The following is a 144,179-nucleotide window of genomic DNA, read 5'->3' as shown; positions in this document are numbered from 1 at the left end:
TTCAGAGCCCCAAGAAAAAATGATACAGAAAATTTGATATTAATCTACTGATGAAATATTTTCTTTACAAAGCATTTTTGTGCTTTAATTAAAGTGTCTGAAATAGTATGTACATATTTTAAATGATTTAAAACACATAGAAAAAATGTAGTCATGATAAAATCATGCATGTGAGGCTATATCATTTCAGGACTGTCTGGACTGTGTAGACCTATAAGGCAAGATATTAAGAGACACCAGAAAAGTTAAATATCAATGACTATAGGACATCATTTAAAAATATCAGGTGATGTTAATATTCATTAAAATATTGAATTGTTGATTTTTGTTTATTTTATTTTTACTTGGGATCTACTAGTTTTACTGAATATGGGACACAGAATTATAATTTCAGAGTGTGTGTATACCATAGGTATATATTGTATAGTGATCAAATCAGGGAAATTTCAATCTTCTCAAAAATTATTTCTTATATTTGAGATCCAAAAACTCTGCTGAGGTTATTTTGAATTGCATACATAATAATAGAGTGTAATCACCCTATTATGCTATAAAACCTAAGTGTCACTTTACCCTTTTAACTATCTCTAGCATTCTTACACAGTCTATCTCAGTTCCTTTCTTAGCATAGATCTAGGTAGCTTTTCTCTTCTTAAGTTCTGTATGATCAACTTTTCAGTTTCAACACATGAGGGCCAACATGCATTATTTGTGGATAATTTAGACTCTCAACCTCCAAAAGGAAAAGATATTGCTATCCCCAGTTAATGATAAGGCAATGAGATACAATTTTCTGCATTCATTAATTCAGTGTTTTTTTTTTTTTTTTTTGTGTGTGTGTGTGTTACCAAAGATAAGTCCAGAAAAGAAGAATAGATAGAGATAAGTCAATTGTTCATATAGCTAAACTTATGGACATTATACTTGATCAGCAGGACTTACTTCTCTTATTTTTGACATCTATGCACATTTAAATGGTTTATACTCATTCTTATAAATTTATGTCACAGAAATCAAATATGGATATAGTTATAGTGTAAGATTAAATAGAGATCCAAGATGGCAGTCTAGAGGGAGGTTGTGTTCCTTGTCACTCCGCAATGCCAGATTCAAGCAGAGGATATCCATTTCTCGGTGAGGCAGCTTTTGCTGCTTATCGATCCCCTGCTTTTTACCCCATTTGTCTGCTGTGATCACCTGCAATCTGCCAGCATATAGACGCCTTTTTGAGAGCAGATTGCTCACTGTCAGGCGTCTATCATCCGCCATTTGCCTGCCTCTCGCCTGTCCATCACCTGCCTTACCCCTATCCATCACCCAATGCTCGAGGTTCACCTCCCGATCATCTGACAGGTGCCCAGAAGATTGACCGCAGACTGCCAGTGGAGAACCAGCTGCCTGCTGCATCCTGGAAGTTTACTGTTACAGTACCTGCAGGTTTGATTACACGTGGCTGCCGCCATTTTGAGACAACAGCCAGGCCCTGTAGGACCTCTGGCCGGACTGACTGAGTTCCATCTCCAGGATCCCTCAGCCCAACCGATCACCCCCTGCCTCTGGGGCCCTCACATCAACTAACTGCTCCCTGCTGCCAGGACCCCCAGACCAACTGACTGTGCCCTATCACTGGGAACCCAGACCAACTGATTGCGCCCGGCCTCCTGGATCCCAAAACCACACCAAACACACCCAACCTCCAGGACCACTGCCAGACCAACTGCATCCTTTCTCCAGGACCTCCAGCTGACCACGTACACCCCTGAGCTGCAGCTCCCCATTTGCCAACACATTTGGAAGCCAGAGCAGCCATCTTGGATAATCCTAGAAGCCGTAGCTCCGATCTTTGGGTGGGGCAAATTCCATCCTGAGATGCCTGCTGGGGGCTTGAAGCTCATTGTCAGGTACCTCTCATACATTAGGCTACTGAATACTGGGAGGTTTCATTAGTATATGACTATTATACAGTAGATTTTCTTTTGTCTCCTTTTTTAAAAAAATATTTAAGTTTTTATTTCTTTACCTTTCTTGCTTTCTTTTCCTTCTGTTTACCTGTTCGCTCAGAGTCTCTTTCTCCCTTATTTACATGATGTTATTGTCCCCATAGGGGCTATTTGGTCTAGGATTGCATACTGTCTGATTTGGGTACTGCTAATATTGATCTCCCCTTAAAGAAAGGGTTTTGGACACCTGTAGGGCCACTATAAGCATATAGGGGGAAATCTGCAATACCCCAGATCTGCAGCACTAGAGGGGAAGATACATGAACAACATGAAAAAACAAGGGAAGAAAATGATCCAAACAAATCTAGATTCTATAGTAATAGAATCCAATGACAGTATGTTAGAAGAAATGTCAGAAAAGGACTTCAGATTATACATGATTAAGATGATTCGTGAAGCAAAGGATGAGATAAGAGAGCAAATGCAGGCAATGAATGATAATACCAATAAGCTGAAAGAGCACCTGCAGGAAGCAAAAGATCATTTCAACAAAGAGAAAGAGATTCTCAAAAAAAAAAAAAAAAAAAAAACCAAACGAAAATCTTTGAACTGAAGGAGACAATAAACCAAATAAAAAACTCAATGGAAAGCATCACCAACAGACTAGACCACTTGGAAGACAGAACCTCAGACAATGAAGACAAAATATTTAATCTTGAAAATAAAGTCACCCAAACAGAGAAGATGGTACGAAATCATGAACAGAATCTCCAAGAACTATGGGACATCATGAAAAGACCAAATTTAAGAATTATTGGGATTGAGGAAGGCACAGAGATACAAACCAAAGGAATGAACAACCTATTCAATGAAATAATATCAGAAAATTTCCCAAACCTGAAGAATGAAATGGAAAATCAAATACAAGAGGCTTACAGAACACCAAATGCACAGAATCACAACAGATCCACACGAAGGCACACTATAATGAAAATGCCTAACATTCAAAATAAAGATAGGATTTTGAAGGCAGCGAGAGAAAAGCATCAGATTACATATAGGGAGAGACCAATACGGATAGCAGCAGACTTCTCAACCCAGACTCTAAAAGCTAGAAGGGCCTGGACCAACATATTTCAAGCTCTGAAAGAACATGATTGCCAACCAAGAATCCTATACACAGCAAAACTAACCTTCAGATTTGAAGATGAAATAAAATCCTTCCATGATAAACAAAAGTTAAAAGAAATTACAAATAGAAAGCCTGCATTACAGGATGTTCTCAACAAAATATTCCATGAGGAGGAAATGAAAAACAACAATGGAGGTCAGCAAAGGGAGGAACTACCTTACAGAAAAACCACTCAAAGGAGAAACCAAGCCAACTTAAAAACCAAAAATAAGCCAGATGACTGGGTACACAAATCATTTGTCAATAATAACCCTGAACGTTAATGGCCTAAACTCCTCAATCAAAAGACATAGACTGGCAGAATGGATGAAAAAGAAAGACCCAACAATATGCTGCCTGCAAGAGACTCATCTCATAGAAAAAGACATCCACAAACTAAAGGTGAAAGGATGGATGGGAAAAAACCTACCACGCACATGGACCCAGTAAAAAAGCGAGAGTTTCCATCCTTATATCATATAAAGTGGACTTCAAGCCAAAGTTAGTCAGAAGGGATAAAGAAGGACATTTCAAACTGCTTAAGGGAGCCATAAATCAGGAAGACATAATGATAGTAAATATTTATGCCCCAAACAAGGGTGCATCCCTGTACATCAAAAAAATCCTTCTCAATTTCAAGAATCACATAGACCACAACACAATAATTCTGGGCGACGTTAATGCACTGCTGTCACCACTAGATAGATCTTCCAAACAAAATCCAACCAAAGAAACCATAGAACTCAATAACACAATCAATAACCTAGACTTAATAGACATATGTAGAATATTCCATCCATCAACGAGCAGATACACTTTCTTCTCAGCAGCACATGCAACCTTCTCGAAAATAGACCATATGTTATGCCACAAAGCAGCCCTTAGGAAATGCAAAAAAATAGAGATACTGCCTTGTGTTCTATCAGATCATAATGGACTGAGAGTAGAAATCAATGACAAAGTAAAAAAAGGAAATTACTCCAAAACTTGGAGACTAAATAATATGTTATTGAATGAAACATGGATAACAAAAAACATCAGGGAGGAGATTAAAAAATTCTTAGAGGTCAATGAGAATGATAATACAACATATCAAAACTTCTGGGACACTATGAAAGTGGTACTAAGAGGAAAATACATTGCATGGAGCACATTCCAAAAAGAATGAAAAATCAACAACTAAATGACCTAACATTACAGCTCAAAGCCCTAGAAAAAGAAGAACAGAATAACAGCAAAAGTACTAGAAGACAGGAAATAATTAAAATCAGAGCTGAAATCAATGAAATTGAAACAAAAGAAATTATTCAAAAAATTGTCATAACAAAAAGTTGGTTCTTTGAGAAAGTAAACAAAATAGATAAACCCTTAGCCACACTAACAAAGAGAAGGAGAAGACTCAAATTACTAAAATACATGATGCAAAAGGAAATATCACAACAGACACCACTGAGATACATAACATATTGAGAAGCTACTTTGAAAATCTGTATTCCAACAAAATAGAAAGTACCAAAGATATTGACAAATTTCTAGGGACATTTGCTCCTCCCAAACTGAACCAGGAGGACATACACGAATTAAACAGATCAATATCAAGCAATAAAATAGAAGAACCATTAAAAACCTACCATCCAAGAAAAGCCCAGGACCAGATGGAATCTCAGCTGAGTTCTACAAGACCTTCAAAGAAGAACTCATTCCAATACTTCTCAAAGTATTCCAGGAAATGGAAAAAGAGGGTACCCTACCAAACTCATTCTGTGAAGCTAATATCACCCTCATACCCAAACCAGGAAAAGACACATCAAGGAAAGAAAATTTTAGACCAATATCCTTGATGAATATAGATGCTCAAGTCCTTAACAAAATATTGGCAAACTGTATCCAAAAACATATTAAGAAAATTGTGCACAACGATCAAGTGGGGTTCATTTCTGGAATGCAAGGGTGATTTAGCATCCGTAAATCAATAAATGTAATCCATCATGTCAATAGACTTAAGGATAAGAATCATATGGTTATTTCAATTGATGCAGAAAAAGCATTTGACAATATACAACATCCCTTCATGCTGAAAACAGTAGAAAAAATAGGTATAGTAGGAACATACTTGAACATTGTAAAGGCTATTTATGCTAAGCCCATGGCCAAGATCATTCTTAATGGAGAAAAACTGAAACCATTCCCTTTAAAAATGGGAACAAGACAGGGATGTCCTGTTTCACCACTTCTATTCAACAATGTCCTCGAAACTCTAGCCAGAGCAATTAGGCAGACTAAAGAAATTAAAGGGATACAAATAGGAAAAGAGGAACTTAAGCTGTCACTATTTGCAGATGACATGATTCTATATTTAGAGGATCCAAAAAACTCCTCCAGAAAACTTCTAGACCTCATCAATGAATTCAGCAAAATAGCAGGCTATAAAATCAACACACATAAATCTACAGCATTTTTATACGCAAGCGATGAAACATCTGAAAGGGAAATGAGGAAAACAACTCCATTTGCAATAGCCTCAAAAAAAAAAAAAAAAAAAAAAAACTTGGGTATCAATCTAACCAAGGAGGTAAAAGATCTCTACAATGAAAACTACAAAACACTGAAGAAAGAAATTAAGGAAGACCTTAGAAGATGGAAAGATCTCCCATTTCTTGGATAGGCAGAATTAATATTGTCAAAAAAGCCATACTACCAAAAGTGCTATACAGATTCAATGCAATTCCAATTAAAATCCCAAAGACGTACCTCACAGAAATAGAGCAAACAATCATGAAATTCATGTGGAAGAATAAGAAACCCAGAATAGCTAAAGCAATCCTTAGCAGGAAGAATGAAACAGGGGGTATCACAATACCAGAACTTCAACAATACTACAAATCAATAGTAACAAAAAACAGCATGGTATTGGCACCAAAATAGACAGGTAGATCAATGGTACAGAATAGAGGACATGGACACAAACCCAAGTAAATACAATTTTCTCATACTAGACAAAGGTGCCAAAAATATGCAATGGAGAAAAGATAGCCTCTTCAACAAATGGTGCTGGGAAAGTTGGAAATCCATATGCAACAGAATGAAACTAATCCCCTATCTCTCACCCTGCACAAAACTCAACTCAAAATGGATCAAGGACCTTGAAATCAGACCAGAGACCCTGCATCTTATAGAAGAAAATGTAGGTCCAAATCTTCACCTTGTTGGCTTAGAATCAGACTTCCTTAACAGGACTCCCATAGCACAAGAAATAAAAGCAAGAATCAATAACTGGGATAGATTTGAACTAAATAGCTTTTTCTCACCAAAGGAAACTATCAGCAATGTGAAGAGAAAGCCTAGAGAGTGGGAGAATATCTTTGCCTCTCATACTTCAGATAGAGCACTAATTTCCAGAATATATAAAGAACTTGAAAAACTCTACACTAAGAATGCAAATAACACAATCAACTAATGGGCTAAGGAAATGAACAGACACTTCACAGAAGATGTACAAGCAATCAAGAGATATTTAAAAATGTTCAACATCTTTAGTAATAAGAGAAATGCAAATCAAAACTACACTAAGATTCCATCTGACCCCAATTAGAATGGCGATTTTCAAGAACACAAGCAACAATAGGTGTTGGAGAGGATATGGGGAAAAAGGTACACTCATCCATTGCTGGTGGGACTGCAAATTAGTGCAGCCACTCTGGAAAGCAGTGTGGAGATTCCTTAGAAATCTTGGAATGGACCTACCATTTGACGCAGCTCTCCCACTCCTCGGCCTATACCCAAAGGACTTAAGATCAGCACACTACAGAGATACAGCCACATCAATGTTCATAGCGGCTCAATTCACAATAGCCAGACTATGGAACCAATCTAGATGCCCTTCAATTGATGAATGGATAAAGAAACTGTGGTATATATATATATACAATGGAATATTACTTAGCCATAAAGAATAATAAAATTATGGCATTTGCAGGCAAATGGATGAAATTGGAGAATATCATGTTAAGTGAGATAAGTCAATCTCAAAAATCCAAAAGAGGAAAGATCTCACTGATAAGCGGATGATGACACTTAATGGAGGGTGGGAGTGGGACAAGAATGGAGGCAGGAGGGACTGTATAGAGGGAAAAGAGAGGAGGTGGCAGGGGTGGGGGAAAGGAAAAAATAATGGAATGAATCAAACATCATTATTCTATGTAAATTTATGAATATGCAAATGGTATGCTGTTACTCCATGTACAAACAGAAACAATATGTATCTCATTTGTTTACAATAAAAATAAATTAAAAAAAATTAAATGGATACATATTAGCATAGAATAATAACTTTAAATAATTTTATTAGACCAGGTGCAGTGGGGAATGCCTGTATTGCATTGACTCAAGAGTCTGAGACAGGAGGATTGCAAGCTGAAAACCAGATTCAATAACTTAGTAAGGTCCGAAACAACTTTGTGAGACACTATCACAAAATTATGGAAAAAAAGACTCAGTGGTAATTGTCCTGGGTTCAATCCCTGGTACTAAAACAGAAAAGAAAAATTTTAAATTGCCTTCTTTACACAAAAATACTGTATTATAAAACAAGACCAAAAAAATGCATTCTACCACATTATTTCTGTGATTTACATACAGGATCTGCTTTAATTAATTTGTAACAATTGAGCCTTACCAAAGCAAAGCATTCTAACACTCATTGATGATATGTTTCAATCGCCTGTGACTCAAAGCCATTGGAGGATGTAATTTCAGTATGGCTGTGAATTCTTCATTTCTACAAACAGGAGTAATAAAATGCAGGAGTGTACAGTACCATGAATTAGCAATAATATTTAGGAATTTATGGATTTCTTTGTTCATTGCCTTATAATAATTAAAAAAATTGTTTTCTGAAAGTGAGGTTCTGAATTATTAGCAGGAAAAATTTAGACTCTCCCAATTGTGTGAATAAAAGAAAGGAACACAATTTGATGTAATCCTAAGCACAACTAATCTTACTCTTAGTAATGCCAGGAAAGAAATACAGAAAAATAATATTTTGTCATCCTGCTATCTCCAATTTTAAAATGCAATTCACTAAATGAAATGCATCAAGTATATATGATTAAAATTCTGTAAATATTTTATGGTAACTATTATGAAGACATGTCTATAGCAATGTGTATACTATTGTACAATTATTGTTAGAAAGCATTCTGAACAATGGGATCCCTTCACAGAGATGAGGGAAGAGAAATCCTTAAGCACATCCCTTCCAACTGTGCCCCATTGTGATCCTTCCTGGCACATGTTCTAGGTGATCGGGGTCAGAACACAAATTTTACCATGATTAGACTGATCTGAGAAATACTCCTCAAGTAAGGGTCTATGGGTTGAAGTTGACAATTTGGTGCCTGGATGACCTGTCATACCCAGTTCTAATATTGTACTTTACATGCCGGAGAAATCAACCTGCCCCTAGATTGGATGTTCTATGTGTAAGTATGTGTAAATCACAGGAATCTAATGTTAATTTCTGAAATAGGTAACATTTGAAGAAAACACATCTCATAAGAAGAAGAAAAGAACAAGAGAAATAATTGGAAAAATATATCACGATTGGAGAATATCATGCTAAGGGAGATAAGCCAATCTCAAAAAGCCAATGGACAAATGATCTCGCTGATAAGCAGATGATGACATATAATGGGGGGTGGGAGGGGTTAGCATTAGGGTTAGAGTTAGGTTTAGGGAGGGGGCAAGAATGGAGGAAGGAAGGACTATATAGAGGGAAAAGAAGGGTGGGTGGGGTAGAGGGGAAGGAAAAAATGGCAGAATGAATCAAACAACATTGTCCTGTGTAAATTTATTATTACATGAATGGTATGCCTTTACTTCATGTACAGAGAATGAAAATGTATCCCATTTGTTTACAATAAAAAAAAATCACACATGAAAAATAGAAATGTTAAATAAATTCAGAACTTTTATTTGTTAGAGAAGATAGTAAAGACTGGGGAACACTCATGGTTAAGACTCCTTTTATTATCAGAATCAAGAAAACAGTCCTGTTAGAAATTGTGCAATTTTCCTATTAACAAAATCAGGGGTGGCTGTGTGATATATGCATCATAATACATTTTCCCTCAAACCAGTGAGAACTGCTTGGAATAGCGTTCTCTGGAGTAAAATAATCAACAAGAAGTATGATTATAAAAAGGGAATTTTTTAGATTGGCTTACATGATCAGAAACTGGATAGTCTACAATGGTGATCTGCAGTTGGAGAGTTGGAAGAACAAGCAGCTGCATATTCCAAGATACAGAAGCCCAAGAACAAGAAAGTTCAGCAGTGCTACCCTAGTCTAAGACTAAGGTTTATGGAAAATACCTGCAGAATCTACTTTGGAATTGTGAAAAAGTGAGAGTCCAATATCTTCAGACAATCAAACAGCATTAAGATCCCATTCAAGAAGAGTTGAGCTTGCATTGATATCTTCCTCCTGATTTTTACAGCTTTTAGTCAATCATATTGTGTGTTTCTACCCACAATTTGGGAGGGATTCCACTTCAGTTTTTATTCTACATTTCAATTATTCCTAAACATGCCCTCATTGACACTAACAGAAGCCTCTTCATCATTGTCATCACTTAATCCAATCAAGTTGACAATTCAAATTAACCATTACAAGTCTGCCCCTTGTCAACTTGATGCACAAACATGAAACATTACATCACATTTCATCTCAAATCAACACATTAACACTTCATAATTCCACCTAACATAACGGTCATACAACTAAAAACATACTAGTTCTCTCCCAAGAATAGAAGTAAAAAGAGAAATATTACTGATGTTATGTCAATCAATAATATATTACATGATGGATAACAGAAGCATAACAAATATTTTCTCTTAATGCATGTGTATGCATCAGTATATTCTTAATGGAATACAGAAGATAAATCCATGGCAATTACAATCCTCATTTCTGTATCTGGTTAGCTTGCTGTAGTTGGTATTCATGACTCTCCTTTTCTAATACCCATTCTTTTTTTCCTCTACCTTCAGAAAGCACATCAGCAGGTCTTGACTAGGGATTGAGACATTTGTTGTCTTGCTTGGATTGGGTTGCTTTAGTTTCCCATTGATCTTACAACATGATAGGGTAACATCAAGAGAAGCCCCAAAGGATGTCCTGCACTCCATGAGTATGTTTCTTTAACACCATTGTAGAGAAACAGTTCAATGTGCCCTTGGTAATCTGGGTCAATCACTCCTGGAAGTACCATAACTCTGTTTGTAGCCTGTTGACTCAGAGACATGAGGAGACCAAAGTGGCCAGGGGGAAACCTGAGTTTCCAGTTTAATGAAATAATTGCTGTATCTCCTGGCTGAGGCATTCCTCCTTGTGGAACTAAGACTTCTAGGCCTGCAGAGTGTAAGGTTAAAGGGACAGGAAACAAAATCCTTCCCAGTGATTTACTATGGGTAATGGTGAGCAGTACCATTTCTATTTTCAGTCCTTGATTGCTGGACCCATGAATTCTAGCAATAGAAGAGAGAGTACCCATGTAGTGTTGCTGATTCAGAGTATAGAAAGTCTTTGGAAGAACCTTGCATCAGCTCTGAAAGGTATTGCCACCTAGCTGGCACTCTAACTGCATCTTCAAGAAACTTTTCCATCATTCTATCAAACCATCATCTTCAGGATGATGGGAAACATGGTAAGACCAGTGAATCCTGTTGTCATGAGGCCATTTCCCACTATTTTTCTGTGAAGTGAGTTCCTTGGTCTAAAACATTGCTGTGTGAAATAACATGACACTGGATCAGGCATTTTGTAAGTACATGGATGATCATTTTGGCTGAAGAACTACATGCAATGAAGTCAAATCCATACCCTAAAAACGTGACATTCCAGTTACAACAAACTGCTGACCTTTCCATAATGGTGTGATCCAATATAATCAATCTGCCACCTGGTTGCTGGCTGATTTCCCTGGGGAATGATGCTATATGGTGGGCTTATTGTTGGTCTCTGCTACTGGCAAATTGGGCACTCAGCAGTGGCTGTAGCTAAATCAGTTTTGGTGAGTGGAAGTCCATGCTCTCCCTACCACTATAACCACATGGTTCATGAGCCCACTGGTCAAAGTCAGGGGTGTCTGGGAAAAGTGGCTGACTGCTATCCACAAATCCAGTCATCTTATCAACCTGATTATTAAAATCCCTCTCTGCAGGTTCAGCTTTTGTTTAGCATTTACATGAGAAACAAATATCTTTAAATCCATTGTCCATTCAGAGAGGTCTGTCCACATACCTCTTCCTCAAATGTTCTTGTCACAAATTTTACAGTGATGTTCTTTCCAGATCCCTGACCATCTAGGCAAACCATTGGCTACAGCCCATAATTTGTGCACAGTCATGCATTTGGCCATTTATCCTTCCAGCAAAATGCACAACCAGATATACTGCCCGAGGTTCTGTCCATTGTGAGGATTTCTGTCACCACTGTCCTTCATGCTTTTTTTTCTAGAAATGGAAGGAGTGCTACAGCTGTCCAATTCCAGGTGCAGAATCATGCACGAAACAGACGCTAGTCTTCTCTTCCTCTGTTAATTGGTCATAAGGTACACCCCATGAAGCCATAGGTTCATGCGGAGGAGCAGAATTTACTGCAGATGGCTTAAAAACCATGGGCATTTGAGGCACTTCATGCAAATTACTTACACCTTCAGATCCTGCCCATTCCTGATCATATATTTACCAATTTCACTTGAAGATGGACACTGTTGCAAATGTCCAAATTTATGGTTTTGTAAGTCAGAACACCCAGTATATGATGGGCAGTTCTGGTTGAATAGTAACCTGGTGATCCATAGTCAACCTGTCTCATTCCACTCAATTTCAGTAGCAGGCCAAGACCTCTTTTTCAAAGAGAAAGTTGTTGTGTGAAGATGATGGCAGGGCCTTAATCCAATATCCCAAAGACATCATTTGTGAATCAAATATGGGGTCCTGCCAAAGGCTCCACATCATCCCTATCTGCCACTGATATTTTGAATATTGTGTAAAGTCATCCTTACTTAACAGAATTAGACTGAGTTGAGCCATGGAACACAGATGCCTGGCTTCTAGGAACTGCTGGGAAGCATGTAGCACTACAAGGGAGAGGATTCCTGTCTCCCTCTAGAATATTCTCCCTAAGAGAATGGCTCCCCTAACTCCACCCTATCATGTTTGTCACAGAAGCAGCTCCTCCCAGTCTTGACCCTCTTTTATCTGTATGTTATAAATTAAAGAGAATTTGGTGACTCCATGTTATTGTTAAAGGTCATAGCTACCATGCCTACACCCATCATGCCCTTTCTTTTTGGTAATTTCTTATATCCACCACAAACATGCCACATATGTAATGTGTCTGATTTCAATCTTTCAATGTCATTTATTCCAAATAGGGGTTCTTGTGTCATTTGTTACCATACAAAGTACATTCAAATTATTCCCACAACCAGGGTAAAGATGAAAACACCACATCTTTCACCAAGTTCTACACAGCACATCTTAGGGAAAACAAGCAAAATTAAAAATTTCTATAAAAATGCAACATTAATACTGAGACTGTATTTCAAATGATAGAGGAAAACCAGGTTTTATACAGCCCCTGGGCCTCCTGAATTATATCAGCAGAAGTTCCAATGTGAATCCAGTCCCAAAATACACAATTCTTACTAATACAATACCTATCCAATGCAAAGCCCAGCAGATTGAGAATATGGAGGACCAAGATCAGTTCTATGTTGTCTTCACCTCTTGGTTTTCCTAGAGATACTGATTTTGACTTGACAAACGCTAAGCTTTTGAAGTCTCCTTCATTTGCATGTGTGCCAAAGTAGAGTACTACCTTGAAAAGGCTACTGTTTTTCACATTTTGAATTTTATGCCATTATAACATGGTGAGAAATTTCTTCTTCAATGACTTCCTGATTAAATACCATATCAGCATGTTCATGAGAATGATATAATCTATCAGATTTTTTGAGTGATCTCAGCTACAGGAATAACAACTTTTAGAAATCCAGTTGACGGAGGAAACAATGCTGAATTCCAGAGTAGGTCCATCCTGAAATCATTCTTAGGAATAAGCTTCCATTTCAAACTATTTCTTTTAAACAGTTTTATTCACTTGACTTAACATAGAACAAAATGCTAAGAAATTGGAATCTTAGCATTATCTGCAGAAGCTCTGTATAGTATATGATTGGATCCTTTCCTGGTCTGTCACTGTGAAATGATTTTTAGGAAAACCATGATAAGTAAAAGTCAAACAATTTTTAACAAATTTTAATTGCATTTTGAGAATAATATTTCAAGAAATCCCAGTTGCATATCAAGAGCCCCAGTCTAGGGGATATCATGAGAGAATGATTTAACTCTACATAATGAGGAAAACAGTTGTATCTGAACCTTGAGCAGACACTTGCCCCAGTGATCCACGGTGGCCCATGGCACAAGGAGAGGCAGGCACATATGGAAACATTATGCGATCATGTTGTTGTTATAAAAGGGATTTTGAGATGATATACATCTGAACCTCAAGTCTTTACAATCACATTATATCCATTACATTTTGATTTTTTCTATCTCTTATGGCCTTTCTTTTGAAATATCCTATCCAGCAAATATCTGGGCAAATTCACAGACAAGTTGAGGTGCTGGATCTTGCAAGTTTTCTCATGTATGGGGTGGTTGGTGAAGGTAGTTCTCAAGGGCAAGAAATTTCTCTAAATGAGGGAATGCCTAAGAAACTTACACAGACTCATTCTGTAAATATAAATTGGCAAAGGGATGAGGCGATGTGTCAGTGATACCAGGCACAATATATGCTGGCAGAAAACATAAAAACTAATGAAAACCTTATCCAATTTTAAAACTTGTGGATGTTATGTTGTCAGCAATTTCTCTCAAGAATCATTCCAGTGTGATTGGTTGAAGAACATCATATCCATTGAACTCTTTTATTTACTTCCATTCATATTCCTTCTACCCTGGTGTGATCCTTCTTGAAGTAATGCCTAAATTGGTCACCAGTGCTCTGGTGAATGTAGAGCAAAAGAGAGAAGGGCTAAAATAATCAAAGTGGAAGGGGTTGGCATCTGGTATATTGGGTTTTTGGGCACTGAGGTTCAAGGCTTCAGCAGGGAAGTGCACTTTGTTTCTCCCCGAGGGGTTGTGTCTGGGTTTTGAGCAACATGGGTTTCCATGACTGGCTTCACTGAGATCCTGGCTTCTCTGGAGATACCTCCTGATGTCACAGAAGAGTGGAATGACAGCCTGATGCCATCATGGTTGCCATGACAGCCAGAGAGGCTTCTGATCCTGACCAATTCAGATAAGCGTCTTAAAATCCCCAACACTGCTGTGATTATTAGAGGGAAGAGTAGGGGAGTGAGTCCCAGGCATCTATTGTTTTCAAGAAATGGTATTCTAACATTGTCACCCAGGAGCAGATGATACATGGTGTGTTAGGGCATTAGCCTAGTGGGCCTGTGATCTAGCCAGCTCAATCCAAGAGACAGGATTCCTCTGGAGACTGACAGCCTGCAGTATTCTCCAGGACCAGTAGGTTGCCATATTCTACTTTGGCTTCACCAGGTATCATGGCCCCCTGACTATCCCAATCCAGCTCCAATGAGAAATGCCCCCCAATATTTAGTGAACCAGGGAGGGACAGAAGGATGCAGGAGGGCATGTTGGTCATCTAGCTTTTCACAATCCCCTGTAGTATTGCACTCCAAACCCACTTTTTCAGGTCTGGACTCATCTGGGATTTTACCAAGTCAGAAACATGACCTGTGGTGCTGCTAGCCACACAAGATGTTGGCAGTGGACAACTCATGGAAGGGCAGCATGCAGTAGAGCTTGGTATGTTAGGTATGATAGAATTGGGAAACGCACACCACCTCTTGTGGGACACCTCTCTGTTCTCAGAATGCCCAAAAGGAGAGAGCTGAAACCTGGGAAGTTTAAATTCTAGGTGGAGGTGGCTAGATGCTGTGATTTCTAATGAGGAGAGGAGGGAGTCAATCACTCAGCATATGGGACAAAGGCCAGGAAAGAGGTAGCAAGCTAGGGGAGATGTTCTATTCTCACTCCACCTGACAGGTCCCATCTCCATTGCTGCTGCCTTACAATTAGTCTGCATTCAGAATTTCTGTTGGTAAGAGATTCCCAGGGGCCTTTCAAAGCAGTTTTAGATGCAGAAATATCTGACCAATCTCTTTAAACATAATGGTTCATCCTCGTGACACAATTAATACATGTCTGGCAAAAGACACTCTGACATTACCAAGGTTACTTTTACCATTCCCTGTAAGATATAGACTAACAGACAGTGTCACATGTTGCTGTCTGCAGCAACAAGACCACGGGAAAGAATTGGAGGTGGACTGGGACTGAACAACTTCTTTATTTTTCTTTAGTGGTGCTTCCTTGCTTGCTTCCTTGCTTACATCTCTCCCCAAGTGGATGCCTTGGTGCCAACACCAGCTCTGCCCAGAGTGGCCACTGTGCCAGCCTCAAAGAGCAGGCAGTCAGTGCAGCCAAATGCCTCCAGCAGCATGCTGCTCTCACCTGTGGCCTCCAGGCACGCCAGCAGTGGCAGCCCTTTGCTCAGGCAAAAAAGTAATCGTGAGATCATTTGTAAGCAACAATAATTACTGACAATAATTCAACTTGCCAAGGACACCATTGGAAACCAGGGCCACTGTGCACAGGAGCCCAGCCTGTTCAGCCTGAGGGCACACAACCCACAATGGCTCCTCATGCTCCCGAAACTTCCAGGAGTTTCCTTTTTCAGTGACGATGCTCCCGCATGTCCCATGGTTCGATGCCTCATGCGCAAGGTTGCTGGGGCCACAGCACAAGCACAGCCGGAGACCCTGCGTGCATAAGGGCGGGGGAGGAGGCATCGTGCCATCAGGTGGATGTGTCCTCCCGCTTGCACGTGCACGGTTTCTTAAGCATGTCTCTACATCATAGACACTGGCACAACGATGCTCCAATTAGGTTAAATTGCTGGATTAATAAAGTGCATGAAGGTGGCAGAAAGAGAACTTTTTTAAATGGCATAATACCATTTTTGAACATGCTTCAAGTTGGAAGAATGGAATGGTAAACATGAGCAAAGGTGAATATTCAGAAAATGAAGAGTAAAGGACATTTTTGGTGCACTTAGTGCAGAAGGGTATCTGATGAAAATCATCAGAGCAGAGATTCTAAAAGAAATTGTCACTGTTAGTGGTTACCCAAAAATTCCAGGACATTTCTTCAGTGTCATAATACTTACAAATACAATAAAAAGTAATTGTGAGATCATTTGTAAGCAACAATAATTACTAACAACAATTCAACTTGCCAAGGACACCATTGGTCTTGCAAATTACTGGCTCCTTTCTGTTGCTTTTAGGAAACAATTGAGGATGCATATGCAGATTTTGCTTTTCAGGAACATGACAGATGAGGAAATGTTTCCTTTCACCACAGAATCAGCATGAAGCTCTCAGATTTAATAAATACAAATTTGGAAATTCAGCACTGATCTATGGCTCTCAAAATAAAGAGTGCACCACATTATCAGAAATTTAAACAAGAGAATCTCTGCTAAACTACAAAAATACAGACACAATAGAGGGGAAACCTGAAATTCATCAACAGAAAATTTTAAAGAATACCTAAAGTTGTGATAAGATGTAATGAGCTGGAAAAGCAGGTAATGAAGCATTTCCAAAATTAAAAATTCTTTTATTTTTCCTGTAATTGCTTATATCCACCACAGCTATGCCACATATCATATTTTGAATTTCATTCTTTCAATGTCACTTATTTCAATTATGGGTCCCTGTGTCATTCATTACCTGACAAAGAACAATCAAATTACTTGCATAAACATGGTAAAGATGAGAACACATTATTCACCAAGTTTTGCACAGCATATCCTCAGAACCAATCTATCAAAATTAACAATTTCTATAAAAATGCTTCATTAATATTGAGACTGTACATCAAATGGTACAGGGAAAACAGATTTTATATAACCCCTGTGACTTCTGAATGATATCAGCAGAAGATAAGATATGCATTCAACCCCAAATCATAAAATTCTTTTACAATCCATTAACTATCACAATGCAAAGCACAACAGAATGAGAAAGTGGAGAATTGAAAGCAATTCTATGATGTCTTCACCACTTGGTTTTCGTGATGACATTGAGGATGACTTGAAACATGCCCAGCTGTGGAAGTCTCCCTCATTTGAATGCAGGATGTGTTTGTGACAAAGTAGACTACTACCTCAAGAATACTAGTGCATTTGACATTTTGAATTGCATAATATTAAACCATCATGAGCAATTTCTCCTTCCAACTTGCTGATGAAATAAAGTAAGAATGTTGATGAGGATGTTTTAACCTTTCAGTTCCTGAGAATTGTGTCATCTGCAGGAATACCAAGCCTTAGGAAATACAGGTCACTGGGGAAACACTGCTGAATGCCACCAGAGTTCCATCCTGAAATGTGTCTTAGGAATGGGCTTGGATTTTAAACTGGTACTTTTCCAACAATGTTCTATTCACTTGATTTAACAGAGGAGATAATGTTGAACAATTGGAGGCTTGGTAATATCTGCAGAGGCTCAGTAAAGTAGGGGATTGTATCCTATTCCAGTCTGACTCTCTGAAATAATTTGCAGGAAACCATCCCAAGGGAAAGTCAAACAATTTCAAATGAAGTTTTAATTGCAATTTCAAGAACAATTCTGCAAGAAACCTTAGTTGTATATCAAGACACAGTCTTGAGAGTATCTTGAGACAAAGATTTAACCCTATATAAGGACAAAAACATTTGTAGCTGAACACTGAGCAGAAAATTATCCAAGTAATCCATGTTTGCCTGGGGTAGGAGGAGAGACAGACACATGTGCAAACTATTATGTGATCATGTCGTTAGTATAAAATGAATTTTGGGTATCATTTACACCTTATTCCCAAGCCATTACACACAGTCTATTCATTCCTTTCTGACTTTTTCTATTTACCTTGGCCTTTTCCTTTGAAATATTCTGTCCCACATATATCTGCACATCCTATTGAAGTTGCTGGATATTACCCATTTTCTCAGGTATGGGGGAGGTTGAGAAATGTGTTTCTTCAGGAGGAAACCAGGTTTCCTTCATTAGACAATGCCTTAGCCACTTATTCAGATGCTGTCTGAAAATATAATTAGTCAAAGGGAAATGGTGATGGATGTTATGGTGATCCATGGCACAATATTTTCAGGCAGAAAAAGAAGAAAAAGTAAGCAAACTCATCCAATTTTCAAACTTCCCATAATTATGTTTGCAGCAATTCCTCACAAGGATTTTTACAGTGTGATTAGTTGCAGATGTACATATCCGTTGAACGCTCATTCATTTATTTCCAATCAAATTCTTTCTAGACTGGTGTGATTCTTATAAAAGAAATGCCTACCTTGGTTTCCAGTGCTTTTGGGAAGGTAGACAAAAAGACAGAAGAGGTACAATATTCAAATGGAAGGGGTTGGCAACTAGAATGTTGGATTTGAAGACCACTGATGTTTCAGGCTCCAGTAGGGGAATTCAATTTGTTTATCTCCACAGGGATTGTGTCTGGGCCTAGCAGAACATGGGTTTCCATGTGTGGCTTCTGTAAGATCCTGTCTGTGCTGCACATACCTCCTGATGTTACAGAATAGTGCAATGAGAGCATAATGATGTCACAGTTGCCAGGTCACACAGAGTGGCTTCTGGACCTGGCGGCTTCAAATAAATATTCTAAACAAGCATCAGCTCAGGTGTAATTGTAAGAGGGAAGATGAAGGGAGTGAGACCCAGGGGCCTGCTCTTTCCAAGAAATGCAATCCTAACATTATTATCCAGGAGCAGAGTAGCCAGGGAGTGTTGTGGGCACTGCCCCTTGGGCCTTTGATCAAATAAGCTCCATTCAAGAGAATCAACCCTTGATGAAATACAACAGTCCACATTATCCTCCAGGACTGCTAGGCGGCACAGTCTTTGCGTGGCACACCAGATTTTATGGTCGCCTGACCACCCTGATCCTGCTGCAAGCAATAATTCCCCAACAGGTCTAGTGGAACTGGGAGGGATGGAGTGGTGTGAGAGGGCATGTGGGTCACCCAGCTTTATCAAAGTTCGCTGTGGTATTGTGCACCAAACCCAATCTTGTAGGTCTGGGCTCATCCATAATTTTTCTGAATCAGGAATCTGGCCTATGGCATTCCCAGTCAAACAGTATGCTGGCTCTTGACAGCTCAGGGCAGGAAAGCATGCAGTGAAGTTCGTGCATTTGGTGATTATTGAATTGGGAAAACTCACACCAATTCTGGTGGGACACCACTCCTTTCCAGGAATGCCCAAAAAGTAGAGAGCTGGACCCTAGGAAGTTTGATTTCGAAGTGGAGGTGGATGGATGCTGTGATTTCTAATGAGGAGAGATGGGAGCCATCAGTCAGCATGTAGTATGACATGGAAAGTGGTCACAAACTAGAAAAGATGTTCTGTGTTCACTCCATCTTCCAGGCCCCACTTTATTCCTGCTGCCTTACAACTAGACTTCACTCAGAAATTCTCTTTTTATGAGTTGCCCAGGTGCCCTTCAACTCACTTTCAGCGTCACAAATATCTGGTCAATCTGTCTTCACCAAAGGGTTCATCCTCTTGACGTGGATAATGCATATCAGGCCAAAGGCCCTATGTGACAGTGCCAAGTTTTCTCTTAACAGTTCCTGTAGGATACAGACTACAGAACAGTGACACAGAAACTGGCACAATTATGCCTCAAATAAGTGAAATTGATAGATGAAAAATGTGTCTGAGGATGGTGGGAAGAGCACATTGCTTAATGGTATAATACCAACTTTGAACATGCATCAGGTTGGAAGAGAGGAATGGTACACGTGTTTGAAGTTGAGTATTATAAAAAAGAAGAGTAAAGGACATTATTGGGGCACTCTGCAGAAGAGTGTTGGAGATGGATACAATCATCAGTGAAACACACTGAAGTATATTGTATTCTTTAATGGTCTCCCAAAGAATTCCAAAATATTTCTTCCACTTCATAGTACCTACAAATAGAGAAAGAAGTAATTGAGAGATCATTTGTAAGCAATGGTGATTACTGACCCTAGTTCAAATTGCAAAGGACATCAATGGCCTTGCAAATTCCTGGCTCTTTCTGGTTGCTTGCAAGGGACAGCTGATAACACATATGCAGATGTTGCTTTTCTGTCCCATGACCTATGATGAAAGGTTTCCTTGAACTAGAGAATCTCCTCCCCAGCACTTAAATTTAAATAAGTACAAATTTTTAAATGCATTAGAGTCTTATTGTTTGAAGAAAATTATATCCATTTAAGTTTCATTCATTTATTTCCATTCAAATTTCTTCCTACCACGTGTGATCCAATTTGATGAAATACTGAACTTGGTTACCAGTGATCCTGGAAAGGAAGACCAAAGGACACAAGAGCTAAAGTACTCAAAGTGGAAGGGTTGGCATCTGGTATATTGGGTTTGAAGGGTGCGGAGGTTCCAATCTCTTTAGGGGAATGTACTTTGTTTCTCTCCCCTGGTGTTGTGCATGGACATCTGGTAACATAGGTTCCCATGAGTGTCTTCCCTGAGACCCTGGCTGCACTGCAGATAACTTCTGTTGTCACATAAATGTGGAAGGAGAGTGCAATGACATCCCAGGTGCCATGGCAAACAGAGAGCATTCTGTTTCTGGTAGCTTCAGAACAAGATTCTAAACAAGCATCAGCTCAGCTGACATTTTAAGAGAGAAGATGAAGGTAGAGAGCCCCATAGGCCTCCTCTTTCAAAGAAATGCAATCCAAACATCGTCACCCAGGAGCAAAGGAGCCAGGGAGTGTTGGAAACATGGTCTCGAGGGTCTTTGATCTAACCAGCTCCATCCAAGAGAAGGGAACCTGCCGAAGAACAACAGCCCACAGTTAACTCCAGGCCAGCTATGTAGTTCAGTCCTCAGGTGGCAAACCAGGCATAATTGCCACCCACCCTCTCTAATTCTGCTGCAATCAATTATTCCCCAACAGGTCGAGTGGATCAGTGTGGGATGGAAGAGTGCTGGAGGGCACGTGGGTCACTGAGTTTATCAGTTTCCTGTGGCATAACCTTCTGAAACCACTTCTCCAGTTCTGGAATCATTCAGGATTTTGTGTCAGGAAACTGTCCTAGGTGGTACCAGCCACAAAGGATGATGACTGTTAATGGCTCAGGGCAGGGTGTGTTCAGTGCAGCTCAGTGTGTTAGCTGCTGATAGAATTAGGAAATATCACATCAATTTTGGGGGACAACCCTCCTTTCCTGGAATGCCCAAAGAGGAGAAGGATGGAATCTGAGTAGTTTGATTTCTAAGTGGATGTGTGTGGATGCTGTGAGAAGGAAGAATGAGTGAATCACTAAGCACATGGGATGGAGGCCAGGAAAAGTGTAGCATACTAGGAGAGATGTTCTGTGATCACTCCACCTACCAGGCACCACCTCCTTTGCTGCTGCCTTACAACTAGGCTTGAGTCAGAAATTCTCTTAGCAAGAGTTTCCCAGGGGCCCTTTAACTCACTATTAGATGCAGAAATATCAGGTGAATTTATCTTCACATAAGGGTGCAACCACTTGACAGGACTAATGCTTGTTTGGTAAAAGGCCCTCTGTGACAATGTCAAAGTTACTTTTACTATCACCAGTAGGATACAGACTATAGGACAGTGTCACAGACACTGACACAATGATGGTCCAAATAAGTAAAATTGATGGATGAAAAAAGTGCCTGATGATGGTGGGAAGAGGATAAGTTCAAATGACTTAGTACAAATTTTGAACATGCATCAGCCTGGAAGAGAGGAATGCTACACAGGTTCAAAGGTGAATATTCAAAAATGGAAGAGTAAAGGACATTTTTGGAGAACTCAATATAGAAGGGTGTTGGAGATGAAAACCATCATCAGTGAAGAGACACTAAAGAAACTGTCATTCTTAATCATCTCCCCCCAAAATTACAGGAATATTCTTTAGCTTCATACTATTTACAAATAGAGTAAGAATCAATTGTGAGATATGTAAGGAACATTAACTACTGACAAAATTTCAACTCTCAAAGGACATCAATGCCCTTGCAAATTTCTGGTTCCTTCCTGTTGCTTGCAAGGGACAGCTGATTATATATATGCTGATTTTTCTTTTCAGCAAATGACCTGTGAGGTAAGTTTGCCTTATGCTACAGCATCTACACTCAAGCACTTAAATTTAAACAAGTTAAAATTTAGAAAAGTAGTATAGAACTATGTCACTCAAAATAAAGAGTGAACTTCTGGGGTCCAGCCCTAGCAGGGGTCGTAGTGGGCTCAGGTGATGGAGTAGGCATTGGCACAGTGGAGAACAAAGCAACACAAAATCAAGGAATGGATGCTAAGTTCCAAATTTTATTTTTCCCAGCCAGAATTTTATACACTAAAAGGTAGGCAATAACACATGTTTTTTCAAAACAGGAGAGGTTCAATAGGAGAAAAACAAAAATATTTTGTATAATCATTACTAGACTAGACAATGAAGTATTCTAATTATTCTAGTAACTGTTTACTTGTGATAACCTATAAATAAACAATAAGACATATTAATATTTACCTAATCATAAAGGTTAAACAAGCTCAGGAGGGTTGAATAAACATCAGTCATGTGACTACTGCTGTAGTTAATAAATGCTAGACATTTTAAGCTAAGAAATATATGATATCATCTTATTCTGTGTGAACTTAACATTGAGAAAACATTTATTTCTTCTGTTCCTGTTAATCCTTCCTTATGGGGTTCGAATTATTTGCCTATGTGGTTCAGGTCATCTGAGAGTAGTCAACAGGGTATCGGCAGTTAGAATCTGTTTTTGTATTTTCTCATAGCAATCTTGGATATGCAGAGTTTCATAGCAAATGGCTAAATCTGAAATCACTGTTCCATTAGAAGTCTGGTTCTTATGATCTAACCATGGTTCTCTTAAGACCCCTGTTTTCAGGGAAAACAGATAAAATATTAATAGTAAACCTACACATATTAAGCAAGCAAGGAAGGAAAGCCTGCAACCCAAATTCCCAAGAGATGAGACTTTGCAAACATCTTTATTACTCAGCAGAATCCTTGTCAAGCACTGAGGGGAATTGCAGGTGGCATAACAGCACACCACTTCACCACAAATTTAAACAAATGCATTTCTGCTAAAATACAAAAATGAAGACAAAATATAGGGGTAACTTGAATTTCATCAACAGAAAACTTTAATGAATATCTAAAGTTCTGAACAGACATGATGAGCAGGAAAAGCATATAATAAAGCATTTCCAAAATTCAAAGTCCTTTTCTTTTTCTTGTCATTTCTTATGTTCACCATGAACATGCCACATACCTAATATCTCTGATTTTACTGTATCAATGTCCATGATTTGTAATAAGGGTTCTTGTGCCACATGTTACCCTAGAAAGCACAACCAAATTATTCACACAACCATGGTAAAAATCAGAACATTCCATCCTTCACCCACTTCTCCACAGTATATCCTAAGAACAGCCATTAGAATTAACCATTTCTATAAAAATGCTTCATTACTATTTAGACAGTACCTCAAATGATACAGGAAAACCAGGTTTATATACCCCTGTGTCTCCTGAATGATAACAGCTGAAGATATGCATTCAACCCCAGATAACACAAGTATTTGGTAATATAATTATCCCAATGCATAAGAAAACAGAAATAGAAAGTGGGGGACAAAGAACAATTTTATGCTGTTTTCACTTCTTGTTTTTCCAGTTCACATTGATGATGACATGGAAACCTCTCATCTGAAGAAGTCTCATTTTTTTGAAATGAGAATGCATGTGTGCCAATGTGGGATGCTACCTCAAGAAGAATACTGAAGTACACATGTTGAAATTCAAGTCATTAAAATGTGGTGAGCAATTTCTTTTTCAAGAACTTGCTGAAAAAATAATGTATCAGCATGTTCATAAGAATGATAAAACCTTTCAGTTCCTGAGAGTTGTGTCTTCTGCAAGGATGCCTACTCTTAGGAAATCCAGGTCTCTGGGGAAACACTGCTGACTACCACTGCATCTCCATCCTAAAATCTGTCCTAGGAATTAGCTTCCACTTTAAACTGGTACTTTTTAAACTGTGTACCATTCACTTGATTTAACAGAGGATTCAATGTTGAGAAACTGGAGGCTTGTCATTATCTGCAGCCTCTGTAATTTAGGAGACTGGATCATGTTCCAGTCTGACTCTCTGAAATAGGTTTCAGGAAACCATCCCAAGGCAAAGCCAAACAATTTTCAAAGAATTTTTAATTGCACTTTTGAGAACAATTCTGTAGAATATTTTGTTGCATATCAAGACCCAGTCCAGGGATCTCATGAGAGAATGATTTAACCATATATAAGGATATAAAAGGTTGTAGCTGAACACTGAACAGGCAATTATCCCAGTGATCCATTGTAGCCTGGGGCTGAAGGAGATGCAGGCACATGTGGAAAATATTATGTGCTCATATCATTAGTATAATAGTGATTGTTGGGATTATTTAAACCTGAACCCCAAGCCATTGCAGTCAGTCTATTCATTCCTATCTGACTTGTTCTATTTCTTCTGGTCTTTTCATTGAAACATTCTAACTAGCAGATATCTGGGCAAAATGCATATACCAGTGGAGGTGCCAAATATTGCCAAGTTTCTCAGGTATGGGGGAGCCTGAGTAAGGTGGTTCTCAAGCACAAAGCCTGTTTCCTACATTAGGGAATGCCTAAGCAACTTAGCCAAAAACTGTCTGTAAATATAAATAGGCAAAGGGGAATGGTGATGACTTACAGGTCAGTGATCCCAGGCACAATATTTGCTGGCAGAAAAACTTTAAAAACTAAGAAAAACTCATCCAAATTTCAAAATTCCAGTAGTCATGCTTGCAGTGATTCCTCTCAAGAAGAATTGCAGTATGATTAGTTGCAGAAGATCATATACATTGAACTCTCATTTATTTATAACCATTCAAATTTCTTCTAGGCTGGTATGATCCTTCTCAAAAAATAAAATGCCTAACTTGGTTACCAGTGTTCCAGGATCAAAAGAGAGAAGAGCTACAATATTCAGTGTGGAAGGGGTTGACATCAGACATGTTGGGTTTGAAGGGCCCAGAGGTCTCAGGCTCCAGTAAGGGAATGCACTTTGCTTCTCTCCCCAGGGGTTGTGTCTGATCCTAGGGCCACATGGGTTTTCATGATTGAATTCCCTGAGTACTGGCTGTGCTGCAGATACATCCTGATGTCACAGAAAGGTGGAATGAGAATATGATGGCATCACGGTTGCCATGGCAACCAGAAAGTCATCTGGTCCTGGCCACTTCATATCATGATTCTAATCAAGCCTCCAAAAAGCTGTGATTGTAATAGGGAAGATAAAAGGAGCGAGCCCCAGGGGTCTGTTCTCTTCAAGAAATGAGATCCTAACATCATCTCCCAGTAGCAGAGTAGTCAGGGAGTGTTAGGGCAGGGAAACTCAGGCCTTTGATCTCACCAGCTCCATTCAATTGAAGGGACCCCGGTGAAGAAAAACAGCCTATAGTTTTCTCCAGGCCCGCTAGGTGGCGAAGTCCTCACCTGGCACACCAGGCATCATGGTCGCCTGGCAACTAGAATCTTGCTACAAGCAATTATACCCTGACATGTCTAGATAATCAGGGAGTGACAGAGGGGTGTGAGAGGGCACCTGGGTCACTGAGCTTATCACATTTTCCTGAAGCATTGCCCTCCTAACCAACTCATCTAAGTCTGGGCTCATCTGTGATTTTGCTATGTTTCCTAACCTATGGCTCTATGACCCACACAGGCTGTTGGCTGTTCACAACTCAGGGTACAGCAGAATTCAGTGCAGTTTGTTCTGTTAGGTATTGGTTGAATTAGAAAACATCACAGCAACTCTGGTGGGACACATAACCTTTCCTGGAATGCTCAATGAAGAGACAACTAGTACCTGGGAATTTTGATTGTTAAGTGGAGGTGGGTGGATGCTGTGATTTCCAATGAGGAGAGGAGGTAGTAAATTACTCAGCATGTAGGATGGATCCCAGGAAAGTGGTAGCAAGCTTGGAGAGATGTTCTGTGCTCACTCCACCTGCCAGGCACCACCTTCTATTGATGATGACTTACAATTAGGCTGCACTCAGAAATTCTCTTGGTATGATTTTCCCTGAGGTCCTTAAACCCACTTTTAGGTGCAGAAATATCTGGCCATACTGTCTTCACAAAAGGGTTCAATCTCTTGACCTGACTATTGCATTTCTGGCAAAAAGCCCACTCTGATAATGCCAAGGTTGCTTTTACCAGCCCCTGTAGGACACACTGACTACAGGACAGTGCAACAAACACTAGAACGATGATGCTCCAGTTAAGTCAAATTGCTGGTTGAAAAAGTGCCTGATGGTGGCAGGAAGAGCAAAGTTTACCATGGCATAATACTATTTTTCAACATGCACCAAACTGGAAGAGAGGAATGGTACACAGGTTCAAAGCTGAAGATACAGAAAGGGAAGGTTAAGGACATTTTGGGGATACTCAATGCAGAAGGGTGCTAGAGATGAAAACCATCATCAGTGACAGGACACTAAAAGAAATTGTTATCCTTCATGGTCTCCCACAAAATTCCAGGACATTTCTTCAGCTTCATCATACATTCAAATACAGTAAGAGGAATTGTGTTGTCATTTGTAAGCAACTATAATTACTAACAGTAGTTCATCTTGCAAAGGACATCAATGCCCTTGCAAATTTCTGCTTCTTGTTGCTTGCAAGCGAGGGCTGATTACACATTTGCAGATTGGATTTTCTGGCACATGATTTATGGAGAAAAATTTCCTTACACAGAGCATCTACACACAAGCAATAAAATTTAAACAAGTACAAATATGGAAATGCGGCAATGAAATATATTTCTCAAATAAAGAGTGCACCACATCATAAGAAATTTAATCAAAAGCATCTCTGCTAAGATACCAAAATGAGTACAGAATACACGTGAAACCTGAATTTCATAAACAGAAAATTTTAAAGAGCACCTAAATTTGTGATAGGATATACTGAACAGAAAAATCAGTTAATAAAGCATTTCCAAAGTTCAAAATCCTTCTTTTCTTGTAATTGCTTATATCAACCACAAACATGCCACATACCTAATGTCTGTGATTTCATTTTTTTCATGTCACTTCTTTCAAATAGAAGTTCTTGTGTCATGCCTTACTCTACAAAGCAAAATAAAATTATTTCCACAACCATGGTAAAATGAGAACACGACATCTGTTACCCAGTTCTACATAGCATATCATAAGAACATCCATCAAAATTATCAATTTCTATAAAAATTTTCCAATAGTATTGAAACTATATGTCAATTGATAGGGAAACCAGGTTTTATATACACCCTGTGCCTCCTGATTGATATCAGCAGAAGCTATGATATGTATTCAGCCCCAAATTATACAATTATATAATAATATAATATCTATCCCAATGCAAAGAACTACAGACTGAGAAAAAGGAAAACCAAGATCAGTTCTTTTTTGTCTTCACCTGTTGGTTCTCCAGTTGACATTGAGTTTGACTTTGAAAAGCCCCAGCTTTAGAAGTCCAATTCATTTGCTTGGTGGATGCTTGTGTGCCAAAGTAGGCTACCAGCTCAAAAAAATTACTGCAGTTGACATTTTGAAATTCATGCCATTAAAACCTGTTGAGCACTTTTTCTTCATGAATTTGCTGATTATATACCACATAAGCATATTCATGAGGATGATATAACCTTTCAGTTCCTGAGGATGTCTCATCAACATTTGTACCTACCCTTAGGAAATCCAGATCACTGAGGAAACAGTGCTGACTGCCACCACAACTCCATCCTGAAATCTAACTTTGGAATGAGCTACTTAAAGCTGGTACTTTTCCAATAGTGTTCTATTCACTTGATTTAACAGAGGAGAAAATGTTTTGAAATCAGAGAGTTGGCATTATCTGCAAATGCTCTGTAATAGTACATGACTTGATCCTGTTCCAGTCTGACTCTGTAAAATGATTTGCAGGAAAACAATCCCAAGTCATAGATAAACAATTTCAAATGAATTTTTAATTACAATTTTGAGAACAATCCTGCCAGAAACCTTAGTTGTACGTCAAGATCCATAGTCCAGGGCATATCATGACAGAAAGATTTAAACCAATTTAAGAAGGAAATAGACTGTAGCTGAACACTGGGTGGACAATTATCTTAGTGATCACTGGTGGTCTAGGGAATGAGAGGCAGGCATATGTGGGAAACATTATGTCATCATGTTGTTAATATAAAAGAGATTTTTGTGATTATTTACACCTGAACCCCAAGTCATTACAATCACAGTCTATTTATTCATTTCTTATTCTTTCTATTTCTCTTGCTTTTTCCTTTGAAGCATTCTAAACAGCAGTTGTCTAGGCAAAATTCACAGGCCATAAGAGATGCTGAATCTTGCCGGCTCTCTCAGGTATAGGGGAGATGAGGAATGTGGTTCTCAAAGGCAAAGCCTTAGAGAATGCATAAGAAACTTAGCCATATACTCTCTGTAAATATAAATAGTCTATCTAAGGGAAGAGGTGATGACTCACAGGTCAGTGATGCCAGTAAATATTTACTGGCTTAAAAAACAGAAAATAGAAAAACCTCATTCAATTTTCAAATTTTCTAGCAATTTTATTTGTAGCAATTCCACTCATGATTCAATAAATTGTGATTTGTTGCAGAAAACCATGCCCATTGAATTCTCATTCATTTATTTCCATTCAAATTCTTTGAACTCTAATGTTATTTATTTATTTATTTATTTATTTATTTATTTATTTATTTATTTATTTTTGGAGAAATGTCTATCCTGGTCACATGTGCTCCTGTGAAGGTAGAGCAAAAATAGCAAGAGGTACAATATTCAAAGTAGAAGGGACTGGCATCCCATAAGTAGGGGTTGAAGGGCACATAATTTCCAGGCTCCAGTAGAAGAATGCACTTTTTTTCTCTCACCAAGGGTTATTTGGGGGCCTTGGGAAACAAGGGTTTCCATGAGTGGCTTCCCAGAAAGCCTGGCTGTGCTTCAGATACCTCATGATGTCATAGAGTGTGGAATGAGTGTATGATGACATCACAGTTACTATGGCAAATACAGAGACTTCTGGTCCTAGCTGTTTCAGGTCAAGTTTCAAAACAAGTGCAGGCTCACCTGTGATTGTAAGTGGGAAAATGAAGGGAGTGAGTCCAAGGGGCCTGTGCTTTTCAAGTAGCATGATATGAATGTTGTCACCCAGGAGCAGAGGAACCAGGGAGTGTTGGGGTTCTGGCCCCAATGTCCTTGATCTAAACAACTCTGTCCAAGAGAAGGAATTCCACTGAAGATTGATAGTCCACAGAGTCCTCAAGGCCCGCTTTGTGGAACTGTCCTCTTTTGTCCATGCAAGACATAATGGCCACCTTCCCCACCTCTGTCCTGCTGCAAGTAATTACTCCCCAACAGGTCTGGTGGATTGGGAAGGGATGGAGAAGTTTGGGAGGGCTACTGAGGCTTCAGTTTTTCTATGACCTCTACAGAGATTGTAACCTTTGTGGTTACTATTGTCTGAGAATTTATTCACTGTGTATTTTCTATGATCTTTGAAACCAATATCACCTTAGAAGCCTCCATGACTTGTATACCCCTTATAAATAGAGTAGCCTAAATAATCTCTCTAGCCTATATGGATTTATTAACCTAAATTAACTTAGTAGAATCATTACCTGCATAGATTTTATGACCTGTATAACTTCTATGATCTGGGTTGTTTCTATGGCCTGTTTAACTTCTATGACTTAGTTACATTCTATGACCTGTGTAGGCTCTGTGACCTACAAAGTTTCTTTTTTTGAGTAACTTGTAAAATATGCAGAGTCCCAATAGCTAGCATAACCTCTATGACCTGCTAGCCTTTATTTCCTATAATGGTTTATGTATGTGTACCCTCTATGGAATGAATATCCTATTCCCTTGTAGTCTCTTAAGACTGGAGACTATTTTTCTAAGATCTGTGTAGCCTCTGTAATCTTTGGAACTTCTTTAACCTAAGAAAATTCTATGGTTTGTATAGCATCTATTTTAAAAGGTAAAATTTTTTGCATATGTTGAATGACCTTACTAGTGTAGCTGCCACATCTTCCCTGACTTGAGTACCCCTGTGGAACTCAGTATCAGTAGAACTACCATAACCTCTCTGACCAGCATAGCTGATATGACCTGTGCAGCTTCTATGACCTGAGCATCTCTTAGGACCTGAATAGCCTACATGACCTGATGTCCTGCATAATTTCTATATCCTGAGGAACTTCTAGGACTTTTGTAGACTCTAGTTACTGAGTAGTATCTATAACCAATAAAACCTCAGTGACTTTCATAGTCTCTGTTACCTGTGTATCCTCAGAGATGTGCTTCAATTCTTTGGCCTGAGAATCCTATATGACCTCTGTCACTACATAGCATGAATAGCCTAAATGACCTCAGTATCCTCTATGACTTTAGACTCCACTGTTTTCAGAGTAACCACTATGGCATGAATAGTTTGGTTGCCTTCATTAGCCTCTAATAGCTGCAGAGACTCCATGACCAGTGAAACCTTTACAGCCTGAGTAGCCTAAGGGACATTAATAGATTTATGACTTGCTTATACTCTATGACCAGTAAAAACTCTATGGCATGAGTATCCTCTATGAAGTGCATGTCCTGCCATCTTGTAACTTGTATGATCCTTTAAAATCTATGACCTGAGTATTCTCAATAGTCTACCTAGCTTCCATCCCCAGAGTAGTCTATCTTCTGCATACTCTGTGAATTGTGTGGGCTCAATGACCCAAGTAGTCTCTAAAATATTCATAGTCTCTTTGACCTCAGTAGTCTCTATGATTTTTTAGCCTTTCATCTGAGAAGTTACTATGATCTGCCTAGATCCTATGGCATGAGTGACCTTAATTGACTCAATACCTTCTATAATAAGAACAGTATTAAGAAATGTAGCCTTTTGGAACACTATAACCTCTATTGCCTGTAAAGTCATTATGGCCTATGTAGTCCCTATGACTTGAGTATTCTCTTTGACCTATATTGTATCTAGGGCTTGAGATTCTTTGATAATATATATAGCATCTGTGAACTCAGTACCTTTTATGGCCTGAACTCTATGACATGAATAAGCTCTACATCCTGAGTAGCCTTTAGGACCTGCGTGGTCACTATGACCTTCTATGGAAGGTCATGGAACTTCTATGACCTGGGTAGCATGAATGACCAGTACAGCTCCTATTACCTGCCCAGCTTCTATGGTCTGAGAAGCACTCATAATGTGCATCTATACTATGACATGAATATCTTCTACAAACTTATTACCCCTTGTATTCTGCAAAGTTACTATTTCCAAAGAATTCTCCTTAAATATATTATACTCTGTGATTTTTTAAACTGCTATATCCTGCATAGCCACTAAGGTCTGTGTAGCCTCTATGGCTTACAAAGCCTCAGTAGCCTGAATGGTATTTACATGCATCCTACATATATTCTGTGACCCATATATCCTCTATGTCCTGTGTAGTCTCAATGTCCACATAGCCTAAATTACACAATTAACCTCCATATTTTCAGTAGCTGTTATGACCTGCTTAGCCTCCATATTCTGTGTAGCCTCTATGACCCATATAGACTGAATGGTCTGTGTAAATTTTATGACTTGATTGACTTATATAATCTGAGCATCAAATAAAACCTGCATAGCTTCTATTATCTGGATAGATTCAAGAATCTTGTTCCCTTCATGAATAGAGTACCCTCTGTGGCCTTTGACATCTCTATGGCCTACATTGCCTCCTTTACTTGAGAAATTTCTATGAGTTAACTAGCCTAAAAAAGTTACAGTCTCCATGATGTTCTTAGCTTCTCTGACCTGAGCATTATATATGAATTTCAAAGTATTTATGATATGCATAACCTCTACTTCCTAGATACTCTCTATGACTTGAGTAGTCTCTATATACTCAGTAGACTGCACCACTAGCATAACCCATATTATCTATGTAACCTCTGTATGTTTCATACCCTCTATGTCCTGTTTAACTTCTATGCCCTGTTTTGGCAGTATTGCCTATGTTGTCTTTATAAATTCCTTTACATATATTCCCTGTGCACATTCTTTAATGTTCATAACCATGGAGAATTTATGTCTTACCAAATTCCCAGAGAATCCTCCATGGATCCATTAGACTCTATTATGTGCATAGACTTTGCTACCTGCACAACATCTATGACTTTTGTTGCCTCTATAGTATGAATATTATTGGTGACCTGAATAGTCTCTATGCACTGTATCCACTCTATAACTTATGTAGCCTTTATGGTGTTAATAACAAAAAGTAGCTAACTACTTCTGTGACCTACTTAACACCTATGATCTTTGTAGCCTTACTGACCTGAGTAGTTTTCATGGCCTAAATACCCTTTATGCCATATCTGCATAGCCCCTTATAACTTGAACAGCCTTCATGGTGTGCATAGTTTCTGTGGCCTGAATATAATCTATGACATTTGAAACCTCTATTTCCTGCAAAATCTCTCTTTTCAGTTGCCTGATTGACATCCTTAGCCTCTATGACCTTTGTATCCTATTTGGCCTACAATGTCTTTTTGGCCTGAGGAGTACATATAACCTGACTCAATTTTCTCCATTCACTCATTCTGTTTTAGGGTTGTCTCCCATGATAAGTCCAGAGAAAAGATATAAGAGGAAATATATAAATCAAATGTCCATATGTATCCAAACTTTTATCAGTCACTATTGATCACTAAAATACAGTTCTCTAATTTTGTGGTATTTCTGTACATATAAATGGCATATGTCCATTCTTTTAAATTCCTTTCACATTATTCAAAATATTATATGTATATTTTTATAGTATAAGTTAAAGTAAATCCACATTTGCATGGAAAAATAACTTTAAAATTTGCTTCAGGCTTGGCACACTGGTGCATGCCTGCAATTATAATGGTTTGGGAGGCTGAGGCAGGATTATTGGGAGTTCAAAATCATCCTCAGTAACTTAGCAAGGTCCTGAAAAATTTAGCTGAACCCTTCCTCATAATAATAAATGGGAGTGGGATGTGGCTCAGTGCTTAAGCTCCCAAATGCACTCTTCTTTTGCACACATGACAGAACATTGTCTCAACCTGACCATTACTGCCTGACCTCCCAAAACAACCCATCAGGATTCACTCAGATAGAATCCTGGGTCTATCCTTGCTTGCTTCCCATCCAACCATGCCCCCTGAAACCCTGTAGCATTTCATCTGCACAGACACCCCAGCAGAGCTGGTTGCTCTGGCCTAAGTCCAGAACACACTCAATTGTTCCATGGAGCCCTTACATTAAAAAAAAATTATCTGTTGCTAGTACTTCAAAATGACAGGTTTGGGACTGGATGTGCAGCTCAGTGACAGAACAAGTGATTATCATGTGTGTGGCTCTGGATTCCATCCCCAGCACCTAAAACAATAAAAATTAAAATAGCCAGGTGCACTGGCACATGCCTCTAATCCAAGGCTCAGGTGGCTGAGGCAGGAAGATTGCAACATTGAGGCCAGTCTTTTTGAAAATGCTCTTATTAAAGTGTACTTTTATATCAAAAATTTAATGACACCATTGAGGTGATCCTGTATCATATAGTACTTTTGGTCACAAGAGAAATATATCAAGTTAGCAACTATTTCTCTTTCATCTGAATTTGTGAAATCACTCTATTTAAAAATTACCATAGTTATGTGGTTGTGGCTTAGCATGCCTACCTAGCATGTGTTTGGTACTGGGTTTGATTCTCAGCACCAAATATAAAATATAAAATAAAGGTCCTTCAACAACTAAAACAATAAGTAAAAATTAGCCTACACATGCTATCTCATTTTAATCAAATTTTTTCTGCCCCCCCTCCCTTTTCCATTCCTCCCATCTATGTAAATTGAAAGTCAACTGTAATGATGTCACCTTTAATCTGGCACCTGGGGTACTGGGTTTTTTGTGGTTCCCATCCCCTGACCAGTTTTCCAGTATTCTGCTATATACATTGAATTCTTTATAAGAGTCTTTGGAACTTTTAGAATACAATGCAATTTGTTTTCCAAAATATTAGCACTGTTTTTGAAGGGATTTGAGTATTGAGTGACATTACAAAGAAAGCACCTGGCATCAGGTGACTGAGATTCTGAGAGGCCCCCTTGTTCTCTGTAGGGACTTACATATTGTTCTTACCCAGAATGTCCTTTCTTTTGCCATTTAGAAAACTTCTACTCATCCTTCAATTCCTAGTTGAATGGGAAGAATTTCCCAATACTTACACCCAGTCCATCAGATAATTTCTATGGAAATTTAGAACCTGAGCACTGATAAAAGGACAGAAGAAACACTCAGAGTTTTGTCATGAACCAGCAGCATCTATGGAGATTGATGCAGGTGTTTGGGACTTTGAGATCACCTGGCACAGTCAAGCATCTCCTTTCTTGAACTTTACCCTCAGTTTCCTGTTATCCCTCCACTGTCCTCTAACATATTGTTTTTGTTTAAAGCACCCATATTTGTTTCTGCAACTTGTAGTGTATATCCGCAACTGATGCCTGTCTCCCCTGAATTGAGTCAGTCTTACAGAATAAACAGTAGTTACACAGAGGTTATTTTAGAGTCTCTCCTTCTGAGACCCAACTTTGAGAAAGAAGGTCATGGTCAGAAACACATCATGCCTCATTCTGAGAAGCCCTGGACTAGCTGGTTAGGACAATACAGATGATATTTTGCCAAGGAGCCATGCCCATCCTGTGCTGGAAGGCTAAGGAAGAAGCTGAATGCCACAGGGCTACAGAAAAGCAAAAAGCAGGTCCTGCACAAACACACACACTTTTAATACAGGCTAGACTACTCCACAAGCAGGGCAGGGACCTTGTTATTTGCTCACCTGTATCTCCTCTACTCCCATACTCTGCCTGACACACAGATAGCAATCAAATTGTGCTCACCTTTATGCTAATAAAGTGTTACCATCAGCTGTACTGTTTAAATGGTGAGACTGACTCAGATGAGCAAAGTGATTCAAGGTCATTCATTGGCAATATGGGTTGCTGATAAGATCAGACCCCAAGTTAATTTTTCCCTCAACCTAATCAGTGTATGAGACCAATGAGCAACTCTGCAAGACCCCTTCCATTCCATTCAGATGGAGTTCTACAGGAGTTTTGAGCAGCCATTTGGGAAGGGATGGTAGGTGTACAAGTGAGATTGACTGAAGATCCTGGTGGATAAAGAAGAGTAGAGACATTTGGGATGCTATTAGATGTGGGCGGAGGTGAGTCAAGCCAGATATCAGAAGTTTCCAGGGCTAGAAGGGAAACATGAGACTCCAGTATGTTAAATAGGTGAGAAGAGGAGGAACCAAGTGTTCAGAATGCAGTGAAGCAAGGATATGAAGAGGGTATGGTTCTTCAAATCACAGCCAAGTGGAGGCCAACTTTTGGGAGTAGCCTATGAAATTGAGTGGACCTGAAGTGATGGAGTCCTGTAGAATCAAGTGTTGCTCAGTGCAGTCCAGAAAATGGTTGGAGCCAGCAGCATGGACCTCATTGGAGCCCTAAAGCCTAGTCTCCAGCCTCAAAAAAATTTGGGTGAGCAGCTGGTTCAGGGCAGCTCAGATGAGCTCAGTCTGGAAACAAGGATGACAGGAGTTAAGTAGAGAGTGGTGGGTGCATTTGCAGCAGGCAAAGGATGCCCAGGGAGCCCAAAGAGGCACATAAGCTTTGGAAATCATGTTGAACATTGCTGTGGTCCAAATGAGAAATTAGGGCACTTGGTCTTTTCCTGCTTTATATGCCAGCTCAGAGTCTTTTGTGTTGGAGCCTCTGTTTCTCAGTTTGACAATTAGGGAATGGAGTGAGGAAGAAGATGCCATGGTAAAACCTTCCTTAGTTCTTTCCTCTCACTAGTTGCTGTCAACTTTCCATGTATTCAGGTGACGTGGTATCCATGGGATTTCTGGGAAGGGTCTTGGTGAATGTTTGCATGGAGATTTTGCTTTATGGAAGCAACCATTGTTGGATGTGTGTTCACAGAGGATTCTCCTGGTATTTGCTGTGTAGATGGTGTAATCTGGTGGTCCAAAGATGGTAAACATGTGGTGTGGATGTCACTGGAGCCTAGGTCAGATACCAAAGCCCATCTCACTCACCCATGGTGCAGGGGCTTCCTGGTGCCTGGGCAGTGAGATAAGCATAGATGAGGGAGGTGACCATGACAATTGCCAGGAGCAACATTGGCAGTCTCACTGCATCTGTAAAGTAGTACAAGGAGCAATTCCTGTCTCTGAGGCTAGTGTAAGACCAAGCCCCAGTTTTGTAATTCTCTAAAAGACAGTACAGAATAGGTAGGTAGGTGATCTGCATTATGACTCTTAAAATTTATGTTTCCATATGGAAATGTACTGCTTTTGTATTTTAAAATAAAACTCTTCTGGATGAGACTCTTTTCTAGAAGTAGAGGACATAGATGTGAATAAAAATGCCAAGAATTCCTGCTTCAATCCTTGTGAATGCTGCTGTTCCACTGGTGTGACATAAGAATTAAGACACTAAAAGGCATGGAGCATTGATGAAGCCCCAGTTATCAGTGAGCTGTTGTGCTTCCTCAAATGTTCAAGTTTGAACATTAGAGAAGCTCACCAAGGCATGTGTGGGAAACAAAGTTTATTTAAATAATAGTAACATAGACTTCTCCCGAGAGGGAAAAGTGGGACATAGCTGATGTCCTGGTATCCCCAGAAGTGAGAGCATCTTGCTGCTTTTATGTTTTGGTTTTCAGCTCTCTTCCCCTTATCTCTTTCCTTCCTCTGTAGATTCAGGAAATGCAGGTGCGATAGTCAAAAGCTGAGAAGCAGGTGGGCTTGAAGGGCCAAGGTGTAGTAACCCAGGAAATAGCTGTCCTGGAGGCATTAATTAGCAATTTTTACAATTCCCTGCAATAAGGGACAATTCTTGGGACAGGTTACCTTAGCAACAGGTTGAGAAGTGGCAGGTTATCTTGGTAAGGGTGGGGGAAGGACTCTGGAGGCATTGACAATTCAATAACTCCGAGAGTGACTTCAACATCCCAGATCCAAACTGACATTCACTTTCAGGATAGGACCTCATTACCTATCTACACTGACTGCCTATATTGAATGCTTGCTTCAGTGATTCCTTTAGGTATCTGACATCATGCTACCATCCATAGCAATGTTTAACCTGCTCAGTTATTCTAAAACACACCCCTCATCATGTCACTTAGCTTCCCCCAGTCCATTCCTACCTGAGATAAAGGCCTCCTTCAGAAACTTGCCCTCACTTTCTTCTCCAGTTGCATCTCTCCATTTATCTCAGATATTTCCAGGGCACCTCTCTCACTCCACCAGTACATAACTATGCTTGAAGTGTGTTTTTCCCTTGAAAGAAGTTCTAATTCCTAATTAGATGCTAGAGCATGGTGGAACTGTACTTAAAACTTTTTCTAGAGTCCAAAAGTATCTGCACATCTGTCTGCTGGATTGGTTAATGGAAATTTTCAAAATTAGAGAGCCCTTCAGTACTAGTTTTGCAAGAAGCCTATACTTTCTTTAAACTCTTAATTAATTTTATTAATAAAATTATTCTCCAGCTAAGAAAGTAACTGTCATTACTATAAGCTCATGACCCATAAATGACAGAGGCAGGACAGTAAACAAAGCTTGGATCAGCAAGCTTTCCTCTATTCTGCAGCGAGGTCCATTGATCAAGCATAGGAGCACCAATTTTCTGGGTATGAAGATGACCCCCCAGTTTACAGAAGGATTCTGAGATCTCTTTATATGTAATGGTGCATTTTATTTTTCTTTATTGAATTTATCATTACAGAAATAACAGCATTATACTTTTTTAGTAAGACTTTTAACATCACTTATTATTCAATGTCAATTGAAAATGGAAAATTACAAGAAGACATATTTTATAGATCGCACCCATGTTTAGTTTATTCATTCCTGAAAAGTTAAAATGAATCACAAACAAATGCAATAGTTTTCAATACACTTTGGTGACTGTTCACAATTTCTACCATTGATATGTTAGTGAGTTGGAAAGAACTGAAAGGACCTGACTGAAGATTGCCCTGCTTTCCCTTTTTCTTCACATCCTCAACTGGAGAGGTGGGCTGACAAAATGAAGTACTATGAGTGCCAAAGGCAAAGACAGGGTTCCTCAGTCTTGGTGAAGAATACACTGCTATACTTCTGCATTTGAATCTAGTTCTCATTGGACCCCCCCCCCATTGGTCTTCCTGGGATTCAGTAACCTCCCTGTGTGTATTTATTGGAAGATGGAACACACTTACCTTATACACCATATCCTCTCTGCTCCCACAGTTTTGACCCACTGGACTTCTGTGCTTATGGAAATTAAAATTCCTTAATATGCATGAGGAGGTCAGATGCAGAAAACGTGCTGTAAGTTCAAAAGGACAGGAAGCAGACCTCAAGGGATTCAGAGAAGTCTTTATTTCTTCATAGACTCGGGTGCTGTCAGGGCCCATTTTCCAGATGAGAAAAAAATGGCCATCAGTTACAGAGGGGATTTGGGTTTTATAAGGTAAAATGAGGATGATGCAATCATTGGAAATCATGTATGTGCAGTTTTGACTCTCAGGGGCTAGTTGTATAGGTTAAAACCAGACCCCGAGAGATGAGTACTAACATCTTGTCCCTAGTCATTTAGGACTCATTGGCCATGTGGGAAGGTGAAGGTTTAGGGCCCAGCATTGAGTGTCTGCCCTTTTCCTCAGGACCCATTGTTATCAGGAAAGAATATACTGGGAGATATTTAATGTCTGAACAATTTTCTGCCCCCTCATTCCAAATCACACCATATCTCCATTTTTCTTGGGGAGTTGTTTTATAGCAATATTACTTTCCATAATCCTTCACATGTGGTTACATGTATGCACTATGTTCATTCATGTGGTCTGGTCTATTGTTTGGGAATTCACTCATGAAATATAAGCACAAAGATACAATTAAAAAATTATAATAGCAGTAGCAGGCTATTAATGCATGGACAGGGCCACTTTGAGCAGGGATCCTGACTGTGTAGAAGGAACACTATGGGGTTAGTCCTCCTTTGCCTGCCTTCTACCTCCTCCTCTTGTTCCTCCTCCTCTTTCTCTTATTTTCTCCATCCCTCCTTCCTTCCCTTCCTTTCATAGAATTAAGAATATTAAATACCTAATATAAGTGGTATTACACAGTATTTGACCTTCAACTAGCATAATTCCAGTCTTCTCAATGTTGTCTTGAATGCCAGGTTTCAAATCTTTCTAAGGGCCCAATAATATACTCCTTTAATTCTTCAGCTGTTTTGAATATCCCAAGGTGCATGTGAGACACCAAATGTAGTTTCTCTTGTCAAAGTGTTGAAATTTTTCCATTTATATTGATGTTGGTCTGTGCAATTTCACTTGTGCCTGGCTAGCTTATACTTGGGGTAAGGATGCGGTTACCCAGACTCTGGGAGTTGGGTGGAAGCAGGCTTGTGGTGAGCAGCCTGCAAACTGGTTTATTGTGGGAACAGGTATACATTTTATAGGCTTCTTATCCAATCAAGATGTTCCACAGGGGATCAGACCACCAGTTTCCTATATGAGTTCTCTTGGTAAAACTGAATCAATTTGGGGCAGTTGTTTACTTTCCTAGGTAGCTGAAGTGGAATGCTCCTCCCTGCAAGTTTTCCTTGCACATTTGAGATGTTCACTGCTGCCAGCCAGGACCTAGGATTTCTTCCAACAGTAGTGTGTGGCAAAATTTGGCCCTGGCTGTGGTGAATGTTGGGTGCTGCTGGTGTTGCAAGTGCTATTGTTCCTGGTGCCTACAGAAGATATGTGGATGCTGGGTGCATGGCCTCTTTGTGGGCCAAGAGTGGTGGATGGGTGTGGGGGTCACAGGTTGTGGTGCAGCCTGGGAGGCCTAGTGTGGGGGCAAGCTGGGTGGACTCTTGCCTGGAGTGGGCTTGGACTTGTGGACCCTGTGGTGGGGATGCAGCATTGCAAACTTGGTGAGCACAGACTTCTGGGTCCCCCCCTTTCCCTCAAAGTCACCCGGTGGTTGATGAGTGCCTGTCACTAGGTCTGGAGGCAGTGGATTGATGACCCAGTGCACCTTTAATTCATGTGGAATCCAGGAGAGAAAAACTGAGCTAGCTAGAGTATACTGTGCTGAAGCTTTTTATTTCCTTCAGTAAAGCCATGTAAAACCTTTAATAAGTTGTGACCTCCTCCCTCCAGTCCTTAAAAGAACCAGTCCCATTACTCTGATTAAACATGTGTTGATTAGTGTCTGAGTCTTTGCACAGCCTTCTTCTTAACTGATGATAAGTGACATCTGTTAGACTTCAAATGTCAAGTGCCAGTCACCCAAAGCACTCTCTCAGTCCTCTGGCCTGCCTGTGACCTCCATGTTCACAAGGCCTGGTTCCCAACCCCAAGTATGTGTTGTACAATCACTGAAACAAAATATTCAGAGTCCACAGCTTTGAAACTCTGCTGTTTCTCCTTCTGTTAACTACTATTTAGAATTCAGTGGTGAGCTCTAAAATAGGAATGAAGGATCTGCTGATTTCAAATGACCTTTTGAAAATGGAGATGCAATCTCTTGTGCAAGAGCTTGCCCAATTAAATCTGAATTTCCTAACTAAACATATACTAAACCTGCTAGGTAGCATGTTTCACAGAAGACCCCTCCTGGGTGGGGTCTTTAAAACACATTAGTGAACATGTTTTGCTGCTAGCTACTTTAGGAATATTAACTGTAGTATTCATTACCTGTATTCTGAAATACCATCACATTAAGAAACTGTGTACTCTGGGTTTGATGGAAGTCACCAGCATTGGCTGAGTCTGGTGTCAGGTGAAGTTAATTTAGGTGTGCCAGTGATTTCAATGTGATAACATTTTAAAGGTCTGAACTCAATTATGATCACATAGCTTGAAAACATAAATTTTAAATTAATACTTATTTAATGTTTTCTGAGATTTGTCTCCCTCAGTGTTTCATAAATGCTTTCTTTCATGTTTTACTACATGAAAACAAATTGCTGTATTTCTGGTTAACTCTTCTATTACTTGTAAAAATTTTATTTCACTTATCTGTAATTTTTGCTCAATGATTTAGTCTGTGAGAAAAGAATTGAGTCATTTTGTAAATTGGAATCTGTGGATTAAATTATTCAGTTATATTTCTATTCACCAGAGTTAATGAAACATATTTTTTCATATTTTTCTGTATCATTGCAAGCTCAATTAAAATATTAAGGGTTAAATATTTTCAAGTTAATTTATTGTTTTCCTCCTAAACTTCTGAAGAACACATGGTTTCTAATTCATTAACTTACAGAAAATATATTTTCACTTATTTTGCCTGTGAACATTGTGTAGTATGAAGTGGTATTGAAATGTATAATTAATAAGAAAACAAAATTTGCTGAGAATTATGTAGATGTACAACCAGTTTTCTTCCTGGAAGATATTTTCATGAACCATCTAGATGGTAAGTTTTGTGATTATTGTTTATACTTTTTAATTTTCCATATTTGTTTTACTAGGCTTATAAGGAAAACTAGGATAACTTTAGGATGATAATCACTATTATGGTTCAAACATTTAAATTTTTATTTACTCAATTAAGAAAATTTTATTTAGAGACATCTGTAGATTTATGTATAGTTCTGTTAAAAAAAGAGAGACATCCTCTGCCCACTTTTTATAGAACCCCCCAGCAGGTCACATTGTGACATTAAAGATGATATAGCTGAAGTAAAGACAATTTCCATCACAAGGACACCTCATGTTGACCTCTGAATCACACCTATTTTCCCCTGGTGATCTCCCCACTACTCATGGTCACCATTAAGTCATTTCCATTTTTATGAATTTATCATTTCAAGAATGTTTTAAAAATAGAAATGCACTATGTAATCTTTACTGATTTAAAAAATAATGGAATTATTTTTAATTATTATCACTCAGTTTGTAGTGTATATCAGGAGAGCTACCACATCTAGAAGCATCCCACCTATAAAGAGCTAAATACAACAAGCAGGAAATGGGAGGAGGGAAACACAGGCATACGATGCTCACAGGTAGGAGGGAAACCAGGAAACTGAAGGACACAGCTGTTACAATTTTCTTAGTTGATATGTCAGCAAACATGTTTCTCAATGAACCACATAGCAAACTGCTTGTTTTCGGGTTCCCTGGTCTCTTCCACAACTCTTTAACTCTGCCCATAGAGCTAGAAAAAAGTCTCAGCCAAGATTTAAACAAATCAGTCAGGTATTTCAATAAAATTTTAACTGAATAAACACAGGCAGACAGAGGGTAGGGACACTGGTAGATAAAATTCTTGAGCAGTAGTTTGAATAGTAGTAGTAGTAAAAAAAAAGAAGTGGAAAAGTACTAGTAATTGTGATTTGCATGTTCTGTTTAGAACAAAACCCCATTCTTGTAGGAAAGCAGAAAGAACAAGATATGGATGGGCAGTTAGCAATGTATAGCTCAGAACTGAATCAGAGGCACAAATTAAATTGAAGCCTTTGAGAATTGAGCCTGTGCTTTCAAACATGTCCTTATTGTCTCTAAAAAGTTTACCTCTGGGCTGGGGAGATAGCTCAGTTGGTAGAGTGCTTACCTTGCAAGCACAAGGCCCTGGGTTCAATCCCCAGCACTGCAAAAAAAAAAAAAAAAAAAAAAAAAAGTTTACCTCCATATCCAGGAAGTTGGGATATGGAAGATTGTTGACCTGTAATCTACTCAGACATACTGAGATTCCATAGAAAGAGACCAAGTTTTGGAAGGCTAAGACTTTCTAAAATCACAGTTGTGGAATGCAAAGATGAAATCTATCTCTGAGTTTCTGTGCACCACCATATACATGCTTACAGTAACACGAGTAGCAGATTTGGCATCTGCAGAGCACTTATGAATTGCTTACATTGTCTCATTATTCTTCAGTGCACCCCTATGATAAATACAATATTGACTTCACTGATCTCATATTATATGTAAGGAATAAAGCCCAAACAAAGTGATTTGCATGAAAGATCATACAAACAAGAGGAGGTAGAGCTGAGATGTGAACACTGGTCTGTTGTCTGAGCCTAGGCTCTGCACCACTAGACTGTAGTGACAGTAGATTCCTGTTTATTTCACTGCACTTTAGGGCATGAGGTAGGTACATCAGATCTCTAGGGAATACTCAGAAGTCTCTGAAGTTTTAAAATATTCATATGCTGAACTTGGCATGCACAGCATCAAACAGGAAATAAGCAGTGACTGTGTTGTTACCATAATGATCATCTATGGTCTTAAAGCTCTTAATACACTGCCTGCCCCAGGAAAAGCTACACATAGTTCCTAAAGGACTTTGCCTCTCACAACCATCCAACCTTTGGGAATAAAATGGTTTCTCATAGTGTTAGCAGGTTTCATGTTTCTCCTCCCATTCCTTCTAAGCACTTGAATAACTGCAGATTCACAAGCAGTTTTAAGTAATAATAATTCACAGATCCTGTGTCTCCTTGATACAATCTCCTGAAATGATAACAGTCTGTAAAATCACCACTGGACACCTAACCAGAAGGCTACACTGAAAAAGTCAAGGCAGAGAATTTTCATGGCTTCAAGTCACCCTTGATCTACCCTTCTACAATCCACTCAACATTGGCACTCCCCTCCTTCACTAATCCCAAGTAACCTATCATTTGCTTATTTCAATAATGTTCTATAAATGGAATCAAAAGCAAGTTCTTTTAGTAGTGATAATGATACATTACAAAGAGAAATGCTTTGAGAAGAAATGGAGTTCCCTTCACAGGAATATTTCAGCCTTGCTTAGCATTTTTAGGATAGTTAGCTAATCTTAGGTTTTTTTTTTTTTTTTTTTTTTTTTTTTTTTTTTTTTTTTTTACTTCCCATACTTCCTTTTAGATGCAGAACCTTTGGAAGTAGTGAAGAAAAGACACAACAGGACAAGTTTTATAATGCCCAGGAGCTATAAAAAGGCAGGGTGATGAAACACTTTAGTTTGCCCAGGGATCAAGAAAATATTCACTGCTAAGTGAGAAAATCTAGGACAAACTAAACTGAGCTGGTTACCATATACTCACACACACAACCCCTAGACACATGGCCTAAACAGTCTTTCTTCCACATAACCTTTTTGGTGGTATAGAATCCCTCAAAACAGCAGAAATTTCTCATAGAATAATTTCACAGTAAAGCAAAAAAAAAAAAAAAAAAAAAAAAAAAAAAGGGACAAGTCCCAAGCATAAACCCTATTCTTAAACATTTTCTTTATTTAAAAATGTTAAAAGGAAGAAAGGTATGTATGAAACAAGTTTCAGCTCTATTCTCTATCTAAACTTCCACACTTGGAGACAAAAACATGGAAGTTCATTTCTCTGATGTGAGATATTTTATTTCCATTACAAATCATACTCTAAAAATCAGTATCATTTTACTTGAGACTCACACAAGGGTCAAAGACTTTTAACCCTCTAATAAGTTTTAAAATATTGGAACAACATAATCTAATTATTTAATTATCAAATTAGAGCTGTTGTATCTAATTATCAAAATCTGAAGTAAAATCAATGTGTGTACTAATTGATGCATACACTTGCATCCATGTAGTTACACACACTTGCAGGTAGATTACATAGCTTTAACATATTAGCATGAGACACATGCGAGGACACAGAGACCAAAAAGTTTTTGTTGCTGCTGTGTATGGAGACTGTGAGTGTAGGACCCTTCCTTCAGCAGGCATCATCAACACCATCCTATCTGATGAGCACAAGAAAGATAGTCTGGATTACCAGTACTTTTTTTGTCTGCTAAAACAGGGCCTTGATATGGACCAACAACATCTAGGGGAGTTGTCAACAAAAATAGGTTTTACTTTCAAGGTTATTGTGTCAGGCAAGGAAAAGAAGCAAGAAGGTGTGCTTCTCACTCCCAGTTCCTAAACAAGAAATATACCAGGAATTTTTGGTAAACTTGTGATTCTCCTACCTCAGTCCCCCGAGTGACTGGGATTACAGATATGTGCCACCAAGCCTGGCTCAGATAATATCTTTAAAACTTGCATAAGTTACAACTCATCTCACAGCATTCATTTTAGTACTACTTCATCAGTTTAATTTCAACATACCATTATGAAGAATTTGGACTCTTGTTCACAAAGGGATTAAGGCAATAAATTTTACACCTACAGATCCTGAGGGTAATCAAATACACAAAATAAAACTTTGCTTTCTTAGAGTTGCTTGAACTAACAAGAGAATATTTCCACAATTGCCCCTACATTTGTTATAAAAACTCAAAAAAGTAATAATAGAGCAGGCCCTCCCCCTGATCCCCAGGGGATACATTCCAAGACCTTCAATGGATATCTGAAAACATGAACACTACCAAACCCCCCACAGTGATTTTTACTAGTTAGACACAGAGTACTGGAGTTAAATTGTCCTTCAAGTTTTATGCCCTGATACCTCCTTTTCATCACTCCCCATAGGTTTGGGGCCATTTTTAAGTAAAACAGAATTATTTGAACACCAACATGTGATACTGAAGCAATCTGATAACATAAAGGTAACATATACAGTATGGAGACACCAGACAAAAACATGATTCATGTCCTCAGAGGGATGGAAGATTTCTTCCTGAGAGGCTGTCATGTGCTCAAGGCCTCATGCTGTGATGTGTCATAGTCAGGATTTGAACCCATGCACTCTGATGTTCAAGTTCACATTCTAAGCTACCATTTTGATCATTGCCTCTTTTCAATGTTTACTTATTATATATTCCTAAAGGGGTTAAGAAGAATAGTAATATAGTAAAATTGTGCTAAATCAGGGACATTTTCCATGAACAATTAAGAAATAGTATTTTTACTTTAAATTTAATCACAAGATGCTATCAAAAATTCTATGAGTGCCATAATTCTTGGTTTCTGCACAAGATCAAGATATGACTAAACTGTTCTCAGAGCATACAAAATTTATTCAAATTCATAAAGAGTAAGGCCATGGATGTTGTCAAAAGACCAGGCACTGTATATTACTTCCATATTAAATGTTCAGAATGAACAAATTATTGAAACAAAGTTTCATGGTTTCTGGAGCTAGAGAAGAGTTATAAATTGGAATGACTACAAATGGGTAAAGGGTTTTCTTTCAGAGTAAAGGAAAAGAAATTATAGACATTGATATAGGTGCACAACACTGTGGATAAACTAATTCCCTAGAATTGGAACTGGACACTTCACAAAGAAATTTCATGGTGGATAGATTACAACTCAACAAAGCTCTTATAAACAACAACAAAAAAAGAGTACATGAGATGAAATGCTCTGAGGCAGCTATAGCCCACTCACTAGACCACATGCCCTACAGAGTGATGATTTTCATTGATTTTTTATCTGCAGAGTCTATCATAGGAGTGAGACAGACTGAATGAAGAGTGCATGCTGTGAATGGTCTTTGAAGCAAACACTGAAGCCATTAGAACTAGCTAGGCTTTGGTCAGCTCTGATTACAGTGAAGTATGAGCCCACATTAGAAATGATTTCACAGGTATGGAATTTGGTAATTCACAAACTCTCACATATCTGTCCCAGTTATTTGATAATTATACACACATATAAAAGTTCTATGAGGTGGGCAGGGTAACTCACTATCCTTGAACTTCACAAAAGCAGAAAGGAAAAATTTCTAGATCTTAGCAGTTTGTCCTGGAATCAGGCTGCAAACGGCATCACAACACCAGAGACCAGGCACAAATTACCCTTTGCCATATTGCCACCCTTGTAGGAAAGTGGAGATGAACCATGTCACAAGCATTCACAAAATTGACCAGAAGGTCCCATTCAAGGTCTGAGGCTTATCCCAAGATCCACTTCTAATATACTTTGGCTTTCAATCACCTGGCCATTTTCTTTCCCTATCCAGTTATCCACAGCATCTGTTTGATAAGGCTTCCTCTATTTTCCTTCATAGTATGCCATGAAGTTTGAGAGTGGTCATGCAGACAGCTAAGAAATGTGACTCCACATTATTTGCATAGGTTGCATGTCTTCCACCCCTACTCCCAGATTCCATTCTCCTAAGGAACTGCCAGCCCCATCCAGTCCTTATCAGTTCCCCCATCAAACAAAAAGATGTTTTTATGTTAGACAGTCACAAGAATGCTGTGCACTCACTTCACATGTAAAAAGTGGAATCCCCAAAACATTAAATTAGGATTTTCTAGAATCAGAAAATGAGTGAGGTGAACCACTGGGTTTCAAGGTCACTCTTCTCACTCTAACCCAGTATTCTTTCCATACTCATTCAGCTCCAACACACTTCCCTTCACTCTGAGACAGTGATGTGCTTCATCCATTTCCAAGGACTCTACCTCAGTGGGCACCCATCCTGTATATGCGCTTCCAAATACATCGGCTGTTTTATTAAACTTTGAGTGGCCTATCTTTATCTCTTTAACATACTTGACCCTGCCCATGCCCAAATTATTTCTTCTTCCCAGTCTATAAACTTCTAGCAGACCTGACCATGAAGAGCTCCAATGCCCTGCCAAGGGACACACATCACCTTGAGCTCTAATTATAGCTTGTATCTTGGGTTCCTTTTCTAGGAATTAGAGAACAGCCTCTCTTCAACTTCTTTATGTATGATAATAAATGTGGTGGCCAATATTTCTCCCTAAACTCCTGGGATAAAAAGAGATAAGACTAGATCACCATGATGAAGTTTTCTAAGTGCCAGTGCAGACTGAATCCTAGTGATCCTTGACTCTTCCTTAGATGTGACAGGCATCCTGAAGCATTATCAGAACTTGTGCTTAAGGGTCATGCCTAGGTCTACAACCAAATACATAAACTTGCAAAGTCTTCCCAAATCCCTGGTACAACATGTCCCTGGCCAGGATCAAAACACATTTGCCTTTATGGTAATTTGGAGCTTTAAGAGTTAAGTTTCATAGATTACATGAGCATAATTAGCTACTTCTTAAATGAGTGATAAGTGAATGAACAAATGATGAAATGACCTCTATGTGATGCTGAAAATACAAACATAGGTGTTAAAACTCACTCATATTTTACTGGGTAATGAATTGCACATGAGATGCACACTTGTGATGCATCTCTAATTACCCAGTCAATATTAGAATGGTTTGAGTCTCCCAAGTACATTGTCACTGTGGAAGAAGGGCAGGGGAGGGCAAATGGGACACAGTTCCTAACACTCTCCAGAGCTAGGCAGAACTAAGCAAAGGATAAAAATTTATTTTGCAAAAATCACATAACAACAATGTTCTGAAACAGATAAGGAGCAGGTGACAATGTACATTAATGTACACTCATGTGTCTATTTAGAGTGTAATCAGCAGAAGTGGACACGGAAACAATAATCTCACTACATGATGTTTATTTTAAAGTATTTTCCCACCTATGATTTTATTCAAAAAATAAATACTTGCAGTCATATCTCCAAGAACATAGGAGGGCAGCTACTACTGCCTTCTTTGAGGTATCACATTATCTCAGCTTTGTTGAGGATAGTTATCTGACTTGCCAAAGTTCATAGAGCCACTATTTCAGGACTGAGATTGAAGATTTTGTTTCAGTGTACTTTATCCAACATCACCTTTCCAGAAACCATATGCTATCTCATATATTTATTTATTAATTCAAGAAATACTTATCTACTTATCTGATAAATATTCACTGCTTACCATGGACAATCACTGGGGTTAAGTTGCTGGGTCATTTCTTTACCTCCAGGTATTACAGTTATGCAATGAACCCAGGAATGCAATGGGTATAGACAGATAATAAAGCCATAAAGAATAATTATTTTATAGTACATAATATATGCACTTAAAATGTGTCTTGTTTATGATTGTTGCCATTTCAAAACATTATATAGACACAAATTTAAGAGTTCAGAACAACAAAGGTATGATTCAATTAACAAATTCCAGGATTGGCAACTTCAGAATTTATTGTTCATTAAAACTCTACTCTTATTATCCTAGTTTAGTTTAATTAAAGCATTTAGTTGTAATTAAGAGCAACTGACTGAAGATATATAATAGGCTAATATTTATTTAAAAATGCCTAATTGTCACTAGATCTGTGCATGTAAAATAAAGTGGTATTTTAATTCAAAAGAAAAATTCATACACAGATTATTAAACTGTTGTCATTAAACACTGCATTGCCAACTGAAATGGAACCAAGTCATTCTAAGAGCCAACCCTTCTATGACTGCTCATTTTGCACAGAAACTTTTCCTTACCTGACACACACTTTCAGTAGCAGCACAGCATCAGCTACCTGAAGACACCAAGAGAAGATACTAAAGAACTTAATCACTCCAAATGCACCAGTGAATAATGCAGACCACAAACTTACTCATCCATATACAGCCAGGCAGTGCCCATGTCCTGATCTAACACTGCCTGTGAGACAGAATTTCTCATACATCTTGATAATGTCTAAGAAAATATGCAGTTCTTATAATAATCTTGGTCACTGAGGCTTTCAGTATGCACAGTGGGATTCTGTGAAAAGCACAGGACAGGCAACTGAGTCAGCAGGCTTCACAATATATGTTGAACTAATTGACACATTAGAAGAAATGCCAGAAAAGGGATTTAGAATGTATACAGTCAAAATGCCCTGTGAAGTGAAATATAGTATAAGGAGTAAAATCCAAGAAAAAATACAGGAAATGAAAGATCACTTCAATAAAGAATTAGAAATTGTGAAAAAATACCAAGTAGGAAATTGTGAAATGAAGGAATCAATAAATCAAATCACAAACTCAATAGAAAACATCACCAACTGCCTAGACCACTTGGAACACAGAACCTCAAAGAAGACAAATATATGCTCTTGAAAACAAAGCCAATCCACAGACAAGATGTTATAAACCATGAATAGAACTTCCAAGAAATATGGGATAACATAAAAAGAGCAACTTTAAGATTTATCAGAATAGACAAAGGCATGGCGATAAAAACCTAAGGAATGCACAATGTTTTCAATGACCTAATAGAAAATTTCCCAAATCTAAAGAATGGTATGGGAAATCAAATACAACAGGGTTACAGAACCACAACTGTACAAAATTACAACAGAACATAACCAATGTACATTATGAGAATGGCTGACATACAGAATAAGATAGAACTTTAAAGTTGTGAGAGAAAGAAATCAAATTACATGTAGGAGAAAGCCAATTTGGATTTCAGCTGCTCTTTTCAATGCAGCACTCAAAGATACTCAGACTGAAGGCGAAGTGTTGGAAAAAAAAATCATTTACATGTACTTCATGAACAAGTTGGTGTTTCCATCCTCATATCAGACAAAGTGAACCTCAAATCAAAGTTAGAAGGGATGAAAAAGGACATTCATACTGCTAAGGAAATCATATATCAAGAAGACAAAACAATTGTAAATACATATGCCCCCCAAAATGGAGCATCTACCTACATCAAACAAATCCTTCTCAACTTCAAGAATCAAATAGACTACAAAAGAGTAATACTGGCTTACTTTAACACAACTTTAACTCCACTGGATAGATCTTCCAAACAAAAAACTAAGCAAAGAAACTATAGTATTAAATAATACAATCAATAATTTAGACTTAAGCAACATATATAGAGTACTTTATTCATCATTGAGCAAATACACTATCTTCTCATCCTTCTCAACAGCACATAATTTTTTTCTAAAACAAATGATATATTATGCCACAAAGTCACAATTAGCCAATACAAAAAAGAGATACTACCTTGCATTCTACTAGACCATAATAGAATGAAACTAGAAATGCATTATAAATTAAAAATAAAAGGTAGTCCAACACGTGGAGACTAAATAACATGCTGCTGAATGACAAATGGACAATAGTAGAAATTAGGGGGAAATAAAAATGTACTTAGAGGTAAGTGAAAACATTTATAGAACATGTCAAATTATCTGGGACAATATGAAGGAAGTACTAAAAGAAAAGTTCATTGCATTGAGTTCATCATTAAAAGAATTAAAGGCCAAAAAACAAATATCCTAACTTTATATCTCAAAGTCCTAGAAAAAGAAGGGCAAATCAACACCAAAACTAGTAAAAGACAGGGAACAATTAAAACTTGATTTGAAATCAATGAACTTATAACAAAGGAAACAATTTTAAAATAATGAGAAAATTGAATCTTGGTTCTTTGAGAAAATAAATTAAATTGATAAACCTTTAGCTGGACTACTGAAATAAAAGAGAGAGAAAACCCAAATTATTATAATTCAGGATAAATATAGAAATATCATGATGGACACTACTTAAATACAGAAGAAAATTAGAAATTATTTTGAAAATTTTTACTTTAATGAAATAGAAAATCTTGAATATGTTGGCAAATTTCAAAAGACAAATAAACTACCCAAACTGAATCAAGAGAATATGCACAATGTAAACAAACCAATTATAAGAAATAAAATTGAAGACACTATCAAAAGTCTACCAACCGAGAGAAACCATGTACCAGAGACCAATTCTCAGTTAAGTTCCACAAGGCCTACAAAGAAGAATTAATGCCAATACTCCTCAAATAATACCATGAAATAGAAAGAAAATAAAACCCTTCCTAATTCACTCCATGAGACTAGTATCATGTTAATAGAAAAAAACAGACTAAGACACATGAAGGAATGAAAAATTCAGATAAATATCCCTGATGAACCAGACCCAGAATGTCTTAATAAAATTCTGTCAAATCACAAAGACACATTAATAAGATGGTACTGCTATAAAGATTGATGTGACTGTATTACTGTAGTATGCTAATTTTAAGTCCTTTGTGTATAAACTGAGGAGTGGGAAAAGTGTGTCAAAGGGTGGGTCCATTCCAAGTTTCCTAAGGAATCTCCACACTCCTTTCCAGAGTAGCTGCACAAATTTGCAACTACACTAGCAATGTAAAAGTGTGTCTTTTTTCCCACATCCAGGCCAACATCTATCATTGCTTGTGTTCTTGATAATACACATTATATTTGGAATAAGATGTAATATTAGAGTTGTATTAATTTGCATTTCTATAATAACTAGAGATGTTGATTGTGGAACCAACATAGATAACCTTTCACAGATGAATGGATAAAGAAACTGTGGTATATATACACAATAAAATATTATTCATCCATAAAGAAGAATAAAGTCATGGCATTTGCAGATAAATGGATGGAAATGAGTAATATCATACTAAGTGAAATAAGCCAATTACAAAACCAAAAGGTCAAAATGTATTCCCTGATAAGTGAATGATGATATATAATGGGGGTACATGGCTGGGGGGGTTAAGAGAAGAATGGAGAAACTTTAGGTTATATAAAGAAAAATGAGAGGGAGGAGGTGTGTATGAAAAATTGGAATGAGACAGATGTCATTACCCTATGTACATGTATGATTACATGAATGGTATGAATCTACATTGTGCACAACCATAGAAACAAAAAGATGTACCCCATTTCTGTACAATGAATTAAAATACCATCTGTAAAAATAAAACATAATTATAACAAAAAAGATGGTGCACTACAATTCAATGGGGTTCATCCCAGAGTTGCAAGACTATTTCAACATATGGATATCAATAAACATAATTCCTCACATCAATAGATGTGAAGAAGAGAATTATGTGGCCATCTCAATACATGGAGAGAATTCATTTGACAAAATACAGCATCCATTTCTGTTTATAACATTAGAAAATCTAGGGATAGTAGGAACATACCTCAACATAATGAAAGTCATCCATGCTAATGCAAAGGATAACATTAATCTAGATACACAAAAAATGAAGCCTTACCCATGTAAACTGGAAAAGATATAAATGCTCTCTTTTAACACTTCTATTTGACATAGTCCTTAAAACTTGAGCCAGAGTTAATGGAAAGATAAAAGAAATTAAAAAGACATGAATAGGAAATAAAAATTCAGCATATCACTATTTGCCAAAGACATGATTCTACATTCAAAAGACACAAAAACACCATCAGAAAACTTCTAAACCTAATAAAGAAATTCAGAAAAAATAGCAGGATATATAATCAGTATACATAAATACATTTCTATACATTAGTGATGAATCAACATTCACAATAGATGCAAAAAATTAAATATTGAGAATAAACTTAATAAAAGAGATGAAAGACCTCTACAAGGGAAGATACAGAATGCTAAATAAGAAAATTGAGGTAATCCATAGAAAATGAAAAGACCTCTCATGCACTTGGATAGGCAGAATTAATATTGTCAAAAGGGCCAAAACTGTTACAGATTTAATGCAATTTCTACTAAAATTCCAATGACATTTTTCACAGAATTAGAAAAAGCAATCATAAAATTCATTTAGAAAACAAGAGATCCAGAATAACCAAGGTAATCCTTACCAAGAAGAATAAAGCAGGAGGGCTCACAATGCAGATCTACAGAGTAATGGTAACAAAAATGGCATGGTATTGGTACCAAAATAAACACAGAATAGATACAGAAGACAAAACAAATAAATAGGGTTATCTCATACTAAACAAAGGCACCAAAAACACACATTGAAAAAATAGCCTATTAAAAAATTGGTGCTGGAAAAAATGGAAGTTCATAGGTAGCAAAATGAAACCAAAAATCTATTTCTAACCCTGTGGAAAAATCAACTTGAAGGTGATTAAAGATATGGGCACTACAACAGAGACCCTGCACTGAATAGAAGAAAAAGTTGAACCAAATCTACCATGTCAGGCCATGTCTAAGCTGACATGTTGAACCATGTCAGCTTAGAAACTGACCTCATTAACAAATACTTGTAAGAATCAAGAAACAATAAATTGGATGGACTCAAAATAAAAGCCTCAGTAAGGGAAACAATTAATAACATGAACAGAGGACGTACAGAATGAGAGAAAATATTTTCCATATAAACCTTAGATAAAGCAGTAATCTACCAGATATATAAAAAACTCAAAAACTTAACAGCAAAGAAGCAAATAACCCAATCAATAAATGGATAATGAACTGAACCAACATTTCACAGAAAAAAAATACAAATGATCAGCTAACATATGAAAAAATTTTCATCATCTCTAGCTATTAGAGAAATTACAGCTCAAAACTATTCAAAGATTGTTTGATTCATTCTGTCTGATTACACAAATGGTATGCCTTTACTCCATGTACAAACAGATAAACAACATGTATCCCATTTGTTTACAATAAAAAAATTAGATCTTAAAAAAACTATTCAAAGATTATATCTCACTTCTATTAAAATGAGAATTATCAAGAATAAAAGCAACAATAAGTTTTGGCGAGGATGCAGGGGAAAAGGACACTCATACATTGCTTGTGGAACTGCAAGTTGATTTAACCATTCTGGAAATTTTATTGAAATTTCTAAAAAAAATTTGAATGAAACCAACATTTGACCCAGTTATCCCACTCCTTGGTTTACACTCAAAGGACTTAAAACCAGCATACTACAGTGACTGAGCCACATCAATTTTTATAGCAGCTCAGTTTACAATACCTAACCTAGATACCCTTCAACAGATGCATGGATAAAGAAAATTTAGTATATGCAGACAAAGAAATGTTATTCAGACAAAAAGAAAATTGAAATTATGGCATTTGCTATTAAATAGATGGAGGTAGAGAATACCACAATAAGTGAAATGAGCAAAAACCACCATAAAAGGTCAATTTTTTTTTCTGATAGGCAAATGCTGATCCATAATGTGTGGGGAATAAAGTCCTATGACTGTGCATAAGGGAGTGAGGGAAAAGATATCACTGTAAAGAGGGGATGGACAGTGAAATGATTTGAATATTTTTACCCTGTATGCATGCACTATTACATTCCCATTGTGTGCAACATTTTTAGCCCATGCAAGGAGAATTGATGCTCCTTTTCTGTACAATTTGTCTGAATGCATTCTACTGTCATATGTAACTAATTGGAAACAAATAAAGCTAATTTTTAACAAATAGTTGTTTGCCACATTATTTTTATTTATAGGACTTCTTTCCAGTATGATTTCTCTGCTAGTGAGAAAGGAACACTTTTCCATTAAAAGTTTTGTCACAATTTTGCATTTGTACAGCTTCTGTACAGTATTATTTTTCTGGTGGTGGATTTGGCATCCTTTTTTTTAATTAAAACTTATGTAACAGTCAGCACATTCTTTAGTCTTCTCACCAGTATGAATTTACTGGTGTTGACTAAGGTATGATGTTCAAATAATAGCTTGGTCATATTCTGTACATTTGTAGGGATTCTCTCCACTATGAATTCCATGGTGTTGAATAAGGCTTGATTGTGCATTAAAGGCTTTGCCACACTTTACATTTGTATGTCTTCTCTACAGTATGAATTCTCTGGTGTCCAGCAAATTGTGATCTCCAATTAAAAGCTTTGCCACATTCTTTACATTGGTAGGGCTTCTGTCCAATATGAATTCTCTGATGGTGGATAAGGTTCAAGTTTTTTATAAAATGCTTTGTTGCATGTTGTAGATTTATTAGGGCTTCTCTCCAGTATGAATTCTCTGGTGTTGAATAAGGTGTGCCTTCTGAACAAAAGCTTTGCCACATTCTTTACATTCATAGGGCTTCTCTCCAGTATGAATTCTCTGGTGGTTAAAAAGTCTTGAATTCCGAGCAAAAGCTTTGCCACATTCTTTACATTGGTAGGGCTTCTCTCCAGTATGGATTCTCTGGTGTTGAGTAAGGTGAGATCTCTGATTAAAACTTTTGCCACATTCTTTACATTTGTAGGGCTTCTCTCCAGTATGAATACTCTGGTGTCGAATAAGGTTTGATCTCCAATTAAAACTTTTACCACATTCTTTACATTGGTAGGGCTTCTCTCCAGTATGAATTCTCTGATGAGTAATAAGGCCTGATTTTCTATAAAAGGGCTTGTTGCATGTTCTACATTTGTAGGGTTTCTCTCCAGTATGAATTCTCAGGTGTTGAGTAAGGCTTGACCTCTGATTAAAAGCTTTGCCACATTCTTTACATTTATAGGGATTCTCTCCAGTATGAATTCTCTGGTCTTGAGTAAGATGTGATCTCCGATTAAAACTTTTGCCACATTCTTTACATTTGTAGGGCTTCTCTCCAGTATGAATTCTCTGGTGTTGAGTAAGGTGTGATCTCCAATTAAAACTTTTGCCACATTCTTTACATTTGTAGGGCTTCTCTCCAGTATGAATTCTCTGGTGTTGAGTAAGGTGTGATCTCCAATTAAAACTTTTGCCACATTCTTTACATGGGTAGAGTTTCTCTCTCATATGAACACTCTGATGGCAAATGAGGTGTGATTTTGCATTAAAACCTTTGTCATATGCTATACCTTTGTAGGGCTTCTCTCCAGTATAAATTCTCTTCCAGTGAATTAGGTATGCTTTCTGATAATATGATTTGTGATGTTCACTCTCATTTAAAGTTTTCCATATTGTCCTCTGTTGTAAATTGTCAAGGTCACAATTTCCATATTTTTCATTAATCACTTTTTGAAATACATGTCTTATGCTGTGGTCTGGTGAAAATTCTTGGGTATCCTGACAAGTCATTGCTGAAATGAATGAAAATTTTACAAAAATTACTTAGTAGACTTGAATAAATATATTTTGCATGCATAAATTATATTTATATTTGCAGGAAATTATAGCAATGTTAGCAATATCAGAACATCAGAAGTGTAGCAGATTAATAAATCCAAGGCCATCATTACTATGGAAACATGTTACAGAAAAATATACATACACAATTATGCTGTTAAAATTACCCAAATTATTGTAGAAAGCAGTGTATCCAAGATAAGTATATTACTAGAAATAGCAATATAGTAGAGGAAAGAAAATTATCTTTTAACTACCATAGTATTTCCTCTTCTCTAATATAGTATTGGGCAATAAGGTAAAAAAATCTACAAGCTACCATCACTCTCAGTTAAATAAACAAAATAAAAGAAAAAAAAATTACACAAACATTTCTGACTTTTTTGAAGACTGTGTGATAATTGGTTGCTGTCTCCCAAGATACAGAGATCTGGAGGTAACAGGTAGCTTTTGAGTGCTAAAACAATGGATATTAAATAAATTTAAAGAGGGTAGGGAATATTAAGGAAAAATATAGAAAAAAAGTTAATGATAAAAACATATACATGTCTAGAAGATTATGCAAAAAAAGAAAAAAAAAAAAGGTTGAAGAAGCAATAAAAGCCTTGCAGAACCTATGTCAATATTACTTGGAAAAAGACAACACATGGAAATCAAAACTAAAAAAATGCTTTTTTATATTTGTATTATTTGCTGATTTTTTATTGAGAAATTCAACTTTGTATATTTACTTATATCATTGTATTGTACTTACACAAGATGAAATAGCAATACAAGTATTAGTAATACAAGTATTATTTTGTATAATTTTCAGTTTTGTGTTTATAAATATAACATTTATTCCATTAGTAATTTTCAAGACTGTATTTAACAGTCACCATATGCTACAGCAAAACTCTTGATCACATTTTTCCCATTGAAATAATGATTTGTAGATTCTGAGTAATAATATAAAAATCCTTCACAAAACACATTACCTGGTGACCACAATTACAATCTGAATTTCTTTCACATGTGAATCAGATGCTCCTGCAACTGACTTTTTGTATCTACTGTATTTCACATAAAGCAAATTTCTGCATATTAATCCTATATCACTTTAAATGACAATATATTTTATTTTATAGCAAAATAGTAATAGCATATGAATACCACATTTTTAATCCTACAATCATTGATGGGCACATAGGTTTATTTTTAACTCGAATATTGAGAGCCATGTTCTTTGCACTGAACAGAATACTGAGGATATTTCTTCAACATTCTAATTTAATCTCCTATGGATATATATTTAGACTGATATTTATGGATCATGGAGTCATTCTACTTTTATTTTTTCAATATGTGATATTTGAGATAAAGTCCAAGGGTGCTATACCACAGAAGTACAACAAAAGGCATCTTAAAATTGTTTGGGACACATTGTTTCTAAATTTCTGTGACTTGCCTCAAACTTGAAATACTTTTGCATGGCCTCACAATTAGCTGAGATTTCAAATATGTAGTTTGAAACTGTGCTTGACTTTTTAAATTTATTTTAAATCTTCCCTACTCTTTCTGAAATGACTCTATAATCTACAGTTGACTGTATTTTTTTAAATGTAAAAATCAATTAAAACTAGTACAGCACATAAAGACAAAGGAAATCAGGTCTAAATTAAAGTAATGAACCAAAATATTAGAAATGGAACATTAGATAAGTGAGTTATAAATTACCCAAAGAATGCTGAATAATGATTCCAAGGAAGTTTGGTGAGTCAAATTCAGAGAAAAATTGCTAATACAAATAATGAGAAATTCTGTATGTGAAGAAATCCTTAAGAAAAATTGTCTGAGAGAGGCAGAAATTGTGTGGAAATATGTAATACTAGCAACATAGGGGAGGATGAGTAAGGAGGACCTTCAGTTCAAAGCCAGTCTTAGCAACTTATTGAGATCCTGTGAAAAATTAAAAACCTGTATAATATATAAAGGGAAGTGACAATAAAAATATATAAAGGGAAGTGTGAGATAAATCAAAGTATGCCACTATGAAAAGAAATGAATCATAATTTAAAACATTGAGCAAATTAGGAAAAAATTATAAGAATAAAGAAAGCAACTTACAAACTAAGAATAATTTGTTCTTCACTTTTCAAATTGTATTTGATTACTAATGCATTATTATGAAACAAATAAAAAACAACTTGGCTAACAAAATTAAATCTAAAAGAAGAAACTGCCATATTAGTTGGGGCAGAGAAAGAGTGGCCAGAAATGGAGCATGACCTGCTCTAGGAGCCTTCTGTGGTCCTCCAACCCCAGGCTGCTGGGTAAGATGCAGTTCCCAGGGAAAGATCAGTCTCTTCCCTGCAGAGTCCCAGAACTCCCGCTGTGACTGCCCAAGGGTTGACCTAGGCTGTGAAGGATTGGGAGCTTTGCCTGCATGACCTGATAGTTGCATTGACCTTTCTGACCCCAGACCCAGGGATCCGTGGGTGTCAAGTCTCCTGGCCCAATACTGTCCATCCTAGCCAAAGCTAGCTTTGAAAAAATGGCACCATTGGGTGGTGGGGGCATGGTATTTCAAGAATAATTGTGGTCAACTAAAAGTGCTGAGTCCAGAAGGGGGACAAATTAATGACATAAAGTTTGTCCAATCAGCACAGGCTGGGGCCCTCTGTGTCCACTATGTGCAAGTTCCATTTGATGATACCTTGTCCTGAGAAGGCAAACAAAAATCTTATCCATCCCAGAAGGTGAGCAAAGCTGTGAAGCATGATTTGTGGAAGAGTGAACACCTTTGGAAATTTGTGGTTTGTTCTACCAAAGAAAGAAACCGCAAGGTAAGAAACTATATGAGCTATTGGAAATGTCCAATACCCTTCAGGAAGATTTACAGAGCATTTATAGAAGACCTGTATATATATTATGAAAAAGTTGCTCTCATCTTGCCCCCAACCTATTAAAACTTGTGCTATATCTGCACATTCTAAATTTTAAAGAGGTTATTCATATATGTTGCAGTTAGAATATAAGGTTATGTAAATATCTATTTGTTTTAAAAAGTCAGTAATATCCTCTGGAAATGATTTCAAAAGGAATGATTTCTAGTAGAGATTTTGTTCACATTTTGTCAGAGGTAAGAGGACATGAAGAAAACTTGAGCATGAGAAGGGAGGATCCTGGGCAAGACTGGTTATGTGTAAAAGACATTTTTTATATTATAACCATTTCTTGGTGTGTGCATTTTACTCCTCATTCCTGTATATATATTTGAAAATGCTGGGATTTTTTTTTTTAGAAACATCAACATTTTACATAAACTAATTTAAAAGTAGAAGCAGTAAAATATGAAATATTTTGTAAATTAATTTTAAAAATTCTATGTAATGTTTTGTGGACGGTAATAACCAAAATCCCTGTTGAGTAATAAGCATTGTATGCTGGTTCTCTGGAGCACCATGGCAGTGAGCTTGCAATGAGGCAAAAGTAACTATTGTTACTATGTGTATGGGCTTTGTTTTATATTGCACTTTATATAGAATATATTAAGGATAAATGAGTTCTTGTCTACCTGCACCTTTTTTAGATGCTAAAGAGGTTGCCATTGATGACAAAAGTAGAATCAGTAAACAAAATTTTGTATGTTTTGTTAAAATTTTTATGAAGGATTTTCTTCTCAAAATTGGAGCATTATGTCAGACTGGGTTGCTGAAGGACAAGAATGCTCATATTTTAAAGACATCTTTAAATTAGGACTATTGTTAAATGTTTGTACTTCCTTCAATACTTAATGTACACAGTGGAAAAATTGGGTTTTCAATTGAAACCTCTAGTCTGTCTAGATGTTTAGAAATTCTTGTGAATGTTAAAAGTAGCGGTAGTAAAATATCAATTCATATATCTGTATGTTCTCTTTAATATGTGAGGCTTACAAAATAAGTTGGGGGAGTATAGAATAAAGTTTAATTGGACTAAATAAAGTGGAATTAAAAGAAGAAAGTGGTGATGGGTTTAAGAAAGGCAATAGACTAAAATAGACATAACTTTTCTATGTTCATATATGAATACAGGAGCAGTGTAACTTCACATTGCAGACAACCCCAAACATGGGAAATTATACTCTAAGTATAACTTAATACTTCATATATAAAAAGAAGAAATTAAAATTAAAATGGAAAATAATAAATCTAAAAGAAATAAAAATATATGCAATCTACTTAGAACTCTATATCCAAGGAAACATGTAGAATGAAAGCAAAAGATTAGAAGAGCATTACATAAAACTTTGACCAAAAGAAAGCTTGCTTCGCCAAATTATGATATACAAAATTTAATGCAAGAAGTTACATGAGATAAAATATATTTTAATTTTAACAAAAAAGCTTTGAAAGAGGCAAAGTAGAATATTATATGAAGATAAAAAAGAGCTTTTCCTAGAATACTGTAATAAAAGTAAATATAGTTTCAGTTCACATTGTACTTCCAAGAAATAAAAAATTAAGATTAACAAATTAAATAAAGAAATGGAAAGCAACACTTTAATACTAGGATACATCAATCCATACTTGTAAAGGAAGTCAAACAGAATGGTAATTAAAAACAGAAGGCTATGAAAATAATTTAAACATATTTGACTTATATGCTAATTGTTCTCAATAGCATATGAAATATTTAATTCAATCAATCAGTAGGAAAGGAAAAGACTAAAGGTTAATAGGTATGCAAATATTAAAATTATTTTGTGATCATAATAGAATAAAGTTAAAAATCAAAACATGGAAAGGATATTCAAAAATCCACACATATGTGGCAATTGATTGAAGAAGGTCGAATACGATCATTTTCCAGAATGGAAAGATTAAATTAAAAGACCTTTGTACTCCTCAAAGATACCTGGAGACTCCATGTAAATCTCTGTTATTTATTGCAGAGAAAAGAAAACAACTTATTTTTGAAATTTTATGGAATCACAAAGGATTATGGTATATCAAAAATATTCAAAATAGAAACACAATTGGGAGAAAGTTCTTTCATGATTTAAAAACATTAAACACTACAATATTCAATTGGCAATAGTGACATCAATTAAGACAGAAGGACATAGTGAATTCTGACTTTAATAAATTCTTGAACATATACCAGATAAGACAGTTGAACACCAATGTTTGTTATAATTATTCAACAGAGCTGCCGTGAGGAAGCAAACCAAATATCCCTTGAAATGAGTGAATGGACTAATTTGGAATATAGAAACTACATAATATTTTTCAAGTTAAAAAAGTAATACATTTTTGCAAAATTTATAATCAGGATAAATCCTCAGTACATTTTTATAACTGAAATATGTCACTACCACACAGAAAAATATAGCAGAGCTATAATTAAATAAGACACAAAAAAACAAAGAAAAAATTCTTCTGTTCAGAAATGAGAAGGATATTATTGATGAGACAAGACAGAAATGAGTGCTTGTTTACGTGGAAATTGATTTATTGACTTTTGGGATGTAAACCTTGTACAGATATATTACATCACAATTTGAATTAACATTGCTGAACAGTATATGTGATATATTGGGGAGATCAAGCACTGTTTTGTGGTTTTGATCACAAATAGAATTTCAGAACCACATAAAAATAAAAACAATAGTAAAATGTTTGAAAGCTAAATTTAAAATGCTATGGTCTTGATCCTGTAAAGAAGAATGAATTCATAAATATTTAGATAAAGGGCATGCATAAAATCTGCATATAATCCAGAATTATTAGTGTAGTTCTGAGGCAGGAATTTATAATCTCAAGGCCTTCCTCAATAACTTTATGAGATAGAAAGGGGTTGGGGTGTAGCTCATTAATAGAGTACCCCTGGATTCTATCACTATTACATTAACTATGGAAAATATTTATTACTATGTATATAGACAGGACACAAAACAATATAAATAAAATACAAAACTTAATTAGAAAGGTCTAATATTTATAGAAACAAGGAAAAGCACATATAATTTTTGGCAATAGAAACAAAAATCATGCATATATTAATTTCAATATTGTATTAACTTCTGAAGTAATAGAAATTGCCATATATTCATAAAATACAGCAAAAAATAAAACAGTAACATGTGAAGGGAGAAAACTTGTTTGACACCATGAAATCTACCCTATAAAATGAAAGAAAAAGGGAAAGGAAAATTTAACCAACAATTTATATATATAACAATAGATATATTATTTACAAAGTTTCATATAACTACAAATTTCAACTATCCTTATGTACCAAAAAGAGCATTTATTGTAAATCTTTACTTTCACTTCTCAGAAAATCCTTTACAAGTATTTACAAAAGGCATGTATAAAGTAATTTTAATGAATAAACTTATAAATAATGTTGAACAGATTTAGGATATTAATTTCTTGCAATGGTTTGACCTAGATTCTCCAAAAATGTGCATATACCTTGTGGAGACCCACAAATAGCAGAAGATCTTTTAGATCATGCTGATACTCACTGGCAAAGAGGAATTTGGTTGGTTAATTTAAATGAACTGGGATATCACTGGAGAGAAATAGAAGATTTGAAAAAATTTGAAAACTTGATAAACAAAGGACAGTATATGTTCAATGACAACAGGAGAAATCAATCTAAGCTTCTGAAAAATCTTTTCTGTTTGATAACTTCTCCATCAACATTTTGAAGTTTGAATTTCTTCTTGATCTTTGGAACTCTCAACTGTGTCTTCTGCTATGTCAGGCCACAATATTTTATATAACTGAATTACTCTCAGTACCACTTTTCTAAAGTGAAAGATATATAACCTACCAAGAAAGGGAGAGATTAAAGATGAAAAGGAATGTCTTTAACATTTTATCTGTACCAAAATATGTTCTTTTATTTCATGAAAGCACAAATATGAAACACATTCTTGTAGAGAAGTCCCAGAAGGTATTCTGCAAGGGAAGAAAATTAAATAATTATAATTAAGAAGGGAAGTTATGCTTACTCAGGAAGACCAAGTTTCTGTAATTCTCAAACATCACATCTCTATATAAGTTTTGTTGAGCTGGCTGAAGGTATTCCCACTCCTCTTCAGTGAAATCAATGGTCACATCTCTGAATGTCAACAGATCCTGAAATAATAGGTAAATAAATAGTACACTGAATACTTGATCATTCACAGAGGTTTTAATTTAATGAGAGTAGACTCCTATGGAAGTGATGACTTTAATTATTTATTAATATACTTTTATACACAGTGATACTTTTATATACCTCTGAAGAAAAATAGACATAAGTCCAAAAGGAGGATGATAATTCACTTTCAAGAAATAAAATATAAAACTGAGGCATCAACACAAGAATATAGATCTTGTAATTTTATTTATCATGAACCAAATTGTACATATCCCTCAGATGAGACAGTTATGATAATTAATATAGGGGATCTTCAGTTATAACTGCACAACCATGAACCAGAGATTTACTGAAATGAAGAATCTGATTCAACAGTTCTTTGATGGAGCAGTTTTCTGAAAATGTAGCAATTTCTCTACTTATTGTGGAACCAGTAGGATTAGAGAAACTTTTGAAAGGCAATGAGGTTTACTACTTAAAGGAAACATTTACTAGTGAATTTGAGTTACAATATTTTATGGTATTTATGTATGTTATTAAAATATCAAATGGAAACAATCCCATTGGGATATTTTATGCTTCCTTTATCAAATTTAAACTTATTTTAATGTGTAAAATAAAATTTTATACATTTATGCAATAAGGCTTTGGTGTATGTATACATTGTATTATGTTTATAACAGGATAACCATCTAACTCTTCAAACAATTGTCATTTTTAATTACTTTTATTGGTTCTTTTTAATTCTACATGGCAGTTGAAACCATTTTCATAAACATATGCAAACATTGGATATATCTTATTCTAATTAAATTAACAATTGTCTTGTGGGTGGGCACTATTGTGAAACTCACTTAGGTATTTTTATATGTATAGATAAGAAAACTAAGTTAGATTTATTCTACTGTTTCCTATTTCTCTTATCCTCCTTCTTTTTCACCATTGTTTAATTTTATGAAATTTTCTGACCCTCACACACTTTATGTGGTATAGATTTCACAGATCAGCAAAAAAAATTAACCTTTGGATACAGAAATTGGTTTTTTTTTACTTAGTATAATATTCTTCAAATCCATCCATTTATTGGCAAAAGTCATGGAATCATTCTTTTTGTGAGGTTGAATAAAAATGCATTGTGTATATATGCCCCAATTTCTATATCAGTGACTGCTATTACTACAGTATTACTGCAAGGCATAATTCCCTTAAGGAGAATAAAATGGCCTTCTTTGTCTCTTCTGATTAACTCTGCATTGAAATCCAATTTACCTGATATGAGAATAGGAACTGCTGCTTGTATATAAAGACAACATGAATAATATATTTTCCCAAACTTTTGCCTTCATTCTGTGCATGTATTTCTTTATGTCTGTTTACTGAAGACAACATATAACTGGGTCTTGTTCTCCACTTCAACCTGCAAGCCTATATCTTTTTAAGATGAGCTGAGACAATTTATGTTCAGTGTTTTTATTGAAATATATTTTTTAATTTCCTGACATTTTGGTTTATTCCTAGTTTTTAATTTGAACTGATTCTCCTTTGATTATTCTTCTGGTGTTGTTTCTGCTTTGCTAGTTTTTGGTTTTCTCTCCATATATTCTTAAAATATTTTATTGAGTATCTTTCATAGCATCAACTTTAAGCTGTAAATTCTCTTATCTTTTGTTTATTTGTTATCTTTTGTTCTTTTGTTTATCATGAAAAGTTTTTATTTAATCTTCAAGTCAAAGTTTTCATTTTGCTTTATATACTATTTTTGGTTGGTATCCAATTTCTTCAGTGTTTGGTATATGTTATTCTAAAACCTCCTATCTTTTAGGGTCTGGGTTAAAATACCAGCTGAGATTTGCATTGCATTTTCTTAAAAAGCGACTAGTCGTAATCTTGCTGTGTTAAGATTCTTTTAACTGTATGTTGGGCACTTTCAAAATGATGTGTCTTTAAATGAGTCTCTTGTAATATTGTATATCTGGAATCCTGTAAAATTTCTGTATTTGATTTTCCATTTTGTTTTTAAGACTTGGGAAATTTCATGATGTTATATCATTGTTAAGGTTGTGCATCATTTAGTTTATTTTTCAGAATCTTCATCTTAAAATTTCTGTTCATAGTCCCTTAACATCATTTATCTTTAGTCATGCTTTTCTTTAAGATTACATGATTTGTCTTCAAGTCCTGAAAAATCTATTCTTGTGGTCTTATCTGTTGGTGATTCTTTCCATTGTATATTTAATTTGATTTACTAATATCTTCATGTTGAGAATTTCCAATTAATTCTTCTGAAAGACCTATATCTCCTTATTGAAGTTACTTTTCACTCCTTGTATTTTCTCTCTGCTTTGATTTATTTTGTCATCTTTACCTGATAGATCAGTTGAATAAAATTTCTACATATCATTTCTAACATTTCCTCCATTGTTGTGTCAATGGAATCTGTTTTTCAGGTATATCATGTTGTTTGGTATGTTATGTTCGATTCATTTCTCATACTGTTTGAGTGTCCACCCAACTTTCTGGATGGATCTGAAGCAGCAGAATTTCTTTCTTTCTTTCTTTTTTTCTTTTTTTTTTTTTTCCAGAGTTTCTATCTTATGAGTTTATAGTGCCCTCTATGTTATAATCACCTCACAGTTTGGGAACAGAGGCCAATTAAAGCAAAAAACTATGCTAACAATATACAGCAGTACCTTAGGTACTTAATTGTATTTTGACATTTACAGTGTTACTTCGTGTAATATTCAGATATAGGAGGATCAGGAGGATCAGCAATTTCCATCTGTAATCATAAATTATGTCTGGCACAAAGTCAAACAACAGGTGTTGTCTATGATTTCTGCCATATTAATTACTGCTCTGTAATTGGTGGTAGTGGAGGACATTATATACACCAAGTAGCATTAAGAGATGTTAAGGATAGAATTCAGTATGAGGATATAAGAGATAGAAAGGTAGATGATGTTTGCAATTTTAAAGGGTAAACAGGGCAGATGCAGTGGTAACATAGGATGTGTAGATAATGAGGAAGAGGGAGAAAAATAGAACAAAGAATACAAAGCAAGAGTGAGGATAGAATTTGATTGTTCACAATAGAAAAGGGAGTGGGAGAGAAGGGAAATAGAGAATACAGTGCTGAAAAAAGAATACAAAACAAAAGCAAGCTATGCTAATCAAAATCTTGATGTTCAAAAAATTGATCATAAAAATAATTACCTTCAACAAAAGGCTAGAAATTATGAAATAGAAACAAATCTTTATATGTATAGGTGTTTTTGACCAAATTAGTACAAATTCAAGTAAAATAAAACAAATGCAAAACAACACAAAGCATAACCAAAAAAAAGTGAACAATCTGAATGAAAGGTTAAGAAATTATATAGTCATTTTGACTATGTTTGACAAATAGTGAGCACATGAATTTGCTGTCTGTTCCCAACTGATTTTGTTTCTTGAGGTTTGAACTGATTGTGGGTGTATGGGCATAACTTCTTGATTTCTTCCTTTCTAGTGTGTTGCTCAAGTTTCCAGCAGGGTTCTAAGATTTCTAAACTCCCCTTGTTTTGAGATTGGTAAGGGGTGGAATGAATGTCAAGAGCTGTCCATCCATTACCAGTTTATTCTCCCCTTTGGGTTCTCTAAGAGCAATTCCCATAGGTGAAATTTGTGGTTGCAGGGATGTAGTTTTAGTGAGGTACTTGTTGCTTTATTTGTGGTGAGTTGCTGGTATTGTTGAGTCGACATTCTTTTAAAGCTTGGCAGATGTCAATCTGTGATAGATTGGGCAGGTCAGGTGATAAAATGCTAGTTTGGTTGGAGCAGCCTGTGGGCCAGAAAGCAATGCAGGTGCTTGGATCAGGTTGGCTTGGCAGGGATTCTGCCATGTGGCATGCTGGGCTAAGGGCCAAGCAGTGAAATTGCAGGTTCAGTAGGTCAAGTGGTAGGCAGGGTGTGGAGCTGAAGGGGCTGGCAGACTAGGTCTCAGGTTTCTAGGGGCCCAGAGAGATCATAATCACAGGGATCAGTCAGGTAAGGCAGGCCAGAACCACTTGTTTGTCAAACAACTTGCAGTGCTAAGAACAGGGAGGACACTACAATGTGTTGATGTCAGTGACTCAGCAAGTGCTAAAATAGGTGGGTGCAAGGGAAAAGGGGGTGCTGTGGTCTTGGAAGTGCCAAGGACTAGTCATGTAGGCAATCAGAGGGTCAAGTGCCCTGACACCCATTATATCATCATTTTGATCCATTGTAGCTGGTCTCCTGATCTCCTTTGAGCCACAGGACTCGCAGCATTGGACAGAGTTGGGTTCTCTGTAGCCTTCAGACTGGAGTTTAGCAGGGCAAAAATGTTATCTTTTTATATTTTCCCTGTGTTTGTTAAGCTCACTTAAGTCTTTGCTAGGCTCAGATAAGTTTATGAAGGTCTAGCCATAATCTCCCAGATCTGGGTTTTCACTACCCATTGGCACAGCTGTAGTGTGCCAAGATGACTCCTGGTTCAGCTCTCCACTGATGATTGGTAAGCTTGGGGTAATATTTTTAGATCAGTTTAATGAGTTGAATGGTCTCTGGTTCAGCAAGAGCACATTGACCCTCCAGTCTCAAGATTTTTCACTTGGAACCTCAGAGAGAAGTATTATTTCCACTACTTGAATTCTGAATAACTGACCTAGGAGACATGTTTTCTCCCTGTAATACATCATTTTGTCTGTCTTGATAATAATATTTTTTGATTATTTCAAATGAGTACATAACATTCTATAAGTTTTTCATACCTTAAGTCATAAAATTGAAAACAATGTGACAGCAGTAATAATGCTCATTTTTATGATATTTTATGAAGTAATCATTAAATGGTTAAACTCAATTTTTACCAAAGGTTACTTGATCTGGAATTCAGATTTAAAGAAACATTAAGGTGAAAAGACATTTTGAATATTAAAACAACTATCAGAGGAGTTGTTATTATTAATGAAAAGAGCAATGGAGACATGTTAAAAAGACAGAAAAATCAATTAGATCAAATGATATTTACACTTTGTAGGTACACATATAAGAATGTAAACATGTTATACATTAAAATAATTGTTCATGTAAAGAAAAATAAAAATATAATCAATTTTTGTAAAACAGAAATCAATTTGTGAGAGAGATTATTTTAAAACAAATGATTGAGTCAAGAACAGTGACACATACCACTAATCCCAGTTATTTTGGAGGAGGGGACAACATAGCAAGGCCCTAAGGAACTTAGTGAGACCCTGACTCAAAATAAAAAACAAGAATAAAATTGCTGGGGATATGTATCTGTAGGTACAAACCATGGTCAAAATAAATAAATAAATAAATAAATAAATAAATAAATAAATAAATAAATAAGGCTATATTAGTCTAGGAACCATGAGAAGGATGATGAATATCATCTCAATTTTTTGCTTAAGAAGGTGGCAATCCCCCGTGAAGAAAAAATATCCCCTTAAGAGTGAATTATTAACAAGAATGAAGTCTCTTGTGGTCAAGTTCTTAAAAGATGAATTTGATTGTATTTGCCACACCATACAATAACCCAATTCTTCCTGTTTAAGAGAAGAAATTTTCAAAAAACCCACTGATGCATACTAATTTGTGCAAGATTGAGAGCTAAAAGTAACATAACTATAGATAATCATACAATAGTACCAAATTCATATCTGTTAATAATGGTAATGCCAGGTAAGAATGGCTGGTTAAAAGTATCAATTTTGAGAGATGGTTTCCTTTGCATTTCTCAGATAAAGTGTTCCTAATCACTGTTCTTGAGTAAAAGGCTTCAATACAAATGTAATCTCCAGTATTACTGGGATTTTTTTAAACAAGGATTTAATTTCTTGTAATTTTTTGAATAGAAATCTAACAAAATTGTTAGCCGAGGTTTATGACTGACTCAAGAAATTCTTTCACAATGTGTGAATGATCTGCTTATAACCAACTCCAACAGTGAACTAAGATTTTTAGATACTATATTGCTGCAGTGAAACATCTCACTTCATGTCAATATGAATGTCCACTAAAATGGTTGAGTTTTGTAAATAAGTCAACTATCTAGGATTTCACATTACCCTATGGGCCTGAATTTTGATGTTAGATTTAAAGAAGCCTTATGCTGACTTATAGTAATCAATAACCAGAGATAGGTACATTGTTTCCTATAAATGTCAGCATTATGATTAGATATTAGTTTTCCCCCATAGTTCATGTATGAGACAAAGTTCATGCAAGAAGGTTTAGATATTACATAATTAGGATATGAGAGTTTTGTCTATTCATTGCATTAAACCTCTGATAGAAATGGAGTTGTAACTCTAGGCAAGGAGGATATGGCAGGAGGAGAAGGATCCTGGGGGCAGGACTTTGAGAATTGTATTTCATCCTTGTTGATCAGAGCACTCTCCGCTTTCTGGCACAATCTTCCCAGATGCTTTTCTCCACCACATTCTCCTGCCTTGATGTTCTGTCTCATCCTAGTCCTTGAGGAATGGAATCAAACATCTCTGGACTGAGACTTCTGAAATTGTGAGCCCCATAATAATCTTTTTCTTCTAGAAAATTGTTTTTGTACAGAATTTTTGTCACAGTCATGAAAATCTAACTAAAATAGTCAGATGCTGGTCCCTAATTTGGACTGATAGGTCAATTCCTGCATGAAGCATTAAAATTAACAACAACAACAACAAAAAATGGATTTTACATACTAGAAAAACAACCTGCCTTTGAGAAGTTAAAATAGCTTCCTGACACTCCCTACCCTACACCTGTTTGACATATAAATTGTGATAAGATTCTATAGAGATGAAAAATAAGGTACAGTTATTGAATTTCTCAGCTTGACCATACAATGAAAGGTTTCTCCTTCCTTTAGGATGTGATTGCCACTTGTGATATATGACAAGAAATTGAGAAACCCACTCAACCATTTCTTTAGGGAAAAATACATCTCAAGAGAGAACAGCAAAGGCAAGAATTTTCAAAAGATTTCACAAAAGAGGAAACATTAAAATGACAAAAAAATGAATATGAGTATAAAGCAATACTATTTAATGAAGTCAAAATTCAAGATAAAGACTAGTGTATGCTTACCAGGAAGGAAAAATCAATCACACACATGCAAAAAAGACTAATGGTCACAAAGATGTTAAGTGTTATTTCTTGATGTAAGCAATTGCACATGGTATGTCTCCTTTATTATAATTCAATGATCTCTATAATTATAATTTTGCCTATTCTTACTGCGCTCAATAAAATCAAATGTATTATATGAATGGCTGTGAGAACAAGTGAAACAAGGGATTTAAAAGGACATTTGGGAACATTTTATTTTTAATTTATTTTATTTTATTTGTTCTCATTAGTTTTACATGACAGTAGAATATATTTATACATTTTGATAGATCATACATAAATGGAATGTAAGCTCTGGGAACATATTTTAATAATGTACATGACATCATTGTTGATTGTGGTGCTGGTTTTGTGGATATGTACAAATGCCAGAAGATAAAAGTATACATGTAAGAAATATACAGGTTAATATGTGCTAATTAAATCTCCATAAGACTATAAAAATTGGGATACATCTAAAGCTTTTGTTAAAAATGAAATATACAAACATAAATTAGTAAACCATAAAATGACTAGAAATTTATTAGCAAATCATTCAAGTTAATAGTTTAAAAAATAAATTTTATAAAAGTAAGAGTAGGGAAAAAAGTGTAAGCAAAAGAGTAAAATACAAACTATTGAAAATAAACATAACACAGAAAGAATCACCAATGTCAATGATGGTGCTTTTAAAAAGCAAATGTGCCAGATATGGTGGTGCATACCTGTAACCCAAGTGACTCAGGAGGTTTAGGCAGGAAATCAAGAGTTCAAAGCCAGTTTCAGCAACTTAGTGAGTCAGTTAGCAACTCAGTGAGACCCTATCTCTAACTTAAATGTTAAAAAGGGCTGGAGATGTGGCTTAGTGGTTAAGTGCCCCTGGGTTCAATTGCTAGTACCAAGACAAAAACAAAGCAAATGAAATTGAAAGAGCTCTGGTGAATTCAAAAATTCAACATGTAGGAGGCGGCCTGGGCCTGCCGGCGGGAACATCTGGGCAGCCGCGGGCAGCGGGCGGCGGGCGGGAGGGAGCACGGGCCCGGGCGGGGCGCGGGCGGCGGCGCGAGCCGGGCGGCGGAGCCCAGCGCTCCCTCCCCATGGCCCGGAGCGCGCCGCGGAGGCGGCAGCGGGCTGAGAGGCCTGGGGCGGGGCCTGCTGCCGGGGGCCTGTGGCCGAGTGGAAGATGAGCGCCCTCCTGGAGCAGAAGGAGCAGCAGGAGAGGCTGCGGGAGGCCGCGGCCCTGGGGGACATTCGGGAGGTGCAGAAACTGGTGGAGAGCGGGGTGGATGTGAACTCCCAAAATGAGGTCAACGGCTGGACCTGTTTACACTGGGCATGTAAACGCAACCATGGTCAGGTGGTCTCCTACCGTTACAATCAGGTGCTGACAAAGAGATTCTTACAAAAGGGGAGATGCCAGTGCAATTAACCTCAAGGAGAGAAATCAGGAAGATCATGGGAGTTGAAGAAGATGATAATGATGACGACAACCTCCCCTAGCTGAAGAAGGAGTCAGAACTGCCCTTTGTTCCCAACTATTTGGCCAACCCAGCCTTCCCTTTTATCTATACCCCCACAGCAGAGGATTCAGCCCCGCTGCAGAATGGGGGCTCCTCCACACCCCCAGCATCACCCCCTGCAGATGGCTCACCTCCATTGCTGCCCCCTGGGCCTTTCCCGAGACCACACCTCTTTGGCCCTGGTTCAGAACGGTGATGTGACTGCCCCCTCTGCCATACTTAGAACACCAGAAAGCACAAAACCAGGTCCTGTTCGTCAGCCGCCAGTGAGTCAGAGCCGCTCCCTTTTCTCTTCTGTCCCATCCAAGCCACCAGTGACCCTGGAGCCTCAAAATGGGACGTATACAGGACCGGCGCCAGCATTCCAGCCATTTTTTTTCACTGGAACATTTCCGTTTAATATGCAAGAGCTGGTTCTTAAGGTAAGGATTCAGAACCCATCTCTTAGAGAAAATGATTTCATTGAAATTGAACTGGACCGACAAGAGCTCACATACCAAGAGCTGCTCAGAGTGAGTTGCTGTGAGCTGGGTGTTAATCCGGATCAGGTGGAGAAGATCAGAAAGTTACCCAATACGCTGTTAAGAAAGGACAAAGATGTTGCTAGACTCCAAGATTTCCAGGAGCTGGAACTCGTTCTGATGATAAGTGAAAACAATTTTCTTTTCAGAAATGCTGCGTCCACACTGACTGAAAGGGCTTGCTACAACAGGAGAGCTTCAAAACTGAAGTACTAATGCAGCAGGGACTTTTATTGCTGAGTATTGTGACAGTGTATGTCACCTCTGGGCCAAGGACAAGCCATTGATCCAAAAGCCTCGGAGGCCCACGAGGGCCTCTGGTGCCACTGCATAGTGTACACTAACATCGTCGTTCTGCCAAGGCAGGAAGCCCCTGTCCCCCAGCAGCGGTGCCACTCTTCCAAGCCTCTTGGTGCACAATAAACCTATTGCTTGAAGCTCTGAACAGTTGAGAAGTGGTCTGGAGAGGCAGAAGCCGGAGGTTCTATATCCAGTGTGTTTTATGTGCAGAATGTAAGAGAGTTGTCTAAGCAGAAGCTGAGAGAGCGCAGAACCTATTTCCGGCTACTCCTGTTGACAGTGCACCTGAAGGGCCGGGGCGCGCTTTTCTTGGTGTTGCATGCTCATGACTCTCCTGAAATTGCGAACTGACTAGAGAGGAAGATTGGGGAAAGCACAGGTACTGGACAAAGGGATTTTGGTGTGACTTGTGGCTGTGAGGTTTCATAGAACATATTTATAAAAGTTACTCAGGTGAAAAGTATTTAAGTATACAGTTACCTAATTGTAAATAGGCTGTTAACCAAAAGAGCTTCCCCTCCCCCACTCTTCCTTTGCAAACACAACTTCTTCTGTCTCCACTGACCCTCATTTCTGCATTACCTCCCCTTCACGGTCACTAGAGGGCTCTCTGATGCTTTCTAAAAGAGCCACTGCATTTGTACTCTGAGGCGATTCCTGTCATCACTGTATTAATTGCACTGTTTGAGAAGAGCACAAGCGTTGCCGGTCCATGTTCTACACTCTCATTTTCCACTAGAAATGAAAAGCAGTTTTTGAGCCTGAATCTGTTGCTATTTTACAGGTTATTGTGGGAAATTGAACTAAAGGAGTTAGCATCTTTATTTTTGTATCAAAGATAAAGGTTATTTTGAAATTATTAGACTTTTTACACAACTCTGAAATCTGTTGCTTTTTTAAACAAATTGTTTGATCTTAGGGATCCCCTTACTGCCACCACCAATCCACTCAACAAAATCAGTTGTGAGTCTACCGGACTTAAAATAAAAACAAAAACAAAACACCTGATTAAACTCTTGAGCATGGCATAAGAATTTTGTTCAAGAATGCATTTGAGGATTATTTTCCTTTTCAGCATCATTAATGTGAAAAGAAAAGCTACTGTCTTGTTAAAACAAACAGCTTAGCTTTAGAAATCAGAGCTGCCCAGGTAGACAGACAGGAGAGTAGGGGTTGAAGCCAGCTGTCAGAGAGCATCCCCGCTGTCTTAAGAAGCTTTCTCCCCATAGTGCCTATAGTTTCCAAAGAAACTTAACTTCCTGACTGTGTTAACTTAATTTTATTAGAACACTACAATTGAGTAAGAAGATGCAGAAGATGTCAATGGAAGAGAATGTTGTGCTAAGATAATGGCCTCCTGCTGCTGCTTAAGTACTGAAATGAGGTTGAGATATTCTTCAAGGCCAACTTCATGAAGTCACTGTTTAGTGACTTACTCTTGCCTCCCTCCCCCAGTTGCTGCTGGCGACTTACCCTTGTGGAGTGTTTGCAGAACAGAGTGAAGGTTGCTTATTACCCCCTTTCTCAAGTGCTTTAAAGAAGAAACCGCCCTTGTGTTTCAACCAATCAGAAACCACATTATCTAGATGTACTAACTTCTTCCTTTGCTTTGAAAAGTTAAAATTTACTGGGGCAATTAACTATAGTTCTATCCTGCAAATAATGACTCAGTATTAATTCATGTCTAAATTACTAGGGTTAAAACTCTTTCAGCCACCTAGATTAGAGATCCTCAAAAGCAGTGGAGGCCCTTGGCTAGGAGGTGGCCTACAGAGTTGTTCTCCAAGGCGTTTCCCAGGCTCAGAAGCCGAGGGAGCAAGTGTCTTGGTGTCCCAGGCAAAAGGTAGATCCGTGTGGTTCTGCCCTACCCTGATCTCTCTCCATAGAATCCTCTGTGATCAGTGACTCTGGCAGTGGGATTAGACTGCACATTTGCTGATAGGTGAGTTTAAAGTCTTAATCTATGCATTCAGAGAAATATTTTTATATGCTTTGTGTAATTTATAACAAGGGTTTTTTTTTTAGCTTTGTTAACTGTGAATTCTCCTCTCCTCCCCCACTACGTATTTAAAGCATGTGTTCACACTGTGTAAACATTCACAGAGGATTCTTTTCCTTGTGCATTGCTACTCTTCAAACATAACAGGTATTATTAAAATTAAAGATTAACTGAAAAAAAATTCAACATGTAAAAACCATATTGATTATATTCTATGCAATTGTGTATATACACACACACACATACATACATACATACATATATATATATATATATATATATATATAAAATGATGTCTCACTTGAAGTGAATATATTCTGGAAAACTCATTCTAAGATGATTCAATTATTTTCCAAATGTCTGAGTGTAATGACAACAATCTAGATGGTACAGACTATTACAAGGCAAAGCTATCTGATATATCCATTCCACTGTTATCCAGGAAACCTACCAGTGACCAAATCCATGATGCCACAAAAGACTGATATTATGAAGTGAATACATGGTCGAACTCAAGAGAAAATTCTTAATAAGTCTCTTCTATTTAGACAATTTTAAATCCTAGAGCTTGTAGTGCAGGGAAGAGGAAATTGGCATTCTTTCAAAGAAAGGTATTAGGATATCGGAATATTGTATGATAATAAATATGTTATTGTACCCTTCACTCATACCATATAAACAATTTTTACATAGTAAATATAAATATAAGAATTAAGAATAAATAATAGTGAAATATAAAATGTAATATGAAGCATCCTAAAGTTGACATAAGAAAGAGTGAGACAGGATGCATATGGTGGTGCACACCTGAAATATCTAATACTTTAGAGGATAAGGCATGAGGATCAAGAGTCTATGGCCAGCTCAAGAAACTGAGCAAAGTGTGTCTGAAAATAAAATTTAAAAAAGAGCAGAGGATATAGCTCAGTAATAATATACCAGTTTCAATCCCCAATATCACAATAGGGAAAAAGAAAACAAAAAAACGTTTAAAATTTTAAAAATTATACAAAATAATATTTTTAAATTTATAAATTACATAATATTAATATAAAAATTTGATTCATCAAATAATTCTGTGAAATGGCACAAGGACAAAGGATATAATTGCTTCATATATAATCAAACACTTATGAGAAGAAAGAAAACAGACTGAAAAATAAAAGCAAGCAAAAGACTTGAATAGCAACTTTAAATAGAAGATATCTAAGTGTTTCATAATCATGAAAAACAACATATTCAGAAATTAGGTAATGTAAAATAAAACCACATCGTGTACACAAAATTAAATAACGTTGATGATCATGTGGAATAGAGGCATTCTCATAAAGCGAAAATACAACTTATACTGTTATTCTCTATGTGCAGAAAGTGAATTTTCTTAAGCAAACATACATGACACACCACCTCCAAACACAGAGACTGAAATTACAGCTCCTGGACATATGAGGAAATAACTATGTTCCTCCAGAGTTGAAACCCACAGTCATGGTTAGAGGGGATGTACATTTAGGAAGAAATAAATAATAAACTGGAAAATAATGGTTCTAGAAACCAGAAACATTTTCTGTTATATTCAGTTTGACATATGCTAAAAAACACCATGTATATTTTATAAAGATATCACATGAATGCTATATTTCATATGTGAGTATATTTAAAAAGGTGCAGAATTTGAGAAAATACAAATACACAGAAATACATTAAAGAACAAATTGCACACCCTATATATTCATGGTAAAAGTATCAATATAAGGATGACTATTTTCCCTAAGTCAATCTATAATAATATTCCAAGAAAATTAAAGAAGGGGAACAAAGTGAAACATCTAAAATTCTCCTGGAAGATTATACATCTATGTAATAGCCAAGAACTCTATGAAATGTAAAAGTAAAAATTACCAGCTATCATTTACCTGACACCAATATATGTTATAAAATTATAATATGCCACAATATAAGATTATATATACCACAATCAAATATTGTGATAATATAAAGATCAAGAAATCACAATAGAGAAAATTCCATAGGTAAATCCATATGTGTGTAAACATTGTTTTTTATTATTAAATGAAGAAAAATAGCCTATATAAATTAAATCATATCAAGAAAATTATTTAATGTGAATGAAAGATACAACCCAGACTAAAGGTAGATATTAAAACTAGAGGCACAGAACACTTTTTGGAATTATGTGCAGAATGTGTGTGACACTGCAATTATACCCCAGCACTGACCAACAGAAAGCAGATATAAAGAGGGATGATTATAAAAATATAGCAGAATATGAACCTCCTGACTCTTGACTCACTTATGGATATACCAAATAAATACTTAATGTTGTGAATCCCTCTTAAATTTATAAATTAGTTAGAGACATATAAAACAAAATCCTACCATCAGATAAGTAGGAAAAGTTGGGTTATACTAGAACATTAACATGCCTTGAGCAATAATCCTTATAACTGGAACAGGATGCTTAAATCCACTGTCACCCTGAGTAGAGGAAGACAGTTTGGGTCATAAAGATAACACATTTAACTGTAAATCATTTGTAGCTTGAACTTTAACATAACTGGTACACACAGAGAAAGAGACCAGATATACATGAATATCAAGATCAGAGAAAAAGAGTGTTTTTCTATGAAAATGCAAGATCCCTTCCATGGGACCAGAGAAGGAGATGAGTTAAATCTCAAAGGTCCCAATTTTTCCTAAAAGATATTTTCCAGTGTAATCTGCATCATGTTGTTGCTAATAGTTGAACTATCAATGCAGCATCAAAGAGTTAAAAAGGGTAATACAGTCTATGACTGGCAGTCAAAGTGATAGTGAGTTACAACATGAGCACTCTTCCTCAGCTCATCTCAGTAATAACTCCAGAGCTAACCAATTCTTTCTCTAAGGAATTTGTCCAAAATTCAACTTTTTTCATTCAATGGACTACATCCTAATCTTCCAGGATTTGGGAGCATTAAAAAATGCACATTTACATATCTCTCTGTATCCCAAAATATGGTTCCACATTGGCATGGAAAAATTTTCATGGGCTGCAATCTCCATCAGGAATGAAGAAAATTGATAAAAGTACAGACTCCCATTTATTTATAAAATAGATTCACATCACATTCTTTAAATGGGTATAAGGCAGCATGGATTCTAACTTTTAGCATAAATTTACTGCACCACTCATTTAGGAGAACTACTGGAGCCTGAGTGCAGCTGTTAGAATGGATACTACCAAAAAATGGAAGAATAACTTGTACTCCAATTATGTGGATATGGATAAAATAAACAGTTGCAAACTGGGCTAGAATATGATTTCAGTAGGGACAATTTTTTAAAAAGACTTGAAAGTTGAAAGTTCTTTAAAAATTTACAAAATAATAATAATTATGGGTGCATTCCCAAAGTATTTGAAATAAGTATGTTAAATAAATGGTTGCATTATCATCTTCATTATTGCAGTATTTAGAGTAGCCAAGGTCAGGGAACAACTGAAGTGACCTTTGGATGAAGGGCAAACAAGAGGATTTCTCCCAGCTTTTTTGGCAATTAACTACTTCCCTGAAAAGCTAGAGTCCCTAAATTTAGTCTGCTCTCTTACAAAATAAGATACAAGTACTGATATTCACTAAACTCTCAAGAGATATTAGGTATGCCTGCTGTGGGATCCTCATATCAGACAGTGCTGAAACACAGTACCAGGAAAATACCAGAGAGGAGAAGGAGAACCTTCTGACATAAATTCCACCAGGGTTTTTCTCAACACTAAGACATGTGACAAGGTGTCTGGCCTTGGAGAGACAAAAAGAGAATACAAGCACATATTTTTGCAAAGGTCAAGTGAATTTTCTCTAATTTCTATCATGTGAAATTCTCATAAATAACAACAACTGCAATGAAGGTCTTTGCTTTTGACTTTTTCTATGGTACTGGGGATTTGTCACATGGGCATGAGCTGCATACCCATTTAGTGGTTTAAAATTTGAGACAGGTCTTTCTAAGCTGCCTATGCTCACGTTAAATTCTTGATGTTGACCTTGAAATTGTAATCTTCATGCATTAGCCAACTGAGTCTCTGGGAATATAGGCCCGAGTCATTACACCCAGCCAAAAAACAAATTATTCATAAGGTTCTATCCAGTTCTTGGTAAAAAAAAAAAAAAAAAAAAAGTAAAATACTGTGCTCATTTGGAATGTAATAGAGAAAAATAATTGATAATACTGAGCAGAGGAGAATTTGTCATTGGGAATATGGACATGGAGGTGGATTTTTAGGATTTTATTGACATATATATAAAGGCTTAGGCTGGGAGACAGGGTTCTGGGTTTCACATTTTACTTCCATTTAGATCATTCAGGAGGATTCAGCCAGGATGGTACACACTGTATTCCTAGCAACTCGTGAGGCTGGGCACAAGTTCAAGGCCAGACTCAGCGACTGTTTCAAATAAAAAATAAAGTGCCAGAAATGTAACGTAGTGGTAAAGGACCTCTGGGTTTAACACTCAGTACCACCATCCCACCAAAATTGAAAAACAAACTCAGGGAGAAAGAAGATGTGAGACACCTACACACTACAGACCACGGTCATCCTCATGACAAAACAATACTTGGAGTTGTGATTATGATGATCATCCCTCTCCACAATTCACCACACAATCTGGGAATATGCTGGAATGCTGGCATATATGTGCTCAGATAGGACTTCAGGTAGTGCTTGAAGATATTCTTCAGAAACAGGAAAGAACTTCTGGAGTCTACTGCTGACATATGCCCTATTTGACTGGCCAGTGGGAATTCAGGATTAAAGATCAACACCTTATTGTGCAATTTGGCCTTAGACATAATTTCCAGTACATGATATTTTTCTTTCTATGATGAATGCCCCTAAATAAGCAAGTGGGCTTGGAATCAAGATAGTTTTTTTTTTTTTTTTTTTTTTTTGCCAGGCATGGTGGCACACACATGTAATTCCAGCAGTTTGTAAGATAGAGGTAGGCAGATTGCAAGTTCAAAGCCATCCTCAGCAACTTTGCAAGACCCTGTCACTAAATAAAATACAAAAAAGTGCTGGGGATGTGGCTCAGTGGTTAAGTGACCCTGGTTTCAATCCACAGTACAAAAAAAAAGTTGTTTATAATTTAAAACCCAAACACCTCTACTACACCACATGACTCATACAATTTTTTTTATTATTTTAGAATTCGGTTAGTGGCACTTATTCAAAAAAGCAGGATCTCTGTCTCTCTCTTTCTGCATTTATGTGTGTGTGCATAAATATAATTTTTAATGTATTTTGCTTTTTTTTTCTGATATCTTATATGTAATGGACCATGGCCAGCATTTGGAGGGAGAAAATCTAACTCTGGAATCTTTCTGCTTAAAGTGCCCTGCTTTCACTCAGGGCAGTGTCTCTCCTGTTTTTTTGTACCTGAGAAGAAATATGGGTAAGAAATTGTGTTCTTCACCTTAAAAAAAGCTGGTAAGAGACTGGCCTAAACCCATGTATATACATATAATATGTACATATATTATATATAACAAAACCTTTTTATATACTTAATTGTTTATGTGGTGAAATTTAGACCTAGGGAACTTCTGGTTCAGTTTATAACAAATAATGATACAAGCCAGAAGTAATCTCCAACCTCCTTTACAAACCAGCAAAAAATACAGGTTTCTATGTGATTTTCTAAACATAGCTGAATGTGGGTGATAGAAACATAGAGCAGACAACTCTTTTTTTGGGGACACAGAGTAAAAGCAGTTCAAGGAAACAATTAGTTATACCACCTTGAAGCACCAGAGAATAGGAATTAAGAATTTAGACAGGAAGATTCAACCTTTTATGTTGGCAATGTGGATGACATTGATGCCTACAATGAAAAGGTTTTTACAAGTTTTTGAAAGAAAATTCATGTGAGTATCATATAAACAATCAGTATCTGCACAGCATTTTCCAGGTGGTTTGTCAGCTAAGGCCACAACACATACATATGTTACTAGCCTCCATGAAAAGCATGATCTACCTTTGTCCACTAAAATTATTCCAATTTTAGAGATGAGAAAACACAGGTTTCTGGATATTAAATGTAAACTAAGCTGCAAAGAGAACCACCTAGTGACAGAACTATATGAAATCCCTTCAAAGCTCCTCAAAGTTGATTTGCTCCTGATGTAGAGGATGTGTCAGAAGAAATATTATTTTCTCTCCATTTTTAATAGAGTACTTAGACAAGACATACCAGAAGCAAAACAAATTTTTCCCCTCTTTCATGTTAAGTAACTCTTCAAAAACTGAGTTATCAACCTAGATTCCTTATGAGGTAATTTCTTGGAGATTACAGGGTACAATGAAGCACATCACAGACCCAGAGTCTAAATATGACTCAGAAAAGAAATAAACTTAAAAGGCTCATAAGAAATTTTGAAGAAAGAATATGTAACTATTTCTAAAATTTTATGTCCTTTCATTGCTATTTCTATAACATTATTTAGAAAATAATAAATTATGATGCATATTTCTAGGATTTACCAACTCTTATTCTGTATATTTTGTAATAAAGACCAAAATCCAGATAAGAGAATAAATGATTCACTGTCAATATCATTTTTAAAAAATCTTCAAGGAAGAGAAGTAGATGTTTTAGTGAATGTGTCATTCAACAATTTATTTAATCAATGATTTTGAGTAAATATATTCATTTTCCTGAAGGAATGGGGAAATGAGATTTTCCTTATTTTTATTTCCTGCTAGAATTTTCAAAGGTAAGCCCTAGAATTTCATTTGAAATAAACTCCAAATAGAAAACATAAAGATACATACAGCACAATCCCAGGGGAATAAAAATGTAAGCATTCTATTTTAATAATTAAAAACATAATCCTATTTTTTCTTGAAATCCAAATTTATCTGCCTTTTTGGATACATTTTCTTATCTTTAAAGCCAGAAACAAAAAAATAAATGCAGGCAAATACCTTTAACTGTCAATTAATAAAAGGAATATCTATAGCTAAGATTTCAATAATCATAAGAAATTCAAAATCTAAAGATATATTAAAAATATTTAGAGAAATATAAAATAAAATTTCATCATAGACACAACTAAATAAAATTGATGATGACATAAAACAAGTAAATATTCATAAACTCAAGAGTTTATTATTATTTGTGGAAATTCTTGCTATTGAAGATATATAATGCTTACTGTCACAGAGACTAAGAGAAATTACAGCATTTGTGACCATGATAACACATAAGAACACAACAATACTCACCCAAACACCAACTCTACAATTTCAGGGGCATGGTTAAAGAGAATATACATCTTCAAAAAACTAAATAATAATCCATGGGAAAAATGGTTCCTAGGAGCTAGTTACATTTTTAGTTATAGTACATCCAGTTTAAGAAATAGTATAAAACACCATGCTTAAGTTTTATATATGTGCAATATGTATGTGATATATCAGTTGTATATGTTTAGTAAATATATGTAGAACTTCTAAGAAAACAAATATCAGAAGCCTATAAAAAACTCACACATCCCATGTGTAGATGATGACAATAATCCTTACAAAGAAAACAATTTTTCCCCAAATTAACCTATAATATATCCCTGTAATATTGTTATGTACCATATGAATACATCATAGTAGTTTCTACATTTATGTGTATCTATAAGGCAGTAATTATAGAACTTTAAATAAATGAAACAGAGAAAGAACATAGAAGGAGAGGAAAAGAGGATCTCCTGGGTACTAAACTGGAGTAAATTATATTCTTTGCATGTATGATTATGTTAAAATGAAGTCAAATATTATGTATAGCTACAATGCAATAATAAAAAATCAACATGCTTTACTTTTAATGAAATAAGTAGTCAAAATATAAAATTCTAAAATTTATCCATAAAATTATATATATAATTTTAGTCAACGAATTTTTCAATTATAAGATCAAAATGAGTACTTATGATTACCTGACATTCATGTATATGATGAAACTATACTATTTCAATAATCATCAAGGAATCACACTATAAACTAAGTTCAAATATGAATCCATATGTATGTAAAAATTATACACTTAATTGCAATATAAAAATCTAAATAAATCAAACCATAATAATGCCAATGTTACCAACTAACCTAACCCTGTCTCAAAATAAAAAGAAAATAAATAAAAACTACTAGGGATATATCTCAGTAGTAAAGTATCCCAAGACTCAACTTCCAGCCAAAGAATAAAAAGAAAAGGAAAGAAGAAAGAAAGTGAAAATGAAAATTAGCTAGTTCAGGAGGAAGTGAGGTTTCTATAGGTCACATCTCCTCTCCTGCTGGAAAATGGCATGTGGAGATTTGACCAAGACAATTGGGCCCACGTGTCAATCACCTGCATCTGGGTAGCTGCTGTGTCACAGGCACATACCTGCCAAGTAGTATTAGAGGTATTGGTTGAGGATGCCCTGCAAGGATAAGGAAGAGAGAGGGTCTCTGCCACTAATGTGCTCCCCACCTGAATGGCCAGCAGGACTGAGGGTACACTACCCAACAGGAGGGCTCAGGCCTGCAGACTCCAGGGACTGTGGAGAATACCGGCCTGCCAGCTCCTGTTCCTGCACAGTCAGTCGTGCAATTTCAAGAGCCTCCCTCCCCAGGCTTGTGATGCCACTGCCCACTCACCATTTCCTGGTGCTCAGGAGCCAGTCTTTGTCCCTAGAGATCTTCAGCCACTGCACAGCAGAGCAAACTGGGACTCTGAAGCAGAATAGTGAAACCTAGAGTTGAATGACTAATATGGCGGTCTCAGGGGAAACAGGAAATGTGGCAGAAGCCCACCCCCAACTCCCTGGCAGCAAACAGTATTGGACAGTTCTAAGTGTTGCTGATTGGACAGGGCCTCAGACCTGCCCTTCAAGTCAGAGAACATTCTCTGTGAGTGACAGCAAATAATATCCAATCCAGGCATGAATAAGACCAGAATGACAGGTTCTTGGTTGCAGTTTTTTTTTTTCTTTTTCTTTTGAGGTTTGGGAATTCCTCCCCAAAGGCTCAGTCTGCTGTTATTTTAAGGCAATATTTCCATCTAGAGGTAGGATCTAATCCAAACAGCAGAATACTTCCATTTAACATAAGGCATAAGGTCATTTCAGTTTATAGATTTTATATGCCAGTATTTTATTCATGAATGAAAGTAATATGACAATTACTATGAAATGTTATTTAACTCTTCTGCTCTCTGTTCTTGTTAGGAGACAGACTAAACTTTGAATGGGAACAACCTCTAAAACCTACATTATCTAATGAAAACAACACCTAAGGCACAAATGTAATTTAAATATTTCTAATATTCACATTAATAGCATAAAAAGAAAGAGTTGAAATTGATATTAATAACATAACAGCCTTTCCAGAATACTACTTTTTTGTGACTTAAAAAATACTACAAATGAAGTACATGTGTTTTTGGAACTACATCATCAAGTTTGACTTTCTCCCTCATACCTCATTTCACAGTAGCAACATTCCAGGTTTGAGGGCTATGGGTGGCTTGATGTCAGGGACATAAAGAACATGATCTATTTCTTTATATGCTAGTGTTGAGGGATACAGTTCCCCAATAATATTTCTCCTCAGGTACAAAATTAGAAGAAACAAGACTCTGAGTGGGAGTAGGGAGCTCAAACTAGGAAGAGTCCAAAAGTAGATCATTTTTCTCACTTCATAATGACCACAGGTTTTGCAGATATCATACAGCAGAAAAAACTACTTGGGTTTCTTAGGGGTTAGGGATACAGCCTGCATTCTTCCATGGCCTGACTATTGTTTGTATATATGAAATTCAAACTTATTTGGCAATTTGTGGTTAGACATAATGGCCAATCTGTAATATCTGTTTCCTTCTGTGGACCTACTTTCACAATTAATAAGCAGGTGGGCTTGGACTCAGTTTGAGCTTTGTCTGATTCCAAAGTCAAATTAATTCCACTAGATCACAAAACTCTTGAAATATTTCTTATTCTCATCAGACTTGGAAAGTGAAAATTATTCAAAGCAGCAGGATTTGTGATATATGTACATGAAATCCAGTTCTGTGTATTACATAGCATAATACAAAGAGAACAATTTTATATTCATGTATCATCTTGGGGCTCCCATTCCAGAATCCAGGGAATCTGATTCAGTTTACATCAAGGGCAAACACCAATTAGACTTTATCCAAACACCCAGTTACATATCAAAATATACATTGATGTCAAATGTGTGAAAGTTAAGTCAGGGTTTATTAATTATAGAACATGCTGACCTAGAGGAATGTAAATGACCACCAAGTGCTATGTTTTCAAACCAAAGTGGGACATGGGCTATAGAGTTAGGCAGCAGAATTTTTTTTTTTTATTGAGGGCATAGAGCAAAAGGAGGCCAAGGAGGAACATATAATTATTAGCAGTATCATGAACAACAGATAATTGGAATCTGGATTTCGAAAAGAAACCATTGACATATTATGTTTAGGCACTTAAACAATATGAGTGCTCATGATGCAACGATAATATATAATTCTGAGTAAAATAATATGTAAGAAATGGCTAAGCACTATCCAACCTTAGACCATGGACAAGAGAGTAACAAGAAAAAATAGGTTTTTTAAATGCCAAAACCCAGAGAATCCTGGCTGAGAGTAGCTATGGAGATGGGGCTATAGAGATTTATTTTTTTGCATGGTACAATCATGAAAAACCAACAGACTACTTCTACCTCATTTGTTTGTGTAAACTTGCTCCTCTTTGTGTGAAATACTTTCTTGGGAAAGGTTAGGTTTTGAGTTTTCTAAAATAACGAGGTGTACAGTGGAGATGACAGGTACATGGGCTTCCAGGACAGATAGCTAAAACAAAAGAGTAGCAACAGAAAATAAATATTCAGTGCCCAGTAAACATCAAAAATAATGGGAAAATATGTTCTCCTATTTCCACATTTATGTAGATTTACACCTATTAATTTTCAAGAGAGACTAATACACTCTATATTTCTTTAGAAATGGGAATGTGGTAAATTCCTGGAAAATGTTTATGGGAATCCCCATACTTGGGTATTTGTCCTGGATCTATTCTGACAAGCTCTGATTCCTGACTGTTTAGAATATTCTCCAGATGTCTCATCTAACCTTAGACCAAAGATATCAGTATTGCTTTTATGGTCCACTTGCTCTATCCCCAAGGAGACAGAATTCAGAAGTAAGTCCATGAATATCTACATGGAACTTTATAAACAGATAGTCTTACATGTAGGACAATAATATACTGACCATCCTGGCTTATTCCACATGGGACACTCCCCAATGAATATTTTTAAATCAGATTAGTTACTTATAAATATGTGCACAGGCCTCCATACTTGGGTGACAGTGTTTTATAGAATAAAGTCTTTGGATAAATATTTGAGTAGAAAACAATAGTATCCAGTACTTAAATATCCACCCTACCAGCTATGTCCAGTGACACAAACATGAAAGTTCTATCAGAGATTCTACATGGAATATCCTGCTCCTATCATTGCAGATCCCCTGCTATTCATACACCTTACATACAGACACAGAAGGTGAATGTAAAAGAATTTCTCACATGTGATCCCAGATTAGGACTTGCCTGGATTGGTCTTCTCTGGATTGCTCTCTTTTACCTGTGGGTGCCCCCTGATAAGTGGTGATATGGGTCTGGTGTGAGGGCTGAGTCAGTATCTAAAAATGCTCCCACTCTGGACATTTTTGTGCCTAGAACATTGGAAGCTTTGGACACATCATGAAAATACCTTGCTGTCTTGTAGATCTTTCTTAACACGAGCTTAACAAGAAAATGTCTCTAGAATGTGGGTGTCACAGTTTACATTCTGTTGGATTTTAGTGCTAAAAAACCATCACATCTTCAAAGTATAATTACCTGGGGTTCTTTCCATAATAAAGCCTATCACAATTTTCCATTGGAGTGCTGAATTGTCATCTCCTTAACAATCCAAAATTATACAAACAGGGATGGAATTTCAGCCCCTTGGGAATTTGTCAATGCACTATTGCCCAATTCTGTGGAGGCTCATAGCAGGTCTGGCAGGTGCCCTGGAGAAAATTTGCATCTGGATGGCAACATTAGAACTTTGATTTCATTGAAGTGAGTTTAATCTATATCTTGAGCCGGCATCTGGGCTGGAGCCAGAAAATCACAATAATTCCAGAATATACTTGTTAGAGAGCTCAGAATGGTGTAAAAGCAAGCTGTAATTCTGGGTTCACTAGCTCACTGGTGAGAAATATTTCCAGTGGTCACAAGATGGCAGCCTTGTACAAACCCAGGTCAACCTTGCTGCCCATGCAAGTTCCAGGCTAGTCACCTGGATATCAGTCAGTGGTCACTCACCTGCCTCTACAAAACCCACAAAGGCACTGCCCACATGTGCATCTTTAATTCCACTTAAACACTTTGTGATTTTCAAGGGAACAAAAACATCTTGAACTACTCACTCTGGACTGTTTGTCTTGCTGTAAACAGAGTTGACTTCGTTCAAACAGAAACTCTGTGCCTTCTTGCTCTCCAGGTTTCTATGATGCTAAACGTCACATGATACACATTATATTTATTATTAAAATGAGCTCAAGTGTCTCCCTCTTTATGAAAAAAATATTTTACTTTCACTGTGAGTTCAGGAAAGCTGATTCCAGACTTTTGTAACTGTGTGAAAAATTCCATAGATGTGCCAGTAAATAAATATATAAAGACATTCACTAATCAACTAAAATGCATCCTTCTTTTTGCCATAATAAAATGTGGGAGACCTTGAGACTCCCTGCTCCCTGGGACCTCTACAACTTTGTAGAATGGGGATGGTAGGTGTAGTTCTCTCTGCTTCTCTGTGTAGCACCAAGAATGTCTACCTTCCACTCAGTCTTTGACAATTTTAGTAAACTGAACTAGGGTACAGATTGAGATATATGGTAATGTACCTAAAGCAATTTTATCATCAGGCTATGATAACATCAATTTGATTCTATGTTCCTTTTCAGTAATTTTTTTTTATTTTTTGCTTTTCAGTAAGAGCATTCAAGGCAATTTAGTAAGAAGATTTGCTCCATTTATGAAATGGGGACAATGATTCTCTTGAAGGATTGACTGGAAAACTTATGGCACATGATTCCAGGATTCCATTAAAGCCCAGTACACAGTTGTCTAAAATGCAGTGGAATGAGAAAAGCTAAGGGAGCCAGCAGCAGAAGAGAAAATGCAACATGGTGGGGCCAGGAGCCACAATTTCCCCCATGAAGTGTAGACTGAAAGGATCCAGGTCTAGTCTTCAGGTTTTGGTGAGGGAGATAGGCCATTTTCTTAGCTAAGGCCATTTTCCTAAAGGCCATCTTTCTAGTGAGGCCAAGCTTAGACTGGTAACAAATGCACCCAAGATTCTCCCAGCCATGGCATACCATGTACCTCTGGGAGTCAAAACTTGAGGTTAGTACACTCTTGGCTTACTGATGTTCATTTAATGAAGCCATACCTATAAAGTACATCAGATCAGGTGTTGTGCTGAAAGCTACCACAGACTCTTGATCATGGAACACAGGGCCTGCTCTCTCCTAGGATTTTCTGACCATTTTAAGTAGCAGTCCCAACAAGAAGAAAAGACAGTAAGAAATCCATGACTCTAATTTCATCCTAGTGCTGAAAAGCAGCATGTGAACATATGTCTTTTAACAGTGCTGATGAAGGAACTCCCTGGTGGAGTTCATGGGGATATGGACAGCATGGAAAGAGAAAAAGAAGACACAGAGAACTATGACAATGGTTGGCAGCACAGTCTACTGACCTTGAATTGAATTACATTGCTAGAGGAGCAACAAAGTGTACACTTGTTAATAATCTCCCTGTGATGTAAACTCCCTGAGGTCACAGTCAGGGCTCAATGCCTAAGCAACATTGAGACATTTAGTCCCATATGAATGTCAAATTTAAGCCCAAATAATTAGGGAAATAAAACATCAGTATGACTTGGAATCTTCAAAATTCAGCACCATTCTTTATGCATAGCACCTCCCCTGAGTGAGGGCAGGTAGAATCATCTCTATGAGCTTCCTAGCGTGAGTTTTCCAATGACAGCTCTGTAGGACATGCAGGGCAGAGTTGGGTGTCCCACAGGCTCTGAGTGGGAAGAGGGATTGTAAACAGATAATATCTTTCTATATTTCTACACACTGACCCATAGGCTCAATAGTGCCACTATAATTGTATGTGCTTCAGATAATGTGCTAAATATGTACAGTAACAGATAGCACAATAGTAATTTCATCATACATGCAATTTACTGTTTTTTTTATATTTGAGCATTACTTGAGTTAATAAACCATCCATATTTTTAAACCATTATTCTAAAATCTGCATAAGAGTTTGTAGAACAGTTGTACCATTGTTGATTTAGTCTTATTATTCTTTTATAATATTTGGTTTTCTCCTAGTTTTTAGCAATCACACATATAATCTGAAAAATATAAAGTTGTTTCCCCCAAAAATAAGCCAAATACGGAGAGTAGAGAAATAAATTTTTGTTGGGGGATGATTTCTTTTCTCCCTCATAAATATCCCACAAGAACTGCTTTCCTTGAAATCCTATTTCATTGGCACAAATTCTGCCCTTGAGTTATTTGGACCTCTTTCTCCTTAGCCTCCTTGTGTGACTCATGCCTACTCATGTTTTCTCTTGTTGTAATTGTGCTGAATCTGGGCAGGTATAAAGGAGCACCCACTTCTGGTCATCCCACACCAGCACTAGTGGAGAAGTCAGAGGTAACTAAACTGAAGCACATTTGAGAAACAAGATTGAGCAGTATTGAACACCAAGGTCACCTATTAGAGAAAAGGGCTCAGGCCACAGCCTACCTCCTCTGAGGAAGAGTGACTCTATGTTGGTTTCTGAGAAAGATGAAATTTAATCTATATGCACCATCTGCTTTAAGATTCCCCAAGAAAAGAATGGGAAGTCTTGAAGTGTTCAGGATGAGATCAGGTTGGGGTAGTGCTGTTTTAATCTTTTTAGGTGTCCCAAGTCTCTTATTCTACTTCTATATGATCATTAGTGTCTATTAGGTCATACGACTGATCTCCGAGGTGAGAGAATGTCATTTTGAAGACATGGACATACCACAGAGACTAGATTATTCTAGGGAGAAGGATTTGCACTCTCTATATTTGGAGCTCTAAACTCAATGTAATTTGTTTTGGAAATATTCTCAGCTGAATAAATGACAAACTTGTGTCAGGAGTCATAGTATATTGATCCAATACAGTTCTGTCCCTGATGATTGTGCAGGATAGAAAGACAGGGGCCTCAGGACTGGCTTTCTTCTCTGTACAGTGAACCACTTCTCTCACCTGCTCTCAAAGGCCTTATTATTTTGGACTTGTTGGAGTTTTGTCTTTGGTAGATATTTGAGCAGCAGCTGAGAGAAGGAGAGTGTGCAAAGATGTGATTATGCTAAGCCTAGTACTGTATGGTTTCCTGAAGACACTGTGAAAATATAGTTTCTTCCTCCCAGAGTCCTTAACCAGTAATAATCATAAAAGAGTTCATGATATAACTAAATTGTCAGGCACGAAGTTGCTGGAAGGCACTACATCTGATGAATATCATATGTCTACAAGTGTATGTGGTCAGAAACTAATGATGCAATCTCAAGAAAGAAAGCCTTGTGATAAGGCCACATTTGTGGTAGAACATCCTGGACTCCTCATTGAGAGGAGCTAGGACATTCCTCAACTTGCTTTCAGAGTGCAAGGATGACTGAAGTCATGCCAGGAAAATTGCTTGTGGCAGAGGAGCACAGAGTTCATTTGTGTTCTGGTGTGAGCTTATAGTTCAAATACTTCAAACTGTGCCTGCAGACCCTGCTCAGATGCAGGGTGATTTTGAAAGTGCAAAGATGGACAATAATTTTTTTGAGTCAAGTAGGACTCATTTTGATTGGCAATTGCCAAAAACAATTAAGATTTTAAATATGTTTTTGTAAATATAACAGGTAAATTGAACTAAGAAAACTAAATAAAGCAAAAATAATACAAATGCCAAAATTGCAAAGGTTACATAAAATAAATATATTTGGAAATGTCTACAAGATATAAGTGGCAGGAATCCTCCCAATCTGAGTAACAGACTGGTGTAGAGACTCTCTGAAGTGCTGTCAGGTTGTTGTCATTCTTCTACTTCCCCTCTTCCTCCTTTAGGCCTACATAATCTTCTCATACCTAAGGGAGACTAGCAAGTAACTGGGGAGCCATGATTAATTAAAAACATCACTTTGGAGAATGCATTTGACTTCACAATCTGGCTATACCACTTTCAAGACCAGTGTCTTTGGGCAGAAGTTTTATCTCCCTCTGAGCCCTGGTCTCCTCATTTGTGAAATGAAAATATCCCAGTGCCTGGGTTCTTGGACAGTGCCATGAACTGACAAAGATGAAGACTTCCCAGCTCTGTGGTGAAAACAACTGTTTCCCTGCAAGTTAGAGGGGTGTCAGCCCAGAACATTTTATCTCTCTTCAGTATCCATTTTCTCTTCCTTCATAAGTAACTTCTCATTTTTTTCATGGATTCAACCTCTGCATTTCACCCCAGGTGGGATGAGTAGGGCAAGTGATCATGCCTAAGTAGTCAGAGCATGGAAGCCCTCTGAACAAGGAAGAACTTCCCTGCCAAGTTGACTTGAGCTCATTCAGACAGACTGCTCCAGAGTCCCACAAGTTACTGTTAAGAAATGGGCACAAAAATCTTATTGCCATCCTGGGACTCCATGGGAGGCTAAAAAATGGAATGAGAATTGAGAGATGAAATGAGACTGGATCACAGATAACAGCTGTGTCTGCAATCAGAACTACCCACAAGGTTTTTACTTGTAAAATATACCCCTACAAACGTACACACCTAGGCCTATGTTAGTTTGAGTTAGTTTTAGTTTTCTGTCACTTGAAAAAAAGAGTGATAATTGAACTTTTTTTTTCTCAATCCCCTTTCTTTTGCAGCAGTGAAGTGACAAGAGAATGGTAACAAGGAACAACAGAAGATTAAATATCTCCAAAAATCAAACCTAATAAATAAATGAGCAAGTGAACTAAACAGAAACTTCTTAAAAGAAGAAATACAAATAGCCAAAAACCATGAAAAATTGTTCAACTAACCAATTAGGGAAATGCAAACCAAACATACACTGAGATTTCATCTCTCACCAATCACAAATGCAGTCATGAAGGATAAAAATAATAATGTTTCAAAGGGCATGGAGAAAAAGGAGTATTTTTATACTGCTGAGGGAACTGTAAATTAATACAACCACTAGGAGATGATATAGAGGCTCCTCAAGAGATGAGGCATAAAAGCACTGTATGACCCTGCTATACAACTGTGCACTATTTTTTCAGAGGAACTGAAGTCATCATGCTACAGTGATATACATACACCCATTGCCCATTTTCATAGCAGTACAGTTCAAAATAGTCAACAGTAAAACCAGCCTAGGTGAACATCAATGGATGAATGGATGAAGAAAATCATCCATATATACATAATGTAGATTTACACAGCCATAAAGAAAATGTTATTTACACACACACACACACACACACACACACACCAAATATAGGTTTATTCATCCAAAAACAAAACCAAAATTATGTATTTGAGGAAAATGAATGGGACAAGAGAACATCATTTAAGTGGAATAAGTCAGACTCAGAAGGTTAAGGGCCATATGTCATATACATAAGCTAGAGAGGGAAAGGAAAACAAAGCAGGGGGAAGATCTAAAAATCAAAGGAAGATCTGTAGAGAAAATTGGACCAAGGTGTGGAAAGTAAGGAGAAAGGGGTGAAGTGTTGTAGAATGATTTCCACCAAATTATATTGTCATATTGTGTTCATATATAATATGTAACAACAAATTCCAGAATTTTATACAACTGAGTGCAATCTTGAAAATCAGGATCATGTCCTTGTTACACCTGTTTTGAAGACTAAACACCCAAAAACACTGAGGCAAGAAAATAAGTTTCATTTAAAGAATAGATCAGATAGAGAGAGGGAGGCAGGGAGAGAGATTCCTCTGGAGGTAAGTGTGTCCAGAACTGATGCCTGAGGGTGCAGTGTTATCTTTTTCTATTGTATATTTTAAGTTTCCCTTCTTTTCATGTCTGCTATCCCTCTTATCTTACCTATGTGACCAAAGGTTACCAAAAGGGCATGAAGAGAGCTATCCAGGGGATGATAGCTTGAGTTGGAAAATGTAAACTTTCCCCTCCCATGGGGGGACGTAGCAACCACATTATGGGGAATGTTACCTACCCATTTCCTGTGCTTTGACAATTGACTATCAATTTTTTCCCCTGGACTCAAAACTATAGTACATGAATTAAAAATAAGAAAAAAGTTTAAGTCCATAAAAGCCTGCAAATGACCTGACAATGGCCACATGTTGGAGCACAGCTTTAGACAATCCCAGAGACTTAAGTATGCCTTCATGGGCCCCTCCATATGCAAATATTACAAGTTACACTTTACTATTGTGCTGTTATAAAGATGAATATTATTCAAGAAAGATTGCATTAATTTATTTTTCATAGAATTTCAAAATAAAACATTTCCATGGGATGCAGGTACTGTGATTTTTGTGTCCAATGGATATACGGACCCTGAAAGTACTTGCTTTTTTCTGTATTATAGATAATATTTTTGTCAGTGGGCATATATTTGTAACAAACAATATCATTCTTGTTTCAGGCATATCAATTTTCACTGGATCTACAATGATTTTGAGAAAAATATCAACTGAGGCACAATTCTTGAATAAATAGGGTAAGTAATAGCTATCTATGTTGTGGATTTCTTTTGGTGAGCTGTCAGAGCAATGATCACTTCTGATTGGCTGAATGTAGTTGAGGTTTGATTGTGCAGAACAGAATGGGAGGGAGGATTTCAGAGCACCTCTCGAAACTGATTGGCCAAATGCAGTTTTCTTATTGAACCAATAACCCTTTATGCAGGAGATTGCAGGCTGGTAATGATCATCCTGTAAAATCATGCTGGTTGTACAGTGCAGAGGCTTTTCATTTGTGTAGGTAAATCTCTAGCATAAAAAGCCTCACATGCAAATCTTTGTTTAAAGAAAATGGAAATTTATGTCCATCTTGTGGAGATGTCTAAAACCTGGCCTCAGTAATCCTGGATAATGAGCATCCTGCCATAATTGATCAGTTGCATGTTGCAGTGGAGAACAAGGGTAACTGATGCTCAGGAATGGGTCAACTTTATCTCCCAGTAGACCTATCTGTTAAAGTGTAAGAAGGAAAAGACTATCCTGGTGATATCCTCTATTTTTATACTTTCTCCCTTTGCTTTTCCTGAAAGAGCTATAGACTGAAGTTTCAGAAATTATGATAGTTTGTCTGGAGTGAGATGAATATAGAACAGAATTTTTCAAATTAGTATATTAGGGGTTATGACTTCTGGAAAACTGAGGCAATATTAAGACCCTCCCCTTCCAACTCTGATTCTTGTGATCAAGTCAGAAAGATTTCAGACATTTCACTCTGATTAAGAATTGAGTTTACTGAAGTGATAAAAAAATGAAAAATACACTCTCAAGGGAGAGCGTGGGTCTTCAAAGAAATGAGAGGCTGTGTGCTCCTTCTGCAATCTAATTTTATTGGAGGGACTCAGAGAATATTCCAGGGAGTTCCACCAAGGGCAAAATCTTGAATTTTTACTGACAACTGGATGATTTCATACTGTCAAGTCCCCAATTCCATAACAAATATAGGTCATTTTGGTCCATGCTGACTTGTTTTCATTGAATTTTTAACCATAAATTCTTACAGATTTTACAATTAGAAGTAATTATCCTTATCTCCCTGAGTTTTGGGACCTGGTTTGTGGAAAGGATCATAAAATTCTCCCTCTTCCAGGTAATTTGGGTCCACATTATATACATTATTTTATGCCTGCATTACCACTTCCAAAACAGGTACTTTGCAGAGGAATGTGACATATCCTGTCCATTTAGGCCAGGCAGAGATGCAGGTAAATTACTAATTGAAAAAGAATGCATTGGATCAGCACATTTAGCCCACTTTATGGAATTATTCTGTTAACCTCACGTTCTCACAACTCACATCTCTCTGTCACCTATCATTGAAGAAAAAAGAACAGCCTATGTCACACTATGTTTGAGAATGGGTATCTAAGAGTGGATTCCAGACCAACATGAGTTTTACCAGAGAACATAAGAGCAATGCAGATTCTCAGATCAAACCCCAGATGTACAATATCAGACACAAAAATCCTAATTTTCACAATTGCTCCAGGTGACACTTGGGGCTGACTACCTGTTTTGGTGTTTCTTCCAAGAACAGGATCTTCATCACCACCTAAAAAGAGCCTTTTTATGATGGACTCACTGACTGACACAGCAGGAAGACTGACTTCCAGTGATGGACAGTTTCAGTACAGGTAGACAAACCCTGAGACCAAAGAGGCTGCACATGCAGTTTTCTAGTGCCAAGGAATCCAGAGAATCCTATTTTACTGTCCCCTTTAAGGTTCCCTACTCTATCCAAGTCTAATAGTCAAAACCCTGTAAACGTTTTGACCCTTACTTTTCTTCTGGAGGTAGAAGTAGTAGCTTATCTGTTGTTTAAGAAACTCCAAAAGCCATGTCACTTCTCTGTGACCATGACTGGGAGGACTACATTTTTTCTTTCATGGAATATCCTGTTTCCTGGTGTGTAGATTCCTGCAGTTGCCCCTCAATACCACTAGATGGAGAGAGAGCACTTTCCTGCCAGCACTGAGGGGCACTCCACAGTCAGGCTGCAAGCTTCTGAGTCCCATCAAAGTCCCTAAGGTGTCAGTGTGCTGAGGACAATTTTCCTGCAGTATTCAGAAAGTGATAAGCAGCCAGGGTCATTAAAAGGAGGGAGTAATAATAATTTTACTGTATCAGAAAAATCCTTTATAATTTTACAAGTCCTAGTTCACATGCATGGCAGACTGATATTTTCCCATAGTCCTGAGTTCTGGGGTGGTAGAGCTCTAGTGACAGGCCCTAATAATACCAGTCAGGAGGAGGAGAGGTCATAAGGTCACAACAGGTTATTTTTTTCTCATGGGAAGTCTAACTTGATTTTAATGACACTCAGAAAAGTAAATGACCTGCCTTTTGTGATGCTTTAAAGTGTTCATTGGAGGGTAACTGAGGAGGTGGGAAGAGAACTAGCATTTGAATCATGGGCCCAAGTCTCACTTTTCTTCAGTTGATTGTGCACTTCATCTGCTTCTTTGTCTCTTCTGTGACCTAAGCTTGCAGCCATAACAGTAGAGACTGTTTGGAACAAGGAAAGTTCATTCACAATTCTCACTTGGAAGGTGCAGTAACCTTCCTTCACTCCCACCTCTGGCAGCCCTTCCTCTTCCTAATAACTAAAATGTGGAGGACCTAACAGAAAACAGAAGACAGGTGCCCCCCATGACACAGGCTTGGTGGTTCAGGCTATGGATGCAAATGCCTTGGCTCTTTTGAGAAGCTTTGCAAGTTTGACACTGTTTTAAGGGTATCTTGAGTTTCTTTTAATCGGATATAGTAAGACTTGCCGAAACAGATTTTGGTCTCACAGTCTGCTACAGTTTCCTCAAACAAATATTTCAAGCTATGTGCAAAGCATCAAGGCTGATGAGGAGGCAGAGGGAAAATATGAGAAAGAGACTTCATTTTATTTGTGCTGGAAGAAAGATGATGCAGCATAAGAAGTTTTAGGATTAGTATGTTTCAAAGACATCAGTCTTCTCTGAAGGACAAGGGCCATCTCTGGGTCTCTGGTATATGTACCTGATGGAATTGGTGGTGTAGAAACAAGATCAATTAACTTCAATGAGGTGAACATGCTGCAGAGATAAATGACTCTTTAGGAATTAGCTATCTCCAGGAAGTTATACCCTGGGTATAGTGGTATATGCCTGTAATCCAAGTGACTTATGGGACTGAGGCAGATATATCACAAATTTCAGGCCAGCCTGAATTACTTAGTGAGACCCTGCATTAAAAATTACAACAAGGTGCCAGGGAACTAGTTAAGTTTTGGATCAGTTGTAGAATGCTTCTGGGTTCAATCTGAGTTCCCCTAATGTGTGCATGTGTGTGCGTATGTTCTTGAACACACACACACACACACACACACACACACACATGCATACACATGCACACACACATATACACACACACACTCATGCAATAAACAGCCAAGGAAATATTGCCGTTCAGGTTCAGGAATGACCCGATATCAAAGAAAGAGAGTGTCAACAGCAAATGGCAGAAATAAAAAAACACTTTCAATCCCCAGCAAGGAAGAAATTGCAACTCTGCAGGTGCTTCTAGCAAGTCTGCTTTCTGGTCCCTCCAGAGCAGGATCTGTGTTTATGGTCCTCCAGATCACTTGCTTCACAGACAACAGACTCTTGGGTGATGGCATAGAAGCAGGACTCTTTGTTTTGATGGATTTCAAATTGAAAGAAAGCTTTCCAGTTTGAAATGAAGCTTGTTAAGCAGATCATAGAATGCAAATTACCTGCAACAGACTGTCCTTTGAACCTCAATCTGTTTCCCAAAGATGCCGACCTGGAGCAAGCTCAGGATGCTTGGGAGAAGGACAGACTTACCAGAGAAGATGGTGGTGGGCAGACATTGCAAGATATTTTTTTCTCACTGGATCTTATATTTTCTGATGGAAACTTGGAAGGGAAAAATGAAGCACTCTATGTACCACTCTGGAATAAAAAAAGATAAATAATCAACAGGTTTTCCTTGCAGCTGTCATGAGACCTTCTCATGTCATCAGCTCCAGCATGAGGCAGTGGATTCAAGTGGCCCTACATGTTATTGTGTGTTTGTGCTTACATGCACATGCTGGTCAAGTGCTCTTTGACTCACTGTACATATATGGGATAGAGGAATAGGAAAGACTTATTTCTCACTTGGGGGTTACTGCTTAGAAGGAATCTTGCCTGATGTTCAAGGAGGAACATCTGGCTTGACATCAACTACTGGACTTGGACAGGAAAACTTTTGGAAGAATGGTGAAACTCTTTGACATGTAGACTGTAGTATGAGGATCAGGTACAAATTAGTGGTTACCCTGTCCCCAGGCTTTAAGTTTTCCTGAGAATAGGTGTGTGTCTCCCTCTCTCCCTTATATTTTTTCCTTTTCTTCCTTCCTTACCTACTATGAGACACTCACTGTGCCTGAAGCACTGTGGACAAAATGATGAACTTAAAAAGGTCTAGTGTCTTCCTGTGTAGCATTTATGATCTAGACCAGGGTTCCTGAACATCATCATAATTAACATGAAAATACCAGATTATTCTTTGTGTTGTGGATTTTCCCTGTTTATAATGATATGTTTAGTAGCATCCCTGAACAATGCCTAACATTGTCCCCTGCAATTTTTGAAAATCAACAATGCCCATAGACAGCCCCAATGTCCCCTGGGTGTGACTATTGTCCTGACTGACTGACAACTAACCATTGAGGAAGACAGTTATGTTCACACCTGCAGTGGAGTTACCACAACTGTCTCTGAATCTCCATGGATTCTATTCAGGAATCTGCTACTGTTCACAGAATCTGGTTTAGTGGCACTTGCAGTGGGTGTTACTACATGCCTGTTGTGGAACAGTAATTGGCCAAAGGCTACCAAATAAATCCCTGGTGAACAGAGGCTCCAACTTAATACCATGGTAGGTTAGCAAGGAGGCATTTCAGAGAAAATAAAAGAGTGGAGGTATTTAAAAATCATATTATAATGTCCTTCCCTGTTATTCCTTTTCAGCCTTTCCTTTACAATGAAATAACTGCAGGGTGGGAGAATGAGTCTGTTTGGTGGCAGGGCAGACCTGCATCCTGATTTTTTTTTTTTTTTTTTGCATAAAACTCCAAGTCCTTCCGTGACTCTATGGCCCCTTAAATAGAAAGCAAATAATATAAATGTCTTTCTTTGTGCCTGATACAGGGGTGAGCTTTGGCTTTTGCCAAATATTTGACCCTATCTGACACTTGATAAAGGCATATATTTCTGTATCCCATGGCATCTCACAGAAGGGTAATGTCTGATTCCAGAATTCAGTATAGAAGTAACTGTCAACCTCCTTGCTTGTTCATCCCTCTGCTCTACTATACAGTGTTTATAGGTAAATTAATAAATCTGTTATGATTCAGATATGAAGTGTCTTCCAAAATTTTATGTGTGAGACAATGCAAGAAAGTTTAGTGGTGAAATGGCTAGATTATGAGACTTAATCTAGTTAGTGGATTTCTCACTTTAATGAAATAATTTTTTAAATGAACAACTCTTTCCTAATCTCATAGAGTAGGGTGTGTTATTAAGTGTGGGAAAGGGAGTTATTCCAGCAATCTCCCTGTGCACAAGTATAGATATTGCATTCTTTATTATCAGACTGAAGTTTTGTTCCTCCCTTTCTTCCATGACAATTCTCAAGTAGATAACAGCCTCTCTGGTGTTCTCTCATGGCTCCTTGAAGATTAATTGTATAGCACTATTTATACTGTTCTGTAGGTGTCACACTCATTTTGTTTATATATTCTGTAAAACTTTAGCTTCCTAGACAGGACAGAATAAGTGCTTCCTATGTATGATCTCATTTCTGGGTGAAAAATAAATGATTGTCTTTTTAGCCAGATATTTCCCAAGAATGAGATCAAAAATGTTAGATTGGGGCTACATTGTTTGCTAGTGGAATAATGAGTTTCAGATATTATCAGATTCAGATGTACCAAAAGTATAAAATCTTCAAGTATTCCATGTAAATAAGAGAAGGAAGAAAAATAAGAATGACAGAAACATTACCTGCCTTTCAACTAGTCCACATGGACATAACTTTGATAGTTTTTATTATTTTATTTTAGATGAAATAATTTTCTTTTAGACATGCAAGAAAAGCTATTTCAGGATCTAATAATTTAAATCAAGTAGCTGTATACAGATAACAAAAGCAACAACTTGTTATAGCTAAACACACTGCATCCAAAGCAAAGAGGCATGAGACAATGCATATTTATGTAGCATTAAAAAATGAAAAAGGTAGTGTAGGGCAGCAGGAGGAATGGAGGCAAAAATGGAAATAAAACATCAGTTTCCCAAAGCTTCCAATGTAGTGCATTAGTGTAAGGATGATATGAATAGAAATAACAGATCTGTATACCTGCCTAATACAAAGTTTGCTGGTAGACTTCTTTCAATGGTAAACCAATTTGAGTATCTTCTGTAGTTATTGAACTCAGGCTTAAACTCTCTAGAGACAAACAATGAATAATATGGTACATTTCCTTTTATAATAAATTATGCTACAAGTTTTATCAAAATCTATGCAGTGACAAATGTTAAAACTTTCTGCATTCGGAATCATAAACAAACTATAGTTAACAAAGTACTGAATATTTAAATGAAGACTTCACATTTAAGAAAATCTTTAGAAAAATATGAACATTTAGGAGGTTGCATATTGGGACATACTGCCTTGGGAACTGATGGCTCCTGCATTCCGTGCAGCTGACTGGTTGTGGGTGGGGTGGAGAAGTGTGGGTAGGTGACTCATTTATCACCAGCATTGTCCAGGCAGAGCTCAGGTGACTGGCACCCTGAAGCTCTGGACCTTTGAGAACATTTTTGAACACCCATGGGAAGCTGTTGTAATAGCTGCAATGTAGAACTGCTGAATCCCTAAGAATTCAGTTAGAGTTGATATGCTGGACAGACATATAGATCCCTCTGGAAAACTGTGCAGTCACAGACTTCTTTAATTTGAATTTTATGATTTAAGATGCTGTACTGTGAACTAGTTATGTTAATTAAACAAAGTCATTACCTGAGTTTTTCAGCATTCTTATAAAAGAACACTTAGACTTAAACAGAACAACAGTTCACATATTTACCATTTCACATTTGTGTAACTTATGAATTGCTATTTGTCAAAACCATGGTTTTGTAACTGCTAAGGCATGACATTTCAGGTTATTCGAATATAATTACATTTTAAGGTAACTGATCACAAAATATATGTTTTACATAAAAAGGTGTATATTATTTGAAAGTACTCAAATGATGTCTTCATGTGAACCATATATTGCAGTTACTTAAAGTTTTTAATTATAAGGTATGGGGACATTTTGAAAAAAAAAAAAAGAATAATGGAGGGGGTGGACTGACCCAAACTAACCACTGAGTTAATTGCATGGCACATTTTATTTATGAAATATCCTTATTTTTAATATTCCTGAATGACTGCAAAGTGAAAAACAATCCAATAAATATACCTTGTTTAAAAATATATGAATATTTATGAATTGAGACTGTATGAGAAATTTTGAGCTATGTAAATAATCTCAGTACTGATATGTAAAAAGGAGTATCACTGAGAAATATATAGTACAGGAGAGACATTTCTGACACAGCTTTGGGACACTTCTTAAAGATATTGATCAACATCATTACGTAGCACAAATGTGATTCAATTAATATGGCAGTACAAATTTTTATTTTAAAAATTTTAGTATGTAATAGGTTTTTATTTTATTTATTTATATGTGGTGCAGAAAATCAAATTCAGTGCCTCACACATGCTAGACGTGGGCACTACTACTGAGCCACAATTTCAATTCCAAAATTTAGTAACTGAATAAAAGAGAGAAAAAGATCAAATTACTAAAATTCATCATAAAAATTAAATATCAACACAGACACTATTAAAATACAGAACTACAGAACACTAAAAAAAGTAATTGAAGAATATGTTAGAAGATTGAAAGACTGCTTATGTTCTTGGATAGGCAGAATTAATATGCCAAAATGGCCATGCAGCCAAAAGCAATATAGGGATTTAATTCACCTCTTATAAAGTTCCAATTATTTTCTTCATAGAAATAGAAAAGTTAATCATAAATTTTTTTAGAAAAAGAAGTGGCCCTGAATAACTAAAGCAATCCTTAGTCAGAAAAATGAAGGGGGAGACATAAAAATATTACACCTAAAGTTATATGACAGAGGTACAATAAAAAAAAAATGCATGGTATTGGCACCAAAACATGTGGGCTGGCAGGGAGCCCAAGGGCGTGCTTGGTATGCCTGGAGAAAAACAAGAAGCTGTTACAATTGGCTACATGTAAGCTTGAGCTTGTGATTGCTTGACCTTTAACAGGATTGGGTGGACATATATGATTGAAATTGCTTATGCATGAGACTGCTTATATATAGAGGGTGTTATCCAAAAAAGACAGAAGCTGCTTCATGACAATCTGAAGTGTATGTGTCTTTATATCCCACTGGACGGTGACATTTGGTGGCCCGTACAGGGATCGAACCTGCAACCTTGGCATTATCAGCACCACAAGAATAAGGTAAGGAAAAGACAGTTTTGCTAGCATAATTAATGAGAAGGTTTCCCTATTTGAGGAAACTGTGGCCTTAAGGTCTAACGGAAGGTTCCCCTATTGAGGGAACATTACAGAAGGTTGTCCCAAGAGTCAGCAAAATGGAAGGCTCCCCTAGTGAGGGAACTTAACAGAAGGCTGTCCCGAGAGATAGCAAAAAAGGTTTAATGGAAGGCTCCCCTAGTGAGGAAACTTAACAGAAGGTTGTCCCAAGAGACAGCAAAGGACGTCCTATAGTAAATGAATGTGTTTGAAGTGTTAGTTCTATTGCTTTTATTTGCTTGGTTACTGTTTGTTATTTTAGTAGCAGTTAGAGAAACTATTCAGATTTTTAATCATGGGATCAGAAGTTTCTCGGCTCCACATGGAGGGTCCACTTAAGGCATTATTAAAAGAAAATGGAACTCTGTTAAAGACTAAAACTGCATGGGCATTCCTTAAAACCATACAAAAACACTGTCTCTGGTTCCTAAATGAGGGACTCCTTAATGTTCCCCAGTGGGAGCATTTAGGAGAGGACCTACATTGAAGAAGTGAAAAAACACCTCTCCCTTTTGGGATTTTGCCTCTTTGGGCATTAGTATGATCCTGTCTGACATCTCAAAAACCTGAAATTCAAGAACAGCTAAGAGAAGGGGAAGTGATACTAGAATCTGTGAAAGAGGAACTAGTGAGTCAAGCTTCTAAAAGAGGAAGTAGATGTTCAGACTCAAAACAGGGAAGTGACTCTGAAGAACAGGAACTATCTGGGACAGAGCTAGAAAAGAAGTTTTCTCAGTGGCATTTAGTCCCTACCGTGCCACGCCCTCTGGCATATAATCCAGATTACCACTCTTTATCAAGTTGTAGGGGCGCATGTACTTGCTGCACAGGGGTGGCCCCCCAGACACTGGGCTGATGTAGAATCTCGATCAGTATTCCCAATATTCCCAGTTTTGAAGATCAAAACAATCAGAGGTATCATCAAATATTAGATAAAAATTAGTGAAACAGTTTAAAAAGGCAGTTATGTCCTATGGAGTACAAGCTGCATTTACCATTTCTTTATTCCATTTCTTTATTAGGGAATGTTACAAGCCAAAATCTTACTCCAACTGATTGGGGTAATTTAGCAAAAGCATGTTTATCTGGGGGACAATATCTTATGTGGAAGGTGGCCAACCAGGAGTTATGTTCTGATACTGCCCAACATAATGTAGTTGCGGGTAATCCTCAGTGGAATTTAGACATGCTGACAGGCCAAGGACCAATGAAGGGCAAGGTGATCAGATTAATTTCCACCCCGGTGTGTATCAACAAATTAGTGCTGCTGCCACTAAAGCTTGGAAAATGCTTTCAGGTGCTGGTGATCTTCGAGGACAGTTATCTAAGATTATTCGAGGCAACAATGAACCCTATGACGATTTTGTAGACAGATTGAAGTATATTTGGAGATGTAGATCAGGCTATGCCTTTAGTCAAACAGCTTGCATATGAGCAAGCAAATAAATAGTGGAAAGAAGCAATAAGACCTTGGAAAAACAAAGAACTTGGAGCCTATTTAAAGGCTTGTAGGGATATTAATGAGGTATTTATTCAAGGTCAGGTGATGGCTGCAGTGCTTGCACAGGGTCTTAGAGGCAATGCCAACTCCTGCCCAGGTCAACAGTGTTTTTGGTGTAAACAATATGAACACATAAAAAAGGACTTCCCCCAGGGTCCTGTCCCTGATGTAAAAAAGGGAAACACTGGGCAAGTGACTGTAAATCAACTAGAGACAAAGATGGTAACCCTTTACCTCCAAAAAATGGGAATCAGGGCCCCCGGCCTCGGGGCCCACAAATATATGGGGCTATCCAGTCTGTGCCTTGGACCTATTACCCCTTTTCTCCCCAACTAAACAAACAAGAGGAAGTACAGAATTGGACCTCTGTGTCTCCGCCAGAGCAGTATTAACTCCAGAGATGAGAGTACAACCAATACCAACTTTGATTGTCGGCCCATTACCTAAAGGAACAGTGGGACTAGTTCTGGGGAGGAGTTCTTCTGCTTTAAAAGGATTAAATGTTGTCCCTGGAGTTATAGACCCTGATTTTACAGGAGAAATAAAAATCCTTGCTTCTTCACCAAGAGATGTAGCAATAATAGCTCAGAGTGATCACATAGCACAATTGTTGGTCTTACCCAGCTGCCATGATCAATATCCATCAAAGAATATTATTAGGGGAAATAAAGGGTTAGGTTCTACTGGCCAAAATATGGTCATGTTAACATTGGATTTAAAAGATAGACCTATGACAAAGTTAGTGATAGAAGGCAAAAGTTTTGAGGGCTTATTAGATACTGGGGCTGACAAAAGTATTATCAAAATTACAGAATGGCCCAAAGCCTGGCTGCTTCAACAGGCAGATCAGACTTTAAGGGGATTGGGTATAGCTTCCAATCCTAACAAAAGCGCACCATATTAAAATGGAAGGATGAAGAGGGTCATAGTGGTACCGTCCAACCTTATGTCCTTGAACATCTCCTGGTAAACTTGTGGGGGAGAGATATCATGGAACAGATGGATTTACATCTCACATCCGAGATCCCATACAGTAATCTAAAAGCTAATCAAATGATGTTAGCCCAAGGACACATATGGGGAAAAGGTCTTGGGAAAAATAATCAAGGACCTACTTCACCCATTTTAGTTACTCCAAAACAAGATAGAAAGGGATTGGATTTTCATTAGGGGCCACTGAAGCAATTAAAATAACATGGAAATCTGATAAGCCTGTCTGGGTCCCTGAGTGGCCCCTCTCAAAAGACAAATTAGAAGCAGCCCAACAATTGGTTAAAGAACAACTAGAGGCTGGACACATCAAACCATCCACCTCTTCTTTCAACACACCAATATTCATAATAAAAAAGAAATCAGGAAAATGGAGGCTATTACATGACCTAAGGGCAGTAAATTCTATAATGAAGTCCATGGGACCTATTCAATTTAGGATTACCTACTTTATTGACTATTCCAGTTAATTGGCCCTCCATTGTAATTGACATAAAAGATTTCTTCTTTTCCATTCTATTACATCCCTCAGACACCAAAAGGTTTGCATTTACTGTACCCTCACTTAATAACAGTTCTCCTAATAAAAGATATGAATGGATAGTTCTCCCACAAGGCATGGCCAATAGCCCCACTATGTGCCAAATATATGTAAACAAGGCCATTGAACCCATATGCATAGCAAACCCTCAACTTTTAATCTATCATTATATGGATGATATTTTGTTAGCTCATAAAGAAAAAACTGTCTTGGAAAATTGTTATAGTTCCTTAATAAAGTCACTAAAAAAGTGGGGCTTACATATTGCCATTGATAAGCTACAAATGATAGACACCAAAAACTTCATGGGATCTATCATAAATCAAACTATGGTTAAACCCACAAAAATTAGTATTTGAGTAGACCAACTTATGACTTTGGAATGATTTTCAAAACCTATTAGGTGATATTAACTGGATTATACCTTACCTTCACTTACCCACCTCAAGTTTGGGCCCCGTTTGACACTCTTAAAGGTGATTCTGATCCCCTCTCTAAGCGGGTGCTTAACCCTAAGGCTTGAACAGCTCTCAAACTTGTTGAAACAGCTATGGAAAAGGCTCATCTTGATCGTCTTGACCTAGCTAAGCCTTTATCATTCATTGTCTTGGCCACAAATAAGTTACCCACAGGAGTGTTTTGGCAAAAGGGTCCTATTCTATGGGTTCACATGAATTATGCCCCTAACAAGGTCTTATCTTTGTTTACTGAATGTGTGGCAGAATTAATCCTTAGGGCATTAAAGGTATCCCTTTCCACCTTTGGGTCACATCCCTCAACAATAACTACTCCTTATACTACTGACCAGATACAATATCTTATTAATAATTCAAATTCATGGGCTATAGTCTTTACTAGTACTTCTGCTGTGTTTGACAATCATTTGCCGTCTGATCCTCTTCTCCAATTTTGGAGCCAACATCCTATAATTTTCCCTAAAGTCACCCAAAAAGAATCTATTATAGGAGCTACCCTTATATTTACTGATGGATCAAAAAAATGGTATGGGTACTATTACTATAGATAATGTTACAGAATCATTGCTGTTTAATACTCTATCTGCACAACAAACAGAACTATTAGTAGCTATAGAAGTATTCAAAATCTACCATGAGCCTTTTAACCTATTCTCTGATAGCAAATACGCTGTTAATGCTATTCAAAATTTAGAATTAACTGGTCTGATCTCCCTCACTTCCACCATTGCTAAGTATTTACAATCTTTACAAAAACTTATTTGGGATAGAAAAAGCCCTTTTTTCATTGGGCATGTTTGGGCTCATACAGGCCTTCCAGGTCCTCTAAGTTTACACAATGACTTAACAGACATGGCCACCAGAGACCCACATATCTTTGATGTACTTGAAAATGCAAAAACTTTTCATTCTAAATTTCATGTAAATGCTTCTACTCTATGTACACGCTATAAAATTACTAAGGCAACAGCTCGGGACATAGTCAAGTCTTGTGCTAAATGTGTTACACTTATTCCTAACCCCTCGTTAGGAGTAAATCCAAAAGGGCTTCAGCCCAATCATATTTGGCAAATGGATGTAACTCATCATTCAGAATTTGGAAAACTACAATTCATCCATGTGTCAATAGATACCTTTTCAGGATTTATTATGGTCTCTGCTCACTCTGGAGAAAAAAACCAAAGATATGATAACACACTGTTTACATTCTTTCTCCATCCTAGGGGTCTCCAAACAAATTAAAACAGATAATGGTCCTGGATATATGTCCCAGGCCTTTAAACAATTTTGTTCCACCTTTGGTATTCAACATGTCACAGGAATTCCCTATAATCCTCCTGGACAAAGCATTGTTGAGTGTTCCCATTTAATGCTTAAAAACATGCTTTATAAACAAAAAGGGGGAATAGGGGCATCATACAGATCCTGAAAAGACAAATTATCTGTTGCCTTTTTCATTTTAAATTTTTTAAATCTGGATTCTGAGGGCTGATCAGCTGCTGACTGTCATTCAGAGCCTAATAAAAAACATCTACCTCAAGTGTTTTGGAAGGACATTGTATTGGTACAATGAAAGGCCCGGATCCGGTATTAATCTGGACCAGAGGATCTGTTTGTGCTTTCTCACAGGACACACAATCACCAATTTGGGTGCTTGAAAGATTGGTCAAGGCTTCCTCAGTAGAAAACCAAGAACAACAAGAAGATGTGGAAGTTCCTCCAACTGCTGTTGTTGATGATCCCTCACCATGTTAATGGAGGAGCCATGCTTTACCTATGGGAGATAGTAAAGGTGTGGCCTTGCTCTTTGCCCCTTACTAACTCTTCCAATCTATATCCTCCTATTCTTACCACTAATTCCACATTAGGATTACCTACTGTACCCTTTTCTCCTGACTTAGCACCCTTCCCAAATGGCTCCTATGACTTAGCAGGTTATGTGGGAACCTCCTCCCAAGTTTGGCTATGCTAGGCTGGTAGTCAGAGATGGGTAAGATTCGTGAAGAGCTCATACCAACCTAAGACAGGAAATGAAGACATAAGCTTCATTTTCCGATGATGGGTAAGGATGTTGCTCTGTCATGGACAACCTAAGAGAGGCATGGTCTTTTCACAAGCTCAAGCATACATGTAGCCAATTGTAACAGCTTGTTTTTCTCCATGCATACCAAGCACGCCCTTTGGCTCCCTGCCAGCCCACAAGTGGGCTACATGTATGCTTGAGCTTGTGATTGCTTGACCTTTAACAGGATTGAGTGGACATATCTCATTGAAATTGCTCATGCATGATACTGCTTATATATAGAGGGTGTTATCCAAATAAGAAAGAAACTGCTTCATGACAATCTGAAGTGTACATGTCTTTATGTCCTGCTGGACAGTGACAAAAACAGACATAAAGACAAAGAGAGCAGAATTGAAGACACAGAAACCAACCTAAGCATATACATTTAACTCGTACTATAAAAAGTTGTCAGACACACACACTAGAGAAAGATAGACTCTTCATCACATGGTGTTCGGTAAACTGGAAATCCATGCATAGTACAGTAAAAGTAAACTCCTATCCCTCAACTGGCATAAAGCTCAAATCATTGTAGATCAACAACCTCGATATTGGACCGAGATTCTTTGCATAGTACAACAAATTTTAGGCCAAATTGTCCACCATTTTAGTTTAAGAACTGACTTCCTTGAAAATATTTCTAAAGTCAAGAAGTAATATCAAGAATCAATAAATAGGATGGCATCAAAGTAAAAATGTTCCACAGCAAGTAAAACAAGAATGTAAATAGAATGCCTACAGAATGGGAGAAATCTTTTCCACCTGCAATTCAGATAGAGCATTAATATCTAAGATATATATCAAACTCATAAACTTAACACACACACACACACAAACACACACAATAATTCAAACACTAAATGAGCAAAGAAACTTAGGAGATACTTGAAGGAAGAAATACATATTGTCAACAAATATATGAAAGCAATTTCAATATCTCCAGCATTTAAGAAAATGCAAATTAGAATTACAATGAGATTACTTCCAACTCCAGTCAGAATGGCAATTATCAAGAATACAAGTAATAATAAATATTAGTGAGAATGTGGTGGAAAATTTTCACTCATACATTGCTGGTGGTACTGAAAATTGGTGCAAGTACTCTGGAAAGCAGCATGGAGATTCTGCAGAAAACTTGGAATGGAGTGACCATTTGGCTCAGTTGTCCCACTCATCAGTATATAGCCAAAGGATTTAAAATCAGTATGCTACAGTGATGCAGTCACTTCAATTCTTAAAGGAGCTCACTTCTGAAAAACTTAGCTAAGGAACCATGATAGGTGCTCCTCTACAGATGAATGAATAAGGAAAATATAGTATAGATGCACAATAGAATATTACTCTGCCATTAAGAAGAATGCAATTATGACATTTACCAATAAATGAGTAGAATTAGAGATTATCATGATAAGTGAAATAAGACATACTCAAAAAACCAAAGGTCATATATTCTCTTATATGTGGATGATAACACACAATAAGAGGTGGAGAGGGAATAAAAAGTTTATTGAATTAGACAAAAGGAATGAAGTTAAGGGAATGGCATGGGAATAGAAAAGACATTCAAATAAATTGGACATAACATTCCTATATTCATCTATGAATACATGAACAGTGAAATTCCATATCATGTACACCCACAAAAATGGGATCCCAATTAGAAAAAGTTATATTCCATGCATGTACAATATCTCAAAATATATTCTACAATCACATATGTCCAAAAAGAGTAAATAAAAAAGGAGGAAAGGGACTGGTGTATTGGGAAGAAAAGAAAAAGGGAAACTCAGGAAAGATATAGCATATTTTTATATGGATAAATGTTTGAATATGCAACAATAAATCCCATGATAATGTAAAACTCTAATGTGATAATAAAAATATGGAAAGAATTTAAAAAGTGGCTAGTGGCATATGTTCTAGTCATCAAATCATCCCTGGGTTAAATCTACACTATCAAAAAATGAACTTTATACATTATTATATAAACTTATATTTTACATATTACTTTGTGTTTGTATTTATGTAATTCATAAACAGATTTAAGTACAAATTTATATGATTATGTCAAAAGATGAGAAAAACATTTTGACAATATCCAGCACCCATTAATGTTTAAACTTCTAGAAATAATGATAGAAAGAAATTTCTTCAGCATTGTGAAAACTCTGTATGAGAAAGCCAATACCAACTTCATATTGAATGGAGAAAAATAAAGCATTTTCTCTTAAAACAAGAATAAAACAAGGAAATAAACTTTCACCATTTCTATTCAGCTTGAAATTCAAGCCAGAGCAATCAGGCTAGAGAAGAAATCTAATGGCATGCATATAGGAAAAAAGAAGTCCACTTATCTTTCTTTGCACCTTTATTTAGAAAATTAAAAATGCTACATTAGCACATTTCTAGCTGATAAACAAATTTGCTAAAGGAGCTATATATAGGAACAACATACATAAATCAATAGCATTCCTATATTGCAAGAAAAAAATGCTGCTAAAGAAATTGGGGAAAATATCTCAATCACAGTACTCTAAAAATGTACTTAGGAAAAAAAATCTAACCTGGGATGTGAAAGACATCAACAATGAAAACTACAGAGCACCTAAGGTAGAAGATTGAAGAAGAACATATCTGTTGGAAATACTAGCCATGTTCTTGAATAAGAAGAAAAATTATTATAAAATAATTTTATTCTACCTAGAGCAGTAAAGAGATTCAATACAATCCTGACAAAATTATCAGTGGCATTCTCCACAACACACATTGACAAAAAAGTAGTTCTAAAATTTACTTGGACAAATAAGTGACATAGAAGAGCCAAACCAACTATGAATTAAGAAAAGAATAATACTGAAAGCATCACAATAAAATATATCCATTTAGGTTGTATAGTTTTATTATAAAAATAGCATTCTTTTGTCACCAAAACACACCTTAAGACCAATAAAATATAAAACACAGAAAAATCCACATAGATAGAGTAACCTGACATGTGATAAAAGTGCCAAAATACAGGGTGGACAGAAATAAAACTTAAGAAAATGGTGCTCTGAAAACTAGATTCATATGTAGGAAAAAAAAAAAAAAAGTCTCATCCCTATCTCTCACATTGCACCAAAGTCAACTCCAGTGAATCAAGGACTTAGAAATTTAAGTAGAAGCTCTACATCTGCTTAAAGATACTGCAGGCCCAACACTCCAACATATTGACAAAAGCATCAACTTCCTAAACAAGACTTTGAAAGCACATGAAGTAAAATGAAGAATCAATAAGTAGGATAAAATCAAATTTGAATACTTCTGTACAATAAGGGAAATAAGAAAGTGAATAGAGAGTCTATAAATGTGAGAAAATATTTTCCATCTGCTCCTCAGACATGAAGTTAATATACAGAATGTAAAAAGAACTAATAAAAAGGAACCTCTCCAATTAAAAAATGGGCAAAAACTCTAATCAGGCATTCTTCAAATTAAGAAAAACAAATGGCCAACATATATGTGAAAACATATCCAATATGTTTAGGAATCAGTGCAATGCAAATCAAAACTCCATGGAGAATAAAGCCAATTATTATCCTGCCCTTGTTCTTTTTCTTTACTTCAATAAAATTTTTAAATTCAAAAGTGAATAAATGAAGATTTTTATCTCACTCCACTTAGAAAAGCATTTATCAAGAATAATGTGGGAATCCACATGTCAGACAGAACATTTGGGGGGAGAAAGGAAGAATAAAATTTATTGAATTAGAGGAAGGAGGATTAAGGGAAAGGAGGTGAATGGGAATCGGACAGACTATAGAATTAAAGAGACATTGTTTTATCATGTTTCTATATGAATACATGATCCATGTAACTCCACATCATGTAGAGCACAAGAATGGAATGTTACACTCCATGTGTTATAATATGTCAAACACACACTACTGTCATGTATATCTACAAAGGATATTAAAACATAACAAAAGAAATAATGTGGGGGAAGTGTCCACTTATGCAGTGTTTGTTGGGTGGCATATAAGTATAATCATTCTGGAAAACTGTATTACTATCCCTTTTAAAACTTGGAATGGGAGCAATATCTGAGCCAGTTTTTCTACTCTTCAATATATATATGTAAAGATCAAAAATCAGCCTACTATAGAGACACAGCCATATCAACATTTATAGCAACACAATTCACAATAATCAAATTACAGAACCAGCCCACATACCCATCAATAGACTAATGGATAAAGATAATATGGTTGTACATACAAAATGGAGTTTTACTAAGTCACACAGAAGAATAAAAGGATGGCATTTTGTGGAAAATTGATGAAACTGGAGAACATGATTCTGTGTGAAATAAGTGACACACAGAAAGCCAAGGGTCAAATATTTCACCTCATATGTGAGTGCCAGATAAAATAATGAAAAAGGAGGAATCCAATTAAAATAGAAGAGCCATCTGTTGAGTAGAGGAAGGGGTTATATGGAAGGAGGAAGGAAAAAAATTGAGATGAAAAGTAGAATAAAACAAACCAAACTCTCTTATGTACACATATGAATAAAGTACAGTGAAGTTCAATTTTAAGTAGATCTATAACATACTGATTTAAAAATCTATAAATGAGGCCTTCCTTGGGTCACAGGGAGCAGCTGCCCCTGAGGCCCCTGCCACAGATTCCCGGAGGTGTATTCTATGGGTGCCTTTGCCGCTCATGCCCATCCCAACCACCGGAGGTCTCTTACCCTGGTGCTCCTCCTGTAGGCACTGCTACCACAGCCTGGACTTATTCTCTTGGGGCAGACCTTCCCCTGATGCCACTGCCACAGGTGTTGTTGCTGCTGTTGTCACTGTCAGGGTTGTCATCACCCAGAAGTCTGCTGCCCTCTATGCTGCCTGGGATCCCAGGTTGCCATTTTCACTGCTGACACCACTGCTGCTACCACTGACAGCACTGCCAGTAAAGCCACTGAAAATCGCTGGAGGCCACCTGACGGTCTCCACTCTGGGTGCTGTTGCAGCTTCAGCCACAGCTGACCCCGCTGCCACTGCTGTCTCAGTGCCCCCACCTGCTGCCATCACCACTGACATCTATAGCTGCTGCTCAACCCCTGCCTGCTGCCACCATCTCCTGCTACTATCACTTTCACATTTTCCCAGAAGTCCACTGCCAGGGAGACATCAGGGTTGGTTGCACATGGTCACATCCATTTTGAGACTCTGGCCAGAACCTGGGGTTTCTTTGGGGTGCCAGAGTGTTTTGGTGCCACAGCCATATAGGGTTGAAGTTGCTCCTGTCTGGGGACACTGGCCAGGAGCTAGAGATTCAATGTTGGGGTGCCTATAGTTTTGGCTACAACTGGGGTATTCCTTCTGGAAATGCAGGTTGTTGCCATCTAGTTACTCTCTCTCAGAATTACTCATCCCTGGTGGTCTATTTCCAAATTCCTGTGGCATTGTGATCTTGATATTGCAATGTGGTCAAATCCAGAACATTTCTATGTCTTGAGAAGCCTCTATGACCTGTGCAATCTTTGAAAATTGTGTAGAATCTAGGACTTAGTACCCATTTTGACTTGAGTATAATTAATGATCTATTAGAAATGTAAAATGAGTAGCACCTATCTACTGTGTAGGACCTAACAGTTGTGTAGCTTCTGTTGCTCACATATCTTCTACCACCTTAATAGAATATGTTAACAGGGTAGCCTGTATGATTATTGAAAACTCTGACTTTGAAGACTCAAAACTTGAATATACTCTATGACCTGAAGTGCCTCTATTGACTGTGTAGCTTCTATGACCTACATAAACTTTATGACCTGAGAAGCCTCTTAACCTCTTAAGCCACTGTAGGCTGTATCTCCTTTATATTTTGAATAGTCTAAATAACCTGAGAATTTTCTGTGACCTGCATAGCTTTAAAATCCTCAGGAACCTAAATGACCTCAATATCTCTTCTGACCTCTGTAGCCACTATAATTTTTATATTCTCCATGGCCTAAGTAGTCTGTATATACTGCATTGTCTCTAAACTTGAGTATCCTATATCATATGAATAGTCAGTATCACCTTCATAACATTTATTCTCTGAGTATAGGCAAAATGCTCTACAATGTGTGTATGGTTTTAATAAACTAAATGACCTTAGTAGCCCCTGTGTTCTGCCTAGACTTCATGACATGCACTTCCTGTATTATCTGAGTAGGTTGTATGAACTGGTATCTTTTTAGTCAGTTTTTGCTGCTTCAATTTAAATATTCTGACCTGAACAATTTTAGAGTTAGAATAGTTTATTAGGTGTCTTTATGGCTGGAGATGTCTTGTTGACCTGAGTAAACTCTATTACCTGAGTAGCTCTATGGCCTAAGTAGCCTCTATGGCCTGTGTGACTTTGTAGCTGTGTAATCTGAATTACCTAAGTAGGTCCTAGGAAAATGGGAGGTCTATGATGAGCAGAGATTCTATTCCCCACACTTCTTTTAACATTGCAACTTAGGCATGAGCAGCCAAAATAACTTTCAACTTTCTATGTACTTCATAGGCTCTATGGCATGAATTGGAACTGTTACATAAATTACCTGTATATTTTAAAAACCCTCTATGACCTGCATAGTATCTGAGTACTGGATAGCCTCAATCATCTGCACAGTCTCTATGACCTGCATAGACTTAATGAACTGAGTACTCTAAATGACTTCAGTTTTTCTATGACCTCCATTGCAACTATAACCTTTGTGGTTACTATGGTCTGAGTATCTATGCACTGTGTCGTTTCTATGATCTTTGTAACCAATATCACCTGAGTAACCTCCATGACCTGTATAGCCTTTATAACTAGAGTAACATAAATGATCTCCCTAGCCTATAGGGGTTTATTAACTGAAATTAATTTAGTATCCTTATAACCTGCATAGTTTTTATGACCTGTGGAACTTATCTGATTTAGGTTGTTTCTATGGCCTGTTTACCTTCTATGACCCAGCTAAATTCCATGACCTGTGTAGCCTCTTTGACCTACAAAGTTTCTATTTCTTGAGTACCTTGTAAAATATATGCAGAGCCCCTATGGCCAGCATAACCCCTATGACCTGCTAGCCTATATTTCCTATGATGATTTTATGTATGCATAATCTCTGAGGAATGAATATCCTATTGCCTTGTAGTCTCTGAAGACTGGAGACAAAATTTAACCAGGTTATTTTCTAGGATCTGTGTAATTTCTGTGACCTTTGAAGCTTCTGTAGTCTAAGTAAATTCTGTAGTTTGTGTAGCATCTATTTTACAAGTAGAAAAATTTTGCCTACCCTGTATGACCTTAAGAGGGTAGCTGCCACAACTTCTTGACTTGAGTACCCTTGTGGAACTCAGTATCACTAGAAATACCATAAGCTCTGTGACCAGCATAGCTGAAATGACCTGTGCTCCCTCTATGACCTGATCAGCTCTTAGGACCTGAGTAGCCTACATGACCTAAGTATCCTCAATGTCTTGCATAGCTTTTATATTCTAAGGATCTTCTAGGACCTATGTAGACTCTTGGTACTGAGTAGCATCTGTGATTAGTAAAACCTCAGTGGCCTTCATAGACTGTGTTATTGTGTAGTTTCAGAGATGTGCAGAACATCTTTGGTCTGAGAATTTTATATGCTCTGTTTAACTACATAGCCTGAATAGTCTAAATGACATAAGTATCCTCTTTGACTTCAGACTCCACTATTATCAGAGTAGCCACCATGGCATGAATAGTTTGGATGGCCTCATTAGGATCTAATAACTGCAGAGACTGCATGACACGTGTAATCTTTACAGCCTGAGTAGCCTAAAGGACATTAATAGATGTATGACTTGTGGAACACCACATTATCAACTTCCACCAAGACTTCAGCCTACTGAAGGCTAAGAGGGGATATATATAGAAATCTTCAGGGACATTGTAAGTCAATAGAGGAAATCTGCAATATCTCAGCGGTCTACTGATACCTGAACAATATGAGAAAACAAGGAAAGAAAATGCTGCAAACAAATCTAGATGTTACATCAATAAAACCCAATGACAGCATGGCAGAAGAAATGACAGAAAAGGAGTTCAGATTGAACATAATTAAAATGATCAGGGAAGCAAACGATGAGATGAAAGAGCAAATGCAGGCATTGAATGATCGCACCAATCGACAGTTAAAAGAGCAAATACAGGAAGCAAAAGATCATTTCAATAAAGAGATATTGAAAAAAAAAACCAAACAGAAATCCTTGACATGAAGGAAACAATAAACCAAATTAAGAACTCCATAGAAAGCGTATCCAGTAGGATAGAACACCTGGAAGACAGAACCTCAGACATTGAAGAGAAAATATTTAACCTTGAAAACAAAGTTGAACAAACAGAGAAGATGGTAAGAAAACATGAACAGAATCTACAAGAACTATGGGATATCATGAAAAGGCCAAATTTAAGAATTATTGGGATTGAGGAAGGCTTAGAGAAACAGACCAAAGGAATGAACAATCTATTCAATGAAATAATATCAGAAAATTTCCCAAATCTGCAGAATGAAATGGAAAATCAAGTTCAAGAGGCTTATAGGACTCCAAATACACAAAATTACAACAGACCACACCAAGGCACATTATAATGAAAATACCTAACATACAAAATAAAGACAGAATTTTAAAGGCTGTGAGAGAAAAGAACCAAATTACATTGAGGGGGAAACCAATACGCATATCAGCAGATTTTTCAATCCAGACCCTAAAAGCTAGAAGGGTCTGGAACACCATTTTTCAAGCCCTGAAAGAAAATGGATGCCAACCAAGAATCTTATACCCAGCAAAACTTACCTTCAAATTTGATGATGAAATAAAATCCCTCCATGATAAACAAAAGCTAAAAGAATTTACAAAAAGGAAGCCAGCATTACAGAACATTCTCAACAAAATATTCCATGAGGAAGAGATGAAAAACAAAGAAGCAAATCAGCAAAGGGAGAAATTATCCTAAAGGAATTGTCAAATAAAGGAGGAGCCAAGTTGTGTCAAACAAATAAATTAATAAAATTTAAAAAATGAACCAAATGACCGGGAAACCAAATCATATCTCAATAATAACCCTGAATGTTAATGGCCTGAATTCATCAATCAAAAGACATAGACTGGCAGATTGGATTAAAAAGAAAGATCCAACAATATGTTGCCTGCAAGAGACTCACCTCATAGAAAAAGATACCCATAGACTAAAGGTGAAATGATGGGGAAAAACATACCATGCACATGGACTCAGCAAAAAAGCTGGAGTATCCATCCTCATTTCAGATAATGTGGACTTCAAGCCAAAGTTAGTCAGGAGGGATAAAGAAGGTCATTTCATACTGCTTAAGGGAAGCATAAATCAGCAAGATATAACAATCATAAACATCTATGCCCCAAACAGTGGCTCATCCATGTATGTCAAACAAATCCTTCTCAATTTCAGAAACCAAATAGACCATAACACAATAATACTAGGTGATTTTAACACGACTCTCTCACCACTGGACAGATCTTCCAGACAAAAATTGAACAAAGAAACCATAGATCTCAATAACACAATCAATAATTTAGACTTAATGGACATTTATAGAATATACCATCCAACCAAGAGTGAATACACTTTCTTCTCAGCAGCACATGGATCCTTCTCTAAAATAGACCATATATTATGCCACAAAGGTATGTTAGCAAATACAAGAAGATAGAGTCACTAGCATGTATTCTATCAGATCATAATGGATTGAAGTTAGAAATAAATGAAAGAGTAAAACACAGAAACTATTCCAACATCTGGAGATTAAACAATATGCTATTATATGATGATTGGATAACAGAAGATATTAGGAAGGAAATTAAAAAATTCTTAGAGGTAAATGAGAACAAAGAAACATCATATCAAAATCGCTGGGACACTATGAAAGCAGTACTTAGAGGGAAATTTATTTCATGGAGTGCATTTAATAAAAGAAGTAAAACTCAAAAAATAAACGACCTAACACTACAGCTCAAAGCCCTAGAAAAAGAAGAACAGACCAGCACCAAAAGTACTAGAAGACAGGAAATAGTTAAACTCAGAGCTGAAATCAATGAAATTGAAACAAAAGGAACAATACAAAAAATTGACAAAATAAATAGCTGGTTCTTTGAAAAAATAAACAAAATTGATAAACCTTTAGCCACACTAACAAAGAGAAGACGAGAGAAAACCCAAATCACTAAAATTCGGAATGAACAAGGAAATATCACAACAGACAGGATTGAAATACAAAACATAATTAGAAGCTATTTTGAAAATCTATACTCCAACAAAATAGAAAACCTCGAAGACATCAACAGGTTTCTAGAAACATATGAATTGCCTAAACTGAACGAGGAGGACATACACAATTTAAATAGGCCAATTTCAAGCAATGAAATAGAACAAGTCATCAAAAGCCGACCAACAAAGAAAAGTCTGGGACCAGATGGGTTCTCAGTCGAGTTCTACAAAACCTTTAAAGAAGAGCTTATTCCAATACTTCTCAAAGTATTCCATGAAATAGAAGAGGAGGGAACCCTCCCAAACTCATTCTATGAAGCCAATATCACACTGATACCTAAACCAGACAGAGACTCATCAAGGAAAGAAAATTGCAGACCAATATCCTTAATGAACATTGACGCAAAAATTCTCAACAAAATTTTAGCGAATTGCATACTCAAATATATTAAAAAGATAGTGCACCATGATCAAGTGGGTTTCATCCCAGGAATGCAAGGTTGGTCCAAGATCAGGAAATCAATAAATGTCATTCACCATATCAATAGACTTAAAGTCAAGAATCACATGATTATTTCAATAGATGCAGAAAAAGCATTTGATAAAATACAGCACCCCTTCATGCTCAAAACACTAGAAAAAATAGGGATAATGGGAACATTCCTTAACATTGTAAAGGCCATCTATGCTAAGCCCATGGCTAATATCATTCTAAATGGTGAAAAACTGAAAGCATTCCCCCTAAAACCTGGAACAAGGCAGGAATGCCATCTTTCACCACTTCTATTCAACATCGTTCTTGAGACTCTAGCCAGAGCCATTAGACAAACCAAAGAATTTAAAGGGATACGAATTGGAAAAGAAGAACTCAAACGATCCCTGTTCGCTGATGACATGATTATATATTTAGAGGAACCTAGAAATTCCACCAGAAAACTCTTAGAACTCATAAGTGAATTCAGTAAAGTAGCAGGTTACAAGATCAATGCTCATAAATCCAATGCATTTTTATACATAAGTGATGAATCTTCAGAAAGAGAAATTAGGAAAACTATCCCATTCACAATAGCATCGAAAAAAATAAAATACTTTGGAATAAATCTCACAAAAGAGGTGAACGACCTCTACAATGAGAACTATACAACACTAAAGAAAGAAATTAAAGAACACCTTAGAAGATGGAAAGATCTTCCATGTTCTTGGATAGGCAGAATTAATATTGTCAAAATGGCCATACTACCTAAAGTGCTATACAAATTCAATGCAATTCCAATTAAAATCCCAATGACGTTCCTTACAGAAATAGAGCAAGCAATTATGAAATTCATCTGGAAGAATAAGAAACCCAGAATAGCTAAAGCAATCCTTAGCAGGAAGAGTGAAACAGGGGGTATCGCAATACCAGATCTTCAACTCTACTACAAAGCAATAGTAACAAAAACGGCATGGTATTGGTCCCAAAATAGAAAGGTAGATCAATGGTACAGAATAGAGGACACGTACACAAACCCAAATAAATACAGTTTTCTCATACCAGACAAAGGTGCCAAAAATATGCAATGGAGAAAAGATAGCCTCTTCAACAAATGGTGCTTGGAGAATTGGAAATCCATATGCAACAGAATGAAACTAAACCCATATCTCTCACCATGCACGAAACTAAACTCAAAATGGATTAAGGACATCGGAATCAGACCAGAGACCCTGCAGATTATAGAAGAAAAAGTAGGTCCAAATCTTCAACATGTCGGCTGAGGACCAGACTTCCTTAACAGAACTCCCATAGCACAAGAAATAAAATCAAGAATCAATAACTGGTATAGATTCAAACTAAAAAGCTTTCTCTCAGCAAAGGAAACTATCAGCAATGCGAAGAAAGAGCCTACAGAGTGGGAGAATATCTTTGCCAATCATACTTCAGATAGAGCACTAATCTCCAGAATCTATTAAGAACTCAAAAAACTCTACTCCAAAAAGCCAAATAATCCAGTCGACAAATGGGCTAAGGAAATGAATAGACACTTCACAGAAGAAGATCTACAAGCAATCAACAAACATATGGAAAAATGCTCAACATCTCTAGTAATAAGAGAAATGCAAATCAAAACCACCCTAAGATTCCATGTCACCCCAATTAGAATGGCGAAAATCAAGAATATTAGCAACAATAGGTGTTGGGGAGGATGTGGGGAGAAAGGTACACTCATACATTGCTTGTGGGGCTGCATATTAGTGCAGCCACTCTGGAAAACAGTGTGGAGATTCCTTAGAAAACTTGGAATGGACCCTCCATTTGACCCAGCTATTCCACTCCTTGGCCTATACCCAAAGGACTTAAAATCAGCATACTACAGAGATACAGTCACATCAATGTTCATAGCTGCTCAATTCACAATAGCCAGATTGTGGAACCAACCTAGATGCCCTTCAATTGATGAGTGTATAAAAAAGCTGTGGTACATATATACAATGGAATATTACTCAGCCATAAAGAATGATAAAATTATGGCATTTGCAGGCAAATGGATGAAATTGGAGAATAGCATGCTAAGTGTGATAAGCCAATCTCAAAAAGCCAAAGGAAGAATGATATCGCTAATAAGTGGATGATGACACAAAATTGGGAGAGGGAATGGTTAGTGTTAGGGTTAGAGTTAGGGTTAGGGAGGGGGGCAAGTATGGAGGATGGAAGCACTGTATGGAGGGAAAAGAGGGGTGGGAGAGGTGGGGGGAATGGAAAAAATAACAGAATGAATCAAACAACATTACTCTATGTAAATTTATGATTACACAAATGGTATGCCTTTACGCCATGTACAAACAGAGAAACAACATGTATCCCATTTGTTTACAATTAAAAAAAAAGTTTCCATTCAATTTTGAATTGACTTTCTGCACAGAATTACGGATAAGATTATTGTCTCTTTAAAATAAATATGAATAACCATTTTTTGTAAGCACAATTTATTAAAAAGACTGCTTTGTCAAAGGTATGTTTTTGTCCCCTGTATACTCTCTTAACATTCATAATCTACGCAGACTCTCTAGTTCTTGGTCGCAACTATAACCTTCATAACATCTATTACCTTTGTATTTCCATGACATGTGTACCCTCTATGGCTTTTTCAGTCTCTATGAAATGTGTTTATTTTTGCTCTGAAAAACCTAAATAAACTTATGTTGTATATTAGACCTTATACCATCTGTAGCATCTATGGCCTGAGAAGATTCTATGTTTTGTGAAGGCTCTGTGACATGTGTAACCTTTATGACCTCAGTAACTTAAAGAATGTAGTAGCTCAAACAACATTACTCTATGTAAATTTATGAATACACAAATGGTATGCCTTTACGCCATGTACAAACAGAGAAACAACATGTATCCCATTTGTTTACAATAAAAAAAAAAGGAAAGGTAAAAAAAAAAAAGAATGTAGTAGCTTCTGTCTACTGTGTAATCCCTATGATAAGCATAGGTTGCTTAGTTGTGTAACATTGATAGCCTGAATAACCAGATCCTCTATTATCTGAGTAGAATGAAAGTTCTCATCACCTCTTCAGTTTTACTTTCCATTGCATATCCTATAATCTGAGTGTCATCTAAGACTTACATAATATCAGGGGACTCCTTCATCTCTATCTCAATTGTAGTTCCTGTGGTCTCTTTGGTGTGTGTATCACCCCCAAACTGTTCATCTTTATTGACCCATGGATTCTCAGTGACTGAGTGTTATCTATGATGTAGTCAACCTCTGTGAGGTGCTTAGACTTAATGGCATGATAAGCCTAAATGAACTTAGCAGCCCTATGACCAGTGAAGCCTCTATGATTTGTGAAGCTTATGTGATATATTGACTCTGGGTTCTTAGCGGGTTCTATATCCTGCATAGTGTCTACAATCTGAGAAATTAAAATTAATTTAGCAACTCCTATGATCTCTCTACACTTCATGGCCTAAATAGCACCAGGATGCATGAGGAATTTATGTGCTTAATGTTCTCTAGCATAAGTGTATCCTTTGTGACATGTTTAAGTTAGCTGTCCTAAATAGACTAAGTGACATTAGTTACCTCTTTGACCTGAGGAGACTCTATAAACTGTACAATCTCTATGGTATGCAAAATCTTTATGTCATCAGTATTCTAAATGAATTGAAAAGCTTCTATTATTTAATGCCTTATAAAATTATAACATCTATAACCAAGGATCTTTGATCTGAATAGGCTTTATAACCAAAGAAGCATAAATTACTTCAGTAACCTCTATGATCTTGTTGACTCCTAATTACTGGGTAGTCTGAGACATGGTTTACCACTCTAACCTGAGTACTCTCATTGGCTTGAGTAACCTCAATGTCCTTAGAAGTGACTATGATTTGTGAAGCTTCTATGAACACCATAGCCTGTATAACCTGGGTAGACTCTATAACCTGCACAGCCTTTCTTTTCTTTGTACCCCTTATAACCTGCACAACATCTATGACCTTGTGTCTTTCATGACATGAGAATATCCTATGTTGTGTTTATTTACAGGGTCTGAGTAGACTTCATTTTCAGGTCCATACTCCTTTGCAGCCTCAGATTTCTAAATGCCCATAATATGCATTGTGACTTCTGTAGACTTCAAGGCCTGAGTAGCCAAAATGACATTAGAATTCTCTAATGACCTGAAAAATCTATATGATCTGCATAAATTCTATTATATGCTTAATCTTTGCTTCCATGTCACCTCTATAATTTATACAGCCTTTATGACATAAGTAGCCTATATAAACTTAGTAAATACTTTGGCCTAGGTAATTTCTATGCCTTATTCAATATCTAAGACCCCAGCCTGTGTGGTCTGAGTAGACAAATGACCTGAGTAGCCTTGATGTTCTGTACAGCCTTTACAGACTGAGTGTCTTAAAAACCCTCACTAATATCTATGGACTTAGTAGACACTATGACCTTCATAGCCTCTTTTTCCTGAGTAGTCTATTGTTTTAATTGCCCTATAATCTCAGTAGTCTCTATGACCAATATGGTTTCTTTGACCTGTGCTTCTACTATGAACAAAGTAGTCTCTTTTACATGAAGAGCCCCGAAATTATGTCATGATTAGATAATATGTCTTGCACTGCATTTATGACCCATGTAGCCTTTATGAACTTCATTGACTGTATGACCTGTATAGACTTTGAGGTTTGAGTAGTCTCTATCACCTGCATTGTATCCATGGTCTACATAATTCCATGACCTATGTTGCACATAAACAATATGGTGTAAATCATCTTCATGGCTTGAGTAGTGTAAATAACTTCTGTAATATCAAAACCCTAGGAACCATTATGATCTGGTAGCCTCTGAGATCTGTGTTGAGTCAACAAACTGCATAGTCACTGTGTCTTCAATGGGTTGTTTCTATGACCTGTTTACCTTCTATGACTTAGGTAAATTCTATGACCTGTGTAGCCTCTGTGAACTACAAAGTTTCTATTTCTTGAGTATCTAGCAAAATATGCACAGCCTCTATGGTCAGCATATCCTCTATGACCTGATAGCCTCTTTGTACTACAATGATTTCAGGTATGTGTAAACTCTATGGAATGAATATTCTGTTATCTTGTAGTCCCTTAAGACAGGAGACAGATTTTAACCAGGGCATTCTTAGGACCTGTGTAGCCTCTATGTCCTTTGAAGCTTCTGTAGTATAAGTAAATTCTATAGTTTGTGTAGCATCTATTTTAAAAGTAGAGATTTTTTCCTACCCTGTATGACTTTACTAGGGTAGCTGCCACACCTTCCCTGACTCAAGTACCCTTGTGGAACTCAGTATCACTAGAACTGCCATTACCTCTGTGACAAGCATAGCTGATATGACCTGTGCACCCTCTATGATTTGAGCAGCTTTTAGGGCCAAATTAGCTACATGACAACAGTCCGCTCAATGTTCTGCATACTTTCTATAGCCTGAGGAAACTCTAGGACCTATGAAGACTCATAGTACTGTGTAGCATCTGTAACTGTAAAACCTCTGGACCTTCATAACCTCTGTTACCTGTGTAGCCTCAGAGATGTGCTTAACTTCTTTGCCTGAAAATCCTATATGACCTGTGTAACTACATAGCCTGAAGAGCCGAAAGGACTTTAGTACCTGTATGACTTCACACTCTACTCTTATCAGAGTAGCCCTCTATGGGATGAACAGTTTACATGACCTCATTAGACTCTAAAAACTGCAGAGACTGCTTGGCCTCTGTATCCTTTATAACCTGAATAGTCTAAAAGGTCTTAATAGATCTATGACTTGCTTATACTCTATGACCAGTAAAAACTACATGGCATGAGTATCTCCTATGAAGCACATGTCCTGTGTTCTGTCCTGTCATCTTTTAACCAGTATGATCCTTTAAAATTTATGACTTGAGTATTCTCTATAGCCTGACTATCTTCCATCACCAGAGTAATCTATCTTCTGCACACCTCTGTGAATTCAATGACCCAAGTGTTCTCTAAAATATCCATAGTTTCTTTGACTTCAGTAGCTTTTACAATATGTGTCACCTCTCATCTGAGTAGCTACTATTATCTGCCTAGAACCTGTGGCATGAGTAACCTCAATTGCCTTAATACCTTCTAAAATATTAGCAGTATTAAGAAATGTAGCCATTTTGAACACCATGGCCTGTATTGCCTACATAGACTTTTATGGCCTATGTGGTCTCTATGTCTTGAGTAAACTCTTTGACCTATATTGTATCTAGACTTTAGATACTTTGATATTCTCTATACCACCTGTGAACAGAATAGTTTTATGGCCTGCAGTCTATTACATGACTAAGCATTACATTCTAAGTAACCTTTAGGACTTGCATGGTCACTGTGACCTGTGGAACTTCTATGACCTGGATAGCCTGAATGACCAGTGCAGCTCCTGTTGCCTTCCTAGTTTCTATGATCTCAGAAGCCCCTATAAGGTGCATTATCCTATGACCTGAATATCCTCTACAATCTTCTTACTTTATTGCCTAAACATCCTCCTTATTTATATTACACTCCATGATCTGTGTATCCCCTATGTCCTGCATAGACACTAAGGTCAGTTTTGGCCCTATGGCCTACAGAGCCTCAATGGCCTGAATGTTATGCATTCACATGTGTCCTACATATAATCTCTGACCCATGTCTCTATGTCCTGTGTAGTCTCTATGTCCATGTAGCCTAAATTACCCAATTAACTTCTGTACATTCAGTACCATTATAACATGCTTAGCCTCCATGTTCTTCGCAGCCTCTATGACTCAAGCAGCCTGAGTGGCCCACGTAAATTTTATGACCTAATTGACTTCTATAACCTAAGCATCATATAAAAACAGCATAGCTGCTATAATGTAGGTAGCTTCTAGAACATGGTACCCTTCATGAATAGAGTACTCTCTGTGGCCTGTGTCATTTCTATGGCCTAAATTGTCTCCTTTACTTGAGAATTTCTATGAGTTAGCTAGCGTACAAAATGTATAGACTCCATGATGTTCTTAGCTTCTGTGGCCTGAGCATCATCTATGAATTTCAAAACCTACGTGATATGCATAGCCTCTACTTCCTATGTACTCTCTATGACTTGAGTAGACTACGTACCCTGTATATTGCACTGCTAGCATAACCTATCATCATGTATAACTGAAATAAATACAAAAAAATTAAACAGAATCTACATTGAGTATCCTCAATGGCCTGCTTAGCATCTATTTTCTTGATAGTCTGTATGACATTCATAGCCTCTATGACTGTCAAAGACCTGCATAGTCTTATGGTTTTCTAGAGTAAATGATGCTAATTCCCTGTAACCTGTGTAGCTTCTATGACATGAGTACAAATTATGATCCCAGTATTCTTCATGACTTTTATTCCCTCTATGACCTGAGTAGCCTCTATGACTTTTGTAGTATTCATATCCTGAACCCTCTACTATCTGCATACCTTCTATGATCTGTGTAGCTTCTACAAAATGTGCACCCTCTACAACCTGTTACTCCTATGACCTGCTAGAGTCAGTGGTCTTAGTAGCCTATATAACCTGTGGAACACAAGCATAAAAGTAGCCTCTATTTCCCATGTATCATCTGTGTTCTGAAAAGCATTGATGAACTGAGCATTCTTTATGACCTGCATAACCTTTATGACCTCCATATCCTCTATAGTCTGAGAAAACTCTGATATATGTAGAATTTATGAACTGAATAGTCTCTTTAACTTTCATATCTTCCATTTCTTTAAAACTTCCATAATCTGAGTATTCTCTGTGATTTGCAGAGCTTATTTTCCCGGCATGATTTTTCTGACCTGAATCATCTCTATGACCTGATTAGTCTAAAGGATTTTTGTAAGACATATCTGCTTAGTCTCTAAGGTTCAAGATGACTATACAAACTCTGCAGCCTTCATGACCTTAGTAGCCCCTGTCATCTATTTAATATCTATATTTGAGTCTCCTCTACTGCCTATATACACTTGGTGAACTGCATGACCTCTATTTTTTGTGTAATCTCTCTGACATTAATAGAATCAATTACCTTTGTATTTTCAATGACTTGCACAGCTTCTATGATTGAGTATCCTCTATGACCTGCTTTATCACTATGACTCTCATAGATTTTTATGGGCTGAGTATTTTACTGTTCTATATTGACATCAGGTCCAGTGAAGCTTCCTGACCTATGCAAATTTTATCAACTATGTAAACTCCATGGCCTGCATATCTGGTATGGGCAACTTAGCCTTAGTGACATGTGCTTCTCCATGAACTGCATAGCATTATTGACTGAGTAGTCTTAATTCCCTGAGTACTTCCTATCAATTCTATACACACTATGTACTGAATAATATTTAGGAGAAATTTTTCTCTATTAACTATGTAGCCTCTATGATGTTTATTTTCTTCAAATCTCCAGTGACCCACTCTCTTCTGCCACATGTTAGTTTCATACAGTTATTTCATGAAGGCACTACTCCATTCCTCAGATTACAGCAGCCATATTCTTTTCATTTTATCTCAGATCATTGTAATATCCTCACACATGTGAGATTTGGGGGCACCTCATAGCTAAACTGTAAATTTTTATTCTTTACCCCCAACAAGTTTATACCCTTCTCACAATGCAAAGTATTTCCAGTCCATTTCCTGGAGTCTGCATATTCTTACAAGTTCCAGCATTCCAAGTCCAAATTTAACTGAGCCTCCAGATGTACCCTCAGCGTGCCTTGCAGTAAAAACCAAAAGCCATTTACATATAGCCAGTATATAATGACACAGAGAAAACATTTACATTCAACAAGGGAGATACAGCAATATACAAAGAAACATGAGACCAAAACAAAACTAAGGAAAGGACAGGACAAAAACAAGACTAAAAGCTGGGCACAGTGGTGCATGCCTTTAATCTCAGAGGCTTGGGGGACTAAGGCAGAAGGATTGAGTACAGAAGAAGCCTCAGGAATGGAGAGGCACTAAGCATCTCAGAGAGACCCAGTCTCTAAAGAAAATGCAAAATAGTGCTGGAAATGTTGCTTAGTGGTTGAGTGCCCCTGAGTTCAAACCCTGGTTCCCACCCCAAAAAAGACTAAAATCCATCTTGAGAAACAAGACCATAATCCCACATCCAGAATCTGGGACATATGACATTGTGGTGTTCTCTCCAAAGAACTGTGCAGCTTCTACAGGATAGCCTTCCTATTTGCAACACATAAGGTCCCTCTCTTGCCATTGTTCTTATTCAATTTTTGCAGCTTTCCTAAATAGATGTTTCATATTATGAGCATTTTTTTTTAATCTTGGGAGTTCTCACCTAAATTTCTGTTTTTTTTTTGTTTTTTTTTTTTTTTTTTCATATGTACATGTATCACCCTCCCAGAAGCATTCAGCAGAGTGTTTCACCCTGCATCATTTGCCTGGTCTCCCAGGTTCCCCACTGAGATCCCAATGGAAGCCTCCAAGATCCTCTAACTCTACCAAATTACATTCATGCAGAATTGGAACAACAATATTGATGTCAAGTTCTGCAGCATCTCAGGCAGTAGCAAATCGTCCTGGGACTGCAGCTGTGCAAAGTTATGAATGTTGTGAATGGCTGAGCATGGTGAAAAAATATCCATAGTCTCCTCATAAGCAGGGTCTCCATGGTGTTCTCTCAAAGGAATTTTTACGTTAGTACTCTTTGTCTGAGTTAAGTGTGATCTTGCGAATTCCTGAGATGCCCTCATGCCATCATTTTGATATGGACTAAGTATCCTCTATGGCATGCACACTGTGACCTTTTTCACCTTTATGGCTAAAATAGCCTAAATGACTAGTGTTTCTTCTATGGTTTGAATAAACTAGATGACTTTCAAACCCTTATGATCTCTGTGGCCTCTATGACCATCAAAGTCACTTTGATGTGTGTAGCAACTCTGGCCAGAATAGCTTAATTACCTTAGTAGCTTAAATGATTTACTTATACTCTGGAATAGGAGTAGCCTCTATGACCTAGGTAGCATTTAAATTCTGAGTATACTCTGTAATATTTAGCCTTGAAGACTTGCACAGCTTTTATACATATGAAGTCTCTATGTCCTGAGTAGCCCCTATGACATATGTAGTATTTGTGTCTGCAGAGGCCTGTAATAACTCCATACACTTCATGATCTAAATATTACCTTAAACCTCAGTTTCATCTATAGAAACATAATCTTTGTGACTTAACATAGTCTCCATAACCAGAGTAGACTTTCTGAATAGCATAATATATATAACCTGTGCAGATTCTATGAGCTATATAGTCTTTGTGCCTGAATCACTTCAGTAACCTGTTTATCTTCTAGGTCTGAGTGGTCTCTAGAACTGGGATAGCATTTTAAACTTCTATGATCTGTTCAGTTCTTATCCCTTTATAAGTGTCATAGCATGGGTAATATTCTATGACTTATAAGACCTAAGGCCTGAGTATCATCTGTGCCCCATATAGCCTCTATGACATGAGTATCCTGTATATTTTTTCAAGCATGTAAGTCTTGAGTAGCATCTATGACCAGAGTAGAATCTTTGACTTGCATAATCTCTATGTCTTTTGTATCTTGCTCAGTCTTAGTAACTTCTAGGTCTTGTGAGTAGGATACATTAAATGTGAATTCTCCATGACTTGAGTAGCACCTTGGAACACAGTATTCTCTGAGATCAGAATACCTCTAATACCCGCATTGCCTTCATGAGAGACAAACCTCTATGAATATACTAACCATTATAATCTGTGCAGTCTCTAAAATCTAAGTAGATTTTAAGACCCAAGTTTCCTAGATAGGCTTAATATTCTCTATAACCTGTGTAAATTTTATGTAATGAAGAACATATAGGTTATGCTTAACCTGAATATTATATGTATAGATGTTTCCTGCAAAATTTCAGTAATGTGCAAAACTTCTGTGGCCTCAGTGGCCATAGTATCTATGATCAGATTAGAATCTTTGTTTCAGGCAGCATCTATTACCTGCATAGCTTGTATGACTGGAGTTGTATAAAAGATCTAAGTTGCCTATATTTGTTCAGTATCCATTGCAATCTTTGTATCTCCTAAGGACTGAGTTGACTCTGAACTAGATATCTTCTATTACCTTTACAAAATTATAATTCTGTAGTGTGTTTGACATGCACAGCAACTAGTCCTGTGTATATTCTATGGTCTGAGTATATATAAACACCTGAAAACGTTATTCCTCTATAGCCTCCATGACTTCAGTATAGCCTCCATAACATGAATATCCTCTAGTTCCTATGCAGACACTAAGATCTGTGTGGCATTTATGGTTTGAATAGCCTAAATGACCTGAGTAACATTATTCCCTAGCAGATACTGTGATCTGAGTAGTCTCTATGACCTGAATGTGCTATATGACCTGAATAACCATAATTATTTGAGTAATCTCAATAGCCTGATGAGTTTATATGTCTTGCTTATTGTGTATGACCTGTAAAATGACTATGGCATGTGTATGTATCCTCTATGTGTAGAAAAACTCCAAAGTCTCGAGGACTTGAATAATCTCTGTGACCATTGTAGTAGCAAAAGCTAGAGTTGTATTGGTGGTCTTTGTAGCTTCTTTGACACACATAGATCTAAGGACTGTTTGCCATATAATTCTTGAACAGTCTTGATGACTTGTGTACATTTTCTTAAATGAGGAGACTAAATAATCTCATTGTCCCCTAATGAATTTCATAGCTTCTATGACAGGTTTGTTCTAAGACTCATGTAGCCTTTAAACTGTGACAAACCTAAATGATTCACATAGCTTATTGGGATTTATTAGCCTAAATAAACTTAGTGGACACATGTAAGACTGGATTTAAGTCTATCACCAACCTAGCCCCTATTATCAGCATCAATTATGTTGCATGCACAACCTGTATTACATGTATATCCTGAGTATAATAAATGATCTGTGTAACCTCCATGGTCTCTGTAACCACTGTGATTGCAGATGCCCCATGACTTAAATTTTCTCTTTGAAGTATATATTCTTTATAAGCTGTGAAGGCTTTATCACTTGAGCTTCTTTTCTGACAAGCTTAGCCTCTATGAACTTCATATCCTTTATTGCCTGAGTAGCCCATGTAATTTCCATAGGTTTTATAATGTTGCCTCTATATGACCTGGGTAATCTGTATGTCCATAGTATCTTCTAAGGCCTGCATAGCCTCTGATCTTGATTATGCTCTATGACCTTTTAAACCTCTATGATTTGCATAGCCAATATTGCCTATAAATCTCTGGTCTGAGTACAACTAAGTGTGTGTAGCATCTTTCACATGTATAGGCTCTATTCCATGTTAACACTCCATATCCTGAATAGCCTTTAAACCTGCATACCTTCTATATTTTTGTAGAATGTATGGTTGAAGTAACCTCTTTGATTTGTTTACTCTCTGTTAAGTTTTAGATATTAGGGGTCACCAAAAGATCATGTAAGAGAAAATGTAAGAGTGAAATTACTGGGTTATGGCAAATTTTATAAACTCAGTACATTAATCTCCTGACAGGAATTAATAGATGGTAATTATAGGCAGGTAGGATTTGGATAGAGAAGTTTGGTCATTTGGGGTCTCTCTTTTTGGTATATATTTTGTCCCAGGCAAGATTCATTCTCTCTCTCTCTCTCTCTCTCTCTCTCTCTCTCTCTCTCTCTCTCTCTCTCTTCTCTCTCTCTCTCTCTCTCTCTCTCTCTCACACACACACACACACACACACACATGCCTCCCTGCCTCCCTTATTCCTGGTGTAATGTCCCCAGCTGGATTTCCTTTCCTTTGCCACACATTTCATTTTTCAACTTTTAAAGTTTATAAGCATTGGTGAGAATGAATATTGACCATATTTTGCTGTACATACTTTTAGGTACACAAGGTGCTAAAAATTATACATTTGGATTAGTGAAATCTAGATTTATTCTTTTGATATAGTTCTTTAATTTTTATTTTTATTTATTGTACACAGTGGGATAAAACTTTTGTTTCTCTGGTTGTACATGAGGTAGAGTTACATTCTGTGTAATCATACATGTACATAGGGTAATGATGTTTGTCTCATTCTAATATCTTTCCTTCCCCCTGCCTCCTCCACACACCTCACTATCCTCTATGCAATCCATACTTCCTCCATTCTTTCCTCCTCCCCCATTATGTATCATCAACCACTTATCAGAGAAATCATTTGGCCTTTGGATTTATGGGATGTGCTTATTCCAGTTAGCATGCTATTCTCCAACTCCATCAACTTACCTGCAAATGCAATAATTTCATTTTTCTTTATGGATAAATAGCATTCCATTGTGTATATATACCACAGTTTCTTTATCCATTCATCTATTGAAGGACATCCAATTTGGTTCCACAATCTAGTTTCTGTGAATTGAGCTGCTGTATACATTAATGTGACTACATCACTAGTATGCTAATTTTAAGTCCTTTGAGTATAGGCCTAGGAGTGGAGTAGTTGGGTTAAATGGTGGTTCCATTCCAAGCTGTCTAAGGAATTTCCAAACTGCTTTTCAGAGTGGCTGCACCAATTTACCAACCCACCACTAATACATGAGTGTACCTTTTTTCTCACAGCCTTGCCAACACCTAATATTCTGTGTATTCTTGATAATAGACATTCTAATTGGGTAAGGTTGTTTTGATTTGCATTTCTCTCATTACTAGAAATGTTGAACCTTTTTCATACATCTACTGATAGCTTGTAGATTTTCTTCTGTGAACTGTCTGCTTATTTCCTTAACCAACTTACTGGTTGGTTTATTTGTAATTTTGGTGTAAATTGTTTGAATGTTTTATAAATTCTGGAGATTAGTGCTACATCTAAAGTGCATTTAGAAAAGATTTTCTTCACATTTTTGAATTTTTCCTTTGCTGAGAGGATGTTTTTCAGTTTGAATCTTTCCCATTTATTGATTCCTGCTTTTATTTCTCGTGCTGTAGACGTTTTGTTAAGGAAGTCTGGTCCTAAGCTGACATGATGAAGATTTGGGTCTACCCTTACTTCTATTTTGTGCAGGATCTCTGGTCTAATTCCTAGGCTCTTGATCCATTTTGAGTTGATTTTTGTGGAGGGTGAGAAATAGGGGTTTCATTTCATTTTGTTGCCTATGGATTCCAAGTTTTCCCAGCACCATTTGTGGAAGAGGCTATCTTTCCTCCATTGTATGTTTTTGGTCCCTTTGTCTAGTGTGAGATAACTGTATTCATGTGGGTTTGTCTATGTGTTCTCTATTCTACACCATTGGTCTACTTGTCTATTTTGGTGCCAATACCATGTAATTTTTGTTTCTATTTCTCTGTAGTATAGTTGAGGTTCTGATATCATGATGCCACCTGCTTCCTGCTTCCTGCTAAGGATTTATTTGGCATTTGTGGGTGTCTTATTCTTCCAAATATGTTTTATGATTGCTTTTTCTGTTTTCATGAGGTATTCAATGAGATTTTAATTGGAATTGCATTAAATTTGTATAGCACTTTTGGTAGTATGGCCATTTTGACAATATTTATTCTGTCTTCCAAGGAAGATGTGATATCTTCCCATTTTCTAAGGTTTTCTTTAATTTCTTCCTTTAGTGTTCTGTATTTCTCCTTGTTGAATCTTTCATCTCTTCTTTGGATTGATTCCCAAGTAGTTTATTTTATTTTTTCAGGGCCTTTTAAATGGGGCAGTTTTTCTAATTTCACTGTCAGCAGAGTCATCACTTATGAGTAAAAATACATTAGATTTATGAGAGTTGATTTTATATTCTTCTACTTTGCTGAATTCATTTATGAGTTCTTGAAGTTTTCTTGTGGAATTTTTTGGATGCACTAAATATAGAATCATGACATTGGCAAAAAGTGAGAGCTTGAGTTCTTTCATATTCATATCCCTTTAAAATCTTTGGTTTGTCTAATTGCTCTGGCTAGATTTTCTTTCTTTTTTTCTTTTTATTTATTTATTTTAATTAAAAACATAAATTTGCATAGGGCAATGTTGTTTGATTCATTCTGTTATTTTTTCCCCTTCCCCCCACCCCTCCCACCCCTCTTTTCCCTCTATACAGTCCTTCCTTCCTCCATTCTTGCCACCCTCCTTTTCCCTAACCCTAACCCTAACGCTAACCCCTCCTACACCCCCTTATATGTCCTCATCCGCTTATCAGGGAGAGCATTTGTCCTTTAGGTTTTTGAGATTGGCTTATCTCACTTAGCATTATATCCTCCAATTTCATCCAGTTGCCTGCAAATGCCATAATTTTATCATTCTTCATGGTGGAGTAATATTCCATTGTATATATATGCCACAGTTTCTTTATGCATTCATCAACTGAAGGGCATCTAGGTTGGTTCCACAATCTGGCTATGGTGAATTGAGCAGCTATGAACATTGATGTGGCTGTATCTCTGTAGTGTGCTGATTTTAAGTCCTTTGGGTATAGGCCAAGGAGTGGGATAGCTGGGTCAAATGGTGGGTCCATTCCAAGCTTTCTGAGGAATCTCCATACTGCTTTCCAGAGTGGCTGCACTAATTTGCAACCCCACCAGCAATGTATGAGTGTACCTTTTTCACCACATCCTCGCCAACACCTATTGTTGCTTGTGTTCTTGATAATCACCATTCTAATTGGGGTGAGATGAAATCTTAGGGTAGTTTTGATTTGCATTTCTCTTATTACTAGAGATGTTGAACATTTTTTCATATATCTGTTGATTGTTTGTACATCTTCTTCTGTGAAGTGTCTGTTCATTTCCTTAGCCCATTTGTTGATTGGATTATTTGTATTCTTGGTGTAGAGTTTTTTGAGTTCTTTATAGATTCTGGAAATTAGCGCTCTATCTGAAGTATGATTGGCAAAGATATTCTCCCACTTTGTAGGCTCTCTCTTCCCATTACTGATAGTTTCCTTTGCTGAGAGAAAGCTTTTTTAGTTTGAATCTATCCCAGTTATTGATTCTTGCTTTTATTTCTTGTGCTATGGGAGTCCTGTTAAGGAAGTCTGATCCTAAGCCAACAAGTTGAAGGTTTGGACCTACTTTTTCTTCTATAAGATGCAGGGTCTCTGGTCTGATTCCAAGGTCCTTGATCCATTTTGAATTGAGTTTTGTGCAGGGTGAGAGATAGGGATTTAGTTTCATTCTGTTGCATATGGATTTCCAGTTCAAATAAATGACTACACTACAGCTCAAAGCCCTAGAAAAAGAAGAGCAGACCAACACCAAAAGTAGTAAAATGGCTAGATTTTCAAGGAAGATGTTGAATAAAAGTGATAAAAGAGGGCATCCCTGCCTTTTTCCAGTTTTTACAGAAAATGTTTTCATTTTTTTCTCCATGTAGAATGATGTTGGCCATGGGGTTAGCATAGACAACTTTTACAATTTTGGGGATATGATCCTACTATCTCTATTTTTTCAAGTATTTTGAGTGTGAAATGTTGCTGTATTTAGTCAAATACTTTTTCTGCATCTACTAAAATAATCATATGATTCTTACCTTTAAGTCTGTTGATTTGGTGAATTACATTTATTGATTTTTGTATGTTGAATTTACCTTTCATCCCTGAGATGAAACCCATGTGATCATGGTGCATTAAATTTTTAAGTTTTTATATGCAATTCGCTAAAATATTGTTAAGAATTTTTGCATCTCTGTACCTTAGGGAAATTGGTCTGAAGATTTCTTTTCTCAATATGTCTTCATCTGGTTTTGGTATCAGTGTAAAACTAGATTCATATAATTATTTTAGAAGGTTTCCCTCCTTTTTTATTTCATGGAATGCTTTGAGAAGTATTGGAATGAGTTCTTCTTTAAAGTTCTTGTATAACTCAGCTGATAATTCATCTGGTTCTTGACTTTTCTTGGTTGGTAGACTTTTGATGGCTTTTTCTACTTAATTGCTTGAAACTGATCTGTTTAAATGGTGTATGCTTTCCAGATTCAGTTTGTGTGGATCATGTTTCTAGAAACCTGTTGATGTTGTTGAGATTTCTATTTTTTGGAGTATAGATTTTCAAAATAGCTTCTAATTATGCTTTGTATTTCAATAGTGTCTTTTGGGACATTTTACTTCTCATCACAAATTTTAGTAATTTCAGTTTTCTTTTTCCTCTTCATTAGTGTGGCTAAGGGTTTATCAATTTTGTTTATTTTTCAAAGAAGCAATTTTTTTGTCAATTTTTTAATTTCACTAATTTTATGCTCTGATTTTAATTTTTCCTATCTTCTACTATATTGGATGTTGATCTGTTCTTTTTAATATTGCATTAATCTGTAATGTTAGGTCATTTTTTTCACTATCACTTGTTTTATTAAATAAACTCCATGCAATGAATTTTCCTCTTAGTACTACTTTCAATGTATCCCAACAACTTTGATATATTTTATTGTTATTCTCGTATACCTCTAAGAAATTTTTTACCTCCTCTCTAATGTCTTCTGCTATCCTTGCATCATTCATTAGCATGTTAATTAATCTCCAGGTGTTGGAGTAGTTTCTTTTTTTAATTTTATCATTGATTTCTAATTTCAATTCTCATTATCTGATAGAATACAATGTAATATCTCTATTTTTTGCATTTGCCAAGAATAGTTTTGTGGCATAATATATGATCTATTTTAGAGTAGGGTCCATGTGCTGTTGAGAAGAAAGTGTACTCACTACTTGATGGATGGAATATTCTATGTCTGTTAAGTCTAAATTATTGATTCTGTTATCAAATTCTATGGTTTCTTTGTTGAATTTTTATTTCAATTATCTGTCCAGTGGTGAGAGAGGTGTGTTATAATCACCTAGTATTAATGTGTTTTGGTCTATTTGATTACTGGAATTGAGGAGGATTTGTTTAATGTAAATTAATGTGCCATTTTTTGGTGCATAAATATTTATGATTATTATGTCTTGCTGATTTATGCTTCCCTTAAGCAGTATGATATGTCCTACTTTATCCCTTGTGATTAACTGGATTGAAATCTGCTTTATCTGATATGAGGATGAAACCCCTGCATTTTTATTAAGTCTGTGTTCATGGTATGTGATTTCCCATCCTTTCATCTTTAGTATGTGGGTATCCTTTTGTATGAGATGAGTCTATTGAAGGTAGCATGTTGTTGAGTCTTTCTTTATAATACAACCTGCCAGTCTGTGTCTTTTGTTTGATGAGTTTATGCCATTAATATTAAGGATTATTATTGAACTATGACTTGTATTCTCGATCATTTTGTCTTATTTTTGGTTTTTAACTTGACTTGGTTTCTTCTTTCATTGGCTTTTCCTCTAGGGTAGTTCCCCACTTTGATGACTTGCATTGTTGTTTTTCACTTCCTTCTCATGAAATATTTTGCTCAGAAAGTTCTTTAGTGCAAGCTTTCTATTTGTAAATTATTTTAGCTTTTGTGTATCATGGAAGGATTTTATTTCATCCTCAGATCTGAAGGCAAGTTTTGCTGGGTACAATATTCTTGTTTGACATCTATTCTATTCCAAGCTCAAAACATATTTTTTCAAGCCCTTCTAGTTTTTATGGTCTGGGCAGGGAAATCTTCTGATATCAGTATTGGTTTATGTATTCTTTGCTTTTCTCTTGCAGCATTTAAGATTCTATCTTCATATTGAATGTTAGGCATTTTGATTATAATGTGACTTGGTGTGGATCTATTGTGATTTTGTATATTTGGTGTCCTGGAAACATCTTGTATTTGATTTTCCATTTCATTTTTCAGATTTGGAAAACTTTCTGACAATGTTTCATTTATTAGATTATTCATTCTTTTGTAGTTCTGTGCCTTATTCAATCTCAATAATTCTTCAATTTGGTCTTTTCATGATATCCCATAATTCTTGAATGTTCTGTTCATGATTTCATACCATCTTTTCTGTTTGGTCAACATTGTTTAAAAGATTAAGTACTTTGTCTTTATTGTTTAAAGTTCTCTCTTCCAATTTTCAAGTCTTTTGGTTATGGGTTTTTTTTTTTAATTTTTAATTTGATTTATTGTTTTCTTCATTTAAATGATTTCTGTTTTTATTCTTCAAAATCTATCTCTTCTGCTTCCTATTTGCTATTTTAACTTTTTATTGTTGTGATCATTCATTGCCTGCATTTGCTCTCTTAGCTCATCCTTTGCTTCTCAGATCATTTTAATTATGTACATTCTGAATTCCCTTTCTGACATTTTCTTACTCTCACTGGATTATATTGATATAGTATGTAGATTTGTTTGGGATACTTTCTTCCCTTTTTTTTATGTTGTTCATCTATCTTTCATTCTAGCAGTATGAATCTGAGTCCTTTCATTTCCCCCCTGTAGGCTTATAGAGTCCCTTTATGTTTCCAATACCTCTCTGTGCTTAGCCACACAGAAACACAGAGAGTTCTACAGCGGGGATCCCAGGAGACTTGGCCAATGCTAGAGAAGACACAGACTTTGGCAGCAACCTAGTGGTGGTGGTTTAGTAGTAATGGAGAATGCTGGAATGAGGAAGTTACAGAAATTTTCAGTGATATCTCAGAGGAAGAACTGGGAGACCAGGCAAATTTCATCAGAGTTGAGATCCCTGTGGATTAAGATACTGAATGAGAAGCAACAGCATTTATTACTTAGCCTGAATTTTGGTCTTGCTTTGTTCCTATCCCATCTTTCTAAGCACCTATTTCTTCACCTGGAAATATATATTCTGTTCCTTTTTACATTGGATACATATAAAATCTGATTTTTAGAGGATTTCATCCTAAATATTTTCCCTGAGTCTCAGAGGAGCCTTCAGACTTGGTCTTTTGGCAGTGATGAAACACTTAAAATATAAAGACTGTTAGAAATGGAGTACATATATTTTGGCAGGCTACCAGGGATTGAACTCAGAGACAATCAACCACTGAGCCACATTCCCATCTGTATTTTTATTTCATTTAGAGACAGGGTTCCATCAAATTACCCAGTGACTCACTAATGCTGAGGCTTTGTTGAATTCATGATCCTCATAGGGATGTGCAATAGTACCAAGTGGACTAAAGTAGTTTTCATGGTGAAATTTGCATAAGGTTTTGGATTCTGGAATGCAATATTATTCTTTAAAGATTTGGTGTCCCCCAAAATCTCATATGTTTAATAATGTGAAAATGGTCATAGATAAAATATTACACTATAGTAGATGTAATCTAATAAAATTACTCATGTCCTTTAGATTACTCAGATCATAAAGCCTGCATAAAACTATTGAGACATGTCAAGTTACTGACAATATTATAGGTCATAGAAGCCACATAGGTCACAGATACTTTTCCATTTTTAGAGGTTAGTGAGGCCAGCCAGGTGCAGTGGCTTGGGTGCAGGAGAATCAAATGTTTAAAGCTAGCTTCAGCAATTGTTAGGTGCTAAGCAACTTAGTGAGATCCTGTCTCTAAATAAAACACAACATTCTGCTGAGAATATAGCTCATTGTTAGAGTGACACTGAGTTCAATACCAAATAAGAATGACAAAAACAATTGGTAGGCCATATATGCTGTGCTAGTGAGAGAATATACTCAGGTTTTATGATTGAATACAGGGTGCCCTCCAAAACCTCATGTATGGGAAATGCTACAGATTTAGGTCAAATGATTCATTCATCATATTGTTAATCTAATCATGGCATTAATCTTCTGATAGGAATTGATTTCATTGTAAACATAGTCAGATATGGTGTTACTAGAGAAGCTGTGTCATATTGTCTCTCTCAAATATATATGTATATATATATTTGCTATAAATAGAATCTAAGTAGCCTGCATAACATGTATAATTTTAACACATTCTATGACCTGTGCAGTCTCACTGAGCTATATAGCCAACAGCAGAGCAATAAAATTTACTTATTTTTTCTTATAACCATGTCTTCATTATTGTGCTGGCATAAGTGACAATTTTCCAGCTTTTAGTAACAATTACATAATATTTACAGCCTTAGTTTTGTCTTTATTTTTCTTCTGTACTTTTTGTAAAGAATGTTATACTACAATACAAAATACTTTCTCTTTAAAAAAACACACCTTTACTTTTTTACAACAAAGTACATTTTCATACCTATAATGTTTCTGTATCACACTTTTTTGATGTTCTTTTAAAATTTACATTCAGAATTAAGCTATATAAACTTTCTGAATTTAGACAAATTACGTTTTCTTCAGTGAAGAAAGGTACTTTATTATACTTTAATTGAAAGATAAATATTTTGTATATAGAACAACATATGTAATCAGAATTTTTTTAGTCATTTTTGTTTTTATTGAAGACCCTAATCCACAAACCAAATAATCTTAAATTGTTTTTCAATATACCAACAATTTACAAAAATCACAAAACACATTGACTTATACAATTTAAGAAGCCAAGAATACTTGAATTCATATGCAGCAGTAGCAAATTAATCAGATATCTCTTTAAGGAATATATTTTATATATTTATTCCACTTTTGTTAAATCTAAGTTACCCATGAATTTATGTATGCTACCAAGGAAAACTAAGATATCATACAACTACTTAACACTTGAAGTTACCTTTTCCTTCTTTAAAAAATTGCTAGAAACAATAGACATATATTAATGATTTTATAGAAACCAATACTATATTTTTGACCACCAAGCAAAAGGAGAGTGTTAGTTATTTTAAAGACATGAAAAATGTTATCTAACTAAATTTAATTAAGTAAACTGAAAGTCATTTGGATCCATTTTGTTATAAGTTCTCAAGTGCTTTTTTATTAATATGTTAATTTTGGCATCATGTACATGATATAGTGACTCAACCACATATAAATGCAACGTACAATATATAGGAATGCACACAAATGCATAAAACTGATAGAAAACAGTTTTTATAGCTTTTATCAGGTATTATTTTCTCAAAGAAAAAATTTAAAAAGACATACAGATAGTTATGAAAAAGACTATCATATTTAACAATTTTAAATTAGACATGAATTTTTACATTATGACTCAGACATGTGAAACCTCTGCATTTGGTGATGTTAGGAGTAGAATCTGTCAGTCATGGTGAACACTGAAATCAAGGTTCAGGTAACCACTCATTCACCAAGTGGGAAAATCCTCTTTTAAAATGAGCATTGTATATTCTCCCTACTTATATCATTTCAAAGGAGGTCTCATTTTTTTTCAGTGCATTTAAGGTCTAACCCTTAAATAATAAGGCATCTGGAAACAAAAAACAGTGGACTAAAAACTTCAGATAGACAAAATAAGAGTAATTGGTGCAAGACCAAAAGAAATTCACACACACACACACACACACACACACACACACACACACACACACACACAAACTAAAGACAAAACAAAACACATTGAGCTCAGGAATAGTGGTTTGCAAAATTGATACATCCTTAATAATCTAGTAAATAACACATGGAAACTATTAGTTGAAATGGAGTTTACTTGTCAATCAGCTTAAAGTCAGATCAGATATTTGCAGAATGTGCAAGCCAAGGAAGTCTTCAGAAAAGCATTTAAATTGTAATAAAACTTGTGCATATGACATTCTTTAATTTTTCCCTTAATGTACTTATATAGAGAAGAGAGAAAAATTCACAGGGATTATGCCATACCCTGACATTCCCAAGTCTGCTGCAGCTGGTTTTTCAAGATTTTCTATTTCATTGCCTCTCCCTTTTTTAGAAATTAGAAAAAAAACTTACTAAAATGGTAGAAAGATGCAACATAAGAAAAAATGAAGCAGTCTGCTATGTTCCAGAGAAGCTTAGAATTAAATGTGCACCTATTCCTCTTGTTTGTATTCAGTTTGGCATGGGTAAAAGTAGCTTACATTTCCGATGGGTATCTGGAAGATATTTAAAAAACAAGGAAACTACCATTTTGAGAATAGGGGTAAAACAATCATACATAGCACTTGGACCATTTTTTCTCCCTTTTAGTTAAACAGGTTCAATTGTAAGATCATATAATATTTTATGTTTCCCTCCAGAGGTTATTTTCTTTCATTCTAAGTTGATAATTAAACCAGCTCAGGTACACAGTAAACCTAAACATTTCTTTCTTAAAAGTAGTATGGAAAGTTCAGTATATTGTTGATGCATTGCAGAGCAGTGGGAACCTGGTACATTATCTGTAAGACTGAGGGAAGTTCAGACATGTCCTCCAGTATTCCTTGTCAGCTATAAACCAGACTATTTTCTGGTTTTCTCTGAATACTAATGCATGGTACAACAAGAGCAGTTCTGCACAGTGGCAGATTTTTCTTCTGTATGCAACCATAAAGACAGAAAGAGGCCTTTTGGATTCTCCAATCTCACCAACATGTCCCAATTTGAAGCTGCATACCATGAACTGGATAATCTTTGAAATAATTTAGACATGTTTAAAATTCGATGTTTTGAAACCAACAAGTTGAAGAAGTCTTTTGCAGTGAGGACAAACTCCTACTAAGAAAGAAAGATAATATATTTTGATAATTAGTTGAGTAAAGCAGGATATTTGCCAAGTAGAAGCTTCACTTAAAATTGTCTCTTCTGCCCTCAGAGTCACAAGACAATGACCTATTGTTATGTTTCTCACTTGGAACTAGGAGGCAAGTCTGATATAGTCAGGGTGATATTCCCAATTGAGAAGGGAAACAATTGAACTCTCTGAAGAAAGAGCAATACAGGGTAATCTACTGCATTAAAGTGATAGGTTGTTTTATGGGATTTTTTTTTTTTTCTGTGAAGAAAGGATATCTTGTGAAAGTCTGAAAAACAGCACTTAATTGTGGACACTAGGCCAAAAGATAAGGTCTGATATTTTCTTGGTCCCCAAAATTGGTGTCTTTCCTTAGTGATTGATGTCCTATGCAGGATTGGTGAGAAAACGTGGATATCTCCATATACATGTTCATGTATACTTTCAAGACATATAATTACATGAACTGTTATGTCTGATCATTTGCCAACACACAACTCTAAACATGATCTTCACATATTTGTTATCTTTCAGGTCAACTTTCCTGAACTGATTGAAGGAATAACAATTTTTCTGGTAGGGCTTCCAAACAACACAGGAAAGTCCTGATAATTCTGTGTGTTTCAGGAAACCTCAGAGAAATTCTGTATAAATAATATTTCACATGCCAAATAACATCTTAATTATCAACATAAAAACATCTTCAGAGAATAAAAATAGAATAGTTGACTGCAATTATTACACCCATTGAGAGATCATATAATGTGACACACACAAGTTCATCAAATCTCCTGGCAGAAAGATAAAAATGACATGTAGATGCATTGGTTTTTAAATAAAAATAACTCTACATAATTTCCCCAGTCTCTATGGGGTATTTGTGATGAGGGAATAAATATGGTTAAGACAGTCCAGCAGCCATAAACAATGTTTATTTCCCTGGAGCTGCTTCAAATGCACAGTAAATTTATTTTACAAAGTCATGATTTTTACAGTCAAGACAGGTTACACTGATGGATCAGAGAAAATTCTTGGAGATCAGAATTTAGTTTATGACAGAACCAGTGCCCCTGAAGGGTGAACCTGAAGAG

General features: G+C 36.7%; 1 protein-coding gene and 1 pseudogene across 5 annotated transcripts; one reads left to right on the top strand and one right to left on the bottom strand.

The window, feature by feature from the left end:
* Nucleotides 1-55,463: 55,463 nt before the first annotated feature.
* LOC306669073 (uncharacterized protein) lies at nucleotides 55,464-113,718 on the bottom strand. Of its 4 annotated transcripts, none has more exons than XM_079152894.1 (3): nucleotides 113,567-113,718; nucleotides 64,083-64,209; nucleotides 55,464-57,051 (listed from the first exon to the last, which is right to left on the bottom strand). In XM_079152894.1, the coding sequence occupies exons 2-3, from the start codon at nucleotides 64,114-64,116 to the stop codon at nucleotides 55,994-55,996; spliced, it is 1,092 nt and encodes a 363-aa protein (XP_079009020.1). In that variant the 5' UTR covers nucleotides 64,117-64,209; nucleotides 113,567-113,718; the 3' UTR covers nucleotides 55,464-55,993. The 4 variants fall into 4 exon arrangements, with proteins under 4 accessions (XP_079009020.1, XP_079009018.1, XP_079009019.1 ...); XM_079152892.1 differs by lacking the exon at nucleotides 113,567-113,718 and adding an exon at nucleotides 84,383-85,803; XM_079152893.1 differs by lacking the exon at nucleotides 113,567-113,718 and adding an exon at nucleotides 84,216-84,360.
* LOC306670085 (ankyrin repeat domain-containing protein 40-like) lies at nucleotides 72,508-74,202 on the top strand (annotated as a pseudogene). The gene has a single exon. The product of its transcript is annotated as an ankyrin repeat domain-containing protein 40-like (transcript).
* Nucleotides 113,719-144,179: the final 30,461 nt, after the last annotated feature.

The sequence above is a fragment of the Sciurus vulgaris genome (genome assembly GCF_902686455.1).
Source record: "Sciurus vulgaris genome assembly, chromosome: 9".
In the NCBI taxonomy this organism is placed as follows: domain Eukaryota; kingdom Metazoa; phylum Chordata; class Mammalia; order Rodentia; family Sciuridae; genus Sciurus; species Sciurus vulgaris.
The sequence above is the reverse complement of the archived record's forward strand: the minus strand, read 5'-3'. Positions and strand labels throughout refer to the sequence as shown.

Excerpts from the sequence above, each read along its gene's own strand:
- LOC306669073 (XM_079152892.1), bottom strand. Across the intron at positions 57,052-64,082 it reads CAGAAACTTGGTCTTCCTGA|CAATGACTTGTCAGGATACC; the intron begins GTAAGCATAACT and ends CATTCATTTCAG.